General features: G+C 41.0%; 1 protein-coding gene across 2 annotated transcripts; it reads left to right on the forward strand.

Annotated features, from left to right (window-relative positions):
- Window positions 1–13,983: 13,983 nt before the first annotated feature.
- Window positions 13,984–100,337, forward strand: TGFB2 (transforming growth factor beta 2). Of its 2 annotated transcripts, XM_004439662.3 has the most exons (8): window positions 13,984–16,188; window positions 30,557–30,640; window positions 67,239–67,402; window positions 90,086–90,218; window positions 90,341–90,451; window positions 91,946–92,123; window positions 93,329–93,482; window positions 97,786–100,337. In XM_004439662.3, exons 1-8 carry the CDS (start codon window positions 15,843–15,845, stop codon window positions 97,942–97,944), a joined length of 1,329 nt encoding a protein of 442 aa, XP_004439719.1. In that variant the 5' UTR covers window positions 13,984–15,842; the 3' UTR covers window positions 97,945–100,337. The 2 variants fall into 2 exon arrangements, with proteins under 2 accessions (XP_004439719.1, XP_004439720.1); XM_004439663.3 differs by lacking the exon at window positions 30,557–30,640.
- The last annotated feature ends 43,842 nt before the right edge of the window (window positions 100,338–144,179 follow it).

Raw genomic sequence — 144,179 nt, forward strand, 5'->3', positions numbered from 1 at the left:
TAAAATTGAGTTGCCACTATGAGAAAAAAAAATGTATCACTTATGTTAGAAGGCTTTAAAGCATATATAAATTACATGAAGTAATTTTTATCATAAAGATCGGATTTTTTTATGTTAGTATTTCTGCATCTTGGCTGTAAAATATTTAAGCAAAATACCACCATATATGAATATGAATCTAAAGGTGAGCATATTGTTTTAGAAACTAAGGATGTATCTTCAGATGAATGTTTTAAATAATCTAGCTCTGTCACTTCTACTCTAAGTATTTTACCTACAACATTTAAATTTTTCTGACATCAGTCAGATAAATAATTCTGTGTCTGTACCATCTTCCTACATTGTCTTTGAGTTCTTTAAGGAGGGAAAAGAGAACTGCATTTCTATACAGAAATTATTTAAAATTTATCTAAATACGACAATATTTGGATTTTATTTTTGGTAACTATTTAGAGTAATACAGTAATAAAAAGGTTAATTTTGTTTGTTTGAAAAGAACTGTGAAAAGTAGTAACCAGGTAACTAGTAACTAGGTATTGTCTTATTCCCTTATCTGGGTATATTCAGATGGCTGGGGTGAATGTTCTCAGTGTTGAGCATAGTTTAGTATTGGTTATTAATTGTTTTTAAGCATTGAAATCTGAGAGTCAAAGATAATACCTGTTGTAGACTGAGAGTAACTTAGAATCGTCTTGGTAGTTGAGCACATTAACTTGGAGTTGTGTACTGAATTCATTTTCAAGTTACCTAGAATTCTACATAGAAGAAATATTCTACTCATTGAAAAATATACCTTGGGAACCCTTTGGACTGAATAGTTCAAAGGCTCACCTTCAGTACTGAGAGCCTAAAATGACTCAGTAGGAGGTTCTGGAAGGTTTATTTGAGGGTAAGTCCAAGTTCTTTAAAATATTTTTTATCTTTTACAAATGAGTGAAAGGGGAATGTTTAAATTCTGGAAAACCTCTTAAGGCTTTTTAATCACTGTGTTTTGCACATGTGAATATACTTAATATTCAGTGGCCACCAACTAAACTAATCCTGCCACCTGTGCTGGTCTTCAGGACATGTGAATACAGTGCTTAACTGCAGATGCCTAAAGATGTCCTAGTTAAACATCATAGCAGAGAAGTCTTAAGGTTGAAATGTGAACAGAAACATGGACAATCTGAAGACATAAGTTGTGTTGCTAAGGAGTTAAAGGGATCATAGGCCTAAGAAAAATGTCTGTAAAGGAGTCTTTAAAAAGCATAAATATTTCTATAGAAGAGAGAGAAGGAGATCAAATAAGCAAGTTGATACTTTTGCATCCTTTGGATAACTTTTTTCCTCTCTATATGTATTTACTTATTTTTGTTTCTTTGTTTTTTATGTGTGTGTGGGTAAGATCAGCCCTGAGTTGACATCCAATGCCAATCCTCCTCTTTTTTGCTGAGGAAGATTGGCCCTGGGCTAACATCCATGCCCATCCTCCTCTACTTTATATGAGATGCCGCCACAGCATGGCTTGACAAGCGGTGCGTCCGACAGTGCGTGCCCGGGATCTGAACCTGCGAACCCTTGCTGAAGTGGAGCGTGCGCACTTAACCGCTGCGCCACCGGGCCAGCCCCTAGTTTTGTTATTTTATTATAGATTTTTTATTAATGTATGTGTTGAAAGAGTCGTAAGTGAAATGAGATGGAAATTTTATTTTTTCAGTCTTTTTAATGAGTACAGAGTACCATTATTTTGCTTTGTATGTTGATACATTTGTGCCACATGAATTTCACTTTTAAAACAAACGTTTGAAAAATCAGTAGATATATTTTTTAACATTTGTAATTTCTCAAGGAAGTGTGGGTGTGTGTGCGTGCACACGTGTGTGTCCGTGTCCGTGTGTGTGTCTGTGTCCTAGTCCAGGATGCTATACCAGAATACCATAGACTGGGTGGCTAAAATGACATTTATTTCTCATAGTTCTGGAGGCTGGGAAGTCCAGGATCAAGGTGCCAGCAGATTTGATGTCTGGTGAGGACTGTCTTCCTGGTTTGCAGACAGCTGACTTCTTGCTGTATCTTCAGTTGGGGAAGAGAAAGATCATCTTTCTCAGTGTCTCTGTTATAAGGCACTATCCCATTCCTAAAGACTCCACCCTCGTGCCCTAATTACCTCCCAAAGGCCCCACCTCCAAATATCATCACGTTGGAGATTAGGCCTTCAACACATGAATTTGGGGAAGGGGGACACAAACATTCAGTCCATAGCAGTGTATAATACAGCAAATTGTACATTTTTAATTTAGATATGGAAGAACTTTACCATTGTTTCTTGACTTAAATTTCTTAATAGAATTAGAAAGTTAAGTGAGTCTAGCATTAATTGAGCACCCATTCCAGGAACTATGCTAGAATTATTTGAGTGATAATATTGTTTATGGCAAAGTAAGGGATAATTTTGCTCCTATAAAGACCAAAAAGTTGAATCTCCTTGTCCTTTTTAAAGTTAAATTCCTGCAGTAAGTTTCCACTGTCTGATTTGAATAGTGCGGCCATTTGGATTAACAGTGATAACTTGAAATAAATCAGTTATCTACCATGACTTGAAAAATGTTTGCTAAAAGATAACCTTTTAAAAAACTATTATAATGGAATCTATGTTGTACATTAATAGGGGTCTTAGAATAATGAAGCTTGTCTTCAGCTATGACTAGATTAATTTGTCGGTACTCTATCAGTAGATTAACTTCCTTTCTATTTGGGAATACTTTTCAGTTGAGGGAAGCAGAATCCATTCTGCTTTTTCCTTAAGTTCATCTGTTGGGGTCAACGTGACTGACATATGTCTCTGCTCGGTGTGTTGGTGATGGGTAGTGTGTCTGTTAAGCTCTGCAGATATGAGTAGGAAGACTATATGAGGGGAACTGGCAGTAAGAACAAATTTTGGAAACAGGAGAGAGAACTCCCCCATGCCTACAAAAAGCTTTCTTATTCTTTCCTCAAGAAAACAGGAGTCTGCATTTTGGCCAGCTAGAGAGATAAAAGATAGCTTATTGATTATTGCAGTAAAATTTGGCCTACTGAATTTCTCTGCTGGGTGAAACGATTAAATGTATTGATCAGGAGGACCGATGAACAAATTTAGAAGTAGAACGGTGTTTGAGGTAGGTGATGAGACATTTAGAGTAGTAATTGATGTTCAACAAAATACTAAGAGTTACAATGAGTCTAATCAGAAAGTTATAGATTGAAGCTATCTTCTAACAATCCTTAAATAATTTTAGATTCTCTAGAGTGCTTTCTAGCCTAGAGAACCACATTAATATTTTTCATCTAGTCTACTAAGCATAATTTCAGGGAATTACGATTTCGGGCTTTTTACCCAGGTGTGTGATGAACCTTTTTTGCTCAGAAGAGGTGTCCTCAGAGATGGAGTTAAAAAACAGGTTTTATTTTATTTTATTTATTTATTTTTTACTTTTTTTTTTGTGAGGAGATCAGCCCTGTGCTAACATCTGCCAATCCCCCTCTTTTTTTGCTGAGGAAGACTGGCCCTGGGCTAACATCCGTGCCTATCTTCCTCCACTTTATATGGGACGCCGCCACAGCATGGCTTGCCAAGCAGTGCGTTGGTGCACGCCCGGGATCCGAACCGGCGAACCCCGGGCCGCCACAGCGGAGCGCGCGCACTTAACCACTTGCGCCGCTGGGCCGCCCCCTATTTTATTTTGTTTTATTAACAATATCTGGTCCAACATTGCTTACCTCACTCTTCCTTCTTTTTTGCCCTCCCCCACGCAATAGCCAGAGTACATATTTAGCTTTCTGCAAAAGGCTTTTTGGTTTTCATCCGAGCAGGTAAGCAAGGATATGGATTAGAGTAGTGGGCATAATTCCTTATAATTGTCGTCTCTAAATCAGTACTGTCCAACAGAACTTTCTGTGATGATAGAAGTATTTTATATCTCCATTGTCCAATATGGCAGCACAAGTGGCTATTGAGCATTTCAAATGTGGCTAATGATACAAATAAACTGAATTTTTAAATTTACTTAATGTTAATTAAGTTTTAAGAGCTATATTTGGCTAGTGGTGGTCTATCTAACTATGAAGAGAAGAAAGTTACAGGGCATATATTTAGTCTAATAAGACATGAGTAATTTTGGAATCATAAGTCTATCTTGAGTTTTTCCCATAAACTTTTACGGATACAATTTAAGTATAAACAAATACTAGTGTAATTTTACTGATAAAGTTATTGTTGATTTGTTTTTTCACTATTTGTATTTTGAAAAAGATATATTAAGTTGCTTTGTAATTAAATTATTTCCTGAAATAACTATTGTCCTTAAACTTTAGGCCACTGTTAACAAATAGTTGATTTTTTTAGTAGTATTATCTTCAGCTTTCAGAATGAATACACAAAATTTTAAATCTTACTGCCGTACTCTAAAAGAATAGGCTTATGATGCACAAAAAAGGGACATTGGGACTTGCCAGAGAAACTGATAGCATACGCCATCTAAGCCAGTGAATTCCCGTGCTTTGCATTTGTATAGGGGAGCCTGCTTATTTAGGAGGTTTCCTGAAGAAGTGCCTTCAGTTGCAGGGTTGCAGGACTCTACAGTTGTCTAACAGCTCCAGTCTATTCCAGCGCACACTCAACATCCTGCCAGAGCACATGTAGCTTGCAGATTTGGGGAAAAAAAAACAGAAAACAAAGAGCACAATGAGCATTATTAGCACAGCCAGTTTAAAATGATGAGGTGTTAACCACATTTGTATAAATAACAGTTTCTCTAACCCCTGAATCATTATCCTGTATTTTTAATGCAATCGGTTCATAAACATCAAAGCAAGAACACCAAATTTGTATGGGGTCAGGACCAACTGGGGCTCTGAACCCAGAGACAGCTGAGAGCTGTGTCCCTATGCGTGGGTGGCCTCGCAGCTGTTGATTCACCCTTAGGCTACTAAGACAGTTGCTTCTTTGCCTTTGCAGAACCAGACTTCAGTCTTAGGTAAAAATGTATCCCCTCCCATGGGATGGACATAAACAATGGATTGACATCAGCTCTCAAAACCTCAGCGAGGCAGCCAGGCACAGCAGTTACCCTGAAATACTGAGTAGTACCAAGCATAACATCAGGGCCGTTTCTACATAATATTTGTCTTTGTACAGTAACACTGGGTCTCTTAAGTGTATTACAAATATAAAAGGTCATAGTCCAAAAGGTTCAAGGTGATATCATCCTTCTTCACGAATGGTAGGAGCGCTAGGAATAACTAGCTTGCATGACACACAACTGCCATATTTTGGTCCTTAGGAGGACTCCCAAATAGACTTCTTAATGATAAGTGAAATTATATTTACATTAAACATTTTTAGAAATATCAGTATTCACTGTTAGATGACAGAAGGCATAATTTTGGAATCAAAACTGAGTTCAGAGTTCAGTTTGGACTCTCATTAGGTATGTGTCCTTGCACAAACTTCTTCAACTTTTGAGGCTTAAAATCAGGCAAAGGGATATATTTGTTCATACTGTAAGGATTTGAATAATGTATGCACAGTGTCTGTCTAGCACAGTGCCTGATATGTAGTAGGTCTCAGAAATGTTCCCTATTATCTCTTTGGGGGATTAGGTGCTGTGCGTGTAGATTTGTCACTCATTTCTGATCTATGTAATTGTAAATGTGCCTCTTCTAGATAAAGAGTTCCCCCCACAAAAGTTTCAAGTCTGGCAGATAGTAGATACTTCTTGAGACTCAGTAATCCTACTTCTAGAAACCCTTCTCAAGAAAAGATCTTGATTACAAAAAATGCTGTGTGAACAATATTATAGCATTGTTTTTAGTATCAAGAAATTTTAGATAACCTACGAGCAATGATGTGAAGACATTTACATAAACTATAGTGCTGCCACTTTTCTCCTACGATTTAAAATGATGGCTGAAGACACACGTGTCAATAATACGTTAACTGAAAATGTACGATTTAAAACATGGATAGTGTGAGTAAATTTTTTAAATGCCAAAAATTCATTAGATGAATATAAGAATATAATAATATGTTCTTTTTTTTAGGAAAAAAAAAGACAAGTCTCACACTGAGTAAAAAGATCCCTGACATTTAATGAGATATTAAAACATATTTTTTGCCTACTTATACTGTTCCAGAACCCAAACTCTAAATGCTATCTTAATAGAACACTCTAGGGGTGATGTGGAGAGGTGCGATAGATGACTGTAGGAAGAGTCCTATTTGCTAGAATCCTGTGTTTTCTTTTCAATTTTAATAATTACCCTGCTTTGAAAATTGAACATAAAAAATTTGACTCTTTCCCCTCTCATATATCACCTCTGTTTCTCTGTGTCTCTTGGTTAATAAAAATTTACTTTATTTTGAAATGAGAACCTCTATTTTCTTGATTTATTTTAAAAATATTGTTGGCATATCGCTTTTCAACCATCTCATTTTGATAGTCCCATCAGTTATTCAAATGTAAGTCAGAACAGAACAAGTAATAATAACAATACAGTAATTATTATATGCCAGATACTCTTTAGGGGTTTTCTAATCCCTTAACTCATATAGTCCGTCTTCCTATGACCCTATGAAGTAGGTGCTGTTATTGTCCCCAGTATATAGTTAAGGAGACAGGCAATAGGGTAAATAGCTTGCTCAAGGTCACACAGTTAATGTAGTGAAGTCCAAGCTTAAGTCACAGAGCTGCTATACGCAACAGTGATTCCTCACATTTTAGATGATATTAATGTCTTACAGAAAATGAGATTCTAGAAAATAATGTCATAGAAAATGAGATTCTAGAAATTGAACTTTGATCTGGAAAAATAAATGGGCATATTGCATTTTCAGTCTCATTTACTTATGACATGAACCTGTGGCCAGTGAAAGGTAGAAGTAGACACCGTGTATCAAAAGGTGAACATTTTCCTGTCGGTGGCAACTTAGAGATTAAAGGAACATACACCTGAGGCTTCATTTTGGTTGCTACTGTCAGTTTATTACACAATGTACTATTGGAGAATTTATTATAGGTCCTGTCTGAGTATGTTTGATAATTAAAATGCAAAGTTTTGCTGCAGGATGCTGCAGAAGTGGAAGTACTGTAACTATTGGAGTGGCGTCCAATAGTTCTGTCTGTTGGAACATGACTGGTGCTCCTTTTATACAATATACGATATGTTGCCCATGCTGATGTTTGTTACTTAATGACATTAGGTGACTTATAAAAGTATAAGTGCTGACATTTTTGCTATTAAGAATTTAGATATTTAACTTAAGCTTTGTAAATGAAGACTAGATTTTAGCTTAGAACGTTATTGGCGAGGAGACAACAGGTAACTAAAACTTTAAAATTAAGTAAGTCCCACTGTTACTGATCTAGAATCTTTCCTAAAAATGCATGTTTTCCAATCTTTCTGTGAAATTGTGGTTTTCATTTTCTGTGCAATAATTTTATATAGTGCCTTTCCTCTGGAAAGAAAACATAACAATGGAAACTATTCTTGAGGTGAAATTGTTAATTACAGTGTTGAAAAGGATTTTACAGCAAAATTACATTGTATAATTGTTTAATAAGCTGTAATGAAAATACCCAGAGAAAATTGAGCATGTTTTTCTCCAAATGAGAAGTTGTAAGACATACCACTACTCTCCTCTAGGTGGCATGATTTAGACTATCATTGAATTAACTGATTGATATAATTTTTTTCCCCACAACCAGATGAGTGGCTAGTTGCTGAACAATCAGTACAACTGTAGCATTGATTAGATCTAATTGTTACAACTGGTCAAATAACCGGATTGACCTTGTAATAGTCTGTTGTTTCATGACCTTAATTAACTTAACATTGAAAGACAAAGATCTCTTAAAAAACACGAACTACTCTCTCATAACCAGGCAGCCAAAATCATTTTTTGTGTATTGCTGAAATCTCTTTGGGTCATAGCTCACACACATTTTTGGATTTATTTTTGTGGTTTATGGTAAATAGCTTGCCATTTGATAGGAACTGTAAAGATATTGCCTTTGTACTTAAAAGGACACATAGATATAACTGAAATAATCTTTAAAAACCCCAGAAATTGTAGGGATCTGCTTAGTAAAATTTTCAAGTTAACAGGACATACAGCCCTTTCAGTTAGGTGACGTTAACTTCCCAGGTGTCCTTGGTTTTGTGCAACCTTTGCTGTTTATTAAACAGGAAAGGTCAACATGTAAAAAGTTAGTATTAGGTGACCTGTGAGCACCTTATGACAAAAGTGACACATTCTGTCCTTTTTTCTGTACATTAAAATGGGAAGGGGACAGAATTCACTTTTACTTCTCAGATTCTTTATTTATTGTTCATTTTCCAAAATTTAAAAACGAATTTGGCTGTACACAGAATACACAAAATGCTTGTTAATCCCCACTCATTATTGTCTTTATCCTCTTCCTTTCCGTGTGGGAGATTGGCTTTCATGGATCTCAAAAGATTCTTGACCAAGCATCTCTCAGGGGCTTCAGTTTTTGGTTGGTGCTTGTTTATAGCAATGCTAAAATTATACGAGTAAGCATTTTCAAATTATAGCTCTGATAACTGACTATTAGAATCTGCAGCATAGGGCTGGCCCTGTGGCTTGGTGGTTAAGTGCGCGCACTGCAATGCTGGTGGCCCGGGTTCGGATCCCGGGTGCGCATCGAGGCACCACTTCTCCGTCCATCCTGAGGCCGAGTCCCACATACAGCGGCTGGAGGGATGTGCAGCTATGACATGCAGCTGTCTACTGGGGCTTTGGGGGGAAAAAATAAAATAAATAAAATCTTTAAAAAAAAAAAAAAAAGAATCTGCAGCATAGGGAAAAGAAAAAAAAGGCTTGGAAATATGCAAAATATATCAATATTGTAACCAACAAAAGGTAAAAATCTAACTGGTCTTATTTTACAGAGTTCAAGTGGCTTCATTTTAAATCGGGTAACAATCCGCGACAGTCCTGGTTTATTAGCTCTGTTGTCCTAAAGTATTGATGAATTGCATCTTCTTCACTCTTGAAAGTGCTCAGGTGTGTGTGATAAATTATATGGTCACCCTAATTATAAGAACTTTCTTTTTTCAGACTTGAAACAAACAGGAAAAGTTTGTGGCCATTAGTCTCCAGTTTTACAGATCATAACTACCCATCTAGCTTTGCTTTTTAAAATATTTCTTAAAGTATACTTACACTTTGCTTTTTAAAATACTTATTTACTAGTTTTTCCTTCTAACATAAAAAAAAAACTATATCCAGGTTTTCTTTTTATATGCAATTACTATTGACTTGGTTTTTATCTCATTCTCATATTTTAATTGCAGGATAATTGAGGCAGCAGAAAGACAGGTTGTTTGAAATATAGGTTGGTAACTTTGCTAATGGAAATTTACACATTCAGAATCTAACACCATCTATGAAGCCCACTGAAATGATGGCAGACAAATTCATTTAAAGACCATATATCTTAAAAAATAAAAATTCCATTCCACTTTATGTTGTCATATTCATTTTAATTATGAGAACATAATCATGTTTTTCTCTATCATTTGCCTTTTCTTTTCCTTCAACTTTTTTTTTTTTAATTTTTACTTCGATAGTACTTCTCTCTTTTCCTTTTTCCCCAGCAACCTAATTCCAGCTTCTTGCCTAGTGAAGTGTGTCTGTGGACTGCTGGGTGGTGGGGTAAGTGAAGTAGCAGAGATTCTGGAAGGGTGCATGTCTAACACTGCCCTAAAAACAACCGAAAACTCTGCCGCTGGCTTCTTTTTATCAACATTAGCATTTTATTAAGCTCGTATCCATATTATACTGTATGACAACTGTCCCCATATGTTCATTTATTTATATCACTCCCTAAATGCTATTTATTTATATCAGCCACTAAATGCCATTTCAGTGGATGAATTTCACCAGGGGCAAGAAACCAGAGCTGCAACTGACTTCAGTAGACCCTGGGGATGACAAAGCCCAGGCCACTGAGAGACTGCCTGCCAAAGACAGACTTCCCTCTCGCTGGAACTCTCACAGAGCTGAAAATGTAGAGATAGACCAGCCCAAAAGCAACAGGCAATAATCCATCTGCTAATCATAATTCCAAAGGGTAAGATAAATGTTCGAGCAGAGTGTATCAGTAAAGGGTGAGGAGTTTATCTCTGAAACCTCACAACCTACTGATAGGCTCTGCTTTTTCTAGTCCCTGTCTCTGGATTTTATCTCTTTATCTTTTACTACCTCTGATCTTTTCTTTAATCTCTTCTCCCCACTGCCCATTGTTCATCCTTTCTCCTTATCACTTCTTTCTCAGATTAACCTACGGATACCAAATTGGAAATAATGATTGGATTACTTTTCATGGGGAAATCACTAACCTTTCCATTTCATTATTCTGAGAGCAGACACTTGTTTATCCATAGAAATGCACACAGAACAGGAGACAAAAATTGTTGTAGACCAATGAATTGTGGTATCAAAGAAAAAATTATAAGAAACGGCTTTGGTGTGTTTTCACATTCAAGAGTTATTTTACATTTATCAAGTGTCACTATTTAGAGTAGAATGTAATCAATGAGAGTAGTTCCATATCTTTCTTTTCCCCACCTCCTGGTTTTTAATGCTTGAAACCATTGTGGAAAGCTTTCAGAATTGTTAAAAATGAAGTTCTTCCATCAGAATTAGGAAGGACCTCTTAGATCCTAAACTCTTGCCTTGTGGTCCACAGGGGTGAGACTCCGGGACAGAGATGAGTAGTTGTCTTGATATCAAATATTTGTTTAGCCTCTTGTAGGAATTCCACATTACTGAAGTGAATAGACGCATTAATGAGCAGAGGAGGGCCAGTGGTCGAAACAGCTGCCCTTTCCCTCTCTGATCTGGAAAACAAAGAATTCTATTTTAGAGTGTTAAATAGTAAGGGACCTTCGTCTTGAATTTGGACTTGACTTGGATTGTCATTTAGAGTTCTATTCACCATAAGTGTATTATCTTGTCCATCCTTCCAGGGGCAAAATACCATAATGTGTAAAATAACCTAATGAGCATGCACTTCCAGATCGAAAACTGCTAGGAGGTATAACCGTGAAGCAGTTCTCGTCAGCCTCTTCCCTGGCTTTTTCATTCTATTTATATCTGAGAAAGCGTGGAGGCTGCATGTGTGTTGTTGTACATTCTCTGACAAAATGAAGAGGTGTGACAAGAACATGGTAGGTAACATTTAACGAGCACATACTAAATGCCAGGCTGTGTTAGAAGTGCTGTCTGTGCCTCGTGGAATTTAATCCTCACGAAAGTCTTACGTTGTTGGTAAGATGTGTTAACCCCATTTCACAGATGAAGAAACTAACACAAAATGTCTGAGTAACTTGGCCAGGATCAGAAAGTGACAGAAATTTGAACCCAAGAAAACTTGACTCTGGAGCCTGACCCTTTTAACCACTATGCTCTCCTGCCTACTTGAGGTAATGACGATGCCCTATATGGGTTAAATACCCTTTTACCATGTATAAAGTCCCTAGCACATAATAAGATCTTAATAAATTTAGTGAATGTTTACTTCTTGAATATACAGATGAAATGACTCCAAAAAGAGTTATTTCATAGAAAAAAGGATCCGTTTATGGTTACCAGGGAGACAGCTCTTACAGTCTTACCTGTTACATCTTCAAAGGATTGCTCACCTGAGGGGTAGAAAGGGGCTCCTCTTCTGCTCAAACTTCTATACTCATCCATACTGGAAGATTTCACCAACCCCTCCCCTCTCCTACCTTCCTGGACCGTGGGAAAATTAAAGGTAGCCTCTTAGGAATAGGCCAGGGGCCTAAGGAGTTGTTAAGTTAGCAATAACTGTTCCACAAATTAAGTATTATAGACAAAATTGTGTATGTTTATGTTGGGAAGGAGGTGGTTGTCAGAAGAATTTATGGCTTAAGTTGTTTTGCTAGAAGTCATGTAGGTGGATTTTTGCTTCTCTCTCCACACTAATCTGAATCCACTTAACCTCAGGTGCGTTTATGTCTATCCCAAGAAGATAGTCTCCCTGGTTTGAGGGGAGCCTGAACTGATGTCCTCAGTGGAGGATGGCGACTGAGGTAAGCAGCCGTCTTCCAAAGCGACCTCTTCACCCGGTGGCTCTAGTTTGCAGCTTCTTCTCTACGTTCTCTAGTTATCCCGGGTGTGAGCATATTCTCATTTATCCCTTTGTGCATAGCTAGATGATTGCAGTTCTCAAACTGAACTCACGGGGATGACAACCTGATGAAACTGCTGGTCCCACAGTAGCTGCTCTTGATTATCTTTTGCTTTGGCTGTTGGGATTGTAGCTGGTTGTCTAACTCCTTTCAAGTTGCTTTGATGTGAAACTGGCCTCAAGGAAAGGAGCCTGCTAATGCTGATTTATACATCATTTTCAGAATTATTCAGAAGTGGGTTGGGGGGCTGAGCCCCGTGGCTTAGTGGTTAAGTACACGCGCTCCGCTACTGGCGGCCCGGGTTCGGATCCCCGGCGCGCACCGACGCACTGCTTCTCCGACCATGCTGAGGGTCTGTCCCACATACAGCAACTAGAAGGATGTGCAAGTATGACGTACAACTGTGTACTGGGGGGCTTTGGGGGAAAAAAAAGGAGGAGGATTGGCGATGGATGTTAGCTCAGAGCCGGTCTTCCTCAGCAAAAAGAGGAGGATTAGCATGGATGTTAGCTCAGGGCTGATCTTCCTCACCAAAAAAAAAATAAATTAAAAAAAAAAAAAAAAGAAGTGGGTTGGAACAATTCTTTTATTCCAGAGTTTTCTGATGTGTATTAATAGAGAAAAAATTCCATGTTCAAGGGAGTTCAGAATATGCTGGGTTAATAAGAGTTGAACAGTTTTCTTTTCTGCAAGATTCTCAGAGCCCTGGACCTGATGGTGGGAATCGTGAATCTGTAAGAGGGCAATACAGTATCCAGTATCTCCCAAACTTGCCTCACCACAGCATCCCTGTTTGTCAGACATCTTCTGGTATCAGTGTTTCTTAGAAGTACGTAGTGGGTAAGAACACAGACAAGGATCCTGACTGCAAAATCCACCCCCACCGCTTACTGTGATCCTGAGCGAGGTACTTAACCTCTGTCCCTCTGTCTCCTCATCTGCAAACTAGAGACAATAATACCTACTGTAGAGGGTTGTTAAGATTAAATGACCATCTATATACATCTATCTATCTATCTCACATTATTAAGTGTAATATGTGTTAGCTATTGTTATAACTATTCAGCCTTCTATTTACTAATGATATAGGTCCCATGCACATGTCAAGTATAAATTCCAAAAGTTAGAGAAAGTTCCTTGTGACTTTTCTATAATAAAAGGAACATATGAACTAGGCAATAATATAGAGGCTTTGACTTGTGGGGGAAAACAACAGAGTTTCCAGTTTAAATCATCTGTCTAGTCAGTAAGGCCACAGTCGTGATAAAATGAAAATGTTGACTTTGAGTAACTCAAGGTAAAATAAAAGAAAAAGGGGAAAGTGAACAGTGGCAAGAATTATTTTTGTATTCATCTAATTGGGACTTGGTTGAAATAGAAAATGTTAAGTTATATGTAGTGTATAACAGTATACACCAAACACTTAAAATTCCAGCTTCCTGGATGGGTGCTATGGAAAGAATGAAGTTGGTGGCTAATGTCTAGCCAGGGAAGAAGGTGAAGAGAAAGCCATATCAAGAAGTGGCTTAGGCAGCAAATTAGGAAGATATCCAGTCATTTATTCAAACAGTAAAACAAATAAATATACTTCATTCTCTAGGTAAAAAATGATGGAGTCTTTTTTCAGCAGTTTACGGTCAAATGGAGGACTAGACTGTAAACAACAAACCATAATAAAATAAACTTAGGATAGTGGTACTAGCATAGCATTATGGCATCTCAGAAAATGATTCCACAAAAAGGCAGGAGGTGAGTTTCAGATTGGAAGGCATGTCTCAGGGCTGGCCTGGCCCTGAGTGAGCTGTGTGATGCTCATTCACGTGCATGCATGTGTGTCTGTACAATACAGGGGGGAAGACTTCCATTCTAGAGCAAGTGATTCCATTTGGGAGGCTGTGAGCGAGCCACATTAAGTAAAAACGGGAGGCCTGATAGCTTGTCCTTCAACAGACCGGTCCAAAATGACTATATAAAGTAAATACCGTAAATCACTGTTGTCAGGGCGCACACTCCACCTCCTCCCGCCCTCGCCCACAGCCTTGCTCGTTTCCACACCCCCTCAACAGTTCAGGAGAGCCCGTGGTCTAAGGAAACGAGAGGACTTCTGACTGTAATCCTAGCACGTCACTTTGTTGAAGGCAAGCACGTGGTTCAGAGAGAACTTATAAATCTCTCCTCCCAGGCAAGATCGTGATGTTATCTGCTGGCAGCAGAAGGTTCGCTCCGAGGGGAGCTTCAGAAGCTTCCGACGAGAGAGAGAGAGAGAGAGAGAGAGAGAGAGAGAGAAAGAGAGAGAGGGAGAGGGAGGAGCAGGCAGACAGAGATACAGAGACCGAGAGAGAGGCAGCGAGAGATACACAGGGAGTGAAGAGCGAGAGCGCAAGTGAAAGGGGCAAGGGGAAAGGGATGGAGAACACAGTGTAACAGTTATAGGGAGCCATTCGGGAACAAACCGAGGGGCTGTCTGGCTGCAGAAACGAGAAAGCAGGAGAGGGTCTATTTCAGGGCGCCAAGTGCCTATCTACCCTAAGCGAGAACGTCCAAGTGGGAGAGAAAACAGGAGAGGGTGGGAAAGGGTGAGAGTCCAAGGGAACCCCTTCGCCACCCCCTTAGGAATAAACCCCCAGTCAGCGGTCTCAGGGGCTGCCGTTGCGGGCGCAGGGGGTGAGAGCCACGGCGGCGGCAGCCGGTCGTCTGTTGCCGGGTTGGCGTTTGGAGCGCGAGGAGAAGGAGGAGCGGCAGCAGGAGGGAGCTGGAGGCTGGACGCGTTTGCAAGCGGCGGCGGCGGCGGCGGCAACGTGGAGTGACCAGGCGGGTCGGCGCGCGCCCGCCCGGGTGTAGGCCACGGCGCGCAGCTCCGGGAGCAGGATCCTCGCCGCCTCGGCAGCCTCTGCGGCCGCGGCACGACCCGATCGGGTCCCCAGCGCCGTGCGAAGCGCACCCGCCTCCCCGCGGCGCGCCGGGCTCGCCCCCAGCGCGCGCACAGGCGAGCGCGCGCACACACACACAAGCTCACACACACACTCACACACGTGTGCGCTCCTCCGCTCCGGAGCTGCTGCTGCTCCTGCTCTCAGCGCCGCAGTGGAAGGCAGGGCCGGACCGCTCCTTCTCTAAATATATAAATTACAGCCCGGGCCAGCCTCGGCGGCCCCCCTTCCAGCGCTCCCGGCGCCCCTCCCGTCAGTTCGCCGGCTGCCAGCCCCGGGACCTTTTCATCTCTTCCCTTTTGGCCGGAGGAGCCGAGTTCAGATCCGCCACTCCGCACCCGAAACTGACACACTGAACTCCGTTTCCTCCTCTTAAATTTATTTCTGCCTACTAGCCACTCGTCTCTTTTTTTCCCCCCATCTCGTCGCTCCAAGAAAACTTTTTCTTACTCCCCAAAGTTAAGGTTCCCCCTGCCCATCGTGTGTTAATATTTCCACTTTTGGAACGACTTGCATTTTCTTTTTAAAGGAATTCAAGCAAGATACCTTTTTCTATTGGACATTGACTCTCAAGACTGTTTGCAAAAGTTTCGCATTAAAAAAAAAATCTACCTGATCTGTACTTTGTTATTGGTTTCCTTTTTTTCTTACTTTTTTACCTTTTTTGTTTTTATTTTTATTTTTTTTTTAACTTTTTCCACCTTTAAAAAAATGCACTACTGTGTGCTGAGCGCTTTTCTGCTCCTGCATCTGGTCACGGTGGCGCTCAGCCTGTCTACCTGCAGCACGCTCGATATGGACCAGTTCACGCGCAAGAGGATCGAGGCCATCCGCGGGCAGATCCTGAGCAAGCTGAAGCTCACCAGCCCCCCAGAAGACTATCCTGAACCCGAGGAAGTCCCCCCGGAGGTGATTTCCATCTACAACAGCACCAGGGACTTGCTCCAGGAGAAGGCGAGCCGGAGGGCGGCCGCCTGCGAGCGCGAGAGGAGCGACGAGGAGTACTATGCCAAGGAGGTTTACAAAATAGACATGCCGCCCTTCTTCCCCTCCGAAAGTAAGTACTGTTTTTCGCTTCCACTCCCCGAGATTTAGCGCTGCCCGGAGCTCTCAAAACCGCGACAACTCCAAGGATCGCCCTTCCCTCTCCGGGTCCCCGCTCGCTCTTTTCCCTTCTCCCGTCCTTCGTCCCACCCACCTCCTTTCCAGTTCTCTGCTTGAGAACGTTAGGCTTTAAAACGTTGACTTTCTGCTTTATTTTCTCCATTTCTGCCTTCCCCCAACGCCTCAGTCCTTTCTAAAGCCTTCTTCTCTTTTACTCTTCCCTGAAATTCTTTACCAGGCCACCAGCTAGGAGTCAGCCCTCCTCTGTCAAACTGGAGGCGCTCCCCGGGGCAGAGTTAAACTGGGAAATCTTGGTAGGTTTGTTTTCTTTGCTCAGATTGGCGTGGAGCCCGCCGAACTGGTGCATGAAGGGTTAAAAAAAAGTGCCTCAAAACTAGCCTCTCCGGAAGGCGCCCCTTTCCTGCCGACCTATCAGCTGGTTCCCCAAGCCTTCCCCATTGTCTGTAACTCCCCGAAAAATGTCAGCATCGCCAAGAGAAAACCCGATTTGGAGACCCCTCGAAAAACCTACGCTAAAACGCTCAATTCTGGAACCGATTGCCATAGCTAGGTGTTTACATTCCCCAAAGGCGAGGTCTTGTACCCACGTCCCCTTCTGACTTCACCTGGAGGGGTAGAAAGGACAACTTCGTTTCTGACTATGTTTAAAAGAATTTTCTTCATGTTACTTTTATAATTCGTTCAAACCTGCCTTCTTAAGATCGCCAATGTAGCAGATCATTTTTTCTGACGCGTTTATCGTTTATCTTTCTCATCCTTGAGCCCTGTGCTCCCTGCCCTTTCATAGGCTTCCTGCAGTTACTTCGATGCATTCCTAAATCTCAGCGTAGAAGACAGCCGATTTTTTTTTTTTTTTGCTGGCTTCTCTGAGGGCAGTGTCCTTAAAACCACCTGGCATACAGTAGCAATGGGAGTAAAATGATTTATTGTGGAGTTCCTTGGGGGGAAGGGAAGAGGACACTTAGCTTAGAATTTTTTCCAAGTTCTTAAAAAAAAAGAAAAAAGAAGAAGCAGCATCCAGTGATACCTGAGAGGGTTAAATACCAGGAAGAAGAAGAAAAAGAAAAAAAAAAAAATCGCTTCGACATTTGCGTATTCCAAATCCCAAGTCCTAAACTTTTCATTGGTTGTCCGTTTTTCTCCTCCCCTTTCCATGTCCTATATACTCGCTGGCTGCCTTCACAGAGTCTCTATGTCTTGCCTAAATAGATAATATGGCCATCTTGGTAATTTCATCCTCGAGGTTCTAATTGCAGGGTGGTGCTTTTCTTTTTTAATATTTATTTTTAGTTTGACAAGTCCTAGCTGTGTGACTTGCCATGTCTTGTACTTGATGGTCTCAGACTGTCAGCCGATGGATCTAACCCCGGTCTTCCTCGCTACCTTTCTTTTGCTGCAGCTTCTCCTGTTCTTGTAGAGCAGTGCAGATGCAGGAGATCCTGGCAAGCAGGATGATTTTATTATTGTAATTATGGCACCATCCACAACACTGCTAATAAATCTGTTCCACCCTGGTTATTCCCCTGGGGAAGTAAAGCTTTCTACCTGGGGTGGAGCCAAGAAGATATTAGGAAAGAAAGTTCATTGTAATTAGTCCAAAACCAGTGAGACTGAACAGGGAGTTGAGTCAGTATGCTTTCTCTTCCACGTGCATTAGTTCTACCGGTGTCTGGACAGACAGGCAAGTATGTTATATAGAGCCCGACCAAATCATCCCTTTGATGTGATGTTTACCTGCAAAAGCTCTAATGAACAGCCAGCACTTTTATAACAGAGAGGTCTGATCGCATCATTAGATAGGTGTGGAGAGAGCACGTTAACCCAGAGGGTGTTCATTCTTTGTTCCTTCAAGCACACTTCAGTCCAAAGAGCTGAGATGATCCACCCCGGGATCATAGTCATCACCAAATTGGAAAAATTCTCAGATTAATAGGATTTCAGAGGATGGCATCTGAGATCAGTGTGTTGATTCTCTTCTCCATCCCACCCCCAGCCACCAAATAAATTAAAACCTCTGATGAGTTCAGTAGAAGAAATATACTCTCAGTTTCCACGCAGGGAATAGGCTTCTTAAAGCCTGTGTTCTCTGGATGGAAGTTTAGGTGCAGAAAGCCATATTCATAGCAGGTTTGATACTACTGTGCGAGGACTGTGGATAATTTTATATAGAAAGTAGGTTAACTGATTTTCCAGCACTTTCTAGTTATACTGGAATATAGTGAACCCTTCCAAAAAAAGGGAAGAAAAGAAGAAATCATTCCACCATATTTTTAAAGAGCAAATTGAAAGTCCAGCATTGGCTTCTATACCGACTTTCCCTCTTTAGGACTTTTCCGCCTAATTTTCAACTCGGCCGACGCTGAAGTAGCTGTCAGGAGGGAGTGTGCCTGTCATTTCTTGCAGTGCGTCTGGCGAGGGTCCTAAGCCCCAGAGATGAAGGCATGGGAAAGATCACTGGTTCATTTTTTACCACCAACTTATTAGCGTTGAGAGAGTGACTTCAGCTCAAATATTACAAATATGCCCTAATTATACTCAATGAGCTGTATATCATTACAGATTGCTGATAGCCCTTTGTGGGATATTTTATATAGTTCAGACTAAATATTTTTAGCAATGTAGAGATTTAAAAGTAAAAATATAAGAGATATTGTATATCCTTAGGCATATTGCCCAGGGTACTATATAAATACAGTAAATATGAATAGATCTGGCCAGGTGCCAATCTCCTAGGATGAATTTCAGTCAAGAAGGTATTTATGGGATATAAATAATACTGTGTCAACATTTAAAGAAGGGGTCTGATTAGTTTTGAATTTATTCATATTGATCTTTTTCACAGGCTGTTAGTTTAAGGCTCAATGTGGAGTTGTACTAAGGTTTACTGATCGTTTACCCAGTGGGAATTAGTGGACGTCTAGTCCTTTGACAATCCATTTGAAGTTCAAGGCGCATCTATTCAAAAGACCCTGCGCAAGGCTTTAGAAATTTACAAAGTGATTCCATTAACTAGAGTAAGGATCCAAATGATTGACATTAAAATCCGTAGAGGCTTGGACAATCAAAAAAGGAAGAGACAAAAGTTTCATTTTCTTTTTTCCCCCTCCCTTTTGCACTGTAACAAATCAGGCACGTGTTGTGGTTCTAATGTGGTGATTTTTGCCCCCACCTTCCATCCTCAGGGAACGTTTGGTGACGTCCAGAGACATTTTTGGTTGTCCAGACTGGGAGTGGAAGGTGGTACTGGTATTTAGTGGGTAGAGGCCAAAGATGTTGCTGACCATCCTAGAATGCACAGTACAGGTTCCCCTCCACTCCCCTAATACATCAAAGAATTATGCAGCCCAAAATATTAATAATGCCCACGTTAAGGAGACCTGGTAAGCCAGGTATTTATTTGGGGTTCTTGAATTCTGCTAGTAGTACTTTTTTAAAAGTAATAACCTACAAATAAAATATCTTTATGATAAAAAGACATTAAAATGAGAGCATGGAATAGAAAGAGAATCAGAAAGTTGTCTTAATTAAATGGGAGTGTGAATTGGACCATTTTGTATGGTATATACTTGATTATGATGATCTTGAAGCACCTAAGTTAGAGGCATCAAAACTTCCCATTCATTTAGCCTCAGTAATGGTGTTGCCCCACCCGGCAGTAACTTCAGTCAGCAGCAACGTGATGTGAGAACAGAGAAAAAAGAAGTGAGGTATTATCTTGGATATTCCTTGCAAGGAAAATGAGCAGTTCATATTAATGAGGAGTAGAATCTTCAAGCTAGGCAACCAAAGACAGTAAATAATCGTGTTGGTTTATTCTATCATATTGAATTAGATAAACTAAAATATACAGCCTGAAACATCAGAGTGAGGTTTCCTTTGTAATTGCTTCACATGCATGTTAAACATTTAATACCAATCTCCTTTCTATTTCCCCTGTAATTTTCCAAGTGAAATTGTGGAATGTAGAAAGAATACCAATGGTACTATGGTTTTGGAGAATGCAACTTAAGATTCTATTCATGGATATGTCTTTCTGTATACAAATTGCTAGACTCTTGACCAGTCGCCCAATGAAGGAAAATATTAGCAATCGCTGGAACATAGTAGTATTTTTGCTTTATGTTCAGGGATTTTACTTAAGATTCTCTGTGTGTGGGTGTGTGAGAAAGAGAGAAATAGAAAGAGAGAAAGAGAGAGAAAAACAGGGAGAGAGATCAAAGGCAAACAGACTTGAACCCTTTGACTTCTATAATGACCGAGTTATTAATACACAGCAGACCAAACTTTAATTCCTGCATTTTTATTGCATCATTGCTTGTACTAACTCTAGTGCCTAATTGTGGTTACATTTAACTTAGGCCACATTCTCCTTCAGGATTTCCTCTTTTCTTTCTTTTTCTTTTCATAGACTAGGAAAAACCCTCAAAGAAATATACTGTTTATAACTGAAGCAGTTGGGCAGTCTTTGTTGCCAAGTGAGGCCAGCCTGCTTCAAGCCTCTCCTGGGGAGTCCCCATCCCATGGAGGCTGGGCTTAGGGAAGCTGGAGGGGTAGGTGGGGACCCCTTGACCTCCAGGAGGGACCTGGCGCCTTCTGTGTCTCCACAGCGACCCCTGGGGTCTACTCCAGGAAGTGCACTTTTGAATTATGACTTTTCTCTGGTGAAAAGATGCTGATGTAACCTAGTCACAGCATCTTTCATATAAAGATATGAAAGAATGACAGATCATTTTTCCTAGAGAAAACTGAGATGTGAAAAAAGGGCTAATGACTCACTGTTGATTCCACATCAAATCTGGGTTAGAACCGAGGAGTTCACTAACTCCTAGGCCTTTGTCCAGAGATTACAACACACTTCAGGCTGCATTTTTAGAGGTTGGGGAAAATAGAGTGGAGGAGCCTGGCCCTGAGAGAGATGTGCAGGCCGACCACCAACCACCGAGGTGGAATTCTGGTCTTACTTCTCCCTTCCCCGCTGCCACTGCCACCCCCTTTATAGGTTCAGTAGTAGGGTCAGCAGCAAGCAAAGAGACTGCTCGGAAGCGTGCCGGACCAGCCCTTTTAGCTCTCCTGATGTAGCATTTCCGGTGCTGAGGGATCCTGGAGGCAAGATTTGGTTTTGCCAGATGTGCTTGCTCTGCTCAGGCAGCCCTTCAGCTGAAGGGTATATTTCACTTTGCAGATTCTGAGTAGCTTGATGAAATGTGCTTCTGGCCGAGATAAACAAATGTTTCCATTGTCATTTTGAAACCAGATGGTGTGCTTTTGTTTCTTAATATTCTTTAAACAGAGACGGTTTTTAACCTAGAGATTCAACATTTCTCCAGGTATTTTAAATTTAATAACACGCTAGGGATTCTTCCCGGTGGGTTTGTTTAGACTGAAAAGCTTGCTTCCGTCATTTGTTTAGGAGAAATTCGCATCGTGCTGCCACCACGAGTGGGTTTGGGTTGGTGTCACTTGTTTTGTTTCTTTTCTAACCTCCATCTGAAGGTGGGTGTTGAACTGCACTGCACCGTGACCACCGCCTTACTTCTTTTGGTGGCTTGGTGGCCTTGATTCTACATAAAATTCCCCCTTGACCTCCTCCCCACAATCTCTGAATTGCCTTCTTGTTCTTCGCTATTCTGGAATATCTGCGTGTATGGAGGTTAACTTCACCTAACCAGGCCTCAGTTTCTTCACTTGTAAAGATGAAGAAGATACCTGCTTCCTGGGGTTGTAAAGGACTGAAGATGACATGTGTAAAGAAGCACCTACGTTTGCTTCTGGCACTTAGTAGGCCTTCTTTGCACAGCAACTATTAATCACTGAATCTTAGACACCATTCATTTTAAGATGCACTGTTATTTTATGTGCCAATAAGAAAGAAATATCACTGACAATTAACTATAGCATGCCATTGATTATAAGAGATATGAAAAAGAGGTATTTTAGAGAGATTAAAATGTGATTAAAAGGGATGCTCTGGGAGCCACTTCCACTAGCCTAGGAATGAGACTTCCGTCTCATTCTTTTCTTTGTAAGTTTCACTCACTGGATCTATTTCTCTTGCTCACTTGGATTGTTCCTAGGTGACATTTGCCACTTAAGGGGCTGAGAATAGAGACTGGCAGGGTTGGTAATCCACCATGTCTAGTACTGTCTAGTCCTCATATAAGAAGGCCTTAAAGATTTAGGCTTCTTAGGTAAGATTTCAAATTTCTTAGATAACAGCCAAAACCTTTCAGGATCTGGCCCATCCTCCTGGCTTGGCCCCACCTCTCAATCCCCGCATGACAACTACACTCCAGCCACATCATCCTCTTTGCCTTTACCCAAATGAGTCATTTATTTTCATCTTTGTTTTTGCTGTTTTTTCCACTTGGAGATCCATCTTTTAACACCTTTAAACATTCTTCGAGGGTTAAGGAGATGCCACTTCCTTATGAAACCTTCTTTGATTTTCCTAGTCATATTTAATTAGCTCTTCCCCTGCACTTTCACAATACTGATATTCATCTCTAACTCAGCGTCTGTTCTTTTGCTGTTGGTAAAATTTAGCTGTGTTCTGACCTGTCTTCTTCCTTGGTTTGTAGACTGCCTCAGAACAGGAACTGACTCTGAGTTATCTCTGTTCTTACAGAAACGGGCACATTGTATTTGCTCAATGAATGCTTCATAAATGAATGAGCATTTACCTTTAGAGAATTAGATTGAACTACCAGAAGAAGGATCTATGAGTTCAGAGCATTAGGACCAGGAGATATGAAGAGATGAAACTACTAACCTTCGTTATCAGGGAAAACGTGCCTGATGGATCGTGCCCCTTTGCTAAGGTGGCATGAGGTTTCTCATAACCGTACATTTCCTGTTTCCAGATAGTAATGAAAATGATAGTGATAATGATGATGATGACAGCTAACTTTCACTGAGTACATACTATGTGCCAAGTGTAGCTTTAAATATTTTACATGCACGTGCTTATTTAAGCCTCACAAGCAACCCCGTATGGTACTTAAGAGTATTATCCCTGTGACATATGAGGACATGGATATAGCTATTTCTATCAGTGATGTCTTATTGAAAGTAAGACTTTTAGTTACCACAAATTATAGAGGCCCTAAAATAGAGACCAGGAAACAGAGAGCATGCCTTTTCTGGGCCGCTTGCAAAATGATGTAGTATAGCCATGAGAGAGTGGTCACTCTTCTCTCTTACCAGAAATTATGTTCATAAGCTCGGAATTCTTTCCCTACAAAAGGAAATATACCTCTGAAACCTTGAATACAACCCTGGGTCTTTTCTCTTGCTCTAACACATTCAGCTTTTATCTCTGCACTTGGTTGACATAAAAATTGTGATTTATCAAGTCTCTTGGTCTTGGTCTTTAACTGTAACCATTTTATTCCTAAAAGTTTTGGTAAATTTGATTGATAGGGGATTCATCTTGTCTCTTTCAGAGAATTCATTTGTTTGGGAAGGCAGGATAGTGTCATACAATGAGCCCGGGCTTTGGAGCCAGACAGACCCAGTAAGTAAAAGGAGGAGAATAAATAAAAGGGAATTTCGCCCAAGGAAGCTCAGAGGCTGAAAGAAAGAGGTAGTGTCAGAGACAAGAAGTCCTACTCCAGGCCTGTGGCAATTGTTAAAATGTGGTCTTGTTTTGGTTGGCAACTTGGCTCTCTCAGTGCAAATTATTAAAACTGCCTCATTGACATTTAAGTTGCTTCCTGCTGAATTCAGATCTTGGCTCTGCCATTATGGGCTTTTTGGCCAGACGGAAGCCCCTACATTTAACCTGACCTCAGTTTCTTCACTTGTAAAGATGAAGAAGGTAATACCTGCTCCCTAGGGTTGTAAAGGATTGATGATGACATGTGTGCAAAGAAATACTTAGTGTGGCTGCTTCTAGTACTTAGTAGGCCTGCTATGTGTGGTAGCCATTCATTCATTGAGATTCATTTAATCTCTAACACCATTGATTTTAAGATGCACTATTATTTTACCTTCCACTAAGAAAGAGATATCATTGCCAATTAATTATAATGTGACATTGACTATAAGAGAGAATGGGGATTTTAGAGATTTTAAAATATGAAAAAGATGTAAAATCACTGAAATCACATAAATGTTTGTGGATTGAAAGAATAGCGGTCTGTGTGCACAGAGCACAGAGTGCTGTACTAGAAGCACATAGAAAATACAATTAAGTGGAGATATGATATCTTCCCTCAGAAAACCTTTCTATGTAGTAAACTTTAAGAGCTGCCAACTGCTAAATCCACCTCCAGAATCAAAAGCAGAAGGTCCATGTATGTATTTCTCCCAGCCAGAGTGTCTTCCTATGTATGCTCAGTGCATTGATTTCCAGTTTTGATTTTTTTGACATCTCAAGATGTTGCCAGTTGTTTCGAAGGGTATAAAAATTTTTAGAGAAAAATGTTAAATTATTTTAACTGATCTCTCTGAATATGCATATGAGTCACATAGCACTCACCTCTTTATCTTTCTGGGCCATAAAGTCTGAAATCCAACAAAAGGCAGAGGGAATGTTGTTCATAAAAGGCTAACATGCAGAGGGGGCTTCTGTGTAATGTGCTTCTGGATCTGGTTCAGCTCCTCCTTGCAGGTCCCCTGTCTCTCATCACCTCCCCTGGTGAGAGTCTTTGCTGAGAAAGAAGCCTGGGACATTTAGAGTCAAGGCTGAGCCGGGTCAGGTGGCCACCATTGGACTCTGGTAGATCTCATTCCACCTCCAGAACCAAGCACCAGCCACAGCAGTTTCTTAGCTGTCAGGAGATTCATTAAAAAAAAAGACTTTAGCAATAAAATGACATTAGGGAGTAGATGTCTCAAAGAGGAATATGGATGAGAGGAAGAGGAGAGGGTGGTCGGGAGTCACCCCAAAGGGTTTGAGGAGGAAGCGAAAACTTGGAAGATGATAGCAGAGAGGGGAGGCCACTCGAGGCCCTGGATCGTTGTTAACAGAGCAAGATGTTCTGTGCGTGAGGTAGCATCCTGGCTTTCCTGGGGCAGCCTAGTAAAACCACTTCATGGGTGTGAGAAACCATTGCTGTCCAAGAGGAACTGAGTTTACTGGCTTCAGCATCTGTTAGAAGGAGAGAAAGCTTCACAGTGCTGAGAAAGCTATCTTTGTGGACCAGAACCATCCCTCCATCCTCTCAAATGAGCACTTGGATTTGTTACTGCCTGATAAGTCAGAAATGCGGGGCTTAGGTGTTCCTTCAACCACAATGACTTGAGGAACTTCAGCAAGTGGAAAATGCTTTCTGGATGTTGGGAAGCCCAGACCTCTGAAAGTAGTTCAAACACATTTCCAACCTCCACGGGCAGCTGTTTGCTCTCGCACGAGCATGTCCCACATGTCTCTGTTCACAGACACGGTGTCACTCTTCCTTCGGGCCTTCCTAGCTGCCTACATGTTGGTAGTTATAAAGCAGGCTAGCCCTGCAGAAGGGACGCTGTGTTTTTGAAAGTAGAGTCATGGAGCAGCTGTTTGAAAATAAGACTGCTTTTTTGGAGATGTTGTTTGTTTCCGGAAATACTAGCATCTTTCCAGTCTCATGAAAGAAAAAGAAAAATGTTGTGACTTAGACCTTGGCTCTATTCATTTGGCTTTTCCTATCTAACCCACACACCACACTGACAAATACCACATCTGTCTTGACAAACGAGTTCATAAATAACTACTCATTCATAACTTCATGCTGCTGTAAGAATCCTTATTTGTTACTTCATCTTGTGAACAAGAATGCAAAGTTTGGTATTGAGGAAGACACTGAAATGACCACAAGTCCACTGGTCTTTGCAAATCTACGAGGAAGCACTATCTAAAAGAGAATACAGTATTTTTTAATGCATTTTAAGAGCACTAAAATATTTATTGTTGCTAAAACATAGGTGGGAATTTTCTGAGAAGTATAACAATTTTTAAGTTTTGGATTCATTTCAGTATTGGTAATTCAACACTTCTTAGACCAAAGTCCTCTGGGATTATACCCTCTATATCATACATAGCAGTAGCTTTTCCATTCCTTCCATTTGGGGGCTTTATTCTTATTCGGTCATTTATTTCCCTATCCTTTGACTTAATCTTATTGTCACTTCTGCTTTGACATCTTAATGACAAAACCATTGAAGTTGTTGCCACTTGCTCTATAATAAACTCTTATAATTAAGTTATTGGCTGAGAAAGACCAAAAGAGGTGGATGACTTATTCTGATTCTACTTTAGAAGGAGGAAAAAAAAAATCACAGACTCAGGACATCTCTTTGCAGAAGATGGATGATTTGGTAAAGGAACTGCCCCCTTGGAAGTCTATCAGGGCTGTCTGTGAGGAAATGTTTCCACGTCCAAGCTTGTACATTGGCATTTGGGCTTCTGGAAGTTAAGGAGAGGGAAACAGACACGGGAAGGTGCCGGACTTCTGACCTTTTACCTGGAAGTAGATGGGTAAAACCAAAGCTGACTTATGGATCTCACCTCAGGTTCTAAAGCAGCAGTTCCCACCCTTAAAAATGTCTGTTAAAAAATCATGTTGATTTGAATAGTAATTTAGTCATTCATTTGTTCTCCTCATAGTATTAAACCTTAGGTTGTTAAGTGTGTTAATGGAAGTCACTGGTCAGATCTATGAACTAAGTCCCAAACAGCCACTGTTTCACCTACTAAACTTGTACTCTTCTTCTCCATAGAATGAGGTATTGGTGCTAGTTTGCTTGGAAAGAGATATATTTTAGAAGAATTTCACTGTCAGAAAATATCACTATCAATAATGAAACTATGTGTACAGAATCATGTCTAATTTCATGAATTCTTTGGCCATAGTACATGGAGTCTAGAAAGAGGGTCTTGAACCAAGCTGACCCCGAGTCACTATACATTTGAGATCAGCAGTTTGCCCTTTCTCAGTAACATTTGCTGGGAATTCTCTAAGTAGAGTAGAAACTCATTGTAGTATAGTGTCGGGGGGGGATGATAGTACCCACTTATGGACTTGTACCATCACGAGAGAGATGTTCATGTGGAGAGCTTGGGAGGAATTGAGGCAGGGACTAATTTGACATGATGTTTACTTGAGCGTTTTTAAAGACATTTAATTCTGCTTAAGATATTGCAGCAAGAATGACTTTCTCTCTCTCTTATACACTTTCACACTACACAAAACTACTACTTACTCACAACAAATAACACTTCTGAGGGGATAATTTTTTTTTTTTGATCCACCTGGTTGAGTTGTTTTGAGGTCAAACGAGATTTTATAATTTTATTTATTTATTTATTTTTCCCCCCAAAGCCCCAGTAGATAGTTGTATGTCATAGCTGCACATCCTTCTAGTTGCTGTATGTAGGACACAGCCTCAGCATGGCCGGAGAAGCGGTGCGTTGGTGCACGCCCGGGGTCCAAACCTGGACCGCCAGCAGCGGAGCGCACGCACTTAACCGCTAAGCCATGGGGCCGGCCCTCAAACGAGATTTTATAAGAGGCCTTTCTAACTTATAAGTCACAAAGGTCTACACCAGTGGTTCTCGGATTTTCCCACGCAAAGGAATCACCTGCAGTTCTTATTATAAACGCAGATTTCCAAACCTTTCCCCTACTTTCCATCCAGACTATTATTCAGTAGTTTTAAGGTGGGCTCCAGAGTCCTGCATCTTGACAAGAAGGCCAGCTGATTCTCAGGCAGGTAGCTCAGAAACACACTCTGGAAACACTGTGTATTTTTCGTTTTGTCGCTTTATTTCTTAGCTGTGTCATCACAGGCAAAAATGAACCCTAACACTTGTATAGTTAACTTTATCTTTTAGTTATTTTGTAAATTATCCATGCAAAATTTTAATTCCAAGACTGTTTCTATCTTATGACTTTGTGAGCAATAGTCTCTCATATCAATTAGTGAGTGCCCAAGTACTTCTGAAAAGTTTTATTTCTCTAAGACTATTAACGTCTCAGATTTTTCATAAGGTTTCACATTTTACAAAGCATTTCACATTTACTCAAAGCCTCATTGATCTGAAAAAATGTATCCATACCACAGTGCCACATCAATCATATAGATTATTGAAAATTGATTTTTTAAAAACTGAAGGTTACATTCTTTGGCCTAAATAATCACTATTAGCATCATTTATATCTCCATCTAATTCATGGTCTTAGCTTCTGAGGCCCTGGATCAGCGCCAGAGCACCCTGTCAACCCTGCTTAAAAACAAACAAATAAATAAAAAAAAAAAAAAAAGGAAAGGAAAGAAAAGGTTTTAATACTGCAGCTTTACAGCAGAGCGAAAGTAAACCAAAGGTGCATATTTGAGAACTGCTTGTTGGAAATTGCGAACGACAATAGTTACCTTGCCTTGTCCCCACACAGACTTCCTTTGACCTGGGTGGCCTGGGGCGAGCTCAGGGATCTGGATTCCATTAATGGAATTGTCCCTCTTCTGCACGACAACATCCACTGGCCTGAAGAAGGTGCTGTTTCCCAGGAAAAGGAGTTAAATCCCCCCAAGAAATGCATAGGGCCATAGTTTGAAGAAAAAGTATCGCTCACCAAGTGACTTACTCTGCATATTCTGCCCTCCTCGGGTAGTGTTCTTTGAGATTTGTATTTAAGATAACTTTCAGCATCTCTTTTTCAAGGTCAGATGTGAATGAGAAGACTTTGTTTGACTTGCTAATCTTGTGACAAACAGTTTATACCCAGTGTAGCTTCCTGTCTTTGCTGACTGGTTATTTGAGGGAATTTTCTCCCTGTAAGACTGTGGGGAAGGCTCTAAAAATAAACAACATGGTTGCTTATTGGTGAGAACATATGTGAGCAGCTGTCAGCTGGTAAAGCATATGGGGGCAACATGATAGCCAGCATGTTGCAGAAACCTGGGTGTTGGGCCTTCATCTTCCATGCCACACAGGCTGTTCGGAGTCTCACATCTTGATTAAAGAGGGTTTTGACTGGAAGATGTCATCCACACAAGTGTGAAAATATATCACTGGGATCTTGTTAGTAGGCTGAATGTTGGAGATGGTAAGTTACAGGGGATGGAAAAAGTCTTCCTCATCCATTTTAAAATTGAGAGATAAAAAGCACAAATTTGGCAAAAAAAAAAAAAAAAGAGAGAGAGAGAGAGGAATCCACAAGGCCTTTGTCTTTTGTCAGAAATTTTCAAGTCAGGTTTGAATAGTGGCAGTGCTACTTCTAGAAGAAACGCCCCAGGTGAATGGAAGGTGCATGGATTTTAAATCTGTGTAAGGAGATAGGAAAGAAGTATATTCATGCCAGGTGTAGAAGGCAATGAGAGATTTGTCTATCAAATAGGTTAGATAACTAATAATATTACATCCCCTGATCACCTTTTATTTGTCAATCTCTTTTAAATATATCATCTCATTTCAATCTGCTGAAAACCTTCAGGGGTAGCATTATGTCTACTTCATCTTATAGAAACAGAAGCTTGAGAAAATCAAGGAATTTGTCCAAAGATTCACAGGAAACCAGTGACAGAGCAGGGGTTTCAATCTACATCTCCTCACTCAAAAATCCTATATTTATTATTGACTCCACCACAGCTAGGATAGTCTTTGAACTATCAGTTCAAACTGAACTCTTCAGTTGGAGGTATTTTGGGGTGTATTTTCTTTTATAAGAATATATCGGGCAATATACCAGATCTAGTTGCCCTTACTTTCCAGAAAACGAAGTTCAAAATTTCAGGATGTAGTAACCATTGTGGAAGATATATTTAATCTGTTCCAAGGAGCCCTCGATTTTAAAACTGTAGCTAAGCTGCCCCAAACCAAGATACATTTGCATGTTTGACTCATTCGCGAAGGAATTTCCACGTGCGGGTTAGAAATGATGACAGGTGGTTTCAAGAAAACTGAAATCTAGGCCAGCCAAATGAAAAACAGAGTCTTATTCTTAATAGGTAGGCTGTCTTTTGTCAAAGGAGGTCAAGCCCTTTACTATTCATCTTTATTATAAGTCAAGGTATTTATTTTACCATTTCAGTATATAAATTGTACATTGTTATTTTAACACTAGAGCGTGTTAAAGGGAAAACTGAATTCAGGAGCCTGACCGCTGGTTAAGGGATGCCAAAAAATGTGGGACTAGAATCCGGAATCCCCCATAGATCCTTAGTGTCTAGTCCTCTGGCCCTGAGTAGCAGGGATCTTATATTCCTGGGGGAATGATAAGTACATTCAGCGAGTCCCCCTTCTACTTTGAGTCTTTGTATAGCTCTGTGCAAGGCATCTCCTCAGTAAAATAGCTAATGACTGTGCTTTTTAAAACTCCTAGCTGTCTGCCCAGTTGTTACAACACCTTCTGGCTCAGTGGGCAGCTTGTGTTCCAGACAGTCCCAGGTGCTTTGTGGGTACCTTGGTGAGTACACTTGTCTGCTTTATACCTCATTTGACATAGCGATAGCAAGCCCATCTTGAGTGTTTGTCTCGTGTGGGGAACTTGTCGGAGGCAAAATTGAATTCTGAAATGCAGCCTTAAAGCTGAACCATCACAAAGGTGCCCCCAAGTTTTTAGTCAGTTTATATGAGAAAAAAACTCATGAATAGCTTTGAAGTAATATGATGACTTGATAGCAATGTGTGAAAGAATGGCTTGTGGGTTTATGAGATATGTGTTCCAGGGGTTCCAGAATGATTTGAAATATTGATCTCCTGGACCCCCATGGAGAACACTTTCTGGAGGGTTAAACAGGGTGGCCAAAGTGTCCAGGGGCCTTTTTGTGTGTCTTATTTGCATCTATGTTCTTATTCCTGACACATAATAGTTGCTCAATTAATTTTTCTTGTACTGAACTGAAGGGGAAGAAGGAGATTTTCTCTCCTTTGATGTTCTAGGGGGAGGCCTGAGGGAGAGTTAGGCTGAAGCCATTATTCGTGAGCTGCACACTGTCATTCCTGGGTTGCATGAGAAAATGGATTGCCGTGGGTCAAGCCTTCCGCAGACAGGACCTGGAGGCCTACCACTTGCTCAGACCGCATAGCCCTGACCCTCTGAACAAGTGCAGACTCCTCAGAGCCAGTGCCACGTGTTAGGCTGGGTGACACCGAAACCAGAGGTCTCACTCCTTTATGATTTGGGACATGAATCAATTGATCCAACTTTATTGAGCACCTACTGTATGATGGGCAGTGAGACCACAGCAAAGAATAAGACTTAGATGATCCTGATACTCAAGAGCTTCAAGGCCCGAGGTGTCTCTGAGCCATGCCCAGGGAGAGAGGAAATGGACTCACAATCCTGGCATGGGTTCACTCTACATTTTTGAGGCCCTGAGAAGGTTTGGATTATTGTGATTCTAAATGTGGGTGGAGGTTCCGGATAGGGACAAAAGAAATGTTTTTATTACCCTGGTAGATGTCTGATTCACTGGTATATCCTAGTCTGCCATTTATCATGCCTAACCTTGCTTCTTAGGAATTAAGGAAAAAAAGTTTATTTACAGTGGCCTAAGCTGGGGTTTCCTCAAAAAGAACTGATTCTATTGAGAATATACATTTTTTTCAGTACAGAAAGCCTCAGAGTGGCTAGAAGCTGCCATGTGAATAAAGAGTGAAAGGTTTGATCCATGCTTTTAAAGTTTCTTTTGTAAGACAGATTATGTTGTGTTTTCAATCTTTAAATTTGTATTTTATTTCACTATCTAAACTAAGGATTTAATTGTCTGATTTTTTTTTGCCCCATTAGCGTTTTGGAAAAGAAAGGGAACAAAAGAAGGAAAACATTTGTTGAATACCCACCAGATCTCTGGTACTTTAGTTGACATCATCCTGGTCCTCTCCCTAGTTGGTGAGTTGAGTAGGGCCAGGATGACGATCCCCTTTTTCAGGGAACTGTGGCTTGGAGAGATAAATTCCTTGTCCTCTATCAGAGCACTAGCTAGCGGCAGAGCCAAAATCTGAACTTGGCTCTGGCCTCGATGCTCTCCACCTGACCACAGAGACCCCAAACGTTTTTGGCCTTCGTTTTGCCTTCCCCTTGGAATCCTGTCCCATTAATTTTATAATTTTCTTACCTACTACTTTCGATTAATTTCCTTTTCACCTTTTCCTCCCATAGTAAACAAGTTGAGAGGCCTACCGTGCTTCTTCGCACGGTTTTCCTTCTCAGACACTCCTTCTCACTTGGGGTTACTTTTGGTCATAGAATTGCTGCAAGCTTCCCTCTTTCTTTGGTGAAAAAACATTGGAAACCCACCCTGATCCTCAGCGAGTCTGGGAAAATCAGGAGTGTCTCCGAGGGCGTGGAGGGGAGATGGGCGCAGGCTCCGCGGAGACTCCTGTGCAGTGGGAGGCTCTTCCGCCCCGCCCAGCTTCCAGGCCTGTGGGAGAACCCCGCAGACCCCTTTCAGATCTTCCATGCAAGACTGCCGAGCAATGGGGCTCTGCATTTTTTTTTTTTTTTTGTCTCTGTTCTTAGAAATAGTAATTGAGTAAAAATGTAAGTGAGCGGATGCCAGGGGGCAAGTGTCCAGGGTCAGGGTGAATTTCTCCATGCTGAGTGTGATTCTGAACACTCGTTAAGCGGAGGCCGGACTGTGCCAAGCAGCTCGAGGGCCATCCCTGTCACCTTGGGTGAACCGCCTCTCCATTCCAAGGAGATGTTGGGAGCGGCTGGAGGGAGCGCGGGGCCTGTGGCGCCTCTTGCTTTTCTACTCACTGTCTAACCTGGGTGTAGTTGATAACTCCATGTTCTGACGCTGAGGATTGGACTGGCAGCTCTGATGCTTCATCAGCTTTCAATAAAATCCGCTGGTGGACGAAATAATCCTTGCTGCTCACAGCCCATGTGGCTGCTAAATTATTTTTCCTTTTTTTTTTTTGACATTCATTTTCCCCCAAAATATTGGTTAAGATGAGGGTAGCCTGCCTGAAAGTTTTCCTAATAAGATAAAAGAATCCAGAAGATAAGCAATAGAGACAGTCTCTCTATCAATGAATGGATTAAAAGTCATGAAGGTGAATTCATTTTTTTCAAGTATTTGCTGAGCAAGAGGCTTTTAAGTAGCTTGGTTAAGATTTAAAGAGCCAGCAGTGGTTAACGTTCTGTGCTCTGCACTTTGGCGGCCCCAGTTGGGTTCCCCAGGCGCGGAACCACACCACTCGTCTGTCAGTGGCCATACTGTGGCGGTGGCTCACATAGAAGAACTAGAAGGACTTACAACTAGAATATACAACCGTGCTTGGGGCTTTGGGGAGAAAAAGAAGGAAAAAAGGGAGGAAAGATTGGCAACATATGTTAGCTCAGGGCGAATCATTCCCTGCAAAAAAAAAAAAAAAAAGATTTAAAGATGGTGCTTCCAAAGTGTGGCCTGCATTTGTATCTCCCGAGGTGACATAAAAAGCAGATTCCCTGGCCTATCTCATACCTCCAGAGTCAGACTCCCCAGTGTGGGTGGAGCTGAGGAATCTGCACCTTTAAGGAGGCACTGCAGGTTCTTCTGACCTCACTGGAGTTTGCAGCTGCTCTGAGCGGTGGATGCTCTGATTCTGCAGGTCTGTTTACTCACATCCTCCAGTATGGAAGGATTCAGATCCAGCGGGGCCTCTGTTTGATCAGCTGGTCCTGCAAGTGTGGGACCCTGAGTCCACAGCATGGCCAGGTTTTCACCCTGGACTTTCTGTTTTCCCAAATGCATACAGATAGCAAAGTAGATTTGTTGTTAGTCATACATATAACATGCATCCACTGCTCACTATTCACCACAGTGAGGGGGTCAATGAGTGTGCAAGGAAGTCCATTAACCACAAGGGGTGGATGCCTAGTTTGGAAGTTATGCAGGGGGAGTGAACTCTTCCACTCAGGTGCCTTCAACTGGGCAACTGTGGAGTGGGAAGGGGATTTTCCAAACTAGTGTATACATGACATATATTGTATAATGTATAAGTCAATATATAAAGTTGAATTCCCGGAGGTAGTGTTTGGTCAAAGCACAGCCAACCTCTTCATGGCCTGAATCCCATTCTGAGACATTCCAGGGGGTAAGGATCTAGCCAACAGTGGAATGTAAACTCCACTATCTCAGCCAAACTCAGCTTCGAGTAACTGCAATTTTCTCTTTCCAAATAATGTTTTTCTCAACCAGAGGTATTAGAGCAGGTGAAAATCTGAGCCAGCCATTAAAAAGAAAAGTTAATGATAAATTACTTGGTATTGTCTTTGTGTAACCCCATACCTCCTGTTATTCTGATGTTATTTTGGAACCAACCAGTATTTTCAATCCAACCACACTGTATGGATCGTCTATAACTACTATAGTGTCTTTGGCCATCAGACTATTAGAGAAATATCTAGTTCTCCTGCATGGTCTCTATCACTAAACAGCCCACATGGTCTCTACCACTGAAGTATGAAAAGAATGACTGATAGTGTTAATTCTGCTTCCCAACAAGCCTTCAATGAAAAGATCTCTGCATTAACTACAAATATAGGTATAGTTTTAAGATCAATGTCAAATGCACACAGAGAGCATGGGAAGACTAAGGTGAAGACAAGACGTTCTTACGATCTATTAGTTCATTCCACAGTGTTGATTGAATGTCATGTGTTGGGCACCAATCTAGGCGCTGGTCATACCATAGGTGAATAAAACAGCAAAGACTTTGCTCTTGGGGAGCTTCACATTCTGGAGGAGGAAGATGGTTAATTAAAAAAATTAAATAAGAATGGTAGAATTTGATAAATCTTACAGGAGAGAAAAGTAGAGCAGGGTTGAGGAATGGTGAGGTGAGTTGCAATTTTAAATGAGCTGGGCATGGAAGGGTTTGTTGAGAGGGTGGCATTTAATCAGAGACTTGAAGGAGGTCAGAGAATAGCCTGGGGCTGTCTGGGGAAGAGCATTTCTGGTAGAGGGAACAACATGTCAGCTGTTCCTGACATGTTGAAGGATTATCAGAAGTGTCCTAGGAGATGAGATTAGAGAGGTAATGGTGGACAGGTCATGTAGGGCCTTGTAGGCCATTGCAGAGTCTGAAGCTTTTCCTCTGACTAAAATGGGGAGAAGAGTGGTTTTAGCCACAGAGTTCCTGTGGCTGTTAAGGTAAGAATAGTGCCCAGGGTCACCAAGGTCGGAGCAGGTAGTCCAGAGAGGAGGTCTTTGTGATGCATTGGAAGGGCTCTTTGCAGCTGCATTTCTAGGTGAAACTGCACTGTGCCAAGAATTTCCCTTGTGCTGAGTTCTTTCTTTAGCATGTAACTTGATAGGCAGGCTACAGTGGGTTCTGTATGCAGAATATATGTTTTTTTTAAATTGTCTTTAATTAATACTCCTGAGTTATTGGCAACTCACGCCCTTCCTTTCTGGAAAGAAGCTATCTTTGCACCCTTTTGTGTGTGAAAATAACCCCTTGGATCTCCCATCTTGTGCTGACAAGTGTGGAATGACAGCTGTTGAAGTTTGTACTTGCTGAGACACCTAGTCACAACCACCTTCAACTCGGTGGCCATGGCACTAAACTCAGAGATAACCACACATTGGCCTAGGAGAATGACCAACCACCTTCCCTGCATAAAGTAGAAAGTCAGACCTAGAAGGGTCTCTGGATGTTTCCAGCTGTGCCAAGTGCCTTTGCCTAAACTTTGAAATGAGGTCATAAGCCAGGGAATTTGTAAAACTATGTCTCTTATCAGTCGAAAAGCATTTCTGTTGGACCAGAGTTTGCTTTCTAATTTTTAAGTTTTGAACAGCAAGACTTTACCCTGGGATGTTGATTATATTCCTTATTTCTTCATCCATCTGTACAAGAAGTATCTATTGAGCCTACCGTGTACCCGGTGCTGTGTGAGACCTGCCAATAGATGAAGGAATATAGCCTAGACCCTGACTTCAGGGAGCCTACAACTTAGTGAGGAAGTCAGGCAGAGCAAACCAACCAAACGAAAACAAGAAGCCAACACCATGTGGTCGATTATAAGGAAGGAGTCTGAGAGGTTAGAAGAAGAATTGCTTGCCTTGGTCTAGAGAGGTGAAGGAAGCCTTCTTAGAGGAGGTGATGTTTGCTGCTTGAAAGATGACCTTTGAGATTATAGTTTGGCAGTCATCAGGCAGCAATAGGAAGCTGCTTATGTTTTCTGGAAGGAGAAGATTTGCCCTTTCATGTTTGCTTTTTCTTTGAGCTGGCATGACTAGCATCTTGATGAATCATGGAACAGCGGAAGCGCTCAGTCTTGTTTTTGAAAAAATTAAGGTGTTCCAACAGGAGACCTACTTTGAAATACTGAGGCTGGAGAATAGGGCAGGATCATTATAGCAAGTATTAGTTATTCCAAGTCAATACATTCAGAAGACATAATTGCCTTATTGCATATAAAATCCATGTAACGATGTGCTGTGGTATAATGGGACTCTCTGGATTATGGCATTATTTTACAAGCTCAAGGTCACTATCTAGAGCTTCCTTCTTCATTTCAATGGTATACCACAAAGATTGATCTCTCACTTATGTTATGTGGACGTGTAGGTTGGCTGTGGCTCTGCTCCATGACATCTTCATTCTGGGACCAGGCTGAGGGAGCAGCCTCTAACCTGAGCATGCTGACTTCATGGCAAGACCATGAGATGTGGCAGCTACCCCCATCCATATTCCATTGGCCAAGCCTGATTTCAATAGGGCAGGAAGGGAGCATAAGGGAGGGGCCATGTGAGGACTGGCCCAGGGGAGAGGGACAGACAAAATTTTGAACAAATGATACACTCTACTACAATGTAAGTGGGGGAGTTGGGGAAGAGAGAAAGATTTCATCCATGTTAAAAACTTTCTATATTGTGGGTATGACATGATTGGATTTATCTGTGGAATTATGAGGAGCTTTGTAATGGATGTTTACTGAATAATTAGTAGGTTGGCTTTATAAGACAAACATAAATGTCATCCTCCTCCGTTTTTATATATGACTTCCTCCCCCAACTGAGACAAGTTTATCTTGTGTAAAAGGCACAGTTGGGAGTACTAGGTTTCTGAAGCAAGTCCTGATGTGTTATGTGAAGTTCAGGTATGTCAGGGAAACTCTGAATCTGTCTTACCTCCAAAACGTGTAGTGACATCCCTTAGCCTTAGGGTTTCAGATTGTCACCATGGTCCTGACATGCCCAGCAGTATTGGGTAGATGTTGTCCACAATAAGGATCCAGGCTAAGTTTCCATGAGAGCATAAGTCTGTAGAGCCTTAACTGTTTGCTAGCAGGAGCATGACTTTCCTGTTTCTTATCTCTCTTGTGTAAGTTCCATGCCAATTTGATGATTAAAACACTGCGTACCATGTGATTCTTAGAAGACTGTCTAACTTGAACCTTGGTCTCTTGAATCTACTTGTCAGGTAGATTGCTTAACTCATGCTCCTTCCTGGTATGTCCAGTGAGCAAACTGGAGCGTAACCTAACCTGGCATGGGGCATCTTCTGTGTGACCCCCAACACAATGGCAACCATCCATCCACACTGACCTCCCCTAGGTAGCTTGGTGCTTGGGAGTTCATGAGCACCTCCATAGCCTATTCTTAGTAGCAACAGATGCTGAACTTTTCCATCCTGCCCTTGGGGTCAGTGGTGGGAAAGAGCAGAAAAAAATGAAAGCATTGTTTTGCACATGGCTGGACATCTGTATTTCTGAATTGCCCTGTTGTGTGTATGATGCGACTCCTGGGGCTGTTTTGCTGAATGTGAACTTTGTCCACCGACTGGAGTCTAAATTGGTTTTGAATCCTTCTGAAATCTACATGGTCAGACCATATTTTTCTAATCGCTTGGGTTGTATCTTTGCTCTGAAGTGGCGCCGACACGTATGCATTCGTGTCCACGGCGGGGGTTGCTTCTCTATTTTCCTGGTCTGTGTTCTTGTTTTCCCAAGGCTGCTACTTACCTCTTCCATTGTCCATATTCAGGAGAGCAGGCGGGCAGCTCCCTGTGGGACTGCGGCCACTATGGCTTCAAGCATTGTTTACTCAAGTGTTGCTGTTAGCGAGGGAGAACAGACTGTTTTTCAGAAATTAAACAGGTGAAGCACCAACCAAGATCAGCTAACCTCCTAGGGACACGGGTACTGTGGCAAAGACTTGACCTTGGGCTTCAGATGTCAGAGCACTCAGGTCCTTTACTGGAAGCTTTGACCGTCAAGGCTGTGGTCTCTGTTTGGTAGCTCTAGTGCAGAGATTCTCAACTTCACTGTGCATCAGAATCATCCAGGGAGCATTTAATACATCCTCATGCTGGGGTCCACCTCCAAAAATTATGACTCAGTTGGTCTGGGGTGGGACCTGGCATCTTTTGTTTTAAAAAGTTCCCCAGGTGATTCTGACCTGCAGCCAGACTTGAGAACCCCTGTTTTGGGCGTTTATATAGATTTTGCTAAAACTATGCATTTCGGTCTAGCTCTCCATGTTATACTATGAGTGAATTTCTGCATGGAGTAAAGGCATCTATTTGGGTGGGGATGTTGATAGATGAAGAGGGTGGATTCTGTCTTTAATAATAATAAAATGAATAATAATGATAATGATAGCCATCAGTTACTGAATAGTTATATTAGGCACTGTGCTAAGCTCCTTATTAGCCTTTTAAGATAAACACTATTATTATTCTCAATTTTATAGACGAGGAAACTGAGGTTTACAGACATCATGTAATTTCCCCACAGTTACACAATTAATAAGTGGCAGATCCAGAACTTGAACTTGGTCTGTCTGACTCCAGAGTTCACCCTATCAATTACTCCCATAAGGTAATAAACTTAAATCTAAATAAGGAGATTTTGGATGATAGAATGAGATGTCAAAGCAGGAGGATCCATTGAGTGAGAATAATATGTATCTCTATGTATCAGGAAATCATTCGTTTCTGAAAAAGGAAAAAAAGATATGTTTAGATGTCTTTATTTTTCTCTTTTAAATCCAGTATTTTTCTCCTAAAAACCTATGAAAGTTCAAGGCAGTCAGCAGAACCCAAGGGCTTGAATGCTGGTATTAGAATTAGGCAATGGCTTCTGAGCTTAGCTCATATATGTCCTCTGGGCTCCCCTGTTCAGGAACGGAAATGGTTTCTTCTTATACAAACTTACACGAAGTATGATGCATCTTTACAGTTATTCCCTTGTCCAGACTGGATAATCGTTGGAGTGTGTAATATAAAATCCTTGTGTTTTTCGTTTTGTTCCCTGGATAGGAACAACTTTTTTTTTTTTTTTTGCAGGCTGGTAATCTGAACACTTGCCTAAACTACTGTATTAATCCTTTAATGCCTGTTAAAAGATCAGAATGGTACTAGGCCAGGGCCCTAGAAATTCCACTGCCAGTTCCTGGCAGTTCTCTCTGTCCCTATACATATGAAGGAATGTTGCCGATTCAGGCACCCAATAAATATTTGTTAAATGAGGGAATGAGCGAATTTTGCAAATATGGACCATACTAGAAAGAGTGCCTCGCATATTCTTGGGAAATGAGAGAGGTCTTGGTCAATTGGTATGCTCCCAGTTTCTCCATGGGGCCACCTGGTCTGCTAGCCAATTGCCTACCTGGGAGAACTTTTTGTATACTAAGCATAGAAAATATTAATAGGACTTCTTTCCCTTTAATCTTATCATCACCAGCTTCTGCTTACATCTCTCAGCCGTGACGAAATGACACTGACTTTTTCTTCGCTCTCAGTAGCATTTTTCATATAGTAAGTTAGAAAAAGTTCAGAGTCCCTAGGGCCCAGAAGGAGCAGGAGAGAAGCTAGTTGCCAGCCCATGTGAAAGAGGAGAAGCCCAATTCTGATGCATTCCTGCCATGCACAGTCCTGTGGGGCCACCTGGATTAGACCCTACTCCCTCTGTGAGTTCAAACTGCTGTCACTGGAGTTATAAAGGGACAGATAGGCCTGTGTTCTTGGGTCCTTAGCCAGACAACACAAGTATTTTTAGGACTCTTCTTGTTTCAATCTGATTCCTGCTTGAAACTTTAACACATGCAGGCTGCACTGAGACGACGTTTAAACTACTCTCTGGGTAGCGTAGGAGGGGTTGGATTAGTACTACAGCCTTTAAGCAGGTTTTTTTTTTTTTTTTATTGCTAAATATCCAACAGGCTGAATGGAGGAAATTCAAGTCTAGCCCTGGAGGGACCCCTATTTAGTCATCTGTCTAGACAGAGGAGTTCATATAATGGGCCACTCAGTTTCTTTTGCTTTGTTATAACAGACGGTGGTCCCTTCCTTTAAACTTTGTGAAGATGTCAACGTTTGGTTTTTTGATCCCAATCTACTGTTGATAAGCCAAGAAAGTGACTCATGCGTGAGCCAAAGATGACTCTCCAGTGTGACAATTAGTCTGTGATATAGTAGAAAGAAAATACAGGCTTTGCACAAAGCAGACCTGGGTAAATTCCCAGCTGTGTCATATGGGGCAAGTCAGTTGCCCTCTCTGAACCTCATTTTTCTCTTCTCTAAAATCAGAATTGAATTTTTAAAAATCTACTTCTTAATGGTATTTAAAAAAAAAGAAATTATCTAACACATAAAAATGGCTTGCATATGGGGGGCACTGAATACATTGTCATTCATTCATTCATTCATTCATTTCAAGGTGATCAGGGAATCCTTTATTCTGAGAAGTATAGGAAAACCAGAAATTTCAAGCCCACATTTTTAATACCAAGTTGCCATACATGGAGAAAAGCAAGTGATATATTTTTAAAAGTCTAGGAAAAAATAAAAAGTGGTACCGATTTCTATAAGAGGAAAATCATATTGGAGATATTGTTTAAAAATTGGTGGAAGTAAATAAGGCAGAATGACATTCTCTGTCTTATCAGGAAGGCTCAAAACTCTCAGAATGTGTCTAAAAGGACTATGTGTGTTAGTAACTGTTTCTACAATGAAGTGGTACCTCTCTCTCCCTGTTATTTCACTTTAATTCCTGCCTGGATTGTCCCTGAAAACAATGATGTAGAATATTTTGTTTTATTTAATTTAATTCAATAAATATTCACTGAGCATATATTACCTCAGGGGCTTGGTGCCTGAATTACCCAGGGGGTTAAAAAAATGAGATAAGTGGGGCCGGCCCCATGGCCTAGTGGTTAAGTTCAACACGCTCCACTTTGGTGGCCCAGGTTCAGTTCCCAGGCATGGACCTACACCACTCATTGGTGGCCATGCTGTGGCTGCAACCCATATACAAAATAGAGGAAGATTGGCATAGATGTTAGCCTGGGGCGAATCTTCCTCAAGCAAAAAGAGGAAGATTGGCAACAGATGTTAGCTCAGGGCAAGCCTTCCTCAGCAAAAAAAAAAAAAATGAGATAAGTAGGGATAGATCCCTCCTGGAGGAGGCAGCACAGTCAGCCCAGAGGAAGGCACTGGGGTCACACAGCCTAGGTGCCAGTGCAGGCGTTGCTATTTCTAGTTACATAACATTGGTTTGGGCACATTCCATCTTTAAGCCTCATTTCTTATTTTCCACCGAAATGAGGTAATCCTGGTGGGTACATGTCAAATGGTTTGGCCCTCAAACTAGTAATGTTGCTTTTGTTATTGTCATTCTTATTCTTTTTTATTGTTATTATTATATTATCCCTGCCCTCAAGTAGCTTATAGCCTATTTGTGGAGACTGATGTGTAAACTATCTCCCCTACGCAAAGCAGAATAATACAAAATTGCTGAATGATATTTACAAGCAAAGAGCAATGGGAACACAAAGGCAGGGGTGGTTGGTTAATGACACCAACTTTTAAGAGAAGCGATCCCGCACATACGTAAAACAACGTGTGTACCTGAGCAGCAAACAGTCACAGCCTCCAAATGAAAGAGAATTAGAAAAATCAGCCTCTTCTTTAGCTGTTAAAGGATGGAAGCAGATGGTGTCTCTGTCGATAGCAAAGCTTTCCACATTTCATGGTACAGTTCATGACATTCTCATACACTGAAATTCCCTTAGAACCCAGGGCTTTACGTGGCTTCAGATATGGTATGTCTGAGTCATGTCTCTTTCTATACAACTGCAATCAATAAAAAACCCAGTAAAATGCGGTTAACCACAAGGACACCCCTCCCCACCCCCAAATCAGCAGCATGATTCATTCGATTTAGTGCGCCTCCCCCTAATATACTTTATATTGAGAGAGACATGCTTCTTCAAGTACAAAGAACAGAAGTCCTACTCTTGTGCTGGTGGCCTGCCTCTATGTTGTATAGCTTGCCCCCTCCTGACCCCTGGGAAGACCAGTCCTGTCCTCTACCTTGGGTGGCTGTGGCCAGGGCAAACTCTACCCAAAGTCATGGGTATGCAGGACAGATGCTTCCAAAGATGCAATCTGAGGTCCCAGAAGGCATTAATGAGTAAAAAAATCTTTCCCTCTTTCTCACCACTATGACCCTGGATTCTTCCTGTATCCTCTGTGAAGTGAATCCTGAGATGAGCCTCCCCACTAACCACCACCTCCTTAGTTTTAATTCATTACGTATGTTGTAGTACTTTTTCCTTCTTGTTCTTACACAGAAGGGACCTGAGGGAACAGCACGAGTTGGGAATGCACAGGGAGGAGTGGGGAAGGAGAGGAGAGGAGGGTAATAGAAAAAGAGATGTGGAAAGGGCATAGAGTCTTCACCTGCTGGCTGGTGGGACCCACCTGAGTAGCACGTTCCGGGGCCAGTGAAACCGGAAAGGCATCTGCCAACGGGACTCTAGTTGTCATCCCAGCCGTCCTTGAAACATGACCTTCCGTCACCCACAGGGGAAATCTGGCCTCACTCTTAGCTTTAATTGTAAAAGCAGACCAAGAGAATGTGCTATATTTTCTTTATTCTTGGGAAAATGTTGCACCTTTCTTTGCTCCTCCCCGATGCTTTCATATTTTTAATCAAGGTTGCCATTTGGGAGGAGGTTTTATTTAAAAAATCTGAGGGTAGATATCTGGAAGATAAGGTGAAGCCAGCTGAAAATGGTATCTTTTTTCTGTTCTTATGACAGAGGGAAGTTCAGTCCTGATATCTGAATCAGTGAAGGCCAAAGTTTAAGGCACTGGCTGCGAGAGAGTCTAATTTTACCACTTCTTTTCTTTTTAGTTAATGGAGAAAGGTGGGCCTAAATAAGTCCAATGCATTTAACTTCTTTTACTTACTTAAGGAAGAAGTTACCCTTGCTAAGGATCTAGATCTATTTTCTTTTATTCACACTTGGTATTTGGTCAATAATAACAATAACAACAGCAGCGATAATAATATTTATTCCGTATACTTATGTAGGGCTTCTTATATTCCAGGTACTCTTCCAAGAACTTGAGAGATCTTGATTCATTCGATCCTGGCAATAATAGATAGGTTTTATTATTTTATCCATTTCGCATATGGGGAAACCAAGGCACAGAGAGAGCTTGAATAACTTGCCCAAGATCAATAGCTATGAAGTGGTAGAGCCAATGCACACCCACCATAGCCGCCACTGTCACCATTACTCACTGCCATTAATTGGAAGCTCAAGTCAATCACTGATTACGTGACACAAAGGCAGCAGGATGGTGTAATGGTTAAGGGCGCAACACTCCAGAATGAAAATTGCTTAGGTTTGTGTGTTTGGGGAGAAGCAGTCCACTCTGGAAGTAAAGTCCACCTGGCCTAAAATATAGAAATCATCTATATATTAGAAACTTACGGGGTGCACACATACGCAGTGCTCCTTGGGGTCTAAACTGTAAAGAACAGTCGGCATGCCAAGTTCTTTTCAGATGACTTTTTTTTTTAACTAACCCCTTTGATTAGCAAACAGTACAAATGTTTATAGCGTTGGAGGATTTTTAGTATCTTTATTTCAATTGCACAAACCAGCCAAATGGAGTTTGGCCCTGGGCTGCAGCATATATGTGTCTGGGTGCCAAGAAGCAACCGCACTCTGCCTGAGATGCCGAGCATTCCAGACCTGTTACCTTGTAAGTGTAATATTTACCAGATTTTTGCTTCATCTGGAGATGAGGAGCAGAGCTGAACAGAGTGGGGGTGGGTCAGGCTGCTGGGAAGGGAGCTCAGTGTTCAGAGGAATCCCTGAATGAGTAGAGAGCTGGGAAGGGGAGCAAAGATTTGCCAGAAACAGCCTTTTTGCTGGGAACTTGGAATCTAGGAAAAAATAATAGAGGCTAACGTGTTAGGGTGCTTAGCATGTGCCAGGCATAGTGGTAAGTGTTTCTGCTTCCACGATTCGATTTTATCCTTGCGACCCTATGAGGTAGGTGCTGTATTGTCCCCATTTTATAGATGCAGAAAGGGCAGTTGCAAGAGTTCAATGGATTGCGCAAGGTTCTGTTCCAAGGTCCATCTTTATTTTTACTTTAAAACTGGTCTAGTGCAAGGGATGAGGTTAGCCAAGTGGGGCCAAACGGAGCCAAAGCAGTCCCTGTATCCTCTGCTGATTCCCTCTTCCTCCAACCTTCCCTACCTCCCTGCAAAGAAGGTGTTTTTCACATATTACAAATGAGGAAACTGAAGACGAAAGAGGTTAAGAGGTTTGCCCAAGGCCAGCTTTTCAGTGGCAAAGCCGGGAGTGGAATCCAGGTCTGCTGACTCCCAAACCTTAAACCTACCTGTGTTACAGCACGTCGTCTTCGTTAGGCACCAGGGCCAAGATTACAAAGAAAACCAAACCCTAAGACTCTGGGCAAGCACAGCTATCCGTGATGTTCCTAAAAGAGAAGGGGCTTAGGGCAGAGTTCCAGACAGTCTGTACTGAACCCGTATGTCAATAAGCAGAGCTGGTAAATGAGATAATGTTATTAGGAGGGCATGAGTGTGTGTGTGTGTGTGTGTGTGTGCGCGCGCGTGCGTGTGTACATGCCCACGCAGTGGGGCAATTGTAAGCTGGAGCAGGGGAGAATTATTTTCAAACTGAGGGGATCAACAGTTGCCAGAGAGGCACACATGTAATGTCCCATATTTTAGCTTCATCATCACTTCCTCTGATGAGTAAATGGTGATGAGATCCCCATGGTCAGCAAAAGGAGATGGTGAAAGCTGGTTCTGGTTCCTTCTGCCCCTACCAGATGGGGGCTGCCATTAGGACTCTCAACATAGTTGTAATTTTTGGAGGGAGGAGGAGTGTTTGTGTGAAAATTAAGTCATAGCATTGGAAATAGCCCCCCACTCCTCATCCTGAAGTGCTCAGGGCTGTCTCCCAGTGAGGCTGGAAATAGAAACAGAGGAGCCTTCTTGCTTTGAGCCAATTGCAAGAACCTTTATTCTCATACTGTGCCCTTTGCTGGGGGGTTTATACTTTGGTTGAATCTCACCCAAAAAGCAGTATTTTTAGCCAAAGGTGGAAAATTATAAAATCAAAGATGTGAAATGAAGCTCTTTGGTTAGTGTTCTCAGTGGAAGAGCCATTCATCCCAGCATGGAGGAAATGTGCTCCAAGACACACCTTCAGGCTTGAGCAGGGCCGCTGATTTATCAAGGCGTGCACAGTGGCGAGACTGATAAAGCGACTCGTTTTAAGCACTTGGTTTCACTGCCAAATTAAAGTAGGTGGTCAGGTTTTTTCTCTGTGGAAATTCAGATTTTTTCTCTACTGATGTTGCAGTGCCACTGTGTCCTGATGGACATTTGGGCACAAGAACTAAATCCAAAAAATGATTTTCCATCATTTCAAATCTCTCTTTTTCTTTTGTGTGTGTATATATCACAGGCTTTGGTTATGCTTACTATTTTGTTGAGTGGGTTTTGTTTCATGAGTGGATTTGGTCTATAAAGTGCCTTTTCTGATTTGATTTTGGTGTAAGGTTATGCTAGCCTGCAAAAGTGAGTTGGGGAATATTTCCCAGTTTCTTTCTCTGGAATAGTCTGCGTAGATTGGAATGATGTATTTCCTAAAAGTCTAGTGAGATTCCTTTGTACAACTGCCTGGGACTAGTATTTCTTTGTAGAACATTTCATTATGATGTTATTTTAAAAATATTTATATGAGTTTTCATCCTTCTGACTTCTTTTTTTCCCCATTCTTAATTGAAGTACTATTTACATACTGGGAAATGCACAAGTCTTAAGCTTGATGAGTTTTGACAAAAATATAGCTAAACCTTCAATAACATCTTAAAGCAGAAGAGAGTGGAGGACTTGCCTATAGTGAAAGAGCCAGTGTTTAGGGAAAGGAGTCAGAATTAGGAAAAGGAGCTAAAGTTACCGACGCCTGCTCCCAACACAATGTGAGATCATCTTCAAATGCCACCTCTAGTTTCCTCAGGAGATCTCGTCTTTAATGGACATTCCTTCTCAAGCATGGGTGGTATATGGAGATCTAATGTGCTGTTTCTCTTTGGGTCACTCATCTCAATTTTTTTTTTTTCTGCTGAGGAAGATTGGCCCTCAGCTAACACCTGTTGGCAATCTTCCAATTTTTCTTTTTGCTTGAGGAAGAGTGGCCTTGAACTAACATCTGTGCCCATCTTCCTCTACTTTGTATGTGGGACACCGCCACAGCGTGGCTTGATGAGTGGTGTATGTTTGCACCCTGGATCTGTGAACCCTGGGCCGCTGAAGCAGAGCGCGCCAAACTTAACCACTGTGCCACTGGGCTGGCCCCTCACTCATCTCAATTTTTGAAAATAAATGTTTATGGGAGTGAGGAGGTGGTTAATTGACATAAGCCTACTGTGAATTGGTTTTATAGTCTTCTTGGAAATAATTGGGTTTTTGAATTAAACACTCGATGATAAGGAAAGGTTTCAAGGAAGCCTTTTTATTCAAGGTTTCAATAAAAAGCTAAAGGAAAGACAATTCCCAACCAGGAGGAAAGAAAACTATGTGATAGAGCCTTAAACTTTTGGCTTCTGCCCTGGGATATTACAGGAAAGCTGTAGAACTGAATTTATGATGTAAACAGAGGTTTAATTGGAAGCCTAAGAGCACAAATGAACCTACATTTAGACAGGATCTGAAGCCCTGTTTTGTCCACTTATCATCCTCCTAGGATGTGTAAGTCATCCTTTGAGGGTCTGAAATGCAAGGCAGGAAAGCATGTATGTTTTTTTAAATGCATCTTCTATTGTAGATATGAATCTACATTAAGAAAAACCAAGAACATTATGAAATGCATTAACAAGGCTCCTCCTAATTTGCCCTTCAGAAGTCCCTTTTCTTTTTGATGGGAAAGCAGGTGGCATTGGAGGAGGAGAGTCACAGGCATTCAGTGTCACGTCCTATTGACTTCACAGGCAACTAGGAATTCCTACTAAGAAGTGGCGATCCTTGCATAAAGCGTTCATCCCTTTAACCGTGATGTTTGGGAGTTTTTACTGAAGAATTTTAACACAGCTACATGTCAGAGGACTTGCAAGATTTGGTATATGTCCCATGAGTCAGGTTTCAAGAAGTTAGAAGTTGCAACAAAATTAACCACAAGCTTCTGAAGAACTTTCCATGAGAGGCATTTTTGAGTGAGAAATGTTGCCTTTGGATTTCCCCACCTAAAAAGGTAGAAAGTAAACACATACTGGCAAAAAAGTACCATGTAGTGGAGCCTCAGAAAAATTGTGAAATGCCCCAAGAATGCCTTCCCTCCGCCATCTCCTTCATTTCGGCATCACAGAGTTTGTCACGCATGGCGATTTTGTGGTGGTGTGACGGTTCTCTGGAGATGAGATATAGAGAATGTTTATTTAAATAATATAAAATAACTCACTGTTTTTCCCCCTTCCTATTCCAGAACATCTTGATTCATTTTTTTAAAAAAGGAAAAAAAAATTCTTAAGTAGCATAAGTGTTTTGAATGCATTGGGTACGTGTCTTATTTTTAATGACTATACCTTGTCATTCATTATTTTATAGGATTGAAAGTTAAAATCTTTTTCATGTAGGTAATTAAAATAGCTATGTATGTTGGAATAAAATTAGAAGAACTTGAGATGGAAAAAGCATTGTAGGAATGTGGGCTATTTGAAAAGCTGAGAAAAGCAAGTATGTTACATGCTCTACTATGTGTTATAAACAAGATTGGGTATAACATGGGTCTGTGGTACCTTTTGAAATGAAGTACTAAAAGTAGTCCATTATAAGTCACTTCCACTCTGGCTCCACCATTTGATTAGCTGTGTGACCAGAGATAAATTATTTAATCCTCCTAAGTCTTAGTCTCCTCGTCTGCAAAATGGAAATGAAAACGGTGTCTACCTCATAGAGTCCTTGTGAGGCTTAATGGAGATAATCCACGTAAGTCTCGTAGTTGCTGTTATTATGATTGGCGCCTTATATACGGGCAGGCTGACTTTCCAGACAGTGGATTTTCCATGCATTTGCTTCACTTCCTTCTTTCTTAAGCTCAGGGGCCATGTACAGTCCGTTCACATCCCTAGAGTCTGGCCAAAAATGACAGAAGGCAAAACTCAAATCTGTTGAGAATGGATGGTCAAAAGCAAACTTGGAGGATGACCTCTGGGGGGTTCAGTGGAGCCAGCAGAACACGGGAGAGTAGGCTGCAGGTGCTTTGGAGGCTGCCCAAGTGCTCGTCGAGGCCCCGTGCAGGTATTGTGCACAGGACTGATCACATAGTGATCTCACATAACCACCCTGAGAGTGGTATGGGTTCTATGCTTTGAAATCTGAATGAACCCTTCCCAAGTTGGAGGTGGTGTGGTGAGTGGGAAGAACCCATTGGGGTCAGGATCTGGGTTTGACAATCACCTACTGTACTTTCTGGTTACAAGCTCTGAGCCTCAGTTTCCTTATCTACAAAATTGGAGATCTACCTCAAAAGTTGTTTCCAAGAGATTAGATAGAAAAATGTAAGCAACTGTTTTTTGTCTTTGAATGATGTCTGGGGATGTGTAGATAGCATATTCTTCTTCATTGATAATCAAGAATAAGTTTAATACAGTCATACCACCTCGCACTAATATTTATCACTTTGCATTTAACAAAGCACTTCCACATACATAATCATATTTGAGCCTGAGTAGAGTCTTGTGAAGGGGTCACCAGTTCACAAGGTACAGAGAGGTTATGGGGTCTTCCCCAAGGCAGCACCGCTTCAGAGGCAAATGGGAATTCTTACTAAGAAGTGATAGTCGTTGGCATCAACTCTTCATTCCTTTACTCATGAGGTTTGGGAGTTTTCTTGCTGAAGGATTTTAACATGACCACATGTGAAGACTAAGACAAAAGTCTCCTTACATAGCTGCAACAGACAGCATTGGCTCAGGAGCTCGAAGATCACACACAAAATGTGTCCTTGGCTGGTGAGGAGCTGGTAAGAAGGAGCAGTAACGCGGACCTCATGTTGGCTCCTTCAAAACCTAAATTAGGCTTTTCACAAGCTCAGTCTCTGAACTCTCAGTGCTGTCTGGCTCCTTCCCCATCTTTCCCCTTTGAGGAAGATTGAAGATTCAAACTGCTAGAACCAGTCTTGTCTAATAAGCCTCAGTACAGTGTCACAGGTCATCAGGCTGGTTGCATTTTAAAGGTCACCTGGTTCATCTCTCTTTGAATCTTGTCATGAGACCCTGGCTGCTCCCAGGGAAGTCATTACCTCCTTGTGTGGATACCTCTGATAAGAAGACTTATCATTTACTGAGCTTGGGCTATTCTTCTGGAACTTTCCACCCCAGGTCCTTAAAGTACTACAGAACAAACCTTTATCAACGGGGAGGGGACGTGGAGCCATAGAAAGAGTGTGGACGTGGAGTCAGATAGACCTGGTTTACAATTTCCAGCCACTTCTCTGTTCTAGCTGTACACATAAGTGACTTGCTCGCTCTAAACCTCAGTCTCTTCATTTATACACTGGGAATGGTGGGGAGTGGGAATTATCTCACACTATCTATTATCTAGCACTATCAACAAGATAGCACTTATATAGATTGTCACTAAGGTTAAAAACGAGACTATGTCCAAGAAAGCAATTTGTAAATTGTATGTGAATGTGGGTACTTTTTACAGTCAAATCACTAGAAGTCTCCTTTTACACCTGGTTCATATGCGAGTAATCCAGTGGGTCAACAAATCTAATGACTCCAAGAGTGGTTTTCTAAGACATGTCCTGTTGAGTCAGGCTCATATGTGCCCACAGGTTCCTGATACTGATAGTTCTAAACTGAGGAGCAGAGGCAGATCCAAGGACTGGGCTGGCTTGCTTGATTCTTTAAGGCAGAGAAAAGGATAGTTCCCATCCCCAGGGTTTCAGATACTGCTACAGTCTTGAAATTTGTGACCTTTTCTTTATTCCTGGTGTTGACTTAAAAGGCAATTCACCAGTTGTTTTATCCTCTAAACGAGTTTATTTGGAAATAGCCAAAAGAATTGCAATTTGGGATGTGCATGCTATGGCAAATCATAGGCAAATCCAGAAAACAAAGGAGGGCAGCAGCATTTATAGAGAAAAAGGAGGCCTAGGGAGGGGCTGTTCTAAATGAAAGTCCATTGGCGGAAAGTAAGAGTTCAGGGCAGCAATGGCTTCTCATTGGATGAGCTGCAGTGTTTCTCATTGGCTGGGATGTTGCTGGGTGGGGAGAGAAATCTTCCTTCACTAGTAGTTTTACTTCCTGAGGGAGATGCAAGCAGCAGTCTCTTCCTGTTTGGTGTAATTGATGATGTGATAGGGAGTCACAGCTCCCCCAACAGGCATTCCCAACTCCAATTTAATTAAGGTTTCTTTTATTAAAATCCACTGAATAGGAGAGTCTTATTGGCATTGGACTGTGAGAGTAGGTGCAGCCTTTCTCTTCTGCTCCCAGCAGTCTGTTGATAATATAAGCTTATGCTTATTGAATACCCACTATGTTCATATTCATTACCTTATTTAACCCTTAATAGCAATTCTTAGAGGCAAGAGTTAGTATTGTCACATTCTAAAGATGAAGAAATGAGTCTGAGTCCTTGCTCTCATGCTGTTCACATCTATTAGGTAAAAATCTAAAGAAGTAACTATAATACACAATGTGATAAGTGTTATTGGGGTACAAAGAAGGGTGAAATTGATTCTGCTCTGAAAGAGCTGGAAATTCTTCTGAAAAGAGGGACATGAGGCTAGACCTTCAAGGATGACTAGAATTTGCCAAATGTGAAGGGTTTCTAGGTGAAGGACTAACATGGCATGGGCGTGGTGGTGTGTCAGCGCTTGGCAAGTTTGGAGATTGGAAGTAATATGGTGCACTTAGGATGTGGGACAAAGTCCAGTGTGGCAGAGATGGGAGGGAAAGGGAGATGGCATGAGTGCCCATGAGGCTGGAAGGGTAGATTAGAGTCACAGGGTACAAAGCAAGACATGTTACAAAGTGGTCTCTTTGAGATATTTGAAAGTGGTCAAGACTTTTCACTGGTTAGAGGTTAAGAGAGAGGAAAGGATGCTAAGAATGGAGATGGACATGCTTAGTTAGTACCATGATGCCTATATTGCCAGAAAAGTCATGCCAAGCTATAGCAGTTACTGCTTTCTAACATTGAACCCCCCAAATCTCAAAGGTAGGCAATGACTCTACCAGCCTTAGGTGGAAGAGTGTAGTCTAAGCCCAACATTCTTTTAGACATAAGGGAATTGAGGCCTGGAGAGGTTGCTGATGCCCTGTAGTGAGATCTACAGAGAACCATACCTCACCATCCTCTGTGTGCTCACCTCTGAGAAGCCCCTCCGTGTTTCGCACTTTACATCCCTTCACAACCTGAATGGCCACAGTCCACGACCCGTTCCCACTTGACCTTTTCACTTTCCTTTACTCACTCTAGACTTGTAAGAAAAGGTGGTCTGATTGAAGACGGGGCAAATAAGACTGACTCTGTGTTTACTGTCTCTCTCTCTCTGTAAATATTAGACTCATAAAGTGCTTTTAGGATTCTGAGATCCTTCTCTGAGCTGTTCTAAGATGCTGAACATGCCATGAAGTTTGTGTCTCTGTCTGTGTCCCCCCACTTCTCACACTCCCCATTAGTGTTATTCTTCATAGAAATGAGTGCAGCCTGGAACGTCCACCAAGAGCAAAACGATACATCTGTGTCCTCTGCAAGATGCAAAGCTATAGGTAGAGGACCCTGTGCAGCCACAATGGGCCTGGGGTTAGACATAGTCTATAATTATAGTACAGCTATGGAGAAGGCCTATTTGCCTCTTTGATCCCTCCAGCTTCCTTCCTACAATAAAAAAGTAACATGTGGTCAGTTGGTTTCAAAAAAAGGAAGCAAAGGGGTCAGCTGGAGTTTGTAAAAGTCCGTCTGTGTTTGGGCTGCATCAGTTGCCTGTCCAAGGCAGAATGGCCTCTGTGAGGCCATCATGGGGGAAGAGAGGTCCCAGCTGGTTCTCCACATCCAGAGGGAAATTTAAAAAGTACTGTAAACTCCTGGGCAATGGTGGACTCTCTTTGAACACCGAAAAATGATTTTATCATTGAGGCTGATGGTCAAAAAGTACCCCTGAGTCTTTACTATGCCTGCTGCTGCCACTGCCTGTGGTCCAGTCTCCCCCTCACCCACCATGGAAGAAAGCAGGCTGTTCTAGAGACATCTTACATGTCCTGATGAACCATGAAGAACCTGGCACTCTCCTTGCTTCTCTCTCTCATCTCTAAGTCATTCGCCAAGAACTGGTTACAGAGTAGATAACTGTATGTCATGACCCCTGAGGTCTAAACATAAATCACTTTCTCCAACCTGGTCCCTTGTAGGCAGTGTCACCCTCAGGCTGCTGTGCATTTTAAGAAGATGCTTCTGTTCTTGGCACTAGAAATAACTTTTCACAATAACAATGAAGAGAAAACCGCGCTCACCCGAGCATCAGAGCCAGTTGAAAAGACAGCATGTTTATTTAGTGTTGCTGTATTCCTTCAATTTGGAATACCACGAAGGTCTCAGAATCGGTCTTCTCAGCCCACTGTGCCTTCACTTTAGAATGCACACGATGGGGATCGCGCTCGTCTACAGCTGCTTTATGTCTCACAGGGGAGGCGATTCCTGAGCCTGGTGTCAGAAGACGAGCCTTGGATTAGCCCTAAAAGCCCTGAGAATCATTGAAATAAAACCATTTGGCCTCTGAATTGTGGTTTTTCTCAGCAGTATAGTGAGGATAGCACTACCTAGTTTACAGGGTTAGTAGGCTCACGTGAAATAATATGTGTGAAAGTGCATTGTGAAACATGAAGCCCTGTGAAGATGTAAGGGACTGTACTAACATTCATCATCAGCATGTGACTTAGCTGTTGGAGAAAAGGATGTATTTCCTTTTGCTTTGTGATATTTATTGGGCACCTATTATATGCTAGGAGGCCCTGTCCTGAGTCTGGAACCAGGACACAGGAGTGGGAAGATGACGGATTCAGCCCCTGTGCTCGTGAAACTTACAAAGGCCCCCTCCCCCACTATAGAGCCGGTGCTCCCAGGCCAGTGCTCCCAGTGCCTGTGCTACCGGTGCCCATCCTCCCAGTGCTGATCTTCCCAGTGCCCATCTTCCCAGTACCGATCCTCCCAGTGTTGATCCTTCCACTGCCTATCCTCCCAGTGCCGGTCCTCCAAGTTCCAGTGCTCCCAGTGCCGATCCTCCCAGTGCCTGTCCTCCTAGTACTTATCCTCCCAATGCCTGTCTTCCCAGTGCGAGTCCTCCCAGTGCCCATCCTCCCAGTGCCCATGCTCCCAGTGCCTGTCCTCCCAGTGCCCATCCTCCCAGTGCCCGTCCTCCCAGTGCCCGTCCTCCCAGTGCCGGTCCTCCCAGGGCCGATCCTCCCAGTACCGATCCTCCCAGTGCCTGTCCTCCCAGTGCCGGTCCTCCCAGTGCCTATCCTCCCAGTACCGATCCTCCCAGTGCCGGTCCTCCCACTGCCTGTCCTCCCAGTACTGATCCTCCCAGTGCCTGTCCTCCCTGTGCCAATCCTCCCAGTGCCGTTCCTCCCAGTACCGGTGCTCCCAGTGCTGGTCCAGTGTACAGCCTGGTCAGGAGAGTCTATAAGGGAACTCACCAATGAGGTGAAATAGTTGTGGGCCTACCTTTTCCCACCCTCAGCGATCCCTAATCCAGTGCCACAGCCGTGCAGTGACACAATGGCTCCTGCTAAAGCAAATCCTCGGGGAATTTAAGAGCACTGGACAGAACTGAGGGGAGTTACCAAGTGTCCCTGGTCAAGACTCCTCTGGGAGTAAATGGACCCATGCCACATCACGTGGTGCTCTGTTGTACAATGCGTGTGTTCTTCAATGGTAACCTCTCATCCACTCACACACACAAAAACTAAATTAACTTATTTAGATGAGATTATGGAAATGGCCATTTTCTCACTTTTCTGACACAGGGGAATCTTTCAGATATATTGTCTATCCTTTAAAAAGAGATACACTTGAAACTAACATAATATTATGTGTCAATTATATCTCAATAAAAAATAGTCTAATGAAACCAATGTAATATGACAAGAAATAGATGTCTTTAATGACATAGCGCACACACCCTGATGTAGTAAAAGTTACTCCTCTGACTTTGGGGTGACATGTAGGGATGCCCTGTGCTTGCTTTGTGTAAATTTCCATCTCTGGACCTTAGTTTGCTTCTTATTTTATTCTGGTTATGTGTGTGTGTATTCACCACTCTGGTGCCTGGAAATTCTATTTGCTCTAACCTTCACACATTTAAGAAGCCCTGGCTTTATTCAAAGAGCTCTTCTTTAAAGGAGACTTAGTAAATGCTTTTCAAGAAGTGAAGGAGAGCCATTGACTTGGGACTAAATAAAGGCACCAGTCCTAGCCCATCGACGTAAGCACCTGTGAGAAAAGAGAGCAGAGAAAGCTTCAGAGACCACCTGAGTTTTGACCCCTGTCAGAAAGACTTCTGAAGGCTTCTAAAGAAAATAGAGAGAGCTGTAAGAGAGCTTAAGCTTTCCTCAAGAGCAGAAACTCATTTTTTCTTAAGAATTCTCCTTCCGTTCTCAAAATTGCAGTGCCTTCCATCTTTGCTGGGGTATACAATAAATTGGGTCTAGTGGGATTAACTTTTTGGACATCCTGGCTGCAATTGGTTAGTCAGTTTTCTCTCCCAGTGTCCCTAAGAGCGGATTAAAATTTGTACATTTTATAACCTCTCTACAAAATCATGAGATTGAAGCGAAACTATGTGGCTTGCTCTCAGATAATGAAATAAAAATAACATATACTCAAACATTTTAAAAAGTACTTAGCTGTGGTCTAGGTCTGCAATGGAGATTCTTACTTTAAAGACTGTTCTTTCTTTTTCCTTTCACAAATGGTGGCCTGATCTTAAACAGAAACCTCCTTAGCACCCAAATGAACATGATTTCTTAAAACAAGCATAACACTCGCGGCTCCATTCCAGAACTCGTTCATGCCACAGTTCATCTGAATTCCTATAATTCCTGTATGTTCCCATATCTTAATTGCCCATAGCTGTGTTGCCAGTACAAACAGGATGGAGGAAGAGTACACACCCTTAATAACTACATCTACCAACTCTGAAAGCACCATCCTTTGAAACTCGAATATTCTTTGTAAGGTACTGAATGGCCATCTACTGAAGTGCTAATAAGGATATCTGATAACCAAAAATTCCATCCAAGCAATTCTTACTCCCTACCATCTTTATATTCAAGATTCAGGGCTAGCATTTGGCACAAAGAACGATTTAGACCTTCCATTCAGCTTTTCAAGGAAGCATATTTGGAAGTAACCCTCAGAGTGTTGATTAATAGAGGATGGGTATTCTGAGGTGAGGTGGGTTCTGGAACCTTCCTCAGCCCTGTCCTGTTCACTATTTTTCTTGGTGATTCTCAGTAGGACACAGCTAGCCTGCTGACCAGCCTTGAAGAAGATGTGCCCCTGGGCAAACCAGAAACCTCATTGTGGCAGTAGTGTGTGACTGCCCAGCTCCAGGGGCCCCCTTCCCGTAGACTTGGCTGTCCCCGGCGACACAGTGGTGGTGCCTGGTATAGTGAAAGCACCTAGAAGGAAGAAGTTCTAGTATGGATTCAGGTCTGTATTCACCTAAACAAATCGTAAAAATTTTGTTCATGATCTGTGAATCTAAGAAATTGAATGAAATAGACTCTAAGGATCTTTCTGACTCTAAGATTGTCCTCTGCAGTATCGTTTATAAATGAAGGCACAAGTTTACCAAATTGGACTTCAAATCCATCTCAACATATTTGAAATGAGAAATGAAGTCAAATAAGTATACATTGGATAGGAGTATATTATAAAATTTGCACAAAAAAACCTCAGGATATAAAACATTGGATAATGACATCTGTAAAATAGTTTGTATGGAAAAGACCTAAGACGTGTAATGTATTATGCATTCAAAACACATGGAAAATATGATATGGGTGCAAAGGTTAAAAAAGAGAGAGAACAATTCCATGTTGGGATGCATTAATAAAAGTGTAAATTCCACAAGAAGGAAGGTGATAGTTCTACTCTACTCCACATTGAGAATTATGTTCAAATTGAAGGGTCCAGTTTTAAGGTTGGAGCAAAGAGGAGAACATCCACAAAAGCTAAATGGCTTTCATCAAAAATAATGAAAGGAAGTAGGAATGTTTGCTTAGAAAAGAGGAGAGATAGGGGTGGGGAACAAGAGAACTGGCTTGAAGTTTTCTAAGTAGGGTCAAGTGGAAAGGGAACAAATCATCTTGTGTGGCAGAACTAGACCCATTGGGTAGATAAGCAGATCTGAACCCAAGATAGGGACGAACTTGTGTCCAGTTGGAGCTGTCAGGGACTGGAGTGGGCCATCTACCTGAGTTCTGAATTTCCTTTCCCTGAAGGAGTTCTGGGAGAGACTGTCCTGTCTTGTCTTATTGCAGAGAAAACTACAGTAAAAGGAATTAGGTACTAATAACACAGAGAGAGCACACAATAGGTGCTGGGCAGTCCCTTTCTGCGCTCTCATTTCTGAGTGCAAGGAAGAGTTTCAGAGAGAGTGAACGTTGGCTATATGTGCATTCCTTTTCTCAAACTGGATAATCCAGACCATGTATTCCTTTTCATATTTACTCACTCCCGAGTCATGAATTTAATAACATTAGTAATAAAAGCCCATGCCACTTGGTTAAATTGGTAAATAGCTTGCAATTCTAGCTGGGTGTGCCCTGCCACTTATTAGCTTAGCTTTAGGGCGGAGCAACAACTCAGCACAGTGCCTCCAAGTAATTAAATGATTGCCTTACAAAGAAATTAGGCCACAAGCAAGAAGCTTACAAAGTACACAGAGAAAAGCTCACAGTACAAGATAGCATTGGCCATTATATGCATCACTGCTATAATTTTAGAAAGATTAGAGAAAGATTTTAAGGCTAGTAAGGAGCCACCACACCCATTAAGCATGTCAAAAGTCCACACCAATCATTACAGAGCTGCAGGGAAATTGCAGTAGTTTCTGGAAAGGAGAATGTTGAATTTGTTTGTTCTGGGATAAAAATGCTCTCTTTTCAGGGATGAGCAAACATATCCAAGGTTGTGCATTTTAATCCTTATTTTGCCCATGTTTGGTGTAATTCTAGAAAGAGTTTACTCAATCTGTAAAAAGAGATTAAAAATGAAGTGTGCTTCTAATCTATTAAGAGATTAAGGATGATATCCTAAAATTCCGAGTTTAATTCATTAGTGGAATCAATGCATATTGCCTCCTTTCTGTTGACCTTGTTGGGAACTATTGCTGAATTCTAGAATAGTTGTATGGATATCTGTATCGTGGAGTCATTGTCCTCTTTAAACACCATTAGTGGATGAAAATCATGACTATTTTGCCCCTGGGATATCATAGAGAAAAAAAGCACAGATTGAAGTGAAGTAAGAAAAAGAGGAGAGAAAGAAAATGGAGAAAAGAAGGGGAGAGGATAAGAAGGGAGAGAGAAAAAGAAAAAAAAAACAAAACAAAAATCAAGAGAGCTTTATGTACTTTAAAGAATGAGACATGGCAGAGAAGAGAAGCTTCAATTGCCTGTTCCAGCCGTGAGGACAGCCTGCCACTGTGAGACCATTCAAAGGGATATGTCACAGTCATTGTCCACCCGCCTGCAGAAGTGGGTCCACGTGCTCTCCTCACCCTCATTGTCTCTGACCCTCCTCTAAAGTTAGCCATTGGCCTGTTGGTAGCAATAATTGGCCTGCCTCTTTCTGCAACCAAACATTTTACTGCTCAAACCCAGCACACCCTACACAATTTGCCTACACAGTCTAGAGCATGGTGAGAAATGTAGAAGAATTGAAACGAAATAGGTATCTCCCTGTAGGTGGGGTTTTATGACAGTGATGGAAACTTTGGAGTTTGGATGGAAACTAGAAGCCTCGTGTGTCACAGTTCAAGAAAACCAACCACCTTGGGCCCGCACCACTGTTATTTTGCTCTTTTTTGCCCTGTGTAAGAAGAGGTCCAAACACTCATGCTGACAGTACGCACAGTCTCAAATAGCAGTTAGACAAAGGCCAAACACATAAGCTGATGCTGACACAATTAGACTCACACTTGCCAACAGCGCGTCAAGTTTGACACCGTCCCCCTCTTGGAGACTCCCACTGTAAATCGCAGATGCTCTGGTGCTGGGTTACATTTAATAGAAGGGATGGCCAGAGAGAAAATCAGAACCCACTGCTGATGCACTGTTTATTCCTCAGTCATTTTGTGTTAAATTGCTGTGACTTGAATGTCAGCAGTGTTTGGGATGTGGTAGTGAAATAAAATCCGTATCCAGTGTGCCAAGACAAATTTCAGAAAACCCCAAAACACAATTGTCTTGATTTCTTGCTAGCGGTGTCTCTGCACACACAAATAGAAGCTAGTTGATTGCCCTCCAGCCATTCGGTGGGTTACTTGTCTTGCTGCACTCTGGGGGGTGTCTAATGAACCCCAACTACTTCCCTCAAAGCTGGGGATGTCAGGAATGAGGGGCCACTGCACTCATTAAGGATGTCAAAAGTCCATGCCAATTATGCAGAGCTACAGGAAAAGTGCAGTCATTTCTGGAAAGGAGAATGAGGAGTTTGTTCTGCTCATTCGAGGAGCTTGGGGATAAGAGCCAGTGGGTGCCACTGGAGCTGGGGGCACTAGGTATGTCTGAATGGTGGGTCAAAAGGATCCTGGGCAACACTGGTATTAGCATGGTGCCTCCTATGGGGGTTCTTTCACATTGAGCAAGCCCCAAGATCTCCAAATCAGGACCATCTTTTTTAAGGAGTATCAGTGAAAATACTGGGCCTTGCATTAATGTTTCTTGAGCTTTATTGCAAGGTCAAGTTGATCTCTAGTTGAGGAGGGGCCACTTCTTTGTGCCCATTTTTGTGACAACACTCCACTGTAGATGTTGGTTCTTCTGTCTGGGGTAGTGTTCATGCCTTCAGCTCAAGGGGCTCCTGCAGAAGGCAGGACAGTGAAGTGAAAAGCCAGAGCTTTTGATTGAAAGGCCAGCCTCACCTTGACCTTAGCTAAAAATTATTTCACTTTCCTTACTCTTAATTTCTTGATCTGTGAAATGGGGATTAAAAACATCTTTGCAGAAATGAAGTATGTAAAGGTCTTATAAAATGGGAGGGGTCATGGAGTAGAATTCTGAGTCTGCAGTGAGAGCAGGCCATTCTTTTTAGGGTGAACATATTTTATTCATCCCTAACTAGTTCGTGACACTAAGTAGTGGGAAGGGAAGCCTAGCCAAGTTTATTGTGGTTAGACCATAGTCTAGGGCAGAAGTTAGTAAATCTGAGCGCAAAACAGAATCTCCTGGGAGTCACCCAGTAGGCTGGGATGGAGCCAGGTAATGAGAATATTAACAATTCCCCCAGGTGATTCCGATGTGGGTGGTGAGTGACAGTCATCTAACATAGAATTTAGGGGAGAAAAGCAATTTTTGGAGGCTCCCTCCATCGAGAACATCAAAACGAGAATGATGTAATAGAAGAGCTGCAAGTGAGCTGGGTGGCCATCTAGCTCAACCTGCCACCAGTTTCAGGACACCCCGCTGCATCTTTTGGGACAAGGTGCATCTCTCAACTACATGAATTCATCTAATGAGGTGAGCACTCCCAACCCCCAACCTTGAAGGACAGTGCATTCCTTCTTTTTTTTTTTAACTCTTCTAAATTATTGGAAAATTCTTTATATATTGAGCCAAAATAAGACTCTCTGGCTCTATGGAAAGTAAGAACTTTCCATATGCAAGACCTTGAAATATTTGGACTGTCTTAAGGTATTTGATGTCTCTAAGTTGTCTTTTCTTCAAGCTTCCTTTCCTTGAGGGGTTCTCCATCCTGCCTGTGCATGAGAATCATCTGAAGAGCTTAGAGAAGTCCACCCCAGTCCAATTAAACAGACTCGCAGGGACTGGGACCCAGACATCAGTATTTTCAAAGTTCTTGAGTTTGAAATGTGCAGTCAAGATAGACAATTAATGCAAATCACTGTGAAATTTTTTTTTCCATTATAAGAGCCTCAGAGCTCTTGGGTTTCTGAAATTTCTTTTTTTCTCTGTCTTACACTTTTTTCTGTGTATGACACCTGATCAAAAGTGTAGATGCTCCTTTGTCTTTGTTTTAAAGTATTCAAAAATATTTATTGACCTACTATCGTGTTCTGTGTAGTTTCCTAGATACTTTAGATACTTCATTGAACAAAACAGACAAAGATCCCTCTATGGAGTTGACATTCTAGCAGCAAGAGACGGACGATAATGAACAATAAACTAAGTAAATAAGTCAATTGTATAGCCTGTTAGAAGGTGATCATTGCTTTCAAAAAATAAAGTCGGTCATAGATGCTCCTTTGTCTTTCTGTCCCCTATAGATTTCTTTTCTTCCATGGTTTATGTCAGTGCTTCTCAAACTTGAGGGCACATGAGACTCACTCAAGGAGTTTGTTAAAATGCAGACCACTGGGCCCTCCCCCCTGCCTACTCTTTGAGAAACCCTGCTGTATAGGATCTATACATCCTCACTCATCAACAGGAGCCTAGATTGCTTTGTAAAGCCTCTTGCAACATTTCCCCTAGAAGGGAAAAGTTGTATTTTCCCCTAGCTGTATTTGAAGTTCAGGTAAATGGTGAGTGCCTCAGGCAGGAAGACAAACAATGTCCAGGTCTCTAACAATCCCTTTCATACTCACAACTTCTGCCTTTCGCTTTAAACTACAGACCTGGATTATCCTGGAAATTCCTCAAGGACACTGAGACCAGAGCCCAGTTTCCCTTGGGGTTTCTGGTCAATGCTGACTCCAAGAAAGCTGCTGTTAGAAACTAAGGTCTCTTTCTTCTTATTTCCTGGCTTCTGCTAATCTGCTTGTTATGTTAAATAGCACTAGTCTTACCAGCTGTGGGTCAACCAGTCCCTTTTAGCACAGTGGTTCTCACACTTTGATGGGGCATCAGACTCCACTGGATGGTTTGCAGCTATCACAGGTTCCCAGGTGAGGCAGATGCTATGGTCCAGGACCACACCTTGGGAACCACTGCTTTAGCAGAGACAACAAGTACTCAGAGATCCTTGACCCAAAATTCTGTCCCACACTTTTTTTTTCTGCCAATTTTGTGGTATAAGCAACCGAGTAGGGAATAAACAACAGGTAGATGATTAAAACATTGCCTCCCTAAATACTGAGTTCTGGACATCCCTGGAAGATTTCTTCCGGGCCCCAAATCTACACTCTCTATCAGAGCTCATCTTATATTGGCGATGTTGTAGGACCTTTCTTTAGTTTTTTTTTTTTTTTTTTTTTTTTGAGTAGTCCTAATATAAGCATCTTAGCAGGAGGTGGAATTGCTTGATGCAGAGATGTTTGGTGGGAAGGTACAATTCTCTTGTCATCCTTCTGATGGTTAGGGTTTAGTAAAACAGGTGCAATATTATAGGATGGTGGTGGGGAATCTGTGAGAACTTTGGTGACTATAATTCCTCTCTGCAGGGGAGAGGAATTAGAGTATATAGAGTTGTTTATAAACTGCCCCAGTACACTTAGCTGTTTCTGTGCCTTCTCGTCTCCTCTGCTAATTAAGTTAGGCAGTCAGAGAGTTCTCTTTCCCTAGGGACATTCAAGGAAGGTCCAAGGACCACTTGGTAGCTTTGTTGCAGGATGGGAAGGGGGACAGGAAGAGACCTTTCTGAGGGGAAATTTGTGCTAAACCCAGGGCTCAAACGTTCCATCTGCTTGCTTATGTAGTCCTGACAACACAATTCAATACATATGAGGTAGGAAATTATTTACCTCAATATAGATGAGGAAACAAGCTCAGAAAAGCCAAATAATGTCCCTGTTGCCACATAGCTAGGACTAGTTGATTTGGGATTAAAATTCAGATGGCCTTAAAGGTCCCTCACTGCATTAAGATCCTATAACTATGTGTGACTGTGGCAGAGTTAGCTACAAAATTTGTGGGACTCTTTTTCAAAATGAAAATGTGGGGCTTCTTGTTTAAAAAGCAGGAAAAATGTACTGTTGAAGATTATAAAATATGAAACTTTGTCTTTTGTTCCATGGTCTCTCTCTCTTGACCTGTCACAGTGTTTTTGATGTGCTCTTTAATGTTGTGTTCCCCTGGGTAAGAGGATACTCCCAGAGTGGGAGTAGACTCTCACAGACATCTGGGGCCTTGCCTTATAACTTGAATTGTGTAGCCCACCAGCTGCTGGGTTCCCTCTGCCACCAGCCACCAGACTTGATGCCACGCTGAACCTGGCGTCTCCCTTGCCATGGAACCATCACTCCAACCCATAGGATTGCAGCCTCTGCACTAGGATGTGCTTGGTCCCTGGATCAAGAGCGGGAGAGAGGCAGGCTCCTACTGAGTTGCCCTCTGAATGCGCTGCAGCACTGCCAGCCTCGGGTGGGGATAGCCATGCCCTCCCTTGAGATGGTTCAGGTGTGTGTGCCTGACCCCCATTCTCCCAGGTGAGGCTGGGGCACCAGAATGGAGGGGCAGGGGGCTGAGAGCCTATCCTAGGAAGGCCCGCAGGTAATGGGAGGTGGGTCAACACAGGAGCCGAGGCTCCATGCCCCCTGCGCATGCTCCATTGTCCCATCAGACTTCACTTAGGAAGCCTAAATTCAAAGATGAAATGATTAGGGATTTCAAGATGGCGACCATAGAGCTTTAAACTCAAGTGTGAGGCTTCTGTGAGCGTAAGGACCCTGTGTATCTGTGTGGTCACATGCCCATGAAGCCAGCCCTGGGCTGCGGAGAACCACAGAACTATAAATAAAGATTCCTGAGCTCCAGGTGTTTACATAGGGAGAAAATAATATACAATGAGCTAATAAATTATTTAGAACAGCTTTGGAGCTAGGCTTTCTGTACACTGTTACTTGGTAAATTAATAACTAGTTAGCTTTCCTCATTTCTTTTCTTCTGTCCATTCCCCAAAGTTTGATTCAGCAGGGTTGTGTGGCCAGGGTTGAAGTGAGGGGAATACCACTCACTTGATGACGTTCTGGAATCTCCTTTGGGCAAGATTTTCCCTGAGAGAAAGACACATGCGAAAGCATGGGAGGAGGAGCAGAATCAGCCTGCTGGTTGGAAATCCAAAGGGTTGAAGGAAAATCAATTGGATTGAACCAAAAAAAGTGGGTCAGAAATCGAGAGGAAAGAGCCAGCCAGGCTGCGAGTGTGGGTAAGTTGGCAAAGGTCAAATACGAGAACCTGACCACCTGGCGCTAGGATAGGAACTGACATTGGAATTACAGAGGACTTCAGAGAGAACTCCCATTCCAAAGAGGGAAATGAGTTCCTGGAGAAAGCAGAGGAAAAAGATCCATCCCTCCAAGGCTAGGTGGGTGGATCAGCTGCACAAGCCATTAAATACCTACCATGCCTCCCTGGCGCCATGAGCCCAGGGCGCGAGCCCATCGCCTCCGGCTGGGTGTAGCTGGGCCTCTTTAGGTCCTCCCTGCACCATGTATCCAAAAGGTTTTATGAGGTAAGGGCAGGGTCACAGATTAGGCCAGAGCAATTTGCTGTGACTCTTTTTTTCCCCAAATGCATAAACATTTGGCAAGTCGCTCGAGTTCCTCAGCCAGGCAGGGGGCTGGTGACCCACAGCAGATGACAGCAGGGGACATCTGGGACCGACCCTTAGAAGTGGTAGTGAGTTCTGTGGTCAACAGTCTTTATCGAGGGAGCTCCGGCTCCTGTGTGCTGGAGCCGAGATGTGGGGAAGGCTGTGTTTCCTCCTGGCCTGGCCGCCTCACTGTGGTTACAAGACCAAAGCAGAGTCGCTGGTGGGGGCTGCTCGTACATTAACTGCTTCTACTTGTAAAACAAGAACCAAAAATGCGGATTTGTGTTATCAGGCAGTCGAAATATAAACAGCCGGAATGGTTATAATAGCCAGAGGGGAGGAGGGCTGTTTGCCAGTGTATAGGGAGCAGAGCAGAACTGCACTTAACTATCAAGCTACTCCTGTAAATATTTGCAAACGCCCCTTCAAAGCTCGAAAGCCTAGGACAGGATCATTGGACAATTTGCTTAGAAGAAGAAGAAACAAAATTGACCTCGTGGTCTGAAGCGGCCATAAAAAGAAAGAGTGTGTATGGGCAGAAGACCAGAAAGGGAAAAAAATTGGTCAAAGTTTAATAAACACAAAAGAGAATAAAAATAAATCTCAAGAGCACTTATTTACAAACTTGATGGAAGGATAAGATTGAGGCGGGCGGGTGTGAAAGATGGGTGTTTGTGGATGTAGAACAGGCCTGCAGGGGTTCCACTGGAGGGGAAGGGGGAAAATGAACGAGATGTTTACTCTTCCTAATGACAGGAAACACACTGAATTAGCTTTGCTCTTTCAGGATGCTGTTTCAAAGCGTGTTTGAAGCTTCTGCTGTCTAATGGGGGAGGCCATGCGAAGATGAATGCAGCCACTAGGCCTGGGGAAGGTTCTGGCCAAACTAGAGAGTGTGCGAAGCTAGAGATCCTGGCCCCAGCTTTGCCTAGGCTTCTCCGCCTGGGCGTCCAGCCTGTTTTCAGCTGAGCTGGTCAGGGTGGTACCAGCCTGTCCCATCAGCTGGGGGGGCCGTGTTCCAGAGAAGAGAAAGATCAATTTCTTCTCAGCAGCTACCTTTTCAAATTGCTATGCTAGGGGGCTCCAGAAACCTTTCTGCTTCTGTGAGTGTTGGCCCGCCTGAAAACTGTCCACTAACTCTTTCTCGGTTGCCATGCAGCGGGCCATCACTGTGTCCCCATGAATACCTTCTTTTCTCCGAATCCTGGATGCTTTAGATTTTGGGGTTTTTTTTGTTGTTGTTGTTGTTTGTTTGTTTCTGAGGCTTCTAGGTCACGAGCTACAAGGCCTCAATTCATACAGTGGTTTATGAAGCAGTCATGGAACAGAGCATGGCTAGGAATTCACGGCTTCCCCATGAGCTGCGTTCTGAGAGTCACAGGACATGGAGAAAGGGACAGGGAAAAGCCTCTATGGAGCAGAGAAGTGCAGAGCTCTAATGATGAGGAAATATTGTTGTGTTCCCAGCGTTTTTTTCAGTGCATTCGTCAGGGCATGGATTTCCCAAGAAATCACGAAAGGTATTTATTTCTATTTTAAGGTCGGCAAGATGGCTCATTTATTTAATAAGTTAGTCTTGCCAATAGCCAGATGCCTGAGTCTTTCAAGACTCCCATTGATGACCAACTATGCAAACAGTGGCTAGTTGGTGAACTCCATGTGTGCAGAGCCCTGTCCTGGGGATGTGGGGAAAAAGAAAGACCTGGCAAATATGGTCTCTGCCCTCAAGAATTTAAAATTTCCTGGGGGCAAACACAATAAACAAACATGACTCAGAAGTAATAAAAACATTTGCAAAGAGCCATCAACAATGGTTATGTTGTAGTGAAGCTACATAATTGAGGAGAGGGTAGAAAGTAATAGAGCCACCAGAGTTGGATGGAGAATTCTGGAATAATGAAAGTAAGTTTGCAGGAGACTTTGGAAGAGAATCGTAGGAACATACCTGTAACAAGTGGCCTGCCAGGTGTAGGTACTCGATAAATGGATGCTGTATATGAAGCATGGGGGTAGAATTAGTACCTGCTTTGGTTTTGGTGTAGCCTAAGTTGTATATTCAAAGGCAATGACAGATTACCACAAAATAACAGCAAAACTCTAGCAACCCATGAGCGTGAAATTGTTGTGTACTATCTGCATCTCTGTATTCTTTTTTTGCTTGAGGAAGACTGTCGCTGAGCTAACATCTGTGCCAATCTTCCTCTATTTTGTATGTGGGACGCTGCCACAGCATGGCTTGATGGGTGTTGTGTAGTTTTGCACCCAAGATCTGGGCCTGCAAACCCCAGGCCGCCAAAGCAGAGCGCGTAAACTTAATGACTACATCACCGGGCCAGCCCCTGCATCTCTGTATTTTACATGGCTCAGAACTGAAGGAATTTGGGCTGATTCTTTCCCTTCATTAGCCAGGATTCCCTCCCACCAACAGACATTATCCTGAATAAAGAATATTAAGACTGGACGTGGTGTAGCCAGTATGTGGGTATAGTTTTTTAATTCAAATTTCCTCACCCTAACTTGATTAGAGGGTGTATTTGGTCAGACGTGTGTGAAAAACCAAAATATCGAGGCCAAAAATGCTGCAATACATGAACCTGGATACAGTAGAGTATTTGAATGCCAAAATTTCAAGGAAAAAAAAAATACATGGGCAAACTGCTTGCCATTAGGAGCTATTTTCTTGGCCCATATGATTAAAGTGTGTGCAGGCACGTCAGATTTCTCCAGGCATCAACCGTCATGAGCTTGTTCCAATTCATAAGCATCTAGGATTTTCCACCTCTCTGTCAACTTTCAAAGGATAGGGTTAATGGCATGCCCTCAGATGGAGTTGGAAGTGGTTTGTTAATCTCTCTTAATCTGTTACTCTTGTAATCAAATGCACATGTTTGTTTTTTTTCTGGTTAAATTCGTAATGGTATTAAATTGGCCATTGGAAACCAAATCGTTCTGTAGACATTTCCCTTATAGTTTTCTTCAGACTATCTCATGCTGCGTGGTCCTTTACAAGCGAACAATGGATTTTATCATTTTCAATGATTGCCCTAACTTTTTACAGATGCCATCCCGCCCACTTTCTACAGACCCTACTTCAGAATTGTCCGATTTGATGTCTCAGCGATGGAGAAGAATGCTTCCAATTTGGTGAAAGCAGAGTTCAGAGTCTTTCGTTTACAGAACCCAAAAGCCAGAGTGCCTGAACAACGGATTGAATTATACCAGGTAACTTTTGTTCGGGTTGTTTTAATGGACAATCAGTTTGAAGTCTTAGGATAAAAGACTTTCTACTGTCTTAGATTTTCTGTGCAGATGTAAACCATTCTGTACATTCATGATCATGATATAGGCCCTCATTTGTTGTTACTGTTACAGTGATAGCTCATTCCTCACTCGCTCAGGAGGGAAGAACCTTTAGAATGAAGTGCTGAAGTTCTGGGCGCACTTTTTCTGTGGCTTGAATGGCTGGAGTACCCCCCCCCCCGCCCCCCGTGGGAGGGCTTTAGTCCTGAAATCCACCCCCCCATTCTGGAAAGTCGGATAATGTAGGCCTGATTCCACGCTAAGGAGAGAAGTCAGCTGACCTTCCTTTTCTCATCCTATGGCTGACCCTTTCTCCTTTTCTCTCCTTTCTTCCTGTTGTCTTCTCTCCCTGTCTTTCACTCTTTTTTCTTCCTCTCTTTGCTACCTCCTTTCTCTTCACTAACCTCATCCTGTCTTCTTTTCCTCTCTGACTCTACCCACTCTCTCCAATCCATGCCCGCTGCTTCACACACACACATGTCCTCTGTCCACCCCTGTCCTCCATTATTTCAGGCAGCACTGACATCTCTCTCATCTCCCTAAGTACAGTTGCTGGGCTGCTGTGTCCAAAGGGATGATGATGATGATGATGAAGTGCCAAGTTACTGAGATTTCAGAGATGTTCTTAAAAGCTTATTACTCAAGTGGAGTCTACAGGGCAAGTAGCATCAGTAACCCCTAAGAGGTGTGAGAAATGCAGAATCTCGGAACCCACCCCAGATTTACGAATCAGAATCTCCAGGTGATTCTTATGCACATTAAAGATCTCCAAGATCTTTATGCATCTTTAAAGATCTTATGCATAACAAGATCTCCAGGGGATTCTTGTACACAATAAAGCACTGCTCTAAAAGCCCTGAGTCTGGTGAGGGAGGCAGACCTGCACATGCATTGTAGTGTCCTGTGAATGGTGTGTGCAAGCAGAGAGGGCAGAGTTGGAAAGATTTCACCAGGGAGTTGACATTTGAGTGGTGCCTTGTGAGGTGTCTGTTAAACAGGGTGAGGGATGGTCATTCTTGGCAGAAGGAGCAGCCCATGCAAAGACAGAGTCTTGAAGGGGCCTGTTGAGAGTACCAGATAGATGGTGCTCAGCGCCTGGAGGGGGCTGGGAGAAGGTTGCCCTCCTGGGAGGGCATGTAGGGGGAAACTAAAGAGGATTAAGAACAGACCCCGAGAACCCCAGTGTTAAGGAGTAGGCATATATGACAATATGACTAAAAAGTGGACTTATTGGAGGAAAAGAAAGGAATTGACCTCTGCATGTGGGAACCTCTTATGAAATGGGGAATTACTATACAAATAAACATCATATATGAGATCTCAGAGGATAAGTTTAAAATTTTTAAAACAGTTTTCAAATACTAGTTTACATGTGTGTTTATGAAAAATAATTCTTATTTATTAATATGAGTCCTCAAGGACCTCTCCTTAGAGACCTTCAAATCTTAAAGTGTGTTGTGAGAGCAACTGAGAGCAGTGCAGAGCCTGACAGGCCAGCCATTGCTTCCCGTCACCGAGTAGAGTGTCAGACAGAGTTGGCTTCCTGTACACGAAACCTTCTGTTAAGCATTTCATAGGTATTGTCAGTTAATACTCACAGCTGTGTTTTGAAGTTTGCACAATGAGGTTTTCTCTTTTTTCCCGTATTTATTGAGATATAATTGACATATAACATTGTATTACTTTAAGGTGTACAATATAATGATTTGATATATGTATATATTGTGAAATGATCACCGCAAGTTTAGTTAACATCCATCACCTCATTTAGTTACAATTTTTTTCCCTTGTGATGAGAACTTTTAAGATCTACTTTCTGAGCAACTTTCAGGTCTACAGTACAGTACTGTTAACTACAGTCACCATGCTGTACATCACATCCCCAGGACATATTCATCATATAACTGGCAGTTTATACCTTTTGACCATCTTCACCCATTTGAGGTATTCTTTCTACTACTATATTCTTTCTCCATTTTACAGAGAAAGATGCTGAATCACACAGAAATGAAGTCACTTGGCCAAGGTCACACAGCTAGGAAGTGGCAGGGCTGGGACACCACTCCAGCTCTGACTCCCAAGTGCCTGCTCTGCACCACATACCGTGCTGTTCATAGCAAATCTTTTCCTTCCTCTTTGCCTCAGTATCAGCCAGAATAGAAGAAAAATAAGAGAAACTAGGCCGGCCAGAGGGTGGAGTGATATTTGGAGGGAAAGCAAAGGCTGGGTTCTCTGAAAAAGAAACTGGATTAAAGGTAGCCAGATAGATTACAAAGCGATGCAAAAAAACAAAAACATGATTACACCTCCTCTCTTTTATTCTTTTTTTTTTTTTTGAGGAAGATTCACTCTGAACTAACATCTGTTGCCAATCTTCCTCTTTTTGTTGAGGAAGAGTGGCCCTGAGCTAACATCTGTGCCAGTCTTCCTCTATTTTGTACGTGGGTCACCACCACAGCACGGCTGCTGACGAGTTGTTCAGGTCCACACCCGGGAACCCAACCTAGGCCGCTGAAGTGGAGCCTACCAAACTTAACCACTAGGCCACGGGGCCTGCCCCTTTTCTTCTTTTTCAATTAAATCTCTCTTACATGTCTCTCTAGATGGACGACAACACCATAGATTGTTGTCCTTGGTCCCGCTTCAATTACACGACTTCAGTACATGGAAGGCAAGGTCTCTTAGGTTTTGTTGCCTGCAATGTAAGCTGCTAAATCACTGTTATTCTTTGTCCTGACCTTATGCTCTAAGGAGTGGCCTCTGATAGCAGGATTACTGGTGACATGCCTTCTCTCAGAGGCCAGCTCATTTCCGGGAGGGGATGTGTCCCTAGAGGCTGGTAATTTAGAGGATCTTAGTGTGTTCTTAGTGGATGAGTCCCTTCTCAGAGATTACTGCAGCACTGGCTGCCCCATGACAGGAGCAACAAGATCTACACAGATTAGAGTCCGCCAACTGGAAAAGATGCAACCCAAGATAGAAGCTCAAAGTATGGAGAAAATGAGCATGGGCTTGTTCACTGTCACTGAACACGGGAATCCGGAAGGAGATGGTTTTAGAGGAAAAATAAGGAAGAATAACAACTCCTTATCTATCTGGAGCTCAGCTATGCAGCAATCTAACCTCCTGAAACACAGCCAAGGTCCAGGAAGTAAGTCAAAGTGATCCCTGACACTCTAACAGAACACAAAACACACACAGCTGACTTACCAGAAAGGCAGCCATTGGCCGTTTATCCACTTCTGACTAGATTGGTTATCTCTAGGACCACAAGAAATGAGAAACACAGAATTGGAAGAGGAGGGCTGGAGGAAGACAGTCTGACAGCTGCAGATGGCCCTTTTGACTTGAGATTTTGGCCCCTGCCCCACAGTGATGCTAGCCCAGAAAACCAAGTTGCAGAATGCAATGCTTATCGTGCGCAATTCTCCTAAATTTTAACCTGTTTATAGTTAACCCACTCTTCGTCTCCTTGGCACCCTTGTGACATCTGCTTGTGGCCTCTTTATTTGCAGTCCCATTTTTGGCTTATTGTTCTCCAACTTTCCACTTGCCTTCAGCTGCCATTTGGATGTCTTTGCAGCCTTCAGTAATAAACTCCCCCTTCTAGCCTCAGTACAGAAATGGATGTTTATAACAAGAGCCTTGAATTGTGAAGGTGAGGCTAAACTATATTCAGGAAGCTGAATTCATGCAGTGAATTTTAGAGAGTTTTGTATCCAAAATTGCTGGAAAAAAAGAAGGCTTGGTACTTAAATGGGCAGATCTTCAGCTATTTGGAAAGCTCAACTCTTCAGAAGAACAAAGCCTGTGAAGTTTCTGGATGCCCTTTGATTACTGTATTACTTGACACACAGTTGACTTTCTACTCCCTAGAGGAAGGTAGGATGACTATGAATAGATTCTCGAGGCGTTTAGATGGTTGTGCGGATGATTCATTAGGATTCCTCAGGACGTAGATTAGAAGCAGGGAGTGTGTGTGTGTGTGTGTGTGTGTGTGTGTGTAAGCAAGCTCACATGTGGGTTCAGGTGCTTCCCAAGTATGAAAGCTGGCGGGGAGCTTTGGCAAGGACTGTCCATGTTCCCCTTCCTGGAGTTTCTGATTCTCCCTGGAGAGGAAAAAAATTGCCTCTGGACAGATGTGGTTTGAAAAAGCTCTTCTTGTAATTCAGATGTGATCATTTTCCATTGGGAATCACAGATTTAAGGCATATCCCAAGCTTTTTGGGTCATTCTGACCCATAAAATGTATATAGGTACTCTTTCTAGAATCAGAATACCAGGCTGGAAGGACCTAAGATCGCATTTCTGTGAGTGATTTCAGAGTTTGTCTTGTCCAGGGCTGTGCATCTGTTGATTCACCCTGCCTGGGAGACTTAGGACACCCAAACTTCTGTGGAAGTCACGTTTAGCTTGGCAAGGGAACTCAAGATTCTCACTACTCTCCCCTCTCTATGGAATAATCTGTCAGAACTTTGATGAATGGTAGCAAAATAAAACCTTACTGTTCTCCTGCTGTCTCTGACTTCTGTTATGTTAACAGACTCTATATAGCATATACTGGTGTGATCATGGTATACTTCAAATGTACATCAATATTGGAGGTAATATGAGAGGTATAAAGCCCTCTGATAGATGAAAGGAAAAAGGAGGAAAAAAAGATAAAAACTGAGCTTTTTCCAAATAAGAATGACTCTTACCATGTTTTTAAAGTTTTATGCCAAAGGCAGCATGTATTGGAATATGCTCAGATGTGCTCCAGTGCTCTGTAAATGCCTTCAAACCTGCAATATTTAGTATAGCTCTCAGCCTATTTGGAAATTTGAATGCATCTTTCTTTGATTGAGTTGCTCCTGTATTTAAAATCATGCCTAGAGTTATGAGAGGGAGAAAATAGGAAAGGGGAGTCTTCTTCAAACTGAATATCCCCAACATGAACAAAGGCACCCACCATCTTGGAATGGGGTAAATCCTCAATTTTACAGGTGAGGAAATGAAGCTCTGAGAAATTAATAACTTATTTAAGGGCACCTATGACCTCGTGGCCCCATGAGATCACCAAAGAATACTTAGGTTTAGATGTAATAACCTCAGAGGACCTTGGAGCTCTCAGATATTTCTGGCTTCCTCTCACCAACTCATATCCTTTTCACATTTAATGCTCATTTCAAACTTTCCCACATCTAGGATAATAAGATTTGTACCTTTGTAACTATTTTGATGATTGATTCACTGAATAACAAACTACTCCAAAGTTTTGTGGCCTCAAATAGCAACCATTTTATTACATCTCACGATTTTGGGGAGTCAGAGACTTGGGCAGGGCTGGGCTGTTCTTATGTTCCACGTAGCTTTGACTGCAGTGGCTTGATGGTATGCAGATGGCAATTGGGCTTGTCTGGAGGATCTATGATGATTTTGCTCTTACGCCTGGGGCTTGGATGGGGTGACTGGTGGGCTGGGCTCAGCTGAACCCCTCCTCCACTCCAGGGAGTCTCAGGGTGTCTCCCTGCAGTCTTCCCAGAAGAGTAGTCAGGCTTCTTACATAAGGCTCAGTGGCCAAGTGGCCAAGTGTCCAAGGCAGAAGCCACCATTCCTCTTAAAGACTAGGCCCAGAACTGGCAGAGCATCACTTCCACCTTATTCTATTGATCAAATCAGCTGCAGGCCAGCCCAGATTCAAAGAGAAGGGAAAGAGACCCCATCTCTTGATGGGAGGAGTGTCAAAGAAGTTGCAGCTATTTTTAATCGGCCACACTAACCCACTGTGTAGAGTAGTAGTCAGTGAAGTCTGAATGACATATCCTGGTGTTGGCACCATAATCGGTGCCAGCTAACTAGAGATAAATCAGACTCAGCCTCTGCCTTCCAGTTGCTTGGTGTCTAGAAGAACAGACATGTGAATGGTATCTCAACAGTACGATCTTTCCCCTCATAGAGATATATCCGAGATACTCTTAGAGTAAAATCTGGAGAATCCAGAGAAATGCTCCAGAACTCATTCGTTCCAGAAAAGGAGTTCTGAGAATTTGGGGGCAGCCTGCCATCTTGTTTGGGCTCCTTGGGTGAGCAGGCCCATAATTCCAAGGGGATGGGCCATCTGCCTGAATCAAGAGATTGCTTTGAGCCCAACAATATTTATAGCAGGGATATCTGAATCCACCAGATTGAGATAGGAGCAGGTTTGGTTAATTAGTATGCACAGTATTTTCTTTTATGTATGTTAGAACTACCTTCCTTGTGTTACAATGTTTGCCCTAACATCCTGGGATTTGATGACTTCTGTGTCCATGATTCACCCTTTATGAGGTAGCATGGTGTAGCGTTCAATGGTGTGGGCATTATGACCTAAGTTTTCTTAACAATTCTGATTCATTTGCTGTTTATTGTGAGGGTGAAATGAAACAATGTATATAACTGCCAGAGGGAAGGTGGGCACGCGGCATCTCTCAGTTCCCTTCCTTCCTTGTCGTCTCTTAGATTTCATCTTCTCAGTCTTTGATTCATCCAAAAGAAAGAGCCCTCTACTAAGTTATCTGCAAAAACAGTTGCCAGGTTATTTTTAAGATTAACTTATTAGCTTCAGATCACTAATAAAATTATGCAAAAATAACTCACTGGGAGGCAATGTGACGCACTGCATTCATACATCATAAAGCATCAGGAGAAAAATGTGAGATTCTTGCATGGGGCTGGTGTGAGGCCATAAATGTTGGTACCAGGTAGCTTGGTAGAATATAGTCTGCTGATGGGTTCCTCTTGATCAGTAGAAGATGAATGTGCTGAGATGAAATAAGCTCAGTGGATTTCAAAGGAACCTTCGATTTCCTGACTGTGGTCTTAGGAGGATCAATGGCACTGTTCATTTTTGTAGAGAGAGAGAGATAGAGCATCTGGCTTGAGTTGAAGTCATCTTTGCCTTGACAAGGGAACTCCCCCCTCTACAGAATACTCTATCAGAACTTTGATGAGGAAGAGTAAAATAAAATCTATCATTCTGCTTTCTCTGACCTCTTTCTTTAATACTTGGGTTTGAAGGCCTTGTTGAATTTGCATTTAGTTTGTCAAATGTCATGAAATCTCATACTTAGAGATCAGTTGCAAGGATATATAAAACAGTGGCTAAATCCTAAGTCATTTATTTCCTTTTAGTTTTGGCTTCAAGCTGTGTAGTAAATGTTAAATGATTTTTCAGATTTTAGGATGAAAGGGTGAATTGATGCTTATGGAGGAAAATAAGTAAATAAAGATTTTTGTAGGGAGGAGTGAATCAGCAGCCACTTTTAATGGACGTTTTTTATATATATATCATCTCTGCAAAAGATTTTAAACTAGGTACACCCTTAAGGCTTTACAGTGAAAGTTCAGGATCGGTGGCCTAGGCCCTGCTTTTTAAGGGACCGTAACACTGCAAAATGAAGAGTGAGGTTCCTATCATTGCGGGGAGCATGGCACTAATGGGGTTAATGAAATTGCCCCCTTTTCTTAACACCAGACACATGCACGTGCTCATGTGCGCGCGCGCATGCGCACACACCCACACCCACACACACACACACACACACACACACACACACACAGAGTTCAGCTTTCATTTCGCATATTGCCCAAGGGTGTGTAAAATAAAAGGAGGTCAGACAAAAAAACTGACTGTCTGTTAAATCAGACTTGCAAAAAGTGCTACTGAAAAAAAAAGTTATACTATGCCCCTGTTGTACAGAATTTTACAGCATGCAATCCCTTTAACACTGATCCTAACTCCGGCGCCACGTCGGAGACACGCACAGTATAGTAACCCACTTTAGAAAAAAGCCGTGAGGTATAATAAACACTTTGTTTGCACAAGGCTATTAATATCGCAGGTTTTTTCAAACTGATCAAATGACACGCTTGCCTCCTAAGGAAATCGGATCATTGTCATTTGCATTAGGTTCTAACGTTACCCAGAGTCTGCTAACCTTGTGAGCAGACAGGACCCCAAAAGTACCGCGAATAGTAGTGCTTTCCCACTGTTGTCAAAGAAATGTTAACAATCATGCCATAGTAACTAATAATTCTAGGTTCCTTTTTTGTAACGTGACTCAGTAACAATGTTGATAATTATCGCTAACACATATGGTGCTTACTGTGTGCTGGGCATGATTTTAACTGCTTTACATAGATTGATTCATTTAATCCTTATAATAACCCTATGAGGGGGGTGCTATTATTATCTTTATTTTACAAATGAGGAAACTGAGGCATGGAGAAGTTAAGGAAATTGCTCAGGTCATGCAGCTGGAAGAGGCAGAGCCAGGATTTGAACCTGGGAAGTCTGGCCCCAGAGGCCATGCTCTTGGCCACTTTTCCAGAATAGTAGGAAGAATGCAGCCTTTGGGGTTGGGCCAGTGTGGGTTCAAGTTGTGGCTTTGCCCCTTTGGGGAGTCTGAAGAAGTCACGTCACTGAGACAATTTCCACATCAGTGAAATGTGGATAAAGATACCTACTTGGCAAAGATTTTGTAAGGCATAGACAGAATGCATGGAAACTTCTAGCACAATATTGGTCTACTTGATGGTCACTATTATTATTACAGTTTCCAAAGCATTGAGTTTGAATTTTTTATAAGAAAGTCTCTTAAATTTAAGATCTGCTCAAAATCTATTAAAAAATGAAAACTAACCCTATCCCCCGTTGCTGCAGGATCTGGGTTCGCAGTGGCTGTCCCAGGAGTTTCCTTCAGGGCCTCCGTAAATAATAGTTTCAACTCACTCTGCTTGTGGTGGGCTCGTTCGGCTGCTGATGAGCAGCTCAGAGCAGGAAAGAAGAGAAACTTTCCAGCCAGTTGGCCCTGGGTTCACCTTCCATCTTCTTTATTTATGAGCTTTCTGATCTCACAAATCACTCATCTCGCTGAGCCTCAGTTTTTCATCGTAAAATGGAGATAACAGTTCTTGTCTAATGAGTTACTGTGAGGAGAAGACATATGTAAAGTGTCTGGCACGTTGAATGCGATGCGTAAGGAGTGGATTATTATCAAGTTTTGCTTGTCATCTAGAACATGGTTTATATTTCCCCTAGAGTTGGCTTGTGATTATAAAACTACTCCGTGGTGACGTCAGTCGTCCCTGGTTGGACGAGGTCTCGTCTGACCCGTTTCCTGTCATCAGTGGAGCAGAGCAGTGTGACGGGGAGCAGCCATGGTTTTAGCCTCTGTGTGTTCACTTTATCAAAACTGGAAGGACAGCAATGGCGGGCTGGGGGCTGTGATATGTCTTGCTTTTTTTTGAAGAATGATTATAGAGTGACTGATCCCAATGGGGGTGCCTTTTTACCTCATCCTTTGCCCCATTACTACCTCTCCCTGATTCACCACTTCACAAACAGGCTTGATATATGCTTCCTGGATTGATTTTAATAAAGTTTCATTTTTTTCATATTGTAAATATATGCCAACTTTTCTATAACTTCCACCAGAGCAAAAATTGTTCCAAAGAAGGATATATGTTTATTTCCTGATAGCAGCAGTGATCAGAATATTTTTTGGAACTTCTGTTCTAGAGCTGTGTGTGGGACCTGTAAGTATATAGTTGAGAATTTCTTCAATGTGGACAAATCTGAGTTTTTAAAAGGTAGTGTGGATTTTTCAAAACTGCCAAAGTTCTAGGGAAGAGGAAGATGAAAAGTAATTAAGTTGATTTTCCTATGTGATGGCAGTTTTTAAAAGATCTCAAAAATATCTGTTCAGATCCTCTGTCCATTTTTTAATTGGGTTATTTGTTTTTTTGTTGTTGAGTTGTGTGAGTTCTTTATATATCTTGGATGTTAACCCCTTATCAGATATATGATTTGCAAATATCTTCTCCCAATTGGTAGGTTGTCTTTTCATTTTGTTGATGGTTTCCTTTGCTGGGCAGAAGCTTTTTAGTTTGATGTAGTCCAATTTGTTTATTTTTTCTTTTGTTTCCCTTGCCTGGGGAGACGTAATCAAAAAGATACTGGTAAGACTGATGTCAAAGAGCATACTGCCTATGTTTTCTCCTAGGAGTTCTGTGGTTTCAGGTCTTGCATTCAAGTCTCTAATCCATTTTGAGTTAATTTTTGTGTATAGTGTAAGGTAGTGGTCTACTTTCATTCCTGTGCATATGGCTGTCCAGTTTTCTCAACACCATTTATTGAAGAGACTTTGCTTTCTCCGTTGTATGTTCTTGGCTCCCTTCTCGAAAATTAGCCATATACAGATGTATTGGTTTATTTCTGGGCTCTTGATTCTGTTCCATTGGATGTAGTCTACACAGAAGGTGAAATATAATGATGTACACCTGAAATTTATACAATATCCTAAATCAGTTACTTCAATTAAAAAAAAAAATATGTCCAAAATCCAACCACTTCTCCTCATATCTCTGCTGCTGCTAGCCTTGTCCAGGCCATTCTTGTCTCTTGCTTGGCCCTTTGCAATGACCTCCTAGCTGGTCTCGCTCTTTCTGCCCTGGCCCCCTTAGAGGCTGTTTGCAACATAGCAATTAGAGTGATGCCTGCTAAGATGTTGGTCGGATCAAAATCTCTTGTTCAGAATCCTGCAGTGGCTTCTTTACCTCACTCTGCATAGGAGCCAAAGTCTTTATTGTGCCTTATGAGGCTGTCCCTCACCTGTTACTCACTCACCCCCCCCAGCTATGACTTACCCTCAGGCTGTTCTCCCATCCTGGCGTCTTCGCTGTTCCTCCAACATCCAGCGCTCACTTCCTCCCAGGGCCTCTATTCCCTCTGTCTACAATGCTCTTTCCCACTATCCAGAAGGTTTGCTCTGCTCTCTTCATTCCTTTAGGTCTTTCCTGGAATGTCACCTGCTCAGAGAGGTCTTCCTGGCCGCCCTGTCTAATACCTCAGGGTCTGTCTTCCCAACACTTCCTATCTCCCTTTGCCAATATATGTTTCTCCTCATACTCTTCATCCTTTGCTACACTTCATCTTCTATTCTGTCTTTATCTTGTTTATGGTCTTATCTCCACCTCTAGAGATAAATTCTTGGAACAGTGCCTGGTGCATAGAGGGTGCCCAAGAAATATTTTCAAATGAATTTAAGAAAAATTTCAAAATAAGATTCCAGTACAAGGAATGTTGTGGAAATAAATGTGTGATGTCATGAAAGGACTCCTTTGAGAAACATCATTCATTTATCCGGATTTGGAAATTCAGCTACATTTGTTTGCACACATATAGACGCACACACAGCCATTTTCTATTATTTATTCAGAACTAATTCTGGTTAAGTAGATAATAACCATGTAGGGAAAAAAAAGAAAATTATGTAATGAATTAATGAAACAGATATTCTTGGGTAACACATAAACTCTGTATATTTGTAGAAGAACCAGGCTTATTATTACTTTTTTTAGACTCATTACTTTATAGTCACACCCCCTAAACTAAAGTGCTCAGCTGAATAGAAGCAGGGACTTAAATTATAGTGTAGGCCATATGTGTTGGAAGTGTGTTCCCCAAGTGTGTGTGTGTTAGTGTCAAGTCAGAGTGGAATTGGAAAGGGAGATCAAATAAGAAATCAGAAGATATGGCCCCAGAGAGCACAAAGTTTTGTTGAGGAGACTCATGCCTCCCATGGCAAGAAACGACTGGATAATTATCAAAATCCATAGTATTAGGCTGTGTGGTTCAGCCCCAAAGACTGACTTGACTTATGGTCTTGACTTAGTTTCCCTTCAGATTCTATCATCGAATGCTGTTCTGTATGTTTCTCTTTCCTTGCCTGTACTGATGTGACTTTAGCCCAGTTCAATCTTGTTCTCTGCTGTGTGATTTATATAGGATGATCTTATGAATGCTGTTGAGCTGTAGCATCTCAGAGACTTTCTGTGCACACAAAGGACTCCTTCATCCCTCAGACCTGTAGAAATGAATTTACTTGTTTATGCACATGTGCAGTCAGCACAAAGGCCCATCTGTAGAGAATGAAAAAAAATAAAGGAAACAATAGAGAATTATAAGGCGTTTTCATCACAGAGGAGAGGCTTTCCTGTGTGTGTGTGTGTCTGTGTCTGTGTGTGTGTGCATGTGTGTAGCATGAAGACATATCTGGTGCCATTTCCATAAAAGTCATTAAAGATCTATGTATGCCATACTTTATCATAATTGCACATGGATATGTGTAATATAGGAACATATCAATGTGCATTACTGTGTACTATAAAGAGAAAGAGTTAATAGTGACATAATAACGTAAATATCTGAGCTCCGAAGAGACTGTATTTTTATGTGAGTCTTTTTTTTGAAGCTGATGTATATTCCACGGAAGTCTACTCTACAGGCTCTCACAAAGCTCTGGCGAGGTATACATTACTTACGACCACTTAGAGGGATGCTATTACAAAGGACCCAGGGCAATTACGGGACTTGGTGATGGGAGAAGCAAGATAAGTACTGGGTCTGTGAAGCCACTTCTGAAGGATAATCATGCAGTGTGTCGGTTTGTTAGGCACCCCCCAAGTGACCCAGCATTGTTCAAGGTGGCTGCAGCTGAACAGGAACAGAGAGCTACATTTATATCTCAGTGGAAGAAAAGCCATTCACTCAGCTCTGATTCTCTATAAAGCCCCACTTTCTATTACTTGGAAATTTACTTTCTTGCTTTTCCTCCCTTATTTTCATTCCCATAATGAAATATATTAAGTAGAAAGGGTAAAATACAGTATAAAATTGCTTACACTGTGTGATGATTCTTTCTGTCCTCCTTGATATATATATATATATATATGTATGTCTATATATATGTATGTCTCTCTCTACATATGTATATATATATGTACAATCAAGCGTTGCTTAATGACAGGGATACATTCTGAGAAATGCATCATTAGGTGATTTTGTCATTTGTGTGAACATCATGGAGAGTACTTACACAAACCTAGATGGTATAGCCTACTACACACCTAGGCTGTATGGTACTAATCTTATGGGACCACCATCATATATGTGGTCTGTTGTTGACTGAGACATTGTTATGTGTCACGTGACTGTATATATATATGTGTGTGTGTATGTCTGACTGTTCAGGGGCTTATTTGTTACTTGACCATCTATGTCTTTCTAATGAAGTCTGTTAGTCAATAGGAATTTACCAAGGAGGGACTGTGTAAACTGCAGTGGAAAAGACCCTGTGGGAGAATAAGAAAGAGATTGTTCTTTGCTTTGAAGAACTTCACAGTCAGATTGAGCATTAGAACATGCTCAACCCAGCGTAGCGTATGAATACTTACTGTTATAGGTTGAATTGTCTCCCCTCAAAAAATGTATGGTGAATTCCTAATCCCCAGGGCCTCAGAATGTGACCTTATTCAGAAATAGGGTTGTTGCCATGTAATTAGTTAAGTTAAAATGAGGTCATACTGGAGTAGGGTGGGCCCCTAATCCTATATGAGCAGTGTCCTTATAAGAAGATGGCCATATGAAGACAGAGACACACAGGGAGAACGCTGTGTGAAGACAAAGGCAGAGATTAAAGTTATGCAGCTGTAAGCCAAGGAACGCCAAAGATTGCAGGCGAACTACCAGATGCTAGAAGAGGCAAGGACGGATCCCTCCCTGGAAGCTTTGGGGAGAGGGGGCCTGGCCCGGACAACACCTTGATTTCTGACTTGTGGCCTCCAGAACTGGGAGAGAATACATTTCTGTGGTTTTAAGCCACCCAGTTTGTGATGCTTTGTTAGGGTCTCCCGGGGAGTCTAATACACCTGTCAATCAAACTCTGCATCAGTCCAAGCGTACAGTGCATAGAAAGGAGGAAAGGCCCTGAAGAGAAAGGAAGATGCATTTATTTGTTCTCTTCTCTAATAAGCCAGCACATCTCTATTACCTGGATGGTGTTCTCTTGGTGCCCAGTATCCTTGCCAGTTTTTCGGATGTTGGTAGTTACCTTTTTAGCCTCTCCTTGCTCCAGGAATCCTTCCCTGACCTCACTAGGCTATAGCAGATGCTCTATCTCAGTGACCTCATTGTGCCCTGTGAACACATTCCTTTAATTTTTGTTGAGATGTGTGTATTCTCTTACTGTAGTGTGAACTCCTTTAAGCACAGGGACCATCTTGTGGGCCTGGGATAAAAGTGTAATGGCTTGCTTTCAGCCAGTGCTTAATATCTGTTGAACTAAACTGGAGGAAGTGAACTACAAATAAATTCAAACAAATGAATAAATAAGGACTCAGGTGCATATGAGATGCTCAGCAATTATTCAATGAATGAATGAATCACTAAGCAAATTTACTGATTATATTAAATATTTTATTACATGTAGGTATTATTATTGGTTTTTGTCATGAAGAGCAAAAGCCTCCTCAGAGTATGAATGTTGAAGTGGTATGTTGGAGGATCATTTGTTCTTCCTGTGGATAAGCCAAGAAATTCCTTCATGAGTGTGTTCTGTTTGTCTATCTGCCTGAACTTAAGTGGTGGTGTTATCAAGATTTCAACCCAGAGAGTCGGATTCCTCTAAAATTAAATCAGTAACTATATATTCCTTAAGCTGCTCATGTCAGCAAACTAGAATACAGGGTTTGTGGACATTTAAATAAATTTATGCTTCCCTCTATCTTTTAGGAGCTTGATATCCCATTGGAAGAAACTGACATTTACGCACATACAAGATTACCCTGGAAGCCACCGTGCGCAAAGGGCTAATTGCTTGACGCACCCAGTAATTGCTTAGGGAGCAAGGAAAAGAAAACTGACTTTAGAATGAATGTAACCATTTTGTTGAAAAGCTGGACTAAAAAATAGAAAGCTTTTTTGGTTTTTTGTTTGTTTTTGTCTTTAGGTAAAAATCAGAGGAGGAGGAAGGCATTCCGGTAGGGATACTAGGCTGAACACAGAGTTTGGGATGTGTAATATTGGTTATAGGGATAATGTTTAGATTTGGCTTCCAGGAGTGAGAGGTGAGTCTAGGATGATAGACTTGGTGGCAAGTTGTGTCTTAAATACTAACCTAAGGAATCTGGGCTTTATTCGCTAGACGGTAGAAGCCTCTGGAAGATTTTGACCAGGTAAGAAACATGATTATAATAATAATAATTCACATTTATTGCATACCAGGCAATGTGGTAGGTGCTGTGCCTACTCTGTGTCATTTAATTCTCTCAACAAACATGCAAGGTGGGTTTAATTAACCCTTTTCATAAGTAAGAAAATCACAGATCCAGTAAGTGACAGTTTACGTTTGTCTGACTTCAAAGCCTAGGAACCTTTCACTACACTAATGATTTCCAAAGGCCCTTGGCAAGCCCTTTGGGTTCTTCAAAGAAACCTAAAGGACCACAGAAGAAATGGAATGGATTGTCCAGTTGGTGAAGATGGGCCAGACTCGTGGCCTGTTTTTAAACAGGGTTTCATGCCTCACTTAAACTAGTGAAATTCTACTTTTTTCTGCTGTATACAACGTACCCCAGAGTGTTGATTAAAGAAACAAGGCCATCCAGGAAATAAGTACCTAAGGACCCATCAACAGGTTATGGTTTTGACCTTATGTTATCCCACAGCGTTATCGTCAATCTGATGAAGACATTGGATGCACGGTTGCTGGTACGAGGTGGCTAGGAAGGATAAATGTCTATGTTGAATAGCAAACTTAAGATTCAGAGAGATTCCAAAAGGCTAAAAACCAAGGTCAAATAAGAAGTTCGAAATGAACACAGACATGTGAGTAATTTGCATTTAGTTCAAAAATGGATGGCGTAAATATAGACCAGAGCAGTGGTTCTCAGAGTGGACCAGCAAATTGTGTGTCTCCTAGGAACATGTCAGAAATGCCAGTTCTTGGCCCCCAACTTCCCATCTATTAAATCAGAAACTCTGGGGATGGGGCTCAGCAATCTGTGTTTTAATAAGCTCTCCAGATATTTCTAATGCAGGCTAAAGTTAGAGAACCACTGGGCTAGAAAAAGCAGGCTTCCCTCTGTTTTTGCCTTCCTTTATTTCTTTCTCTTTATTCCATGTCATTCCAGAAAGGATTGGGTGACTTAACAGTTTGTGTAAGAACAAAGGTTTTAGTTTATAAGAAGTTTACTATGATTCAATGGTGTGATGTGGCTGCTGCTAAAAGTAAATAGTTTGCATTACAAATAGTGACCGGAACAAGGGAAGCAATAGCGATTCCTTTCACATTTGGCATATCCTGTATATTCTCCATATTCTGCTAGACTGTATCTGGAGTTTGTTGAGGAACTGATTTTAAGAAGGACATTGCAAAGGGGCTTGCCAAGGATGGTGAAGCACGTCGAACCTAGTCCTGAAGGAAGCAGCTGGGGGAAGTCACCTCCTGTGACTGGGAAGAAGAAAGAGAATTTTACTTCCTGTTCCAGAGAGCAAAATATAGTACTGGAAAGCCCTCTCCACCGGTATTAAGAGGGCAAGATGTTAGTCTAGGCTGTTCCAACAGGGCTTTGGTAACCCAGGTTGGTGCTGCAGGCTTCTTTTCCTTCAGCTATAGAATGTGGATAATGTAGGGTTATGATGCCCACCTCACAGGGTTTTTGTGAAAACTAAAAAATGTGAAAATGTTAAAATATTTGAACAACTGAAATGATTGTTTGAATATGAGGCAATGGTACTATGATTAACTAAGACTAGTTGATGGAAATTTTAAGTCCAAGATAAAGAAGAATTCCAACATACAAATTGTCCAAAAGTGGGATGGCCTTTCTCAAAAAGTAATGAGTTTACTGTCATGAGTGGTCTTCAGACAAAGACAGAGATGTTAGAGAGTGAATTGTAGTGGGTTGGAGCAGATGGCCTCTAAGTGCCGTTCTAATGCTAGTATTTCATGAGACTGAAGTTAGTGACTTGAGGTCAGACAGATCTGAGAGAATGGTGCTCATAGCCAGCAGAGGAGATGTTTAATTCAGCGTTTGTCAGTCACTCTGCAATTCACTGCAAACATTTAAAATATTTAAATACATTTAAACATTAAAAACATTAAATGCATTTAAAAACAACAACAAGATGGGCCCATACTAGTTACCTGGTATCAGTTTTTCTCTACAGCCCTATTCTTAAATTTCCCTTTCCATTAGAAGTCTGGTTGAATTGGCCTCTTGGTTCTCCTGCTGGTCCATTGATGTCTGAATATGGGAAGAATTCTCAATGCTTTCTTATAACTCTTTGCCATGTCTCATAGGAGTGGAAAAGGTGTCGCCTTTGGTGTTGAAGCCAAATCCTGAGTTGATTTACAGCATTATTCCTTTAAGACTAAGATTTCCTCTGGCTATAATTTTGCATCTAGACTTCTTTTTTTTTTTTTTTTTTGCCCCTAAACTATTGGGTAGCATCATTTACTTTCACCTCTATCCACTCCCTGATTGGCTGCTTTCCAGTGGCAGAGAGATGAATGGATCCTTTTGTGTAGGGAGTTTTGTAATTCAGTGAAGAGCTTAGAGCCTGGCCAAACGCTATATGTGGGTATTTTGCACATATAGATAATGTGTATATATCAATAATGTAATGAAGGTAACATTCAAACATCACTGTGGGTGGTAGCTAAGCCAGAGATAGCTAAATCTCATTTTCAATATATTAGAAGCCCTCTTTTCTAATTTAATCAGGAACAATTGTTGGTCTGTTATTTAAAGAAAAACCTCATAAAAACGTGAGAGAGAGAGAGGTGCAAACTTTATATTTTAACTTAAAAAATATGTATGTGTAGGTGCCGGGCCAGTGGCATAGTGGTTAAGTTTGGCATGCTTTGCTTTGGTGGCCTCGGTTTGTGGGTTCAGATCCCAGGCACGGACCTACACCACTTGTCAAGCCATGCTGTGGCAGTGACCCACATACAAAATAGATGAAAATGGGTGCAGATGTTAGCTCAGGGCTGATCTTCTTCAAGCCAAAAGAGGAAGATTGGCAATAGATGTTAGCTTAGGGCCAATCCTCCTCACCAAAAAAAAAAAAAGTATGTGTACATATATGTATAATACATACACACACACACACAAACACAATTTACTTGCTGAGTGTTTTATAAAAGGGCAAGGACTTTTCTTTGACTGTGGCTCTGCTTATTGCCAATCTGTGTCTTGTTTTTTGCATAAACCACATTCATAGTGCATTATCTATGATTTCTAGTTTTTAGTTTCTTTGAAGAATAGAGAGAAGTTTCAGGACAATTGCTGAGCAACCTGAGTGGAGGATCCTTCTAGATTTTTATTATATTCTTTCTTTCTCTTATAGCTGTCTCTCCCACATCTAAAATTAGAAAAAAAATTGTATTGTGGTAAAATATACATAACAAAAAATTTACCTTTTAACCATTTTTTAAGTATGCAATTCAATAGCGTGAAATATACTCACAATCTGTACAGCCATCACCACTATCCATTTGCATTTTTCATCATCCCAAACAGAAACACTGTACCAATTAAATAATAGCTCCCCACTCCCCCTCCCCCTGGTAACCTCTATTCAACTTTCTAGCTATATGAATTTGCCTATTCTAGGTACCTCATGTAGGTGAACTCATACAACATTGGTCCTTTTGTGTCTGGCTTATTTCACTTAGCATAATGTTTTTAAGATTCATCCATATTGTAATATGTGTTAGAATTCCATTCTTCTTTACGGCTGAATAATATTCTATTGTATGTATATACTACATTTTGTTTATTTATATATCTGTTGATGGACACTTGGGTTGTTTTTACCTTTCAGCTATTGTGAATAATGCTGCTATGAACATTGGTATACAAATATTTGTTTGAGTCCCTGCTTTCAATTCTTTTGGGGATATACCTAAGAGTCGAGTTGCTAGATGATACAGTAATTCCATATTTACCTTTTTGAGGAACCATCAAACTTTTTTCCAAAACTAAATTTTTTTTAAGCATCTTGTCTTTGTGAAGACTTTCCAAGGCATTTAACTTGGTTTTCATAGAAGCAACAGTTCTCTTTACTTTTGGTCCTGTATTTCATCAGTTTATAATTAACTTGTGTAATTACAATATCAAGTCCAACTATCATAAACAGGTTTAGAAACATATACCAGTGGTACTTGCTAAGCATATAACTCAACGGGTAAAACCAGAAGTGTTTGGAGCACACTAGTAAGTAGCTTTCCAGCAATGAGCCCCAGCATGCTGTGGACATCTGCCAATATATATCTCAGAACAAATGGAGAATTCTGGTTAATCTGGCCAGTTAAATGGAGGCCAGTTAAGAGAGCTTCTATGATTCAACTAAATTATCTTTGTCATAATAAGATATACAAAGGAATTTAGAAGTGACTGTGGCTCCAGAAAAATAAAAAACAACAGCTGCATATCCATGACTGTTAACATTCAATACACTTGCTGTGGGGAGATTGGAGAGAGGCAGACAGCAAAGGCTAAAATAGAACGGCAAGTTGACCAAACTGGTCATTTTTATATAAACTCTTGAATTTAAGAAAGTGCTAATTGATAATTGGAACAGGTTGATTTTTTTCCTTCACAGTTTAGTTTAGCGTGGGTGATAAATGGGAGATAAACAGGGATTAGGGAGGTTGTGCCTATTCTTAGAAAGAAGATACCTTTCAAGTTAAGATTTGAGACTTTGAAATGTGATTAGAAGGTTTTCTAGCCAGTTCTGAAACAAAATCACGAAGCTGTAGGAGGAGTACTTTTATAGAGCATCATTCATCCTTAGTGACCCAGGTGATTAAAGGTTTGGGAAATTGCTCCTCTAAATATGGGCTGAAGGAACTGGGTTTATTTAGCTTAGAGAGAGAGCATGAGCATGCTGAAGGGGACTTAATAATAGTCTCCAAGAATATGAGGGATATACTATGAATGATGGAAAGCAGCTGTTTTCTGTTCCTACTGACGACTGGATAAGAAAGAATGGAGTTAAATTGCAACAAGTGGGTTTAAGAACTCCTTGGCCATACAGTTCGAGACAACAAACCCTCAAGACCAAAATCACGTCTCTGTTTCAGGATTATGTAGCTAACTAGCTGACTTTCTTGACCTGTTCTTGAACTGGTAAAAAGATATGGAGAATCTTTCACCCGTGTGAGAATATGAAGTTGTCCATTGTCAGAACCTACCAGTGTTCTGTGGCTGAGGAAGCACTTATCTTCCATTGAGATTTAAAAAAGAAAAAAGTTTCAGAATCTCTTTTCTCCCCTCTGGTCTGCTTTTAAATAACATAATCTCGATTACTCCTTCTCTTTGAGGTGCAGAATTTCCAGATTTGCCAGTGTGTGTTTTTTCTCCCCATTTGGTCAATGTAGTCATGACTTTTTAAAGAAATTCTGTGTCTTCATTTCATACACGGGGTCTTATACATATACTCATATATCTCATAGATAGATATTGTAGACATTTGCTATATGATATACATAAATATGCATGTAATTAATTCAGCAATGAAAGCAATGGTTTGTTCTAGACAGTTTGTCTAAGTGTTAGGGATATGAAGATGAATAAGATATACACTATGATAATTAGGAGCAAAGCAAACATACAAAGCATTATGAAATAATGCATCATTATAGGAGGTCAACTAGAGGAAGAAATTTAAAGATAGCAAAATGAGTTCTGGGTATGTTACCAGTTTATAGTCAGTGAGGCAGATGGAAATGTCTGAAAATGTCTTCTCAACCATTGTTTTATCATTGTTTTTCTGTGTTAGGTTAGTTATACCATTTATTCTGAATTGGATAAGTGGTGTCTTATTTGCCCAACTGGGAGTGTTTTCAAGGCAAGATTTGATTTCCAGAGCATTGGCTGCTGTTAAGTTATATCTTTAAAGTTATAGGTTTATGTCGGCATTAACTGTGTATACGGTCCACATGTTATATTTTCATCTTGTACCAGCCTTTCTTATTAAACATCTTTGCCTCTATATCGTTGAATGTTTTCTGTCATCTGGAAAGGGGTAAGGGTGAATCATAATCACACACTGACTCCTACAACTCTATTGGCCTTCAAAAATCCAGCATTGAAGAGGGAAAATGACTTGGGATTGCTAAATCCTCTCCACACTTGTTCCCTGTGAGGCATTGGGTGAGTTACTTAACCTCCCTGAGTTTCAGTTTCCTAATCTACCTTATAGAAACATTTTGGGGTTTAAATTAAAGGAAATAATGTGTGCCAATCCCAGACCCCAGTGTGCCTAGCCCTCAAGTCATGTTTATTTGCCTCCTTTAATTCACAAACAGTATCTCTTGCCCATGATAGAATCATGATTACCTCTATATTCTCTTCCCTTAGTGGAGTTTGTTATACCCTAAGGGCAGATCTGTAGACTAGGGTTTGTCTAAAATTCATAAGAACGCCCCAAAGTCCAATGCTATGAATCTTTTTCCTTTTCTACATTTAAAAAAAAAGTCTACTCTAATGCCAAATATTCTAGGAAGTATTTGTTGCCAAATTACTTGAAACCAATCGTATACACACATGGAAGGAAAGTCCATTTTAAATTCAGCAGGATGATTATGCATTTTTGATTTACAAAGTTTAAAGAGAGTCAATAAATCTTCTAGATATTCAGATAGTCATTTAATAGACATTGATTACATCAAGTGCTGTGCTTTGAAATGATGTCAAATTGAAGACATGATTCCTGCCCTGGAGAAGCTTCTGAACTTGTTGGAGAGACTAAACCCGTATAGAGGAAATGACCACAGAACAATTAGACTCAATATCAGGAAAGGCAGCATAAAACGATAGGGCTTGAGCCCCTAAATACTGAGGAAAGGTGGGATACCGGACGTGGGTAGGGATTTATTACAGCTCTAGGAGACTTAGGATCGTGATGTGACTGGTTCACAAAACACTATCATTTAAAGACAGACAGAATTTTTTAAAAACCACCTAAAATGCTCACTTCCTATAAAAACCCAAGAACATAATGCAGTTGCTCTTTACCTATTTGAAATAAATGCATGCTTCTGAAGTCTCAGTGTTCAGGCTGATTTGCTTTCCCACTCTTACTACACACTGTGCTAGATTGCTCCTGCCCCAATTAACTCTTAGTCTGCAGCATATGGAATATCTTTGTAAATCATAGGTCACATTGAGAGTAAAAATCCCAGCTAGAGACTTACCTTGAAGGCTGAGGTATGTCACCTATTTTAATGTCGGTGGATTTAGGAACCAAGGTTGGGACCTTTCTCTCTTTATTAGAAGGAGATTATAATTCAGGGCCTTCAGAGGGCGAGCATGGGTCCTCTGAACTGGACCCCTCCTCCGGTCCCTCCCCACATCCCAGCTCCCCAAATTAAATAAATAGGGAAGCAGACAACAAAACCATTAACTTAATAGCATAGAATTTATGGCCGAAATCTTGCAAAGCTTATGTCAGCAAAGTAAAATAATTACTGTCACTTTCTTTTAGACACTTGGCTTTATGGTTCCTGTCACCTTTATCATAACACACAGCTGATTTAGTAGCTCTATTTTTCATGGCAAATGGCCTGGTGGTATGTTTTTATGCACGTGGCCATGCTGTTGAGATGACAATACATGGATATACTAGAGTGGAGCTAAATTTAGGTAATGAATTGGAATACTGTCAATGGTTTTGGTTTAGTCATGCTGTCCGTATGCCAGTTGAGTTTTTCCTCTTGCTCTTTTCTTCCCTAGATTCTCAAATCCAAAGATTTAACATCTCCAACCCAGCGCTACATCGACAGCAAAGTTGTGAAAACAAGAGCAGAAGGCGAATGGCTATCCTTTGACGTAACTGATGCTGTTCATGAATGGCTCCATCATAAAGGTTACAACCACCCTCTCTTTTCCTCCCTAGATGTTCAGTGACCCTGAATTATGGCAAGTTGATTGCAGATTTAAGGGTATGGACGCACATACAAATGACCTCCTTGACTTAATGTTTTCCAGACAGGAACCTGGGATTTAAAATAAGTTTACACTGTCCATGCTGCACCTTTGTACCATCTAATAATTACATCATCCCCAATAAAAGTGAAGAACTAGAAGCAAGATTCGCAGGTAACTGAAACTTGGTCATGTGAGGTAGGGGAGGGAAGGGCCTGTGTGGATAATACGGGAGGTGAAGTCAGTTTGCATGTGAACATGGGATTGTTTGGTGAGGCCTGGGGAGTTTCATTTGTGTGGGTAAAGATATGGTTGGAGAAAGATATATGAAGGCAGGAAAGACTGGAAGAAAGGGATTGGTTCCCAGTTTACGCTGCTTGATGCCCAGTGATGATTTGGTCAATAGTAACTGACTGACTTATCAAGCCTCCTTTTCTTCATTGAAGCAAACCCACTTTCCATCCATGCCAATATTATAGAAGATGAAGATAGCATGCATTCAAGGAGCTCCACTGATAATCCCCCAAACCAATGTTAGGAACCCACAACTGTATTTCACAGAAGGGAGTCCCCTCGCACCCTGGCTTCTTTAACCTTACATGTATCAAAAGACATGTGTCTGGTGCCTAATACTTCCAGCGGCTTTCTTATCAGTCTTTTATAATAGTTTATAAACGCATAACAAAGTTTTAGTATTCCCCATATTTTTGCTCACTTTTTAGTGAATTAGCCAAAAGTCAGGGAGAATGAAGAGATGCCAAGTGTTTGAGTCGCTTCATGTATTAGCTATTGAGTCACTGGATGATGAGAGGTAAAGGGAAGTCCTGTATATGTACTGGGGCAGCAGCATCAGGCCCACACCACCAGGTCACGGAGCTAATTTCCCTTCCCTAGCAAACACCCCCCGGGACCTCCATCCACTTGCACAAGGCTACAGTGGCTCTTGCTCATGGAAAAATACTCCCAGAGGTCTAGGGATTTATTTCAGGCTCTAACATAGTCATGATTCTCTGGAGTGTAGAGATTAAATGCTTAAACTGGCAGTCTCTTGAGCATGCTTTGGGGAGCTCGAGTTTCTAAATCTCAGATGGAATCAGGAAAGTGTTGAGGATGCCATAAAATAAATGAAAAAGCTCTTTCTTCACAGCTTCCCAAAATAGCATTAGGTAAAGGTGACTTCTGTTTCACTTGAACCTCATTCACTGCAATTTAGTGTAAGTCTCAGTTTATGTCTATTAGGAAAGTCTTTTGAGTTTGGTAGTCCTAAGAAGAGAGGGAACCAGTGGGTGACAAGGTGTGTTCTATTGGTCTGTGTTTGGTCGTTGAGGGGTTGAACACAGCCTAAACTGAGCAAAATAAACTGCCGAGACTGCCCTTAGACTGTAGGTCCAAGACTTCTTCAGTAGTAACTTTCATAACCGGCAAGCCCTGCCTTGGACATTGAACTGCCTTCTGACAAGAGCCCAATTTGTAAGTGTTCATTGTCACCTGCTGTTCGTAGTCCTATTGTTCCATATCTGTTTCCGTGGAGGATGACTATAGCCAGCTGCTGCTGCTGTTGTGGTCATCACTGCTATTTGTGACAATATACAAAGGAAAAAAAATATGGCTGATTATATATGATGAAAGTAAAGCTAAATGTTTATTACCCAAATGCATTTTTTCAAGGTATTGATGGCACCTCCACATATACCAGTGGTGATCAGAAAACTATAAAGTCCACTAGGAAAAAAAACAGTGGGAAGACCCCACATCTCCTGCTAATGTTGTTGCCCTCCTACAGACTTGAGTCACAACAGTCCAACCGGCGGAAGAAGCGAGCTCTGGATGCAGCCTATTGCTTTAGGTAAAAGAAATAAAAACAAAACAAAGCAATTACCTGTGTTAACTCTTGTGCTTCTTTTGCCCTTTCTTTTAATACAAATTGACTTGAACTGTACCCATTACTGAAGGCCAGGTACGGTACAGTGTAGCCATCATCGTCTCATAAACCATTCTTCTCAGAGGCTTAACACAGTTATTTCTGTGTTATATTCATAAGCTCTTTAGCAATGAACCAAGTGTGAAGGGAGAAAACTAGCCCCCTGAATTTTCCCCCCAAATCCCTCTGAAGCACTTTGGGGCTGAAGAAGAAAATGAGCTCTCTGCTCCCCAGAGCAAATACACGTTTCTTTGAAGTGCAGGATGGCGGCTCCCTAATTAGGAAGACTTACCATCTGTATGAAGCCTTCGCCCTCACTGCAGAGTGCTCATGGTCATTCCTCTTTCACAGTAACAGAGATGAGAGAGACAGAAGAAGAATGCTATTTGTCATGTCTTTAGCTATAGAATATGAGAAAAGTGAGGGCAACATGAATTTATTTCCCATTCCCATGCGAGTTCAAGGAGGGAGAGTGTGAATGTTCTTCTGTGGCTTCCTAACAAGCCTGGGAAGAGGAAGGCTCGCTCTTTATTTCAAGAGCTACGGGGCAGTGAGGGGTCCTCACTGATAAAGTGCTCAAAGTGTCAGAATTTGTGAGTAAAATGGCATTTTTGGGTTGCCAGAACCAATGGTTACACTAAGCAAGACTCCATGTTTCTTGATTTCTGGTTCATTCCTAGATCAAGGAACGTGAAATAAAATAAAGAATTTATTCTCAAAGGAAAATGCCTAGATGGTTCTTTGAAAATAGCCATTGTACTTCATCCATTTTATATTTGACAGGGCGGTAGAGGCTGGATGGCATAACTGCTCAGTGGTGGTTGGAAAGGGCTTGGTCTCCGTCAGCCACCTCTCTGCTCATATCTAGTCATTCAAGGAAAAGGTTTGGTTTTTGAGGTTGCAGATAAGGGGGTCAGGGTATAGAACTCATAAGGGAAAGTAGTCCAGCGAATCACCATAACACCCCGTCATGGAAGTCCCTTGAGATTACAATAAAACCATTAAAACCTGGCCTGTGGTATTAGCCCATAGATATTTGTTGAATAAATGAATGAGTCATTTATCTGGTTTAGGATGAGGGGCGGGGGGAAATCAGCTTTAACATCTCCATTGCTCTTTCTTTTTAACAGAAATGTGCAGGATAATTGCTGCCTACGTCCACTTTACATTGATTTCAAGAGGGATCTTGGGTGGAAATGGATACATGAACCTAAAGGGTACAATGCTAATTTCTGTGCTGGAGCATGCCCGTATTTATGGAGTTCTGACACTCAGCACAGCAGGGTAAGTATTTGGCTAACTTGCCTCTTCAATTCTTGGGTTGCTAATGTGTACCTGCTGATAGTATTTCCAAACGAATTCTAATTAACCTGGTTCCTTTTCATCATCACGCCTACATGGGTGATGGAGAAATCCTGTTGAATGATGAGGAAGAAGTAGGCTGTAGGAGAAATCAGAAAGTAACACTCATCAGTTTGAACAGTAGGTTTTGCCTTCCCGATTAGATTATAAGCAACTTGAGAACAATTTTGTTTAATTTTTTCTTTTTTACATTTTTTTAAAGTATCTTTTTTTTGAGGAAGATTGGCCCTGAGCTAACATCTGTTGCCAATCTTCCTCCTTTTTTCCTTTTTTCTCCCCAAAGCCCCAGTAGATAGTTGTGTCATAGTTGTACATCCTTCTAGTTGCTCCCCGTGGGACGCCGCCTCAGCTTGGCTTGATGAGTGGTGCGTAGGTCCACACCCAGGATCCAAACCAGCGAACCCAGGGTGCCGAAGTGGAACGCGCAAACCCAACCACTACACCACTGGGCCAGCCCCAATTTTTTCTTTGTTTTATATTCTTAACAGCTGTCAGCATAAATACGCAGCTAGAAAAAACTTTTGGAATCAACATATCACATAGTGTCCTCTACAGCTAAGATGTGAAGGGACACAGGTTCACATCTAAAGAAAGGATCTGTTGTCACCTATATCAGGGACTGTCATATTAGAAAGAACATTGAGGGCCTCAGGAGATGCTTTGGGATAGTGATTCACTAGTGTATGACAATTAGAAAGTTGTTTAACTTCTCTGATCCTCAATATCTTATCAGTAAAAAGGAATGTGTATGATAAAAAATATGTTTGGGACTGGCCCTGTGGTGTAGTGGTTAAGTTCACTCACGCTGCTTGGGCGGCCCAGGGTTTGTGGGTTAGGATCCCAGGCTCGGACCAACGCACTGCTTGTCACGCCATGTTGTGGTGGCATCCCATATACAAAATAGAGGAGGATTGGCAACAGATGTTAGCACAGGGCCAATCTTCCTCACCAAAAAAAAAAAAGTCTTTATAATAATAATGCCAAACTCGAGAACTGATGTGAAGAACAAAACGATGATATACGTGAAAATGATTTAAAAATTAGTATCTCTAGTCTTTTTTAATATAACCCAAAGTAAACAAGAATCTGAATATTTTATCAAGTTACTTCAATGAGGATGGAAGGCTAAGTCAGAAGGCAGGTCCTAGGATGCCATGGGTTCCCAGCCCAGATTAGCAAAGACTGTTCTATGTAACAATGGTATTTGTCTAAATGCTTCTTCCCAGTGCCTCATAATGTAGAATTTTAGAGATGGAAGGGACTTCATAAGTTACTTTGTCCAAACTTTTCACTTTTCTGAAGAAATTGGAGGTTAGCTCATGTAGATGACTTGCCCAAGATCAAATGGTTGGTGACAAACCAAGGCTTGGAATGCAGGCCTCCTTGTTTTATAACCAGGCCTCTGATTGCTCTGTCTGACTGAGTTTAATTCCTAAAATGTGGCTACACATTTGGGTTATGCCTCCGTAAATCTCCTTATTAAAGAGGCATTACAAAAATTGCCTTCTCTGCAGGGTAGGAAAATGAATCTGCTGCCAAGAAGATCACATAATGCGTTCAGCCGAATTCAAGAGTTTCAGGGTTATCAATTATTTTAGACAATCTGTGTTATAAAATTCCCTCTTTAATTCATATGAAAAATCATGTGTTAGTGGAACATGAAGTCTATTTATTTATAAATGCCTACATATGCTAGACTTTAAGTTGACAGATATGGCTCCGCTTCCTGCAGCTGTTTTCCCAGCTCCCCTGTAGATTTTGGCATTCCGGGCTGACCATGTGCTCGGCCACGTGAGGGAAGCTTGCTCATGCCTGTCCCTTTGTCTGAGCTCTCTGGCCAGGCTGCTTCATCTGGGCTGTGGCAACAGTAGCTGTAATGTGGGGCAAGGCCCAGTTGCCAAGTCGAAACATAATTCTCCTCCCTGATACACAGAGGGAGTGTGTGAAGGCTGAGACCGTGCTTGTTTTTCAAGGAGAGAGGAAGAATAACTGTCATGGTCACAAATATGTGGTTTGGACAGTTACCCAAGAAGCCAGAGGTAGCTTAATAAAGTAGTCAGTGTTGCTGTGCTGAACGGATCTTCTGTCTTAGGCTGAAAAATTTGCAGTGAATCTCGAGGAAAAGGTCACTTGCTGTTTGACTAACACATTAATGGCATCCTTGGAAATGTCTCTTTATCATCACTGGGGAACCTACATACTTCCATGGGTAAAAGTCACTTATCCCCTTGATATAGAATGGGGTGAAAGGTGTAGGATTAATTATAGAACTTTCTCTTCATTCTGTTTTAGGACCCGCTATCCACTCTTCCAATTTAGCCACTACCATTTACCACATAGAAAGCTAAATAGAGGGTTGATTATTGTTATTATTATTACTGTTTTAAGCAAAATATAAGAAAGTGAATAATTAAGAATACAGATTGCTTGGGCCCAGCCCCATGGCCGAGTGGTTAAAGTTCCCCACACTCTGCTTCAGCGGCCCAGGTTCACGGGTTCAGATCCGGGGCATGGACTTACTCCACTCACCAGCCACGCTGTGGAGGTGTCCCATATACAAAAAAATAGAGGAGGATTGGCACAGATGTTAGCTCAGGGCTGATCTTCCTCAAGCAAAAAAAAGAGGAGTATTGGCAGCAGATGTTAGCTCAGGGTGACTCTTCCTCAGCAAAAAAAACATATAGATTGCCTTTGATGTCATTCTTAGCATGATTGTATTCATGAAGCAATGATAAATGAAGAGATTTTTATCTTTTCAATGAAAATTTAGGTGACATTAAATTACACTGAGAAGACACTTAGCAAGAAAGCTTTCACATTGCAGACAGGTGTCTTTTCCTGTACCTAAGAGTAGATTAAAGCTCTGTTAGGAATTTTAATAAAAAAATTTATTTTTCTACTTATCCATGTATTCATTTCTTCACCTAGCACCAGAGTCTTATTTTGTCCAGAGAAGACTTACTAGGGCTGTAAAGTAAAAACAAAGTCTATAGAGTCCCTGATCTTAAGGGAACTCTTAATCTAGGTGGGAATTGAAAATACATACTCAGGAAACAACTTAAATTACAAAGGAGTGTAGAAATAACACCTAAAACTAAGAGGACCGGGGCCAGCCCTGTGGCACAGCAGTTAAGTGCGCGCACTCCGCTACTGGCAGCCGGGGTTCGGATCCCAGGTGCGCACAGATGCTCCACTTGTCAGGCCATGCTGTGGCGGCGTCCCATATCAAGTGGAGGAGGATGGGCACGGATGTTAGCCCAGGGCCAGTCTTCCTCAGCAAAAAGAGGAGGATTGGCATGGATGTTAGCTCAGGGCTGATCTTCCTCACAAAACAAAACAAAAACAAAAAAAAAGACCAAGTGTTTTGAGGGCCTGAGAAGTATGTGCAGCAAAGCAGCGATCAAAGTAAAGACTTCTTGGAAAATCTATAAAATCTGTTGAATGATCAATTTTGTCCAATCTGACTTTTGTAGAATCATTTGTTTATGATGTATGAGAAAAGGATTCTGTGGGAAAATGGGGAATGCAGTGATTGCTATGGACACATACCAATTTGATCACAGTTGGGGGTTAAGAAAAGGAAATTGCAAACCAAAAATAATTTAAATTGCCTACTCAGTGCTCTGACTGATAAGATAACAATACAGAATGGTTCCTTAAAAAATAATTGCCTTGGGGGCCGGCCTGGAGGCGTAGTGGTTAAGTTTGTGCACTCCGCTTCAGCGGCCCAGGGTTTGCAGGTTTGGATCCTGGATGTGCACCGACGCACCACTTGTCAGGCCATGCTGTGGCGGCGTCCCGTATAAAGTGGAGGAAGATGGGCACGGATGTTAGCCCAGGGCCAGTCTTCCTCAGCAAAAAGAGGAGGATCGGCAACAGATGTTAGCTCAGGGCTGATCTTCCTGACACAAAAAAACAACAACAAAAAAAAGCAAAAGAAGTAAAAATAAAAAAGTAATAATTGCCTTGGAGCCGGCCCTGTGGCCTAGTGGTTAAATTCAGTGCACTCTGCTTCCGCGGCCTGGGTTTGGTTTCCAGGCATGGACCTACACCACTCGTTGGCAGCCATGTTGTGGCGGGGACCCGCATACAAAATAGAGGAAGACTGGCACAGATGTTAGCTCAGGGCGAATCTTTCTCAGGAAATAATAATAGTAATAATTGCCTTTGTTGTTGTTTTTTTTTGTCTTTCCCTATGTTGTCTTTCCTCTGTGTGTCCTTTCAGGTTCTCAGCTTATATAATACCATAAATCCAGAGGCATCTGCTTCTCCTTGCTGTGTGTCCCAGGACTTAGAACCGCTAACCATTCTCTACTATATCGGCAAAACACCCAAGATCGAACAGCTTTCTAATATGATTGTCAAGTCTTGCAAATGCAGCTAAGATCCTTGGAAAAGTGGCCAGAGGATAATCCCGCGGTGATGATGATGATGATGACAACGACAATGCCTGTAACAAGAAAACATGAGAGAGCCTTGCTTCATCAGTGTTAAAAAAAATTTTGAAAAGCGGTACTAGTTCAAACACTTTGGAAGTTTGTGTTCTGTTCGTTAAAACTGGCATCTGAAACAAGAAAAGTTGAAGGCTTTATTCTACATTTCACCTACTCTGTAAGTGAGAGAGACAAGAAGTAAAACCTTTTTTTTTTTAAGAAAAAAAATAAACACTGGAAGAATTTGTTGGTGTTAATTATGTGAAAGAAAAAAAAAAAAAACAGGAAAATCCCGTTAAGTGGAGTTGCTGTACATACTGTTCCTATCCCGTGCCTCACCTGATTTTTCTGTATTGCTATGCAATAGCTGCCCTCTTCATTCTTACTCCTAGAGTTAACAGTGAGTTATTTATTGTGTGTTACTATATAATGAACATTTCATTGCCCTTGGAAAATAAAACAGGTGTATAAAGTGGAGACCAAATACTTTGCCAGAAACTCATGGATGGGTTTAAGGAACTTGAACTCAAACGAGCCAGAAAAAAAGAGGTCATAGTCATAGGATGAAAATCCCAGCGAGTTACTATATGACCAAGCAAGTCTGCATTGAGATAAAGACCCTAAAAAGACCCGCTATGTACCAGCTGACTAAGGAAGCTTCTTGTAAGGTTCAAAACTGAAAAGCCTGTTAATAAAGAACACTTTCAGTCAGAATAAGTCTGTAAGATTTTTTTTTTTTCTTTTTAATTGTAAATGGTTCTTCGTCAGTTTAGTAAACCAGTGAAATGTTGAAATGTTTTGATATGTACTGGTCAAACTTCAGACCTTAAAGTATTGCTGTACAGCTCTGCTATAGGGTTTTCCTTCGTTTTGGTATATGTAACAATACCTATATTATTACAATAGTTGGGTATAGAAGCCAGTGTAATTGGAAACACATCTGGAGATCTCTTTTGCAAACTATTAAATCAAAACGTTAACTACTTTATGTGTAATGTGTAAATTTTTACCATATTTTTAATGTTCTGTAATAATGTCAACTCTGATTTAGATTGGACTTAAATTTGGGCTCTTTTTAATGATTACTCAGAGTAGTGTGTTTCCTGTAGCTGGCCAGTACTTTTGAGTAAAGCCCCTATATTTTGACTTGCACTAGAAATACATGTTTTATAGTATTCACTCCACCTGTGCTTCGTGCTTTCTTTATTATTATGACATAAGCTACCTGAGTTCACGTGTTCCTTTTTTTCCTTTTATAAAAAGGATAGATTTAAGTTCAGTAGTCTTCCTTCATCTTCTAAGCATCATTACTAATCAATTCAGACGTTAAAAATCTTCTACTTTAGGAAAATTGGGGGAATACTATAGATACATAGATAATTGAGGTGAAATGTGTTAGTTTTAGCAAGGGCTTAACCATCTGACTGAAACTCAGAATCTTGGTGACTGAGTTAAGAAAGGTTTCTCTCACTTGGTCTAATGAGCATTTTCATAGAATTCTCTTATTATTAAAGAGCAGACAGTTCATAGGAAACATCATTTCCTTTAATCAGGTTTCTAATGTTAAGGGGGAAACGAAAAGATTTACATTTTAGTCGATTTTTTTTAAGGGAGAAGAAAACCCCAGGTCAGCATAAGTCATTAGTTTATTTCCCTGAAGTTAAGGTTTTTATAGATGTTCTTTGAAAGTTGGAAAGGCTCAAGCCGAATTCTCCCATGAGCAAAATATTCTTTCTTTCCTCTGAATGAGAGTTCTCTGTATCCGACTCTACGATTTATCTTGCTTTAATGAATGATTTCCCACATCATTGCAGAGAAGGTAACCTTATGTCAGAGTTTGTAGAATATGTCAGTTTGTCAGTTGTCTCTTATTTCAAGACAAAAATTAATAGGTAATGGAGTATTTGCAGTTTCACCTGAAAAGCGGCACAATGAGGTGTGAATCCAAAGTGAAGTTCTTTGATACAGGATGCTTCTTTTTTGGAATTTCCTGATCCTTAATTAAATTGATGAATTGGATTTGCAAGTTCGAAAACTGGAAAGGCAAGCGATGGGATGCCACAGTAGTAAACAGCCCTTGTGTTGGATGTAATCCAATCCCAGATTTGAGTTTTTTCTCTTCCACTTTTCTATTAATTCTATGTAAATCACTTTTATTTCTGCAGGTATTTTTTTCCTCTCAGATAGAATGATCTTTTGTTTTGTATTATTTTGTCTTTCCTCATGAATGCACTGATAATATTTTAAATGCTCTATTTTAAGATCTCTTGAATCTTTTTTTTTTTTTTTAGTTTGGGGGTTCTATAAGGTCTTTATTTCCCATAAGTAAATATTGCCGTGGGAGAGGAGGGAGGAGGGAGGGAAGGGGGGAGATGGTAGTATGCGGGTGGGGTGGGGCAGCAGTTTTTACGTGTTAAGCAGCAGTACAATTTTGTGGTTGGCATGGTTTAAAAAAAAATGGAATATAAGAATAGCTGTTTTGTGTTTTGATGACTGATTACGCTGTATTTTAACACAATGTATGTCTGTTTTTGTGGTGCTCTAGTGGTAAATAAATTATTTCAATTACATGTGGATGTGTCTTTTCCTATCATGATGTCATCATGGAGGGCACAGAACGCCTCTGATGCAAGGTGACTAAGGTCAAGCTGGAAAAGTCACCCCATCTTTAAGACTGGGCTTTTTTCTCAAAGATATTCATTCCAGAAATGGCATGCTTTGTAGCTCAGGAGCCAGGACGTATCTATCAAGAAGAAAGCCCTGTGCAGTCTTTTTATTCCCCACTGTATTGCTATTTGGTAATTGTTTGAGATTTAGTTTTCATTCAATTTGACTGTCTACCAGAAAAAAATGCAGAGAGACATTTGGACCATGCTTTGGCTTTCTGGTTCTATGTTCTGCCAATCCCGGGGCCAAAAGAACTGGTCTAGACAGTATCCCCTGTAGCCCCATAACTTGAATAGTTGCTGAGCCAGCCAGATATAACAAGAGCCACGTGCTCTTTGGGGTTGGTCTTTGGGAGCAGCCACTCCTCTGTCCGTTTCACCAGTACCACTGCACCAAAAATCCCCTATTCCTGCAAATTTCCTTGGCTGTTCCCTCCAAGACCAGACTTCCCAAGGGAGTTGCCAGTCTCTTAATAAATAGAACTAATAAAAAAGTAGTTTTGGCTCAATCTGGTTGTCTCGCTTTATCTAGTGAAAGAACTAATTTGTGCTATTGTGTTGTCTAAACATCACATAGAAACAAACCATCAATTCAAGTGTTTAGGTAGAATAGAAGATAGTTCCCTTTTTCACCATCTGCTTCATCTTTTGTACTCAGCTCATCAATAGAGGAAATGTTTCACTTTAAGACAATAAGTTCATTCTTCTCTGCAAGGGGCCAGTACCAGACCTATCACTCCAGCCCACATCCCCTTTATGTGATGAGTGAGAACAGGAGGGTATCATAGGGTAATGAAGAATCACCTAACAGCTGTATCAACTTTGGCAAATTTGTCAAGCAACTCTGAACCTCTGTTTCTTTATCTTCAAAATGAGGATGCTGTACAGAGTTTTGCGTGTTTGTTTTTTTCCCCTGTTAAGTGAACGGATATATGAAAAGTACTTTGCTTGCTGCTTGCCCTGTAGCTGATGATCAGTAAATGTCTTTATGATATTTCCCAACCTATTCAGTTTTTGGCTTCTTGGCAAGCCTGTTGTAATGAGATTTTTATATTCAGACTATAACCTGGGCCCATACTTCATCTTGATACTGAATGTATAACCCCTGCAGACTCTAATCTCATAAATAGATCAAGCCATCAGTTATTCCTGAGAATGTTCTGTAATTCTATTTGTTAAACTTTTGGTGACATACTGACCAGAAACGGTTTAAAATAGAGGAGAAATGTTTATATTAAGCTTTGCCTAAGCCCACCAACTAAAATTCAAGTAAAAGAGACAAAGTCGGGGGCCAGCCTGGTGGCATAGTGATTGAGTTTGGTGAACTCCATTTCGGCGGCCTGGGTTCGCAGGTTGGGATCCCGGGCGCAGACCCGCACACCGTTTGTCAAGCCATGCTGTGGCAGTGAAGCACATACAAAATAGAGGAAGATGGGACAGATGTTAGCTCAGGGACAATCTTCCTCAGCAAAAAGAGGAGGATTGGCAACAGATGCCAATCTTCCTCACCAAAAAAAAAAAAAAAGAGAGAGAGAGAGACAAAGTGGCCAGTTGACGACGCATTTTTTAAGATAATGGTAAGGAGGACCACAGTTGGCAGAGCACCTGCCAGGCACTGTTCTCTGTTAACCTATTTTACCTCATATTTCACCCAGGTCATAATAGGAGGGTCTAGCACTTGATTGTCCAATTCATTAGCTACCGGCTGATATGTGGCTTTCAAGGAATTGAAATATGGCTAATTTGAATTAAGATATGTCACAAGTGGAAAATACACATCAGATTTCGAAGACTTAGTACAAAAACATAAAGAATGTAAAATGTCTCATCAATTTTTTATATTGATTACATGTCTAAATAATACTATATTGGATATATGGGATTAAATAAAGTATATTATCAAAATTCTTTTCACCTGTTTCTTTTTCACTTTTTTAATACAATTACTAGATATTTAAAATTACATATATGGCTCACATTCTATTTCTCTACCATTTCTTCTTGGTTCTTTCTTAGGATTTCCTTCTCTCTGCTTACATTGCCCATCTGTTCTTACATGCTACTTTATCCGTGAGAGCGCTCAGCATATTAATCATAATCATTTTAAATTCCGGGTTGATAATTCCAGCATCCCTGCCATGTCTGATTTTGACGCTTGTTCTATCTCTTCAAACTGTGTTTTTTGCCTTTTGGTATGTCTCATAATTTTTTCTTGATAGCCGGACATGATGTACTGGGTCAAAGGAACTGCTGTGAATAGGCCTTTAGTAATTGCTTCCTAAGGGGAAGTGTTCCATAGTCCTATGATTAGGTCTCAGTCTTTTAGTCAGCTTATGACTTTGGACTGTGAATTTCACAAGAGTTTCTCAGTTTTTTTGTCCCTGCTTACGTGACACAGGATGGCTAGAATGGGCTGGAGTTGGTTATTTCTCTTCCCTGGGCCAGTTAGGCTCTGAAGATAACCCTAGTAGGTTAGCCTCTGGTTAATTATTTTCCCCCGAGGGCAGACCTTGTTAATAAGAACAGAATGCCCTGGTGTACAGTGGTCCCCTGTTATCCCTGGAGGATATGTTCCAAGACCCCCAGTGGATGCCTGAAACTGTGGATAGTACCAAACCCTGTATATAGCATGTTTTTTCCTATATGTATACAATTATGATAAAGTTTCATTTATAAATTATGCACAGTAAGAGATTAACAAGAATAACTGATAATAAAATAGAACAATTATAATAATATACTGTATTAAAAGTTATGAGAATGTGGTCTCTCTCTCTCAAAATATCTTCCTCTACTGTACTCACTCTTCTTGTGATGATATGAGATAATAAAACGCCCACGGGATGAGGTGAAAGGAGGTGAATGACGTAGGCACTGTGACGTAGCGTTAGGCTACTATCGACCTTCTGATGATACCTCAGAAGGAGGATCATTGAGCCATGACGATGCTGATGGTTGGGTGTCAGGAGCAGACAACGTCAATGGCTGGGGATCCAACAAAGGGATGATTCACATCCCGGGTGGGACAGAGCAGGCCAACGTGAGATTTCATCACGCTGCTCAGGACAGCGTGCAATTTAAAACTCATGACTTGTTTATTTCTGGAATTTTCCATTTGATATTTTTGGGCCACAGTTGACTGCGGGTAACTGAAACAGCAGAAACCGCAGATAAGGGGAAACTACTATATTTCAAAATGGTTCGTTTTCCCGTCCCCCTGCAAGAAGTACTACGAGATTTTTCTCCAGTATTTACTATGGGGATTTGGTTGAGCTCCTAGACGTAAATCTCACAAAATTGTGGGGAACCCCCGTTATGAGTGGGTCCACCCTAGAGCTTTTAACTCTGAGTTATCCGCACTGAACCTCCAGTAATTCGTAAATTACCATTCAGGTTTTCCTACCCCAGCGCTGGTTCCCACAGTGGTTTCTGCTTGTGAGTCTCTGCTCTGGGAAGCAGTGATGATCTGTATTTGCCCATCTGTCTCTCCACCCCTGGGGGCAGTTGTCTGCCTTGCGTCCTCCTCTCTCTTAGGATCCAAGAAGTGTTGTTGCGTTTTCAGTCTTCTCAGCTTTTTACCAGTTGTTAGGATGGAGTGGCGACTTCCAAGCTGCTTACATGTGGAACCAGAAACAAGAAGTTCTATTTCTATTAGACAGCTCTGGTATAGAATTTGAAAGCTGCTCTGTTCAGAAACAAAAGGTAAACTATTCCCATTAGCTATACGACAAGCTTTTGTTTTTGTAATTAACATATAATTGAACAATGAGGTCAAATCTTATGAAACTGTTTTTGTAGGTCATGATTTATCGAATGTTACCAATTCTTTAGGGGTCAGCCTAACGGTTGGCACTGACTGACAAATGTGGTAGTGAAAACCACGTGGTAGTTGGTAGTTGGATCAAATGCTTCCAGTCCATGGAAATCTTCATTAATGTATCTTCACATAATGACAACATTTTCTGCTGCATTTAAGGGGGAAAAAAAGCCAAAACACTCACTGTGCTCGTTTGAGTCACTGGTCTTGAGATGACATTGCTTTTCTATCTGGAAATAAGCTGTACCCTTTGCTAACAGGCTTTAGAAGGGTGGATCCAGGTTTTGTGTTCCGGAAGCTTATATAAGGAGGGAAGATTGTTTTTTTTCCTAAAAAAAAAGAATCAAAATTACAAATACAAAATTAGATTCAGAGCCTTAGAAAGGGGCCATGAAAGTGAAAAGCCTGGACATTATAAGCTTCAAAAGCTTCCCTGCAAACCTGTCTGTGGGCTTTAAGCTAACACAAGCCTTTGTTTCCATCAAAGACCGTTACCTTGTAATTCTAGCAAAATCTAGATCTCATCTCTTTATTACTAATCTACTAAATCGGTTGCTCTATTCTATGCTCTCCTCTTGTCTCTGCAACCATAATTTATGTGCTGAACAAAGAAAAAAAAAGGACCCTGGTTTTACTAACATTCCAGGTCAGAGGCAATAGAGGAAATGTTATTTTTATACCTCTTTTGAAATATCATAACTAGATCCTATTATATTGGAGAAATCATTAATATAAATGTTAGGTAATTGAATCAGTAGATATAAATAACTTTACCAGAAATTGCAAAGGGAATGATTTTCAATTACCTGTTTTAAATGAAAGAATTGCTTTAGGTTTTTCCCTGACTTTGTCTTTATTTCCCTGAAATATTTTGCAGTTGATTTCTTTGTTTCCTCAAGTAATGGCTGTTTGGAGAGGAGATGAGTGTGTTCCTGTAATTGGGCAGAGACCTAGTAAAAGGAACAGAATGTACTGAGGGAGACTGTGCTGTGTGATCAAAACTAGGAAAATCACTCAGCCTAAGAGAACAGACATAATTAAACAGCAAGGCAAAAAAATTAGTGGTAAAGAAAGAGGCCCAATATAATCTCTCAGACCTTTTCCCCCAAAGTAGAGGAAGATTTTCTCTCCTATAGATGCCAACCCAACTGAAAGAACACAGATGTGTTACTCCGGTGACATCATAAAGGTCTGGCCAGCCCTGGAGATGGAAACCCTTTCCTCAGGCCCAGATCTCCATTCTGAATCATATAGAAAATTCCAAATCTCAGGATGTTGAGAGCAAACAAGCTAAGAAGTTATGTAATCCAATACTGCTCAAAAGGCAATGTGAAGTCATCTAGTTTGGCTTGTCCTCAAAAATGGGTGTAACACTAATTTCTTCATTTGAAACAAAATTAAATTAAACAGACAGAAAACTGAGGAGAACTTTAAATCAAGTGGTGGTTGTTCATTTAGTGAAATAGCAAATTTCATATCACCACACGTGTGCATCTTCCCCTTGCTCATATCCTGGTGTTCCAAGAATCCACTGGCTATATTCAGATTTCTACAAAGAAGAAATGTGAGTAGAAGCAGGTACGGTAGGCCTGGCAACCCCGTGAATACTGCCTACTTGTTACAGGCTCTTATAGTCAGTCATGGGGAATTATTAATGTGGGATTTTCCCATATATATATATATACACATACATACATACACAGACACACACACACACACATATATATATTTTTTAGTTTCAATATCCATAGTGATGTAGCATAGAAAACAATTCCAACCAAAGGTGCTAGGATCAATTTTGATTTATTTACTCTTGATCAGGGATCTTGATAGACCAGTGAACTCTTCAGGGCACAATGAAAGTGGAAGGGAAGAGGGGACACAGGGAGGTGGGCAGGAAAGGGAGTGGAGGACACTGAGTACCAACTTTATGTATGCTGCACATTTAGTCAAGTTTGATGTCTGTGTATAACACCAAAGCAACTAAACAAATGTAGTGAGAAATACAGAACAAATTGGTCAATTGGGCTTAACTTCTAGCAAAAGATTCAAAGGAGGAATCCTGCTGTGCCATTGTCTTTCAATAGGAGTCTTTAAAAGCCAACGTGCTGGTTCCATAAATGATGTGACTGAAAGAAGTGGCTCTTTGTTCCCCGGCTCTGCCCTGCTGTGCTGGGCTTTGGGAATGGTCGCATCCCACCCCCAGGGGTCTCCCTCAGAACAGTGAGCCCTCCCAATCCTATGTTTCCTATTCTGGACCAGTCCTTATTTATTTTGTGTTGCCAGCATCCAGTATACAATTTGGCTCCCGGCAATTTAACCAATGTTTGCTAAATGGAGGAAAGGCATGGGATGGGATTGTAGCCCCAGCTCTGCCACTGATGTACTCTCTGGGACCCAGAGAGATCACTTAAAGTTCTCAGTGTAGCCTTCTTCCATAAAACAAAAGTGTTGGATTTAGGTGATCTATACAGTCCTTTGTAATTTTTTTTTCTGATTCGTAGGTTGCCCTCAAGTATTTTTCTTTCTTTTTCTTTTTTTGGTGAGGAACTTTAACCCTGAGCTAACGTCTGTTGCCAATCCTCCTCTTTTGCTGAGGAAGATTGGCCCTGGGCTATCATCCATGCCCATCTTCCTCTACTTTATATGGGAGGCCACCACAGCACGGCTTGACAAGCGGTGCATTGGTCCACGCCTGGGATCAGAACCGGCCAACCCCAGGCCACCGAAGCGGAGCGTGCAAACTTAATGGCCATGCCATCAGGCTGGCCTCAACCACGTGTATTTTTCTATGATTGTACCAGTGAGCAGGAAGCATCTATTCATTAATTCATCCATTCAACAAATAGTTACCGAGAGAGTCTCTGCCTTCAGTAGACCATGTTCATGTTCGAGCAAGGATTTCACTCCAGTGAAAACCTGCAAGAAGATGCTGTAATCTGCTGCCACACTGCACCTCCCTTGTTGCAGGCACTGAGACTTGCTTTGCCATCTCTGGTGGAGGCAGAATCGCAGCCTCTTCTTTGGCATGATTTTAGAAGTACTGGAGAAGGAGGAGCCTCTACTTCTCCAAATACTTTTTCCATTAGAGCCTATACATGGGCAAAGCCTTTCATGTGCCAACCAGAGAAGAGGCTGGAATATAAACCCCCATGTGAGAGACAACTCAACTCCACCAATTCACACCAAAGTATTCATTAACTGCTCTTAATAATGCAGAAAGACTGGAACAATATTGTCTCTGCAGATGGAGGATCAGCAAATAGGGCTTCTGATGCTCACTTTACTACCTGTAATCCTTCTTGACAGTAAATAGGAACTAGTTCTGCACCCCAGGAGCTCATAGCTTAGAGCGAAAGAAACAATGAACCAAATTATCATTATCATTAGTTTTGTTGCCAGCAATACCATCATCCACAAAATCATCACTACAGCTTACTAAGTGTGCATATCTTGATTTATATTCCATGGGTAATATGTTCCATCTAAACTAGCAGTTCTGAACCAGGAACTATTTTGCACCCTCTGCCCCCTTCCCCAGTGGAAGTTTGACAAAATCTGGAGACATTTTTGGCTGTGACAACTCAGCAGGTGCTATTGGCATCTAGTGGGTAGAGGCTGGGGATGCAGCTAAATGTCCTACAATGCACCTACAATGTCACCCTACAATGACAAGTAAAAATTGAGCCTCCCTCAATATAGAATTATCTGGCCCCAAAATGTCAATATTGCTGAGATTGAGAAACTCTGATCTAGGCAAAAACTTCTTCAACATTTGGTAGTTATCAAGTATTTCATGAGACAGTAAAGAATTATGAAAACATTTGCAGAAATCAAGTATGACTAACTGTGACGAGTTTCTGAAATAATTTTCTAATCACACAGTAGCAGAAGTGAGAATATTTCCAAAAGCATTTACCTCAACCTGAGGGTTTCTTAAAGCAAGTTCTGCATTACTTTGCATCTATTACAAGGCTCCAATTACAACTGCATACATTGGAATATAATATCGGTCCCAATGTGCTCAGAAGTCTTAGGTCTCTGGGGAAAGGAGGCTTCAAGGGACATTTTTATTAATAGGAAAATTTATTGGAGGGTAAATAAAGTTTTCTTCTCTATACTGGATATTGCTCAAGCACTTAAGGAAGGCGACTTCTGGATTCCTCAATTTATGCTGTTCTGAAAAGTGTCTTACCTTGATCCATCCAACATCATCTTCACAGTTCAGCAAGACAAGCTTTCTCAGGCAATAATCAAATATGTCAGTTCCTGCTTCAAACCTTTCAGTGCAATCCCATTGCATACAGGGCAAATTTAAAACCCTTAGCATGGTAGATACGCATTTTAAGACTGTGCATTCAGAAATGAAAAAAGGATTTTTTTGTTTCTATGACCGAATCCACTTAACTTATGAGCCTCTCATTTCGTTTGGGTAGCAGAAAAATTAAGCCTGCCAAACCAAGATAACTATGTCACTTCAGTTTAAAAAGTGGTCTCTTTTGGCTAACCACTCAGCTTTGGATTTGCTCCACCCATTCCTTTCCCTTTTTCTGTTTGTTGAGTAGCAGGTGGGTCCTAGGAGAGGCATCTTTACCCCATGGGGCCTACAAGGAGGTACATATTTGGTCTTCTCTCTTCACCGGCCTCTGGGTTACATCATAACCCATCAGATCTTGGCCATTGCCTCCTATATCAGATAGAGTTCAAGCAGAAAAATAAAACCTACTAGTATTTGAAACAGGAATTTGATGTATGGAACTCATTACCTGAGGTGATGGAGGAGCTGAGACCAAATAGGGGACTTTAAGACAACCTGCAGATTTGCAACAACAGGAAGGTAGCACCACCCCTAAGCCAGAGGGATGAGAGGCAGCAGTGTTGCTACAGCCTAGGGTCTGGTGTCAGAATGGGACTGTCTGTTGGGAGCTTGTCCCTTGAAGCACAGGCAATATTTGCTGGAAATATTGTCTAAGGCAAAGAAGGATAGGAGAAATTCCCTAGCTTCTTTCTTCCTCTTGCTCTCCAATGTCTTGCTACGTCTCCCCTGGTTAAAGTCAGTGGGAAGTCAGGTAATATGGGGGCCTAGGAAATGCAACATGCAGGGGTTAGCATCCCTATATTAGAGGCCAGAGCAGAGGAACAGCAAGGAATGGATCTCATGGCAAACAGGCCCAGGCCCAGCACACCATGTGCTGCTAATGTCAGAGGACTTGCTGTAGCCTCCTTGTTGTCAGGAATATGGGCTTTACATTCTTCTTATCCCAATTCCCATGTCTCCTCTGGTTGGCTGACTCTCTCATACTTCTCTGCCTTTTTCAGAGTGTCAGGTACTCTTGTCTGTTTTTCTTGATTCAAGCTGAGTTCATAAAACTCCCTGATGCTGTTTTAGAATCATTCTTTCAAACATCTCCATTAGTCATTGTTTTCCACAGCTCAGGTCCCATGTTTGACTGCCCAATGAGGCTTGCTGTCAAAGAAAGTGGGGACCTGGGTGTTCCCATAACCTGACCAAAGTTGTGGGACCTTGATCTCCTTCTCATCTTCTAAACCCTGATCAAGTTCCCTCCAATCTGCTTTTCCCTACTCACTTGTGAAACTCTTGTATCCTTTGGGGAAAGAAAACATATTTTCCCTGTCCCATGTTGGGTAGGTGGGGGGCAAAAACTTAGTTCATTGGTCTTCAGATCAAGAGAAACAGTACTCGGGATGAAGTACCTGAGGAATTTCACCTGAGCCTCATCCATAACTAGATCTTATTTAGATGACAAGATCCTGGACTTCAAGTTTATGGCATGAGACATGGAGGTCTTGAAGGAGGAGTTGAGTGTCTCTGGCATGTGGGAAGAATGTGAATTATTGTAGTGAGAGGGCAGACTCTGGCAGATTATATTTTTCAAAGATGGTTGCCACCATGTATCCCACCTCACATGCCCATTGTACATCATGAAATTGACACTTCTTCCATTACTTGTGGGGTATATGTCTTGTCTCCTTAGATCTGGCTGGGCTTGAGACTACAGTGAAAGTGATGCTATAATATCCAAGGCTAGGTCTTAAGAGGTAATATAGCTTTTGCCTCGTTGTCTTGGGATGCTTGTTCTTGGAGACCAGCTGCTATGCTGTGAAGAAGTCCAAGCCACACAGAGAGACGACATTAAAGTGTTCCAGCCAACAGCCTCAGCTGAGATCCCAGCTGACAGTCAATATCTACTGTCAGACATGAGAGTGAAGATGTCTTTAGATGGCTCCAGTCCTAGCCACTGACTTTCTGCACAAAGAACTGTAAGCAAGAATTGCTTAGCTAAGTCCAGTTAATACCCAGCACCACAAAAGGTAATAATAAAAATAACTACTGCTATTTTCAATCACTTTTTTTGTGTGATTATTTACATAGCAGTGATAACTGGAACAATCACTATTTTTGCCTTTGTAATAAAGAAATTATCTGTATGACTTTTAAGTTACTAAGTTAACTAGGAGCCTCTGTAAATAAGAAAATTTAATTAGATGATGTGCATGGACTGTTTTTACTCAAAAATAACTTTTTGTGTGAGTTCAATCATTCGGCAACTTTGTATGTTAACAGGAGCTATACAAATTGCTGGAGATTCAGATATGAGAAATCCACAATTTCTGGCCACAGGGTTCTCACAATCCTCTGAAAGAGATAGATATATAAATAACTAAAATACAGTCTGGAAGTCAAAAGCAATTAATTCTTCAAATATTTATTAAGCACCTATGACATAATAGGCACTCAACAGATATTGGGAATACAGTGGTGTTGGGAAGACAGACACATGGAATGACGAGTGAGTGAGATACATTGGAAGCGTATAGAGGTTCTTAGTAACAAACAACAGAAAATGACTGGCAAAATTATTAGGTTGAACCAAATGAAATTGGTTTGTTTTGTAGGTCAATAAAAGATTGACTATTGATAATTTTATATGAGGCTCACAGAATCAACAAGATTCAGGAGGCCAGACTTGGAGATCAGCTGGGATCATGGAACCGCTAGAAGGACTGGAGGTAGGAAGGAGGAACCAACCTCCTATTGCAGGAATAGCCAGTGGGGACACTGCTGAGCCAGCCACCACTGCTGCTGTGGAGGCTGCGAGAATAGTCTCCCAATGCTTCCTCTACCTGTGCCTCCTTCACTCAAGATGGAAAGTTCTAGAAGAACGTATCCAATTGGCCGAGCTTAGGTCATGTGCCAATTCCTTTGCTAGAACATGGGATTATAGGGGAAGAGTCTGGTTCCCTTGGCTTCTGTAGTGAGTGTAGCAATCAGGAGTTATCCTCCCAGCAAGATTGCTTACACTAGGGAAACATAATTATACAGGAGAAAAGTTAGATTTATTAGGAAGGTAGATGGCAGCTGGGCCACCAAATATTGACTAACCTTTATGTATTAGTTTACTAGCACTCCTGTAACAAAGTACCATAAACTGGGTGGCTTAACAACAGAAATTTATTGTCTCACAGTTCTAGAGGCAAGAAGTTCAAAATCAAGGTGTCAGCAGAGTTGGTTCCCTCTGATGGCTCTGAGGGAAGGATCTATTCCAGGCCTCTCTTCTCAGTTTGTAGATGGCTGTGTTCTCCCTGTATCTCTTCACATCATCTTCCCTCTATGCATGTCTATCTCTGTGTCCAAATTTCCCCTTTTAACGAGGACAAAAGTCATACGAGATTAGGTTCCACTCTAATGACTTCATTTTAACTTAATTACATCTGTAAAGACTCTGTCTCTCTAAATGAGGTCACCTTCTGAGATACTGGGAGTTAGGACTCCAGCACTTCTTTCTGGGGGGAACATAATTCAACCCATAATGGTATAACTCAGAAGTACAGAAGAGAATGAATAATTATTACAGGGAAGTTCAAAGAATAATAAACTGTATTCAAAATGGGCTTTACCAATCTGCCAATGGCTAGATATTTCTGCCAATAATAAAGATTTGGGCCAATTAGACCAAACTCTGTCACTTACTCTCTTTTGTAAGACATTTTGAAAAGTCTACAGTTGTAGGGTAGAGCAAAACTCTCACATTCTGTTACGGATGGGCACTCCACCAGCCCTCAGTGATCCCAAACCAGGGTACACAACAGAGTCACCCAGAGAGCTTTTAAAATTACAGATTCCTATATCCATCCCAGACCTATTGAATCAGATCACTTTGGAGATGGGAAGGAGATTTTACAGTAAAAAAGAAAATCTCTTCTAGGTAAATCTGATGCAGTCCAATGCCAGCATTTGTCAATTACTTTCTCAACAAAGGGATACAAATTTATCAGAAAATGTTGATAAAAATGGGATCATTTCAATGAGAGTTAGTTTCCAGATACTATACATATTTGAAAGATTATCAATCAAAAGATGAGATTGGTAACATTATGTGGAAACAGACTCACATTCACATCTTCAGGGCTCTCAATTGTCTTGGCTCCACTCTGTGCTAGGAAATGCTTGTATCTCTGTCTAGCTCTCCAAAAGCAATGTTGCCTGTGTCTAAAAAAAGAAGCATCTTTATCCCCATTCCATTGCATGGTTAGGGTAGAGTTGGGTCTCTTGGGAAAATGTCAAATATCAAACATGAAGTGCTTAGAAGACCACAGTTTGTTATTTCCCAAAAAAGATGTATCCCAGGACCAAAAGGAGAACTGTTCCTTCACATGATGGTGGTTGCAGGAGGTTGAAATGGAAGTTTGGCAAGTAGGGTGGTCTGTGATCCATCATCTCAACTAGACATTTCCTGTGGGGCTGAGAGTTTTTCTATGGGAACTTTCTTGTGAGTTTCTCTGGTAGAGAGTCCTTTGCTGATGGCAACTCTTGATTCTCTCTCTCCAACTTATACAGAGTTCTGGCTTTGCTGTTGGTCTCCAATCAACTCAATCTCTCATGATAACAAGGGCAATTCAGTTTTACACATTTTTCCAAAAGTTAAATCAGTCAACTAGTTGACTAGTCTTAGGTAGCCAAAATAACTAGGTTTTTTTTTTTTTTTTTATTTCTTTATTTTCAACAATGCTTTGGTGTCTGCACATGCATCTTTAATGAGGAATGTTTCTGAGGCAAGAAGAAAATTATCTGGGCTTATGACATATGAAATGAATGTTTTTCTGACTACATTATAGTATCTAGTTCAAGCCTCTGTTTTCTTCCCCCAGTACCTGGCTGCCACGTGCAGAGGGAAGTGGAGTAAATAAGCAAAGACCTGATCTGTCTATGTGCACAATATTTACTACTTAATTGGTTCACGGGAACCAGGTTGCCACAATTTATTTCTAAAGGAAACAGGCCATGCATGAAAATGTGAGTGCTTGACCTTTAGAGTCCTGAGATAAAATTGGTGAAAATGCCAACTCACACTGCCTGGCACATGAGAGCTGTCAAGATTTTGCTGTCCTTTCTCCGTCTCCCTAATCACATTACATCCTTACCTGATGGCATCTTTCTTAGTGGCAAATCTCCCCCTGAAGACAGCTTCCATGCTTTCTTCAAACCTGTTCCAATGAGGCTTGCTTGACAGCTATTACCTGCCCATCAGGCAACACTTGTGTAAGTCGCTCATCAATTAGGAGGCTCACTCCAAAGTGAGGCCATAGATCCCTCGTCTGTCTTCACAGCTCTCCAATTACCCAGGTCTTTTGGAAAGCTGCCCCAGCTACAACTGTGCCAGAGTACCCCCAGAGTGCAGTTGGCCATTGTCGGATGTCCTTGGAGGGAAGAGAAAATATACTTTTTTAGGGGCGGGGGGAGGTAGCAGTGTCCTGACACGTGTTGAAACTTTGGCATCCTGGGAATTCACTCAGCTGGTTCTGTAAAGGTTGTCTGCCCCTTACCATGGCAGAACACAATTGCTTTTAAGGAATGTTTGGATAAAACATTTTCCAGGCCACATTTATCCCTCTGCAGGACTATGTTATATGTGACAACATTCCAATTCTGAGGCATGACTTGTGCCAATCCACACAGGCAATTAGAGCTGACACATTCCACGGGCTATTGGTCAAGTCCTCAATAGACCAGAAAGAAAACCCACAAAGAAAAACTTTACCAATAAAGGGAACCAATTGGTCAGGCATGAAGCCTTAGAGCAGAAATTTCTTCCTCAGCTTGTATGCTGGACTCTTCTACCATTTCACCATTTCTCCTGCCTAAATCTCCCAAGGCTGGGGTGTTGGGTGCTATCTAATGTGGCTGATAGTGGTGGGCAATATTTGGGCATGGTCCACCTGAGGCTAAATCTACCAAGCTCAGTGACTGTTTCTGAGGAGTAGAGTAGTTTAAAACTTTGTCACCTCCAATGCTGTCACAGTTAGCCTAAAAGCAGCCCTCACACCACGGAAGCAGATTGCAGATAGTATAAAAAGTATTGCCCTGCTCCCACCTCCATGAGCAGACAATCACCATCAGAAATGCTGATCCATGCACAAATTACAGAGTAAACCAAAATCACACTTGGAAAAGCTGTGACGTCATTTCCTAACTGCGAATCCTGTTAACTCTTACTCAACAAGTCTCACGTACAAAAAAAATGCTATCTTGAGGTTTCTGTGATCTTTTGCAACATAAACCAGCTGTTCAAAAAAGAAGCCTGTTCCATGGATGGCTTTGGAAATTTCTATAGTTGTAGGGGCCTGGTTCTGATCACTGGCCTATTTTTATCCTCTCCGTATCTATGCAACTTTAATTATAGGGAAGTATTAATTGAGCCACTTGAATTCATAGAAAATCTAAATGTGAGATATCATATCAAAATGCAACACTAATGTCTTCAAATATTCAAAGTGCAGTGACTTCAGGATAAAGAAAGACAATAGAGGCTTTGGGGGACAATACAAGGATAATATAGGTAAGACACAGAAGAGCTATTTTTAATTGTTGCCTGTTTTTGTTATGTAAACAGCTTACGAAGAGCTTTAAAGTATTCTCAAGTATGTTTAATAAACTCAGTGCAATCTTGTCTTTCTCATTCATTTTTTCAAGGCTTCTAAAAAAATATTGTTTCTGATAGCATAATCAACATACTGTGTTGGCACTATTTTTTAATTCATGTTCTTGTCTCAAAGGGAATGAATTCATGCATTGTCTCTCTTAAAGTAACCAGATTGTGGTTCAAGACAGACTCCCTCATGCTAAGCCCCATATCAGCAAACCAAAGCTGAACTAAGTTTCTATACTCAGCGTTCCTAGAAAAGGAGGTCCTAGGTCAACCAATCAGTGCTTGCCTGCTCAGCACAAGATACCTGTCAGAGCTCCAAGATGTTGCACATAAGGAAAGTAACCTTGCAATAATCAGTATGCTTTTGCCCAGTATAATTTCCTCATTCCTGCTCACTTTGGTGTATAAAACCCTCTCGAATTGTGCAACTTTTTGGAGCTCCTTTCTATCTGCTGCCTGATTGGATGCTGCCCAATTTATTCACTGAATAAAGCCAATCAGATTTTTAAAATTTACTCAGTTGAATTTTGTTCCTTCACATCTCTATCAAGAAAGAGTGTGAGTAGGAATTACATATCACAGTAAAATAAAATACTACATTAAACCACACAGACTTCTGATAAAGCAAGTAAAATCTGCTAAACCAAGGACAATCTGTTGTATGTGGGGTGATTTAAATTTGTTTTTACAAATATGATTCAATTTTAAAAGCAAATGATTATGCACTTGGAGAGCATCAAGAGAAGATGAGAGGCAGCTCAGAGGAACATCTGTGTTTTTGGTAAATGTTTAAAATATAACCCCTACTCTGTTTTTTATGGTCCCATATATGAAAGACCATACAATAATTCCTCTTATAGTCTATTACGAATAGATTATATGTCTTTCCCGATGTAATAGGAAGCTTTCTTTAATGAGATTATGAGAGAATACAATGCATCAATTATCTACTTTTATTCTGGCTGCCAGTGAGCTCAGAGCTAAATTTTATAATCACTCACAGGAGTTTCCTTCGCTTAGGTCGCCAGGTAGAATTTTCCCCACCTTCTACGCTTCTCTCTCTGTAACTGAACTGCTGTTATCTCTCTTTTTGCTGTGACACATCCTTTCCGCAGATTAGTCTTTACAACAACCCTACGAGATTGGGTCATTTCAGATGAGGAACATGGAGCGATGAGAAGTTACTAGGTTGGCCACAGCCACACAGGTCTCAAGTGGAGGGGCTAATATAAATCAGGCAACTGTCTCTCCAAGTCTATGCTCTTAGGCATTGTGCAGTTCAGCAGAGAAATATACTCAAATGCTAATTGTTCTTACGCCCGAGGGTGGGATAATAGTTCTTACAGCTGTGTTATTTTTTTTTGCCTTCTAATCTTACTGTAGTAAACATATATTACTATTATACTGACAAGTAATTTTTATTCAAAAGCCAAAATCATTAAACAGCATCAAAAACCTAAGGCTAATAAGCACTGCCTATTTCAGAGTTTGGTAAGGATTAAATATAAGCTGAAAGGCCCTCACTTTGTAAGGTAATATAACAGTTTTGCTAGGATCGTTGTCCAGTGTGGGCCCTTAATTTTTGCTGCTGACTTTCAGGAGAGCCACGAGGAGGAGGGAGTGAAGACTGAAAGGAGAGTGTGTGGAGCTGACTTAGGCAGATGGCCAAAATGGCGGCTTGGCGGGCACTGCAGCAATGACACCAGAGGAAAGTGGATCTAGGATATTTGGGGATAAGGTCCCTTATCCTTAAGGTCCCTCACCCCAAGTCCCTTGCATTGAGCCGTTGGTCTATTTCCCTTTTGTCTGTTGCCTGTCATCTGAAAAGGGTCTTATTCCGAAAACATGAATTAGCCCCTGACTTCTCTTCCAAAAAGTGGACCAGTGTCATCCGGGTTTCTGACTCTTTCCCCCTCTTCTCCTGGAATCCCCCTGGTCAAGACAGGAGTAAATGCAGTTTGTGGGACCATGGCAGCAACGGTGACCTTGTCTGCACATTGCACGGGTCCTTCCTTGCCACAGAAATGGGATTCCAAACCAGACCCAGTAAAAGCCAGTCGAGGAGCTTCACAGAATCAGAGCAGGGTGTTCGGCTTCATGCATAGTTTTGAGATGACTCACTACCAAATGCTTCCTAAAAGAGACTCATCAAGTTACGGTAACATTTTAGAATGGTATTTATAGTGCCAATAGAAAATAGGAGGGGCAAGTTATTTGGACATTGCCTTTTTCTGTGCACCACCACCCCAGCTATTTCTCATTTTTCAGTTTTCAAGTCTTCTTTGTTCCCTGACCAAAGACAGAGCTTGCAGGAGACTGCCTTCTGATGCCCTAGTGGTTCTGCAACTGACCCCCTCCCAGTCTCAAGTGCTCAAGAGCTCCCATTATATCTCCCCATATGAAATCCTCACCCCAGCCCCTCCAGCTGGACCCTCCAATCTGCTATGTTCCTTCCAACAATTCTGTTCTGTGTTTATTAACAATTCAAATGTACTGTCTTGAAATGAGTGGAAATGCCAGAGGTTATTTGTTCTGGTTTCCTTCCACTGTGTATGCTCCGTTTCTGTGGCTGTCTGTTGGTTACCTAGGATATGGCCAGGGGAGGCAATGGATTGGCTGGGAGCTTGGATGGATTCCCTGGGAGGCTGTGGAGCAGGGCTTAGTGGTCTGTAGGATGCCCTAATTGAGTGCCTGATTAACCACTCAATGACCCCTTCTGGGCTGAGCTCACAGTGTCCCTCCAGGGCTTCAGGAATTCCACATACATGCTTCCATTTTGGCTTTTCCCCAGCTGGTTGTATAACTTTATATATCTGCCTACCAATAGGCTATGAGATCCTCTACAGCAATAATCATATATTATTCTGTGTTGTGCCCAGCACAGTTCAAATCACACAAAAGATGCTTAATATATGTAGGTCAAATTCATGCCTAAATGAGCACTTGTTCTGTTTCTTTGGAGTTTGAAATAAACTCAGCATTTTATATTCTATCAACGGTTTTGTTGAAAAATACAACTAACATTTATTAATCACTTATTGTGTCAGGACCCTTTTAGATATATTAAATTCTTTAACCTTCACAACAATTCTATGATAAAGTAGGTATTATTATCTCTAATTTAAATCTGAAATTACTGAGTTGAGGGAGATTAAATAATTTTGCCTGAAATATCTCTGTTAGTACGTAGTGAAACCAGGATTTGGGACCTGGGGGTCTTACTGCTTATGTTGCTTCATAATGCCCCAAACTAGGTTGCGACCTATATATAAACTTTAACTGTGTGAATTAAACTGGGAGAATGTGCTTTTTTGAAAGAGTCACTCAGAGCTGATATTGAAAATCAATGAGTGGCAACATAAAATTTTAAACAGCTTCTTATTACGGAAAATTTCAAACATACACAAAAGTAGGAAGAATAGTACGATAAACCCTCATGTACCTTTCATCCCACAACTGTTTTATATACATTTCTACTCACTTTCCTCTTCCTCCCACTGGATAATTTTGAAACAAATCCCAGGTATTGTACCGGTTGACTAAGATTTTAAAAATCAATAGCATAATGATACTCCTTCTCTGAAATATAAACAAATTCAGACAATTGGGTAAAATCAACTGAAGAAATTGCTTCCCTCCAGGTGCCCAAACCATACAGCTGCTGTTTTTTCCAAAAGAATAGGGCGAAACAGTTCATATTATCCTCAGATCCCGTTAGTGCTTTAGGGGATAACATATGTCTTAGATTAGTGGGAAACAAAAGGATCCACTAAGTGTACTCCACATTTTAGATAGATTCACAGCTTGGGATTAAGTATGTGATCTTGCATGTCCCCTCTGGAACCTCAAAACAGTGCTCTAGATCAGCACAAATAAGTTCAACTTTCAAGTGTTATTACCTTCTTTTCCGTTATGGATTTTTTCATTCTTCTCAATGGACTCTCTGTCCATTTTTCAGAGACTGGTTGTTGGTAGTAACTTCAGGAAGGATAACATCCCAGCATTTTCCCATTACACTTTCAAGAGTTCAAGACTGGTTTGGAGAAATAGCTAACGTTGGAATGCTTATAGAAAAACTTGCAAGAACCCCAGCATTTTTTAGAAAAGTTTTGGGAGGAAGACTTTGCAAGAATGGTCCTTTATCTGAGGGACACAGTTCAGTATTTCTACTCTACTCCTCATCATGGTTTGGGTTATGATCAAAACTAGAGATTATGGCAGTGGGATTTTATGAAGAGGTCTGAGATGTGTGCACGTGTGTGTGTGTGTGTGTGCACAAATGCCCCAAACCAAGGGGAGAGCAGTCTGTGAAGGTAACAGGAGGGGCACGTCCACTAGGGTGAGAACCATTTTGGTATCTGTAGCTTTATATACTTTGGAATCTCAGGTCTAAAAATAATCCCCATTTGGAATCCTTGCTGTTTATCTGTATCCTGGGTTTTCCCATTCTTAAAAATACTCTGACATGCATATAAAGACTGCGTTCCATCCAAAGGTTAATGCTCCTTAATCCTGAAGGGAGTGGTGAGTAAATTCCTTATATATCCATCTAAGAATAGGTCTTGGAGCCATTCTAGTGTATGTCATAATATGAGTGTTTCTTCTTTTTTTAAAGGAAGCAAATGTAATGGATGAGGAAAGACAGGAATAAAAGGGAGGGATGAAGAAAAGAGTTTGGATAAAATAAAAATTACCCCTAACATTTGTCTATAGCTTAAAAAAAATCATTGCATAGAAATGGTTTTATCTGAGACGGGGGAAAAAGAAATTGTATGAGAACACGTTCCCCCCTGTGGCATTTCCAGTTGAAGCTTAACCGGAAACTCTGGAAATTAGAGGAAAGTGAGCACTTTTTAAAAAAAATTTTAAGGCTGCTTTCCACTCTGATTTTAATGACTCAAGAGATTCTGATTATTTCCTCTGCTTGCAAGGATAGCAGGCCCTCGCCACGTCCAGCTTGCGCTCTCAACACACAATCCTTTTCGTCTTTCTGTTTCCTACAGAATGTCTGGCAACCAGACTCTCTGAATCAGCGCTGTTTCTGCACTGCTGCTCCCGACGCGCTCGAGTCCAGGCGAAGAGTAAAATAAAAAGAATTGAAACGAACCCAGGAAGGCTGGTAAAGTTTTCAGATAAATCCTAGTTTCCTCTCTGAAATGATGGCCCTTCTCTATGCCCCTGGCCACCACCTTCTAGGCTAATGGATCACCTCTGACCAGCACCCAACCATATTTCCTCACAGTACCTGTTTTTTGGTGAATTAAAAACAAGCAAAATTTTAAAACGGTGTGCATCTGAACAAGTTGGAAAGGTCAGCTGGGTTTTTTTTTTTTTTTTAAGGATATATTTTTGTATGACTCATTGGGGCCTTCTCACTTCCTGCTAGAATTATTACAAAATGAATCTGGGAGACAATGAGCCTGCTGAAAACTTCATGGAATATGGACAGGCCTATTATAGTATCAGGTGCCCCTTTGCCAGTGTGCCTTTCCTTGGTCCCCCTCTGGGGTCACCAGCAAAGTCACAAACTGTGCATACATGACAATTTCTTCCTGCATGCTGGCTTGTTGCATTAGTCATTTCAGGAAAACTATTGGCTATTGATAATGATTGAGAGTTTGGCTCATATGCAACCCTAATGAAAAAAGCACCCTGGAAAGGGATTATATAACGGTTTATGATGACATTGCTTATGGCGATTCTTATTTTGAAATGTGTTCTGTAATGATAATGTATTTTGGCACCCAGTTTAGATTTCAAGTTCTCAAGCAAAAGTGTATGTAGTAAGGGGAGCTCTCTGCCCCCCAAACTCCTTGTTCTGGTGTCATGCCTATAATCATATTTGTTCCTACAGGCTATTTAGATGTCTCCTGAGATAATTAGTTGCATGTAGATACTCCCTCCCTTTATTTGTAGTCTTTTCAAAGGAGATCATATATCAAAAAAAAAAAAAAAAAAAAAAATCACCAATTCAGAATCAAGGTGAGAACATTTTAAGCACTTTCAAAACATCAGTTTAAATACAGAGAATAAATTTCATGACTACAGTTATGTATTATGCTATACCCAGTCCCAAGACCACCTCTTCTCTTAGATTCTCTCTTCTGTCCCTCCCTCCTTGACATTACCTAGTCACATCCTTGTGTTGCTGGCTCTCCACTCTGAATCTTCAGCTCTAACCTCTCTCCTGGGCACTCACTACTCATCTCTAAGAGTCAGTTGAATAATTCACTTAAATGACTGGCTACCTTGAGCCAGTGGTTCTCAACAGGAGTGATATTGCCCGCTGGGGGGATATTTGACAACGTCTGGATACGTTTTGGTTGTCACAACTTGGGGCAGGGGAGTGCTACTGGTCTGCTGGGTAGAGGCCGGGGATGCTGCTAGGCATCCTGCAATGCATGGGGAAGGCACCCCACAACAAAGAAGTATCTGACCCACAATGTCAACAGTGCTCAGACTGAGAAACCCTGCCTTAACCGAAATTGGAATTTATACAGTTTTCCTACCAAATTCCACTTCTTCCATGAAACATTCTCTGAACAATCCTATTTTCTCCTTTCTTTAAACTCCACTGTGTGTTTGGCACTAAGCCATGTGCTGTACTGCATTGTTCTCTTGAATTTGTGTGTGGGTAGCTCATCCCTCTAATTGAAATTGAGGTTTTCTGACAGCAGGGCTCATCTCCTCTTCCTTTTGTACCTTTAACTGTACCCAACCCAGCACTCTGCACTTAGCATATGCTGAACACATTCCAGATAAATGAAAATATCTTCAAGGAATGATTGGATCTTGAAGTTTGAAGATGATACATTGGGTGACAGCAGCGTTCCCCAAGAAACTTAGAGATGGGGTAAAAAAGGATGCTCTTAGAGATTTAAAGAAATTAAATAAACACACAGTGGGAGCCAGCAGCATATCTTCTGGGGCCCATTGACATAGCCATTTGATAGTTAATTAACAATAATCTTAACACTTTTAAATAAAGCCATGCAGCACCAAAAAAAAAGGAATAACAGAATTAATGATTTATGTTAAGTCTTAGTCAGAGGATTGAAATGGCTGAATTTAGGAGACACAGATATCTGTATAGTGTTGTTCCCTGTGAGATGATGGGAATTTCATTGAACCTTATCTTTGCTTAGATGACATGATCCTCAAGACATTTCCCATCCATTTGTTTCAGTTCCACGCCAACCAAGTAACATTCAGATTAATAACCCAGCTTCCTAGCTACTCAGTACATGAAAGGGATGTCTTAGATGGGAGGGGCACACATTCAGGACACTGGACATAGATATGCCCAATAATAAATTAGTAAATTGACCTTTTGGTTTACACATTAATCTCCTTTGAACATAGTATGTGAGTCTCTCCCCAAGATTCTAACCATGTCTGGGATTATTGATAAGGTCCAGTTGTAGGACTGAAAAGGCGGAGGGCCAGACTCTGGTCTGTGACTCATTCACCAAAGCAATGCCATGTTGGAAAATGCTTGTTCAATAGCTAACTGGTTTTTCCCCCGTGACATCCCTATTTGCCTCAAGCCTTTCTTTCCAGCTTCAACGTATCTTACAATTGTAAGATTTCAAGTCCCATCCCAGATCCTGAAATTATCACTTTTTTTGCCCCTAAAGTCCCTTGAAAATTCCACTCATACTTTATTTAGAAATATTCTTATTGGAAAAAAAACAAAAAAACCTACATGCCTTTTCTTTTTAATAAAGGAAACTAAATGGGAGGGTCAAATTGCTCTTAGAACTTTTTATAGGCCTGGCAGCACTGGAAACATTTCATCATTAAAGAACGTGTGACAAGTCACTGGGACCATTTACTGAGGGTTTCTCAGGGACGGACCAAGAATAGCAAAAGGGATCTTTTCTAAGACGCCACAATTTCACTCGATTTTCCTGAGAACAGCTAGGACTAATTAGAAATAACTTACAGCTTGTATTAGTTATATCTGAGTATTTGTTAACAAGCTCTTGTATGCAAAACAAAGATTGATTTCAACTGGATTCATCACTCTAGTTCTCTTTCTATGTTCTGCTTCCATCTTTTCATTTAAATGCAAGAGTTTCTTGTTTAATGTCATTAATTAACAGAGGATGTTGGGATGAAAATATCTTGAGTGCTCCACCTAATTATAATCCCAGTCATGAATGCTGGAGAAAATGTGGCTCCTTAATAAAAAGAAAACAGTCTAGAACAATATTATGCAGTTTATAAATTCCATTGAACCACTGTACAAATAAACAATGCTACTGAATCACACAACAAATCGTCTCACAATTAGGCCACACAAGACTAGTTGCTTTACAAAGGAGCCCGTGAGCCAAAGAGGAAAACTTTGAAGATAAATATTGCCATATGTGAAAAGAAAAAAAAAATTCCCAACAAACCTTAATTGCACGAAGCATCGTTTTCAAATGCTATTTGCCGTGGGAATAAAGGATTTCGTGTTGTGACCCATGACTGTTGTAAGCATCCTCTTTGGTGTGGGGGATAGAATTACGGATGTGATTGGAGGCAATGTGAGCCTGGATACATGTAGAGAGTGCCTCCTTCTTGACCCATCTCTTCTTCCCCTTCCTCACCCCACTGGCATTTCTCACCACTCAACATATAAGATCAATTCTCTATTAATCTATGTGGATTGTCCACTTTGTACCTCAACTGAAGAAAAACGTTAAATGCAGGCTGGCCTCCCAGAACTATGAGTTGGTGGATACCCCCAGGGCATAGACTCATTTTAGTATTTGTTAGAGTTCAACAAGAAGCCTTCCTAAATTTGATGATCCATTCCAAAGCCAAGCATTAATACTCTTTGGCTTCACTGCTATTCTTAGATTATCCTTGCATTTGACAGTAACTGCAACTCTTGGATTATCCTTGTCACCACTTCTCCCCCCCCTTTTAAAGCTTGGACAGTGATTGCATTTTCAACTTCATTTCTTATTTATGTCAAATAGTAGCCAGAGCAGGACAATCACCACAGAAAAAACTAGAGAAATTCCCAGGGTGCCAAAAGCTTGGGTAGTACTGCCAAGATTTGCAGGTCCATTGTTAAACCCAGAGAGCAAAAGTCACCCAAAGACTACAAGGAAAATTCTTGCTCAAAATTCTAGGGGTGTCTCACTTTGCTTTTAATATTGTAATCTTTCTTTGTAAATGCAATATCTGGAGAGCTCTTTGGAAGAAAATCACTCCATCTTATTATTATTTGTAAAATGTTGACATAACTAACATCTCTTTAGTTATGTCAACCTTTTTCATAGGTTCACCATCTTTCAGCTTATATGGAATTTTCCTATGGTCCATGATGGGTGAAGTAGTTATATTAACATCAAAACTGTGCTTTTATAGTGTCAAAATGTCATATTTGCCCTCTGTTTCCTAAGATAAGTTCTTTTCTCCCTCATGCTTTATAAGGAAAATGCTTTTTTTTCCTTTTACTTTCTCCTTCTTCATAGATTCAGGAATCAAATCTGCCTGAATCAAATTAGAACCACCCAAAGGGGCAACCAAGCATATCAGATAGTTATAGTTTATGACATTTGTCAAAATAGGATGCAGAATGTTTTAAGGCTGATGGTGGAATAATGTTATATTTTTGAGCAATTACTATAGTTTGTATAATGTTTTATTTTAGAAAGCCTGAGAAGAAAATTAAAGAGTGAAGAAGAGGTTGAATACTTTGTTCTTTTGCAGTGGGAATGCATCATTAACAGAAAAAGTTTGGGAAGCACCCATTTACTTAAAAAGATATTTAGGATTTAAATTATATATAATTTGAGGCATCTTTTCTCCTCTATAGTTATCAGTCACAGGTCATTATCTCCAAGAGTGTAAGTCAGGCATCCTCCATTATCATTTTCTCAGAGGTTGCTTGGGTTATAGCTCTTCCGTTAAATCTGCTTTATATTTTAAATCAGCAGTGTTAACACAAGAAATGTCTGCAGTGGTGTTGAAAAGAATGATGGTTACCTGATGTTTCCTTCTATACCAAATATAACAATTCCTGTTTGTTAGGAACTCCAACAGCAGTACAGCACTATAGTTAAGATCATGGGTTATGGAGACACACATATTTGGGTCATAAACTTCTATGTGCATAGAGGCACTCCATTATTAAATGCAAGTAGTATAAATGAGATCGGGTTAAAGCAGGTCCTGATGGCAAAAGTAAGCTGCACGTGCAAAGGCACAGATGCTCATGGGACAGCCTCCTGCTACATTGCTTCTTCCCTCTCAACACAAACCTAGGGCCCCATGGGGGGCTCCCTATAATCAGTTGACTGAGGAAGGAATCATTCACACATGGTTTATAGACACTTCTTGATGATATAATGGTTTGACCCCAAAGTAGACTGTTATTGTTGTGTAGTCCCACTCTGGGGTGGCCCTAAAGACAGTGGTAAGGAAAAACGTAGGTGTGCAGAACTTCAAGCAGTGTACTTGGTTGTTCATTTTGCTTAGAAGAAGAGAGAGTAAGAGATGTAGATACTTAGTGCTTAATGGGCTGTGGCTATTATTTTGCCCAGATGGTCAGAGACTTGGAAAGAGCCAATTGGAAATTAGTGACAAAGAGGTCTGGGGAAGAGGTATGTGGACGGACCTCTGCGAATGTGTATCAAGGAGGAACCTAAACAGAGAAGGATCTTAGTGACCAGAGGTACAAGATGACCTGTCTTATGGACACCAGTCAGTTTCTCTTCCCAGCTACCCCTGTCCTTGCCCAATGGGCTATGAACAAAGGGCATAGAGTAGGGGTGGAAGTTACGCATGAGCTCAGCAACATAGACTTCTATTCACTAAGGCTGATTTGGCTTCAGTTACTGCTGAATATTCATCATGCTGACAGCAGAGAATGACACTGAGCCCCCATTATGGCACCTCTTCTTGGTGGGTTTAACCAGTTACCTGGCAGAAGGTGGATTACATTGGCTCAATTCCATCACGTAAGGGACAGCACCAGCCACCGGAACTTTGTTCTCATTGGACTAGATGTTTACTGTAAATGTAGATTTGCTTTAATTGTCTGCAGTGCTTCTGGCAATACTGCCATCTATAGACCTACAGAAAGCTGTGATCACGGCACAACATTGCTTTTGACAAAGGAACTCATTTTACAGCAAATTAAGTGCAGCAATGGGCTCATACTCATGTAATTCACTGGTCTTACTAGGTTCCCCACCACTCTGAAGCAGTTGGCCTGATAGAATAGTAGGATGGCCTTCTGAAGACTGTTACAGTGCCAACTGGATGTAAATAGCTTGGAAGACTGACGTAATAGCCTCCAAGATGCTTTAACTGCTTTCAGCCAGTGACCAATATGTGGTACCCTTTCTCTCATAGATAAGATTTATCATTCTAGGAATCAAGAGGTGGAAATACACATGGTTTCTCTTATTATCACCCTTAGTGATAAACTAGTGGAATTTTTGCTTCCTGTCCCTACTTTGTTGGTCTAGAGGTCTTAGTTCCCAAGAGAGTGGACACAGCAATGATTTCATTAAACTGGAAGTTGAGAGCCTGGACAGGTTCATGTGCAGTATTGTGGCAAAGCAAGCCAGCTCTTCTGCAGGTTATACACATCACCAAAGTTGGAGGCTCGGAGGCAGTGGGAGGTTCCCATTGGTTCCAGTTCACCCTCATAGATTCCAGCTCATCCTCATGGATTTGGTTTGTCCTTGCTCTCTGCTACTTCATGTCCACCTTTCCTTTCCTGAAAGCCTGCCCTGTTGACTTCAGGCCCAGCAGTATATAAACCATTTAGCCAGTTCTAGAATTGTGTGAGGTCAAATATATATCATTCCTAGTGATCCTACCTCTCTCATTGAATCCTAACCAACCAATTTAGTTAGAATCCAATATCTGCCTCTCACTATAAATGTGATCTTAGGCAAAACTCTCTAAGCAGGTTTCCTCATCTATAAAATGGGGATAATATTAACTACCATATAATAACATTGTGAGAATTATATGACCTAAGAGCTGAGCACCTTGCAAGGCATGTAGGAAGCACTCAGAAAGTGGTTCAAACCACCTGCAAAACTTGGCTTTGACTCGAGACGATTTCACACAGTATCACGGAGTTTGGGGGCTGGAAGAGGTTTGAGAAGTCATCTGAACCAGCAGCTTGTCCTAAAAAGACCAAAATTCCAAATCTTTTTAGGGTAGATATATTACCCTTGCTAGGTTACTGTCACTACCCCCGGTGTTATTTACAAGCCGTATACTGGAGAGGAATTCATTCAATGATTGTTACTGCTGAGAGAGGGGTTTTAAAACTAAATATTAGATTTTACAATTCAAATGAATGCTATTCTTCAAGGTAGTCTTTCTGAGTCTGTTTCCTTCTTTTTCTCCTGTAAATGAGGGAAATTGGAAAAATTTATCTCTAAAGTCCCTTCTAATTCTAAAATTTTATAAAAATTAATCAACTGGGACGCTATGCTTTATCCAGTGAAGATTCCTTTGCTTTTTTTTGGGTCGGGGAAGGTGTTTCTGCTTGAACATTGTCTTCAGAATCAGCTTTTGAGGTCAATCCAGAGAAAAAGTCAAATTATGTTATAGCCAAACCTTATTTGTGACTCAGACTAAGCTCGTGTTATGAGACTTGGCATCAAAGGATTTGAGGCTCTTTCCAAACTCCAAATCTATTGTCTAAAGAAGGTGTACCACCATTGAAGATACTCTGATAGGCACTTCAAAAATGGGAAAACAAAAATCTTCTGGGTTATATCAATATTATCTTGGGATATTATTAGCATTTAATTAGACTATTTACCTGGGCAAATCAGAGGAAGCAAAGACTTAGTATACGCCCTAAATTGGAAAGTGTGAGGAGCTAGGAAGGACAGGTTTAAGTCCTGGTTCCAGCATTTACTAGCTGTATTCCCTCAGGAAGCCACTTTATTTGTGGAAGTTTTAGGAGCTTCATCTATTATACGGGAACGACATGCTTATCTAGGCTTCTCATAGAATTATTATGAAGCACAAATGAGATAGTAGATGTGAGAACACTTTGCTCATTTGAAAGCACCCAAGATTATAAAGCAGAGGTTGACAAACTATGGCTTATAGGTCAGATTCAGCCTGTTGCCTGTTTTTCTACAGCTGGTGAGCTAAGAATAATGCAGATAAATATTTGCACCAATTTGCCGATAGGGAACGGTAACTTGAACCCCAACTATTAGAAATGTTACCATGCCCCCCCAAAGAATTCCCTTCTTCTCATTAGTAGATCTATATTACCAAAAAATTGCACTCAATTATTATTATTATATTTTGAATTTCAACAAAAATTTTGTGGAAATTTGTCTTCTCTTTTGTTATGTAAATACCTACATAATATCCTCTATTCTGCTTCTTGGCCCGCAAAGCCTAAACTATTTACTATCTGATTTTCACAGAAATATCTTGTTGATCCCTGCTATAAAGTATTGTGCAAAGGGCTTTGTATTATTAATAATAAGCATACTCATTGCTTACAAGCAAAGGTTGCTGCAAACTATTTGCTTGCTTTTCCTCATAGTTATAGTAAATCTGTTTTTGTATACTTTTAATTTGTACAGCACAACACTCTTTCTTACAGATAGCAAAAAGAGAGAGAGAGAAATCTATTACCTAGCTGAATTATAATCTGAATTGCAAAATCGCAAAATCCAAAATCTGTGAAAATTTGAAGGAAAAAAAAAAGAAAAATAATAAAAAACAATCTGAAGAGCTAAACCAAGAGTGGAGATGCTGGCTTGTCTGATGATCCAAAAAGTCTTCTGAGGGCTTCTGTGATTGGTGGAGTCTGGGAGGCCCTCAGAAAAAGGAGGTGGATGTTGAGATAATGCACCAGGGGCCCTCATGCAAGCAGGTATGAAAGTAGGAGGTTACTTACCCGCCTCAGATGCAAGGCCTGGAAGTTCTAGTCACAGCAGTAATAACATCTTTACGGGTAGAAAAGTCTTAAAAATGAGTCAAAATTAGTTTTGTATGAGAATGATTTCAGATGTGGATGTCCTTAGTGGAACTACAAAATACCAAAGTAATCTTCTGGGGCCACAGCTTCCCTTGAGTAGTTTCATGACACATGTTGATATCTTCATTCAAGAAAAATGAAAAAAGAACAGGGAGAGAAAGGAAGGGAAAAGGATTTTCCAATGTATACCACCCATTTTTAATTTTGTTTCAAATATTTGCCTTACAGTATGCCTGCAGTGCCTTTGTTCGAGATTAATTAGGCAAATTTGAGTTTCTAAATGAGATGAGCCAGAATTGCAGAGGTGGTGTTTCTCTTCTCCTGTGAAGGCACAGTCAGGGGGGAGATGAAAGAGAGAATAACCTTTACCTCATAATTTTCCTTTCCCTCCTCTCTGTGTAAGCCACATTAGTCTCTCAGTAAAGGTACTTGGAGAAACTTGCTAAAATTTTCCCTCATGCTTGAAATTTACTTACCCTGGGTAACAGGAAATGTGGAGTCTTGTGATGAAGATTGTTATACCAGATGGTAATCTTAGCACATGCTATTTATGTAGATCAGCCGTGTGTGTGACTCATCCATTGGAGGCTGACCTCAGCCACTGTGAAATTGGGTTCCATACCACTGTTATTAATAAATAATAATAATAATGGTACTGATTATGCCTTATTTTGCTGCACACTTAATGAGTCCATTACCTTTTCATGATATTAAATATGGAATTTTTTTCCTTTTTTAAGTAGGATTTTATTACCAACTGGCTGTATTGTTAGATTGCTGTTCCTTGCTGGCAAAGGCATACACAAAATTTAACTCAGTGAAATTAGATCATTAAGATATCTGCCACTTGCATTGTACTATTCATTGACTGCCCTGACTACTCTGTTCTTCCTTTCAAGCAAGTTTCCATTCTTATTCAAACTGTCCTCTTCTTGGCTCTGTGGTTTGAGTTATTATTTTACTGCTGAAGATGAATTTGAGTAGAGTGATCCACACTTTCACCTTCTCTCTCTCTTAACCACTGGCTAATTTAGCCATGGAAAACAGTTTCCTATTTGCAACAACTTCAGTTATCTCATGGTTGCAAATAAGCCAGGTAGTAAAGGCTGTGCAAAGATAAACTCTTCAAAGTCGGGAAGTATATTTTCCTTGCTTCCAACCATCTGCCCGTTCAGCCTTCCATCCTCTCCTATGTTCCTTCCCTCCTGCCTCTTTTTGAGGCATTTTTCCCTTAAAAGTGCCTAGCACTGTGTTTGCACACGATGGTCAATATCCTTTTGGCTTTGTAACCATCTGCAGACATTTGCTAATGTGACACTTGGCTGTCCTCTAGCTTGCAGTGCTTCCCACTGGCGCTCTGTCCTCCCATTGACATAGGATGCCACTTTGCTGCACATCCGGCTCCCCCTCGCATTTCATACCACCTGAATAACGTGTCTCTTCTTTCTTTCCTTTCCCTTCCTTCCCAGCTGTTGTTTACTTCTAAATTTGGTCTCATATTGGGCCTCGGGGAAGTGCAAAGCTGAGATTCACTGCTCTCTGATATTTCCTTAGTCCAACTCTTGTTGTTCGTTGGCTCCCTCAGTTATGTCACATTCTTTCTCGAACTTCCTTCTGAGAGGAATCAGTCTTTGCTGTCTTTTCTTCCTCCTTCCTCCTTTCCTTGGGACTGCTTTCAGAGCCTGATTCACTCACAGCCTTGTTGACACAGGCAATTACACGGAGTCATCCCACCTTTCTGGAATATTTCCTGCTTGTCTCTTTGAGAGAAACACCATCATGTTTTTTTTGCTTGGTTTCTCTTAACCAAAGATAAAATTTCTGACCCAACATTGTTAGGATAAAGACTCTAAGGTTTAACGGCAATGAGTTTACATGCATTTTTTTTTTTCTTGGCATCTGTGACCAGAGTCCTTCATTTTCTGACTGAAGTTGGATCGGAAAACAAAGATAGCAAGTTCAGAAGGGATTTTAATCTGTACAAATTTCCACTGGAGCAACATAATGATGAAGGGTACAAAAGAACCAAGTTTCAATGAGAAATATGAGGCATTGGTCGACCTCTTTCTGGTGGGAGTGAACTATAGTTGAAATCTTGCTGCCAATATTACATAGTTCTAATTTTAGGTGATTTTTTTTTTTTTTGAGTTGCCTTATTTTGTGAGACATAGAGCTATGAGGTCTCTGGGATTCTTCAGAGCAAGGTCCTTTATCATCAAGGACTTTCTAGGCACAGCCTTCCCCGAGGGTCCAATCTATGCCTAGGCAGTTCACCCTTCCTCTCTCCTGGTCTCTCCGGAGCACTCTCTTGTACCTCAGAGGAAACAACTCTTTACAGTTTACTAAGGTCTAAGCAAGGACTCAGCTGAGACAGTCTCAGCTCCCTCTGGGTGGTCAGTCTCCTCAAATCAGCACGGAAAGCAGGCTTGGGAATCAGATCCATGTAGGACAGAGTTCCAGCCCCAATGCCTGTAACAGCTGACAAATAGCAAAACCTCTCCTTGCCTTACATTCCTCATGTATTAAAGGGGACTAATATGGCACCCATCTCATAAAGTGGCTGTGAGGATTAAATGAGAGAATTGTGTCAGGTGCCTGGCACCAGTAGATGGCAGCTATTTTTATCTATGATCCAGTAGGTAGAACATTTCTGTGCTCTCCCCAGCCTGAAATGGAGATGCCTTTACCTCATTTTTCATGGCTATTCTTAAATGCTTTTGTCATTTGACTTGCAAGTGCCCATCATTAGCTTTCTATCAAGCCAAATGCTTATAAAACAATATGAATCACAATTATATAAACAGTCTCTGCAGAGCTTTGGGATAGTGAAATTTTGTCAGAATTGTCTAGATCGGTGATCAAGGCCACTGAAAAGCAGAGCATTTTGAGTCTAGGAGTATCATTAATACTAACCACCATTTCTCCCCTACAAAATGCTAAGCCCTTAAAATCATACAAGATACGTAGGTAGTAACATACAGGTGGAATTTAAGATCTCAAGACTGGAGTGAGGAGATATAGGTTTTAGAATTGGCTCTACCAGCTGTAATATCCTATGATCCATGAGCTCCTTAGGTAGATTGTAAACTCTTTGAAGGGCTTATTGATTTCTGGAGGGAGGAAGGTGAGGGTTAGAATTTACAGTGATCTGAAATAGAATCAATTCCTATATTGCTTCCTGGGCTTATCTGAAAATTCCACTCCTCTTTGAAAATGAACTAGTCTCCCCAAATAGTGAGCCTTACTGTAATCTCTACAGGCAGCAAGCATCTATCTGGTGCCTCCCAGATCTCTTGTACAGAGCTCACACTTCATATAAGGGACTTCCATTCTGATTTCAAGGTGATTATAATAATCTAGTTAAGTAGATAAAAGTTCAATCTTGAAACATGAAGAGCACTCATTATAAAGCAAGTTATGAACATAGACTGTACTCCCTTCCCTCAATTTTCCTTAACACACAGAGTAAATAATCAAGGCTGAGTTATTTTGCTCTTTTCATTCATTTATTAAACTCCTAAAACATCATGTCTGTTAGATGCTGTAGGAAGAATTAGAAAATTCTTGAATACAATTATTGTAAGTGCCTGTTTTAAAGGATAATGATTTGTTAGTTTAAGATTCTCTGACTATAGATATCAATGTGATGGCTGATCAACATGATGGTCCTATCAGAAAATGCCAAGATTCCAAAGACTATTGTGTAATGAGTCATTGCCATTTAGCTTCTTCCACAAATGGTCTTAACCTAAGCAGAACTCTTAAATCAACAAATGGCAGTCACTAGAATGGCATTTGCCATTTAACAATGAAGTATTAATTGTTTTTCAGTTTCTATTGGAAGTTCTTTAACCTATAGCATGAAATTTTGAGTTTGAAGGACTTAGAGACTGAGCCCAGTCCTTACCCAATGAGAAAACTCCCTCTGCACTCCCTCCCTCTGTTAAGACACAAGTGCTATCCACTAGAAATAGAATATGAGGCAAAAAATGACGCCACATATGTAATTTTAAATGTTCTAGTGGTCACATTAACAAAGTAAAAAGAAACGGGTGAAATTAATTTTAATAAATGTTTTATTTAACTCAGCATGTCCAAAATATTATCACTTCAGCATGTAACCATTATAAAAGCTACTAATTCATTTTTTTCATACCAAGTCTTCAAAATTCAGTGTATATTACAACTAAAGCACATCTTAATTTGGACTAGCCACACTTCAAGTGCTCAATAGTCATGTGTAGTTAGTGCCTACTCTATTGGACAGCACAGATCTATACAGTCAGGGAAAACTTCACTCCAAGGCCCTCTGACCCTCCTGCAGAAACCCATTACTTCTATCAACAGCTCTAGGTATCAGAAAGTTCTTCCTTGTGTTGCACTAAAATCTGCATATTTTTAATTTCTACCCTTAGTCTTTGTTCTACCTTCTCAATCATACTTTTAATACTACATCCATGTGCCACATAATGATGTTTTTAGTCAACAACAGACCACACATACAACGGTTGTCCCATAAGGTTAGTACCATATAACCTAGGTGTGCAGTAGACTATACCATCTAGGTTTGTGTAAGTACACTCTATAATGTTCACACGACGACAAAATTGCCTAATGACACATTTCTCAGAATGTATCCCAGTTGTTTAGCGATGCATGACGATACTGAAATTTCACATTGCTTTTCAGTAGTGGCAGCATATCATGATGTAACCCTGGTTATTTTCAACTTTTTTCCTTTTAAACTACATTTCTCTATTTTTCACTTTTGAAATTGGATTTCTGAGATCAGCTACAGAATTTTCTATTTGGAGTTATAACATTTCACCTTGCTAGTTGGCCCATTGTTCCAGATTGACAAAGTCTCTTTTGGAACAGAATTCTCTTGACTAACTAATCAAGTATCTTTCTCAGTCTCATGTTATCCATATACATAATCAGCATACTATCAGCATCGTCATTGAATTCATGGATAAATGTATTAACCTGGACAAGGCATCTACGACTTGCTGTGAGAATCCTCCTTCCAGGTCAAGTATGCTGCATAATGACCCCACCTGGGTTACAGTCATTTAGTTATAAAGTCACCAACCAACTGGTCATTTCAGTCCACATTTCTTCATCTTCCCCACCAGGACATCATGACTCACCTTGTCAAATGTCCTTCCCAGACAGTCCAAGTTCTCAGCTGTCAGAACAGGAAATAAGTTAATACTTCTTGCTTAATTCAATGAACCCATGGTGAGCTTGGTCCAGAACCACATTTTTCTCTCTCCAGGCTTCTGTCACCTTTCATATTCTTCATAATTCCTCAAAATAACTGACAATGGTTCATGGTTCTCGTCTTTTGGTTTCCTCATCCCAGGGATCTTATATAAAATCAGTAGTTGGTCTTCATCCGTTCTTTATCAGCATTAATTCTTTCCTATTACTATTTATTCTGTTCTTCAGATCTGAAAATTATTTTGAAAAATTCTGGCATAAGTTATATGACTATTATTTTTTAAGCCATTTTTTTTTGGTTAGCTTATTAACCATGAGCTCACACAGGCTCATGTGCATGTGTGAGAGTGTGTGTGTGTGTGTGAGAGAGAGAGGAGAGAGAGAGAGAGAGAAAATTTTCCTGTAGTGCAAGCTTCTGAAGTCAGAAGGGTGTAGAAATAAGAGTGATGAGAAGATATTTACTTCTTGGATCAGAGGAAGAGAGCGAACAAGCTTTTTGCCATAGAAAGCATGATTTCCAAGGGTCTACTGATATCACTTTATTTTTTCGTTATCATTTTCCCCCTACTGATTCACTTTTTTTGGCAGCACTGCTTGTTCTACTGTTCTTTTCCTATTATTTCAACTTGCTGCTCCCCTTTAAATTAAAGGGATAGGCATCATTTTCTTTTCCAGTAACACAACCAATGGATCTGAAGGTTTGTTTTCTCAGAAGCGCAGAAAAGCCACCAATCAGAGGCCCAGTGGAAGACTATCTGTTTCTCCAGTTCCTTCTAAAGTCAGGTCCTATGTGTGGCCCAAATCTGGGTCATGTTGTCAGCTCATCGTTGACTATATTGCGTTTTAACTTTCTGTTTTGGAGTTCTGTTCTGTGAATTCCTGGACATCCAGGGCTATATCTTATTAATCTCTGCACCATCAGCACCTTATGCTTAATAGGCACTCAATAAATAAGGTGCCATAAATGAATAAATTAATGAATGAATCACTTATGTGACACTTACATACAACTTCTGCTGGAGTGCTTCCTGTTAAGAAATACTACTTTGCTAGTCAATCCATTACTAGTTGGATAGCTTTAATGATAAAAATCTTTTCTTTTGTATTATGCTAAAATCTACCCTCAGAACTTCTGTTTTCCCATAGAAAACATCTTCCCCATGTATTTATTCTAAATATTAAACTGAAGGCTCCAGGCCTGATGAAGATAGCAATTTGTTTTCTACAGGAAGAGCTGTGCTATTCCTTTGCTTGTTCAACCATCTTCATTCCAGTGGCATTCCAGTGGCAGGCTTCTGGCATGCCAGCCACACAGGTCATTTAGGGAGAAATCCAAATTCCATTTAGACACATTTTGAACTCCTCTAAATATTGTACTTTCTCAGGCTTCCAAGGAGCCAGTGTTTATCACTGGATGAGTACAGTTACAGAGAGATCAAGGGCTTAGTTTATTCTGGGTCACGTCCATTATAATGGCCTAGTTTAGGCCAAAGAATCCTTTTGTTCCCAACCACTTTCCTGGGTCTTAGACTGAAATTTTCTGCCATGTTGCCTTCCTTCCCAGGATGAACCCATGTGCCCAGGCTGTGACAGCTCTTCCTTTATTCTGGATCAGCAATGCTGTTTGCACAGCTCTTATTTTCTCTTGCACTCATTGCCAGACAATACAGTATGCGGAACCCAGTATCTGACACTGATATTTGGCTTAGGGTTGGTTTGTGATTCACAGGTCAGAGCAGAACTTTAAATCTCACGTCCAGCACAAAGAGAGATGACGCCAGTGCTTTGAAATGTCCTTTAACACAAAATATGTCAATTCAGTGACCCCTTCCAACCCTGCCCCTTTCCTTCTTCCTTGTATTTTTTGAGATGTTTAGAAGTTGTGTCATCTTTGTTTGTGAAATATGATTTTAGGATCAAGGTATGTCAATATTGTGAATCTGCACTAAAAAAATACCACAAGAAACATGAGATGATTATATCGGCTTTGATCACCCTGATTCCACTAATTAAAAATTCCACTGAGGAGAGCACTGTGGAATCATGTAAACCCTGTGAATTACCTAATAATGATAGAACTATTCAAAGCATTAGTGATTAATGAACAGATGTGAAGAGGCAATGCAAAGTTATGGGAAACCATTTCTAATGGTGATGTCAGCAAGGAACAATTTGCAGACATAATTACTAAAAAATTATCAGAGACTTCCTTGTCAAGTATTTTGTATGTTTATAAAGCTGTTGGTGACTCATTTTAGAAGTCTGGGAGACTTATTTGATTTGGAATCAGGATTTTATTATAGCTTAGCTGTTATGTAATAGTTTACTCAGACTGATGGGGAGATATTCTTCCATGTCAACATAACTTGTGTGTGTGCAGTGAGATTTCCTTGTAGTTATTTCAACAATTCATATCTGAATGCTTTCCCATATTTTCGTGCCTGGAGTATATTCTCAGTTTGTAAAATGGAGCACAGGAGTGGCTGTGAGATTAATTATTCAATAGATTACTACCAACTCTAATGACATAGGGCATTAGAACAAAGTGGTTTTAGAGTGTAAAACTGGTAATGTCATGTGAAGTGACTGTCTCTGGAATGCCATAAATTCAATATATGAGTTTTTTTGTCATACTTTTGTTATACTACTCAACACAATAAGCCAAAGTCCTCTATGGCTTTACTAAGGTCAATACCATAATTAGTCAAGGTTTACCCCCAAATCCCCAAATTCCAATGCTTGAGTGCAAAGTCATCTGGATACAACCAGTTTTTAGGTTGGCTGGGAAATTATTGTTTGATCAACACCTCTAGTTGCTAACTAGAAAGAAGCATTTCATTTGGAGCTTCCAAAACACTAATAGCAACCAGATAGACATTATGTCTGTCCCTTGCCTCAAATTTTAATGATGTTGTTGTCTCCAGAACAACTCCAAAAGAAACATAGCCTGAAAAATGTGGTGCTTTCCAAGAAAGGTTGGGTGTTATCTTTGCTCTGAAAGGGATAGTGTGGAGAAATAATTAAATAGAATAATCAGGGAGGGCTTCTGTGTTCTGTTCCTGGCTCTTCAACGGCTTAGCTGCTACTGTACCATTGATAGTTTTTCTGGTTTCTCTCTTTACAAGTTTCTTTAGCTATTGACTCAGGGAAACAGATTTTAACCATGCAACTACATAATTACTCTGAATATTTTCCTACATTGGCTTATGTGCAGATATGGGATCTTATTTAAACACTTTTAAATGGATTTATTTTTATCGCTTATATCCTTTTTGATAGTCCTTTCTGTCTCTGCAATATATATTAACATGGAGAGGAGCAAGGGAGAAATAGTAGGATAACAGAAAAGAAGAATTTGAAATAGCAGATGAAAAGTAATGGACTTGCTCCTTTGGGTAAATGAAGGTCAATAATATATTTTGGATCATAGCTACATAATTCTTCAACACTAACAACAGAAATGCCTCTGTTTTGTAGTAATGAATAATGAAGAACATTTTATGACCCAGAAAAGTCACAGTACAAAGGCATTACTTCCTTTTGGCCAGTTTTTCATTTACAATAAACAAAGCTTCTATTTTAATTCCTGAAGCACACATTGTCACGCAAGATGGTCCCAAGAGGAAGGAATTATGCTTCCTTTTGGCATCTTTGGAAGTTGTCTAAAGCAATGATGCAGCTCTGCAATTTCACAGTGAACATCTACACATCCGTGCAATACCTTGCGGGATAAGGCTGAGTAAGAACAGGATCCAACGGCCTCTAGTCAGTGTTATGTATACACAGTCAGAAATCACATGTAGTTTGTAACGTATGAGGATGGGTTGGCGAGGCGGGTAGCTACACAATTACTGTGTTTGAGGAGGTGTTAGAGAGCGGAAGTCCAGTCATGACACCAGCCAAGAATAGAAGAGAACTGGAATGGCGTTGGAGATTGGCAAGGAGCTTCAGTTGTTGATTGTGTGTATGAAGGCAACTCTGGCTGTTAGTGATTTTTTTTTTTTTTTTTTTTTAAAGATTTTATTTATTTTATTTTTTCCCCCCAAAGCCCCAGTGGATAGTTGTGTGTCGTAGCTGCACATCCTTCTAGTTGCTGCATGTGGGACTCGGCCTCAGGATGAACGGAGAAGTGGTGCCTCGATGCGCACCCGGGATCCAAACCCGGGCCGCCAGCATCGCAGCGCGCGCACTTAACCACCAAGCCACAGGGCCGGCCCGCTGTTAGTGATTTTTACTGTTCCGTTTGCTGCCTCCCTATCTCCAATGATCCAGAGGCTGAGGAAGCTAATTTATTAGCTCCCATTTCCTCTTGATCTTTGCTTAGAGGGCGGACAAGACAAATAATAATCATACAAATAGCAGTTAGCTTTTACTGAGTCCTTGCTATGCGGAAAGCATTTTACTAAATGGTTCAATGTATTACCTCATTGAGCCGCTTCAACAGTCATAGGAACGTGGTATTATTAGTCCCATTTTAAAAATGAGGAATTTGAAACTTAGAGAACAACTTTCCCAAGGTCACCAAGCTAGTCAGCAGCAGAACAGAATTCAAACCCAAGCTCTCTGACTCCAGAGCCGTTCTTAAACACTACTCTACGTAGCTCCTCAGACATGGAATGAAAAAGGTTTGGTGCCAGAGGAGACTGATGTTATTGGTCAAAATGGAGAAAGAAGTTGAAGAATCTGTGGATTCCAAAAGCAAATCTTTCACATTACGTCATTGAGTTCCTGCTTTTCATTCCCATTGCTAATACTAGAGCTCAGGCGGCCATCACCTTTTCCCCAAACTTCTTTGAAAAATATTATTTCTTAATTATAATATTATTATAAACTCGTTTAAAGTTACAGAAAATAAGGAAAAGTAGACATAAGAAGAAACATCACCTATACTCTCCCTAATTAGAAATAGAGGTATATTTTAGCTATTTTTCCCTGCATATTTTAGAGTTATACATATACACATATACATACATACATACATGTGTATGGATATACATACATATATGTATATTTTTCTCACAACTCGTTTCATTTAACTTAATAAAATAAGCATTTTCCCCATGAACTCCTGACAAATATATTTTTTAAATGGACTTTTATTTTTTCAATGCAGTTTGAAGTTCATAGCAAAGTTGAACAGAAGGTACAGAGATTTCCTATATACACCCCTGCCCCCACACATGCACAGCCTCCCCCATTATCAACATGTCCCACCAGAGTGAGACATTCCTTACATTGATGAACCTACATTGATGCATCATCATAATCACCCAAAATCCATAGTTTACATTAAGGTTCACTCCTAGTATTGTACATTCTACTGGTTTGGGAAAATTTATAATGATAACTATCCACCATTACAGTATCATACACAGTAGTTTCTCTGGCAAACATATTTTATAGATTGTATAATATTCCAACCTACCCCTTATTATTAGTCTTTTCAGTGATTTCTTACTTTCTATTTAATATAAGTAATTTTATAATCAACATCTTTGTGCCTAAAGGTTTCTCTGGCAACATCCTCTTATCTCCTCTTTTATCTTTCCCTACTCACAACCACAATGATAGCAGCTGCCAGAAAATTTTCCTAAAATGCATGCCTTGCCCTGATGTGTATCCACAACACGTCTGTCAAAACAAATTTCAGTTCTTTAGCTTGGCACCCAAAAGACTTCACACTCTGATCCGGTCTCCTTTTCAAATCTGCTCTTTGATTTCTCCCAGATTCTGAACTCCAGTCATACTTGTGGCTCTAGAAAAACCGTGCACATCTGCAGCTCTGCAAAATTGTTGATGCCACCCCCTCCACCTGGAATGTTCTCCTCTCCACCTGTGTCTGTTAAACCCCTGAGCGCTGACTAATCCTCACTTCACATTTCATCTTCTTGAATCACACTAACCTGCTGACTTTCTTCTTCCTCTTTTATTTTTGAGGAAGATTAGCCCTGAGCTAACATCTGTGCCTGTCTTCCTCTATTTTGTACATGGGACGCTGCCACAGCATGGCTTGACAAGTGGTGTGTAGGTCCTGGGCCACCGAAGCAGATCATGAAAACTTAACCACTATGCCACCAGGCCAGCCCCCTGCTGACTTTCTTAATCATACTAACTTGCTATATTTCCCCCCTTCTCTGAACTCTATCTACTTCATGCTTGACTTTCTTTCTTTCACTGCTATATTCCCATGGGGTCTGGAACAGAAAGTGTCTGGCATTGCTACTGTTGGGCTCAAAGAATTATAAAAGAATGAATGGAGGTCAGCCTGGTGGCGTAGTGGTTAAGTTCGTGTGCTCTACTCCAGCGTCCCGGGGTTAGTGGGTTTGAACCCCGGGGGTGGACTGACACTGCTTATCAAGCCATGCTGTGGCGGCATTGCACATACAAAATAGAGGAAGATGGGCACGGATGTTAGTCCAGAGCCAATATTCCTCACACACACAAAAAAGAGGAAGATATTGGCAACAGATGTTAGCTCAGGGCCAATCTTCCTAACCAAAAAAAAAGAACAAAAAGAATGAATGAATTGTGTGTATCTTGCATTTACCTCTTGTGTTTCCTGAGGACAGGGTCTATGATGATATTTATCTGTGTCCACTATAGTGTCTAGATAGTTCCATGCATACATAGGTGCTTATTTATCAAATGAATTGATCTGAGATGCCTTGCTTTCCTTGAGTACAGGAAACAATGAGTTTGTTTTAATTTAGGCTGAAATTAGAGTGACAGGTTTTTGGATTATCGAATATCTAATGTTGCTAAATTGATGCTGTATAGGACTGCTGAAATATTAGGATATTTTCTGAAGTATATAACCATGCTAATGTTACAGACTTCCTAAAACCATGTTATGATAGAATTGCATGGGATTTTTGCAGTCTACAGATTTGACGATTTAATTCTATGGATGAGAAAACAGGGTCAGGGAGATGCCTAATGTCACCAGCCATTACTGTTAGAACAGGGCCTGAGTGGCAAGTCTTCATGCTCTGAGGCCAGGGCTCACTTGTTACAACTTCCTGCCTTGACTTTCCCGGAAAGGGAAGATTAGCTTAAAAAGAATCAAGTCTCTGGACCAGCTCGGTGGTGTAGTGGTTAAGCTCGTGCTCTCTGCTCCGGCAGCCTGGGGTTCGCAGGTTCGGATCCCAGGTGCAGACCGACATACCACTCATCAAGCCACGCTGTGGCAGCATCCCATATACAAAATAGAGGAAGATAGGCACAGATGTTAGCTCAGAACTAATCTTCCTAAGCAAAAAGAGGAGGATTGATGATGGATGTTAACTCAGAGCCAGTCTTCCTCACACACAAAAAAAAGAAACAAGTCTCTGACCAGATTTAAGTACTTGTCTGCATCTGGTTTGGGAAAATTTGGTGCAATGTTCAGCAAAAGTAGTTTCCTCTTTATTTGGTTGCAGCCTTTAAAGAGCTCTTAATTTTATGTCACTTGTCTCAAAGTGGATATTTGCATCTGAAAGCATGTCCCTGATTCTTCAGGGTATTTCAGAGGTCAAATTTTACTACTAAAGTACACTTCCTTCAAAATATACTTTTAGGTGCCAAAGATTCCTTCTGGCTGAGTAATGAACATTTCTTTAGTATTAAATAATCACAGTCATGGGAGGTTAGAAAGGATCTTAAGACTATCAACTGTAATGATCTTATTTTATATTCAAGGAAATTGGAGTTTAGAGAAGTCTTGACTTTATGAAGTCCCCCATAGCAGTCAGGACCGGGAACAGAAGTCTTTCCAACAACATGCAGTCATCATCATCTTTGTGTAAAGGCTGAAGAAAATGAAGGAGCTCTGGGTCTGGCTCTCATGAGGGTTATATAATAATGCTACAGCTATTGGTCAATTCATTTGCTAATGAGCATAGAAGAGATATTTCCAAAGTTAAACAAGCAGGATTCAGACATTGACTTGACCTGGATGATCAAAGATGAGTGCTAGGGACATCAAGGAAGGTGATGGTAGAGAAGCGAGCTGTTATTAAAATAACTCCATATTTGTCGTGGCCACAGCCTCCAGCCAGTAAGCTCACAGATGTCTGGCACCTTCTTCTTCTTCTTTTTTTTTTTTTTGTGAGGAAGATCAGCCCTGAGCTAACATCTGTGCTAATCCTTCTCTTTTTGCTGAGGAAGACTGGCTCTGAGCTAACATCCATTGGCACCTTCTTTCACTTAGTATCTCCAGTGTTTAGGATGCTGGTCTAGCTCACATTAGTGAAAGTGTGTTGGATGACTGAATGGCCTGATGAGAGAGTGGTGGCAAAGTAAGTACTGTCATCCCTCTGTATCCACAGGGGATTAGTTCCAGGACCCCCACTGATGACAAAATCCACAGATGCTCAAGTCTCTTATACAAAATGGCATAGTATTTGCATATAACCTACATATATCCTCCCATATACTCTAAATCATCTCTAGATTACTTATACTACCTAATACAATATAAATGCTCTGTAAATAGTTGTTATACTGTATTGTTTAAGGAAGAACAAGAAAAAAACGTCTGTACATGTTCTGTATAGATGCAACCATCGTAGGCCTTTTGATCACCAGTTGGTATAGATCTGTCATTAAAAAAACAAAACAAAACAAAAAACCCAAAAATAAATAGCACAATAAAAAATACCCCAAATATATCTCTGATACTGGACAATAAACAATTAAGGTATCATTAAGGGCTTTGTTAACTAAACCTGGCTTGAGAAATTGGACTTCAATTACTTAGGTATGACAAACAAGGAGATGAATCAATCATGCAGTAGAACCACAAAAACTGTGTGAGAGATCAGATATGATCTACCCAAAGTCGACCTCTCAGGTATATGTTTGCTCATTCATTTATTCATTCATTTATTCATCCATTAATCAAACACCTGCATAGTGCCATTTGGTGGGATATAAAAATGTCAAGGTGACTGCATTTAAGGAGCTCAGGAAACTACTCTAATTTTTTCCCCTTCTTACACCAAATTTGTATATTCTATAACAAAAAATAAAGGGAGACAATGATGAATGGAAAACATCTTAAAGGAAGTTTGGCATTTTTCTTTGCACGTTCTTAATAGGAGTTTGAGGATGCTTTCTACTTAATTTTTGATTTTGTCACCAGATCTGGGAATTCAAAAATGATTCTGGAATTTCCTCCAAACAAGATACCTTTCCTCCAAAGGCATTTGTGCATCTCAGGAACGTAGCGAGTTGTGACTGCCCTTCCAGCAGGTCTAATGTCACAAACCCTGCAGAAATCCTCACTGTGGCTGGCTGGGCATGTTCGGGGCTCTGAGGCAGTCCTTACTTGGGCAAAAACTTATTTGCTCTATGCCTGCATCACCCACAGATTAGTTAAGCAAACCCACAAACACAATGGTTTGGGTATGAGATATCATTCTACTTAGAGTGGCCTAAGATTTCTAAAAATGCCCACATCAAGCAACTCTGAATGACTACCGAAATGTAGAAAGAATAAGAAAGGGATGTGTTTTAGCTAAAACTAACCAACAATCAGAAAATCGCTAACCTATGCCGAGTATTCTAAATCTAA

Source organism: Ceratotherium simum, chromosome 36 (assembly GCF_057802395.1).
Source record: "Ceratotherium simum simum isolate JZ-2026a chromosome 36, ASM5780239v1, whole genome shotgun sequence".
NCBI classification, from domain to species: domain Eukaryota; kingdom Metazoa; phylum Chordata; class Mammalia; order Perissodactyla; family Rhinocerotidae; genus Ceratotherium; species Ceratotherium simum.

Excerpts from the sequence above, each read along its gene's own strand:
- TGFB2 (XM_004439662.3), top strand. The coding sequence starts at position 15,843 with ATGCACTACTGTGTGCTGAGCGCTTTTCTGCTCCTGCATCTGGTCACG. Across the intron at positions 90,452-91,945 it reads ACTAGAAGCAAGATTCGCAG|GTATTGATGGCACCTCCACA; the intron begins GTAACTGAAACT and ends CATTTTTTCAAG. Across the intron at positions 92,124-93,328 it reads GATGCAGCCTATTGCTTTAG|AAATGTGCAGGATAATTGCT; the intron begins GTAAAAGAAATA and ends TCTTTTTAACAG.